The 121,131-nt window shown below is 41.0% G+C and overlaps 4 protein-coding genes and 2 long non-coding RNA genes across 9 annotated transcripts; 3 read left to right on the forward strand and 3 right to left on the reverse strand.

The window, feature by feature from the left end:
* Positions 1–20,449: 20,449 nt before the first annotated feature.
* Positions 20,450–59,214, reverse strand: tgfb2 (transforming growth factor, beta 2). Its single transcript, XM_010752699.3, has 7 exons — positions 57,895–59,214; positions 31,668–31,831; positions 27,307–27,439; positions 27,082–27,192; positions 25,040–25,238; positions 24,329–24,482; positions 20,450–24,221 (listed from the first exon to the last, which is right to left on the reverse strand). The coding sequence occupies exons 1-7, from the start codon at positions 58,238–58,240 to the stop codon at positions 24,063–24,065; spliced, it is 1,266 nt and encodes a 421-aa protein (XP_010751001.1). The 5' UTR covers positions 58,241–59,214; the 3' UTR covers positions 20,450–24,062.
* A 3,266-nt stretch (positions 59,215–62,480) lies between these two features.
* On the reverse strand, positions 62,481–71,201 carry rrp15 (ribosomal RNA processing 15 homolog). Its single transcript, XM_027286774.1, has 5 exons — positions 71,069–71,201; positions 68,137–68,456; positions 65,196–65,293; positions 64,926–65,109; positions 62,481–63,040 (listed from the first exon to the last, which is right to left on the reverse strand). Exons 1-5 carry the CDS (start codon positions 71,103–71,105, stop codon positions 62,894–62,896), a joined length of 786 nt encoding a protein of 261 aa, XP_027142575.1. The 5' UTR covers positions 71,106–71,201; the 3' UTR covers positions 62,481–62,893.
* Positions 66,485–88,127, forward strand: LOC113747328 (uncharacterized). Its single transcript, XR_003463571.1, has 2 exons — positions 66,485–66,517; positions 87,820–88,127. It is a non-coding gene; the product is annotated as an uncharacterized LOC113747328 (long non-coding RNA).
* Positions 72,087–74,263, reverse strand: LOC113747327 (uncharacterized). Its single transcript, XR_003463570.1, has 3 exons — positions 74,130–74,263; positions 72,784–72,962; positions 72,087–72,558 (listed from the first exon to the last, which is right to left on the reverse strand). It is a non-coding gene; the product is annotated as an uncharacterized LOC113747327 (long non-coding RNA).
* LOC104936635 (uncharacterized) lies at positions 72,928–76,329 on the forward strand. Its single transcript, XM_019262699.2, has 2 exons — positions 72,928–73,028; positions 74,657–76,329. Exons 1-2 carry the CDS (start codon positions 73,010–73,012, stop codon positions 76,153–76,155), a joined length of 1,518 nt encoding a protein of 505 aa, XP_019118244.1. The 5' UTR covers positions 72,928–73,009; the 3' UTR covers positions 76,156–76,329.
* LOC104939011 (alpha-N-acetylgalactosaminidase) lies at positions 78,236–89,900 on the forward strand. 4 transcript variants are annotated; one of them, XM_019262738.2, is made up of 11 exons: positions 78,236–78,327; positions 80,844–80,925; positions 81,798–81,954; positions 82,639–82,779; positions 83,450–83,661; positions 83,779–83,873; positions 84,088–84,249; positions 86,234–86,431; positions 86,595–86,735; positions 87,515–87,824; positions 89,868–89,899. In XM_019262738.2, exons 3-10 carry the CDS (start codon positions 81,800–81,802, stop codon positions 87,719–87,721), a joined length of 1,311 nt encoding a protein of 436 aa, XP_019118283.1. In that variant the 5' UTR covers positions 78,236–78,327; positions 80,844–80,925; positions 81,798–81,799; the 3' UTR covers positions 87,722–87,824; positions 89,868–89,899. The 4 variants fall into 4 exon arrangements, with proteins under 4 accessions (XP_019118283.1, XP_019118287.1, XP_019118284.1 ...); XM_019262739.2 differs by having other exon boundaries at positions 78,248–78,331; XM_019262742.2 differs by lacking the exons at positions 87,515–87,824; positions 89,868–89,899 and adding an exon at positions 87,360–87,497.
* Positions 89,901–121,131: the final 31,231 nt, after the last annotated feature.

A 121,131-nucleotide genomic window follows, 5' to 3' on the forward strand; every position in this document is an offset into this window, starting at 1 on the left:
GGGGAGCTGAAGAAAGAACAGCTGGGTGGGAGGAGCTCAGAAAACGCGCTGATTTCACCTGGTTTCAGCCAGGTTTCAGTCAGCAGGAGGAAATCCAAAGAATGCGAAGTAAAAAAGTCGTTTAGGATAAAAGTCTTATTTACGACGGATCTGGTGTTGATGAGAGCCATGCGAACCAGATGCCGGTCCGTCTGTTGGGAGGCCCGATTAACCGGACGAAGATTCTCCAGCGCACGGCCCCGTCTATGGATCCTTACGGGTCGGCGGCAGGGAGGTGGGCACCCGGCCTCCGGTACGGCTGGCAGCAGCCATCGGTAGGAGTAGTCCACGGAGCCTCGAATTTGTCGACGGAATCACGGATTTTTAAGAGGATCAGGCGATCATACACCAGTAGAGGTGACACTTTAAGCATAAAAAGCGATAAAAACAGGATAATAAACAGAAAAGGTAGCAGAGGTAGACGGCCAGCCACACACAACGGCGCCATCTTGCCAGAGCACACCTGGTAAGAATGGTCATGGTCATTGATGTCTATGTCACATTTTTTTAAATCTTTTTTTTCTTGGAATAAATTGCATTTTGAATTTTAAAGGTCCAGTGTGAAGGATTTAGTGGCATCTAGAAGTGATGTAGCAGATTTCAACCAACTGAATACCCCCAGTCTCAAACTCCATCTGTTGTGGGCTACTGTAGGAACATGGAATGATATGATATGGAGCAATACATCATTACATCAGTAAAGTTAGATCTTACTACCCTACACCATACATGTATGCATACAGTACCCCAATCCTTACCTCTCCCTCTGCCTGCCATACATCAGTACCCTCTGCCCAGTGCCTAACTACCCCAGCCCTAACCCAGCACTCCTGTGCTCCCCTTTGCCAGGTCGTTGGGTTTATCCCCGGCTCAGCTCGTCATACTGATGGACAGGGACAGTTGGGTTTCCTGGCTCCAAATCAAGGCCAGCGCTCGGCCTGAGAGACAACGCTCCATTCAATAAGGGGGTTTATTCCGCAGGGGAGAGCTGGGAGTTATTCAATCCACTGCTGCCTCTCACATGGCCCTGCCCGAACAAACACACACACACACAGAAAGAGAGAGGGGGAGAGAGTCACATACAGAGGCATACTGCACCAATGCACGCACACTGCACTTACATCAAGAGCAAGTAAAATAGAAGTTGGCTGAGCTACAAAGATATCATATGTGACTATGATCTGAGTTTTCATTCATCTCATTTAGATGAATATCAGGATCCTAAAACAATAAACAGCAGCTCCGCCAGGTTCACTGTGGAAGATACACATCACCTCAGTTCCACAAATATTCCATCTGCTCTGGCAGCAGCCATTTATCTGCATAATGATGCAATCATCTCATTTAAGGCAAATTTCACGCAGAAATACTTTCTGCATTACTGCCATTTGGCTTGTGCCCGACCTACAGTATGCAATAATCAGGAGGAGGCCAACAATGTCATGTTTTTTTGATAAGACTCTGCGAGTCAGATGTCAGGTTCAAACCACATAATACTGAGGCTGTTGTTCTGTGTCCACTTCAAGGGGTGTAGTGTTACCACTGAGCCCTGGAGAGCTGAAATCAGCCTTAGTGTTAAACAGACAACACAGATACAGAACAATCAGCATGGACTTTCAAAGAGCTTTGGCATAAAAAAAAACTGTCACTAATCAAAAAGAGCTGAATTTGAAAGTGCCTGTCCAGTCATTGCAATATTCATTAACAACATACAGATGGGTGACAAACCCATTGGACAAACCAATAGTGTCTTAAAGTACCTTAGTAAGGAGTTGTTCCAGGGGACCAAGAACTTTTTGAGGAACTCAGAAACCACCCGAACTTTTACTGGAAGAACAGGCAACCAAATTTAGTTCTTATTGGATTGTTTCAGGTGTGAAACAGGTCTGTCATCACGACATCTAAATTTAGCCTGTGTGCCACTATGTCAATACTAGGTCACATGTGACTTCTTGTGATGTGATTAAAGTTTCATCCAGTCAAAGTTGTTGTAAAGCACAAGTGAATGAAAAAGAGGGAGCAGCAGGCAAAGCGAGTGAGATCCTCTTTTAATTTTACTTCATATGATTTTTTTTTCAAAAGCAGAACTGAATCACCATCAAACATTCAGGAGTTTGTGGAGGGAGGTGCTCTGGAATTTCTTTTTCATATCTGCTTTTTATTGATTTCTTACACTACCATCCATGCGTGTTGGACTCTCCAATACTACTGCTCATTTCAGGCTACTACTACAAAAATTCACTGAACCCAATATCAATCACTAGATTCTGTACTTATCATAACAGAAGTATTTCCATACCCTCTAGCTGTATAGCCCTGCCAAACACTAGCAAATATTTAATACAAAACCAAGGATCCAAGATCCCGGACAAGCCCCCTTGTTACGAACCTGGCTCAAAGGTTTGCAACAAAAGGAGAAGAGTCCACACACCAAGGTAGTGCAACAAAACGTTTATTTAACTAAACCTAACACAACAGAAACTGTGTAAATGTTATTTATCAGTGGTGTAGAGCGGGTGTGTGTGTGTGTGTGGTAGATAAAAGAACAAACTCAAAACAAACTGAATTGCCCATGGCTGCCAGAACAAAGGAGGGTGAGCCTCTAAGATGGCCGCCCTATTTATCTACTCCAGCTCCACCCTCTCAAGGTGCAGCCAACCAGCTGATGGCATAGAAGATGCTTGAAGGCTACAGAGAGGTAATGCATGAGGGGGGGTTAGAGATAGGCCGTCACAGAGGAAACACTGGAGAAATTTGTCCTGGTTGACACTGAAATGCTTGGTAAAGTTATATCCCAGTTGTATTTTAGATCATATTTCACATCCTTTATAAACACAGGAACTAGCCTAAAGACTGCCATGGTTAAGTCTCTTCTGAAAATAAACAATCTTGATTCTTCACTTATTAGTAATTACAGAACAGTATCAAATCTGCTATTTTTAAGTAAAATTTTAGACAAGCTTGTTTTTACAGTAATCAGTGAAATGATTTTATGAACTCCAACAACATTTTTGAAAAGTTTCAATCTGGTTTTGGGGCCAATCAGATCAAATCAAATCAAATCAATTTTATATGTATAGCCCAAAGTCACAAAGTACATTTGCCTCAGAGGGCTTTACAATCTGTACAGGGAGTGACACCCTCTGTCCTTAGACCCTCGGTTCCAGTGAGGAAAAACTTGCCCACAAAAACCTTTAACAGGGAAAAAAGGTGGAAGAAACCTCAGGAAGAGCCACAGAGGAGGGATCCCTCTCCCAGGACGGACAGACGTGCAATGGATGTCACGTGTACAGAACAAATCAACACAAACATATTGTACATTTACAATGAATGACAAAATGACAATGAATTACAATGAATGATAAAATGACAATGAATGATAAAATGACCACAGTAGCAGATATGGTAGTAATAATGACAGTAATAAATGTGTAGTGGGCGTCGTGCAGGATCACAGCAGCAGCCACGATCCATGAGAACCTGCTGGACTGGACGACCAGAGCACAGAAACTCCGGGGAAGTTTGGTTAGTAACATGCATTTAATGGACATGTCCACAGGTGGTAAGAAGGAGAGAGAGAGATAGAGATGGGAGAGAGAGAGAGAGAGAGGAGAGAAGAAAGAAAGAAAGAAGATAGGTATAAAGTGAAAGAGAGGAGGGTTTTCGGTAAGGGAGATGTGATTTGCATCTTCAACCAATACCTGCCCATTACCTGCCGGGGTGGAGTCTAATCCTTATGGCAGCATAACTAGGGGACCTGAGCCGCACTCAACTATAAGCTTTATCAAAAAGGAAAGTTCTTAAGTCTATTCTTAAAGGCGTTGACCGTGTCTGCCTCCCGAACCCCAGAATGGTAGTTTGTTCCACAGAGAGGAGCCTGCTAGCTGAAAGCTCTGGCTCCCAATCTACTTTTGGAAACTAGGAAACACAAGGAACCAGCGTCCTGAGAGCGCAGTGTTCTAGAGTAGAGGGGGTAGTAAGGTATTATGAGCTCTTTTAGATAAGATGGTGCCTGACCATGAAGAGCTTTATAAGTACAGGAGAAACATTTTAAATTCTACTCTAGATTTAATAGGTAGCCAATGCAAGGAAGCCAAATGGGGAGAGATGTGATCTCTGACCTTGGTTCCTGTCAGAACACGTGCAGCAGCATCTGAATTAACTGCAAAGTCCTAAGAGACTTATTAGAGCAGCCTGATAACAAAGAGTTACAATAGTCCAGCCTTGAACGTAACAAATGCGTGGACTAGTTTTTCTGCATCCGCTTGAGAGACAATGCGTCTGATTTTAGCGATGTTACGTACGTAGTGGAAGATGCAGTCCTCGAATTTGTTTTATGTGGACGTTAAAGGACAAATCCTGATCAAAACAACTCCAAGTAGATAGATAGATAGATAGATATACTTTATTTATCCCAAGCTGGGAAATTAGTGCAGCCGCAGCAGGCATTACACAAAGTGACAAGTGACAACAAAAAATAAAAAATATACTCTAAAGCAAACTATACATAAAAAATTCAAAAAGCATAGTAATCGATAAAATAAAATATATGTACAGATGTATATACAGCAGTTGGCAGTGTGATATGTACAAGTGGGAGGAGAAATGTGATGTGACGTAGATTATGCTTTAGCTTTTGTTGTACGTGTTGATGGCTGTGGCGGACAGATTTGTTCTGTCCCTTGGACCGCGGAGCTGTAGCAGCCTGTGGGAGAAGCTGCTCTCTGTCTGTTTCCACTGTTGTGGTGGAGAGGATTGCTGTCATTGTCCATGGATGGATAACGTTTATTCAGCCGTCCTCCCTCCACCACAGTCTCAAGATGACTCCAGTCTCAGTCCAAGAACAGAGCCAGCCTTCTTGTGATCTTCTCCAGTCTGTTGGTGTCGCTGCTCTTGATGCTGCTGCCCCCCAACAAAACAACACGCAAAGAAGATTGCACTTGCAACAACAGACTGGGTAGAAGATCTCCAACCTCTTGCTGCACACGTGAAGGATCTCAGCTTCCTCAGGAAGTAGAGTCTGCTCATCCCTTCTTGTACAACAGCCTCGGTGTTGAATTTCCAGTCCAGTCTGTTTCGATCACCTCCGAGCTGATTTGTAGTCCTCCCACCTCCTCCACCACCTCACCCCTTGATTCTTAGTGGCTGTGAAGCGCGTCTCTCTTCCTCCTGAGTCGATCACCATCTCTGGGTACTTGTTGATTTCAGCCTCAGGTGGTTCTGTTCGAACCACTCTACAAATCCGTCCTATCAGTGTCCTGTACTCCCCTCCTCTCCATCTCCATAAAACCCGACAACAAGCTGAGTCATCAGAGAACTTCTGCAGGTGACATGACTCAAGTTTGTATTCTTTAAAGTCCGTGGTGTATAAGTAAGAAGAAGGGGAAAGCACAGTCCCTGTGGAGCTCCTGTAGTCATTCATTTACCAGTGAGAGCGGAGGCAGGGTGTTCCCCTCTAAAAGTAAATATTCATCTAGAAAGAGAATTTCTGGATGTGTTTTGTTTGGTCCAATTACAAGAGACTTCATTTTGTCTGAATTAACATCAAAAAAATTGTAGGTCAATCCACACTTTTCATATCCTTCCTAAGGCATGCTTGGAGTTTAGTTAACGATGGTTGCATCAGGACTTGAGCGTAAACTATAATTTGGGTGTTGTCAGCAATAACAATCGAAATTGTAGAGTGATTATACATAATGTTTCCCTAGCAGCAAGCATATATTAAAAAATGAAATAGAAGTGGTCCCTAGTACAGAACTTGTGGGACCCATGACAAACTTTGGTATCGCATGACGATTCATCAATTGACGTGAACAACTGAGCATCGATCTAAAAGACAAATACGACTTAAACCAGCTGAGGGCGGTTTCCTTTGATGCATTTTGAGTTCTAGATCTCATGGTTAACAATTGTGATGGTCATGGTTTCAAATGCAGCCTAAGATCATAAACAGGACAAGTACAGGATGATCCTTTGTTGATGCCTATTAGGAGGTCATTTTGTAACTTCTGACTGAAGCGGTCTCTGTGCTATGATGCACTCTAATCTGACGAAAATCCGCCAATAGTACATTGTATGGAGAAAGTCACCGCAGGCTATTTGCACGACTCTTCTCTAAGATCTAGACAGAAAGGGAAGGTTTTTGATATCTGTAGTTGGCTAAGACCTCTGGGTCTAGAGTGGGCTTTTTAAGAAGAGGTTTAATTACAGCTACCTTAAAGGACTGTGGTACATATCCTGATAATAAAGACAGATTAATCATAAACAATAAAGAATGACTAACTAGAGGTGAATCATCCTTGAGCAGCCTGGTTGGGATGGGGTCTAAGAGACAGGTTGACGGCTTAGCTGCAGAAATTATTAAAGTTATTTGATGAAGGTCGATGGGAGAAAAACAGTCTAAATACACATCAGGTTTTACAGCTGTTTCAAAACTTGCTGTATCAGAATGCAGATCAATGCCTGTTGAGGGCAAGAGGTGATTAATTTTGTCTCTAATAGTTATAATCTTATCATTAAAGAATCTCATGAATCACAGCACTGAGACGTCACTAGTAAAGGTTGTTATTGATCTCAGATGCAATATGGATAGGATTTTTTTTCTTGGTGATCCTTGATTTAACTGCAGCCTTTGATACATTATATAATTCAGTTCTTTTAGGTAGACTTCACAGTCTGAACAGCATCTCTGGTACTGTTTTTAACTGGTTCAAATCTTGTAGAGAATGACAGAATTATAAAGGTTTATAAATCTCTTAATGGTCTTAGTCCAACCTATTTATCTGATTTACTTTTAACCTATGAACCCTCGAGGACCCTCAGGTCTTCTGGAAGTGGCCTTTTAAAAACTTCAAAACTCAGAACAAACCCACCGTGAGGCGTCCTTCATATTTTCAAGAGCAAATGTAAGACTTACCTTTTTAATTTACTTGAACTATTTACTACTATATATATTTTATATTTTCTGTTTATGTATTTTAATCTGTTTCACCATTTTCACTTTTATACTTTTATTATTTATTTGGTTAGTATTTTTCTGTCTATTTATATATAGATATTTTTTCGCTATGTGTATAATTTATTATGTTTTACTTTTTATCTAGCTTTACATTGTAATGAGTTTTACTATTTTACCATTATACATGTTGGTTATTGGGATTTTATTGTATGATGCATTTTTCTTACATATTTTGTATGAAAAGTGCTATACAAATAAAAGTCTGATTGATTGATTGATCCCTTCATGTGAACAAAGTATTTTTTTAATCAAATGATGAGGTCCATGGCTTCCCATATTGTTAGTGTGCTACACTTACTGTCTGACTGACTGTTAAAAAAGTATTTTAGACTGAGTGTTGGTACATGGTGGTGTGTGATTGTTCAGCATATAAGAGTGATCCAGGGAGTAGTTATTCCCTAAGTAGGACCAGTGACAGCTCCATTACAAACAATACTACAAACCATTAAGGACTATTAAGCTTGCAGACTGGTGCTAGTCTCTGTCATCATGAGTGTGGTGTGAGTCATTAGGTATCAATAATCTCTGTCCCCTGGCTGTGTGCCAAAAGGAATGTAAGGGAAAGGGACATTCATCCACTTGCACACAATGCGCTTGGTATTCAAGATTTAGTGTCTTGTGCATTTCAAAGAAAAAGGCAAAAAACAAAGGAAAGGTATTCAAAAGTCACTTCTCCATGAGCTCTGGCATTTTTACAAACATATTTCTGAGGCTGTCATCATCAGAGAAACAACACCAACGACCATTTGTTCATACACAGTTCTCACAGTGAGATGTACCCCAAAACTGGCCACAGCTCTGTGATGTTGCACTATGCCAGGTACAATCTCCCACAAGAAGTACGTAATGTTTTATGGAACTGTCAGATGATTTAAGGTGTGCTCACACCTCTGTTCAGCTCACACACCCATGCACTCAAGGGCACCCAGCTTTGCTCAAAAGCGAGAAGTCGTGCCCTGCAAGCCATTGAAAATAATGTGTTTCACATCCTGTAAAGATTTGTGTCTGAATTAAGTCACACACCATTAACGATGTCACTGATCTTGGTTGAAACTGTATCATATTTTATGGAGAAAATCTTTTCTGGTCTTCCTATGATTTATGGACAGATGGACTTTACTTGCTAAAGTAAAAAAACGCTAACTGCTACTAACTTAAACTGCCATTAGCTATAGTTCAGTTAGCTGTGCCCAGACATGGAGCACTGGGTTAGTGTTGGTGTGTACACTGCCAGCACAGGAGCTTTGGACCCAGGTGGTGGAGGAGGAGGTTTTCCTAATGTCTCATTTAGAGATGGTCAACAAACTGATTTAACACATGGGTGGAGTGATGACCTCACTGCTAAATCTTTAATGGAAGCATGATGCAGATCAATGGGAGGATCATGGCAAAACACCTGTGTAAGGCCTGGCCACTGCAGCTGAACAGACAGAGCACTGCCTCTCTCCACACCCTGCCTCCATCTCTTAACCCCCACCGAAAAAAAAGAAAAAAAATCCATAAAACTCTGGGAAATTCCCAGCCCTGTAATGTGACTGTGTAAAACATAATACTATGTGCAGGACTCTGACTGCATTCTGAGTCCTGAGCTACTACAGCCCCAGATGTTTGAGCAGGCATCCAGGAACCCTGGCGAAGTCATTTACTTGGAAAATAGGGAAGAAGTGATGTGTGTGCACGTCTGTGTGTTTACGTGTGTGAGAGAGAGTGAAAGGGTTTCAACTGATATTGTTTCCAAAAGGATAAGATGTGTTGCATGTAGTATTTTGGGAATGGGAATACATGGGAATATCTGCACACACACACACACTCAGACAACAGTATATCAATCTAGAAGGAGACCCAGCCCAACAGAGTGTAGCAGAGCAGTGCTGCTGTGTGTTGGAGAAGTCGAAGCATGTGAGCAGCGCAGACAGCTTTGTGGAGTTTCCATTCAGCCATGTCATATTCCCCAACACACTCCGTCTTTCCACAGCTCCTGTCTCTTACCGTACTCTGACTGTTGCTCCTCACACTGCGCTCTCTGTCCTCTGCTAATGACTACACTCTGAACTTCACTTTGTATCTCCATCATTAGCTCCTATAGATCATGTTGGTATTGAACAATTCAGTTCAATTAAAATTTATTTATATAGCACTATATCATAACTTCAGTTATCTCAGGACACTTTTCATACAGAGCAGGTCTAGACCGTACTCTTTATAATGTTATCTACAGAGACCAACAGTTCCACCATGAGGAAACATCTTAAACCTTAAACGTTTTAACAGGCAGAAACATCAGGGAGACCCAAGCTCATTGGTAGACAGTCATCCACCACGACTGGTTGAGTTAAAGATAGAGAGGGGCAGATAGAGAGAGAGAGGGGGGATAGACAGATAAATAGAGAGAGATAGAGAGACACAGATGCACAGCAGCAGCAAATCATCAACTAACTATAAACTGTAATGGAGATATGGTAACAATAATGTCAGTAATAATATGTGTAGTGAACGTCATGCAGGATCACAGCAGCAGCCACCATCCATGAGAACCTGCTGGACGACAGAGCACAGAAACTCCAAGGAAGTTTAGTTAGTGACATGCATTAATGAGACATGTATGTTTACAGATGGTGGTGGTAATGGTGATGGAGAGAGAGAAAGAGAGAGAGAGAGAGAGAGAGAGAGAGAGAGAGAGAGAGCTCTTCTGTGGAACAAACTACCATTCTGGGTTCGGGAGGCAGACACGGTCAACACTTTTAAGAGTAGACTTAAGACTTTGTGCTGCTATAGGAATAAAACTCCCTCCCTCCCTCTCCCTCCTCTCTCTCTCTGTCTCTGTCTCTCTCTCTCTGTGTGTCTGTCTGTCTCTCTCTCTCTCCCTCTCTCTATCTCAGGGCTGTAGGCAAGGTATTGGTTGAAGATGTAGTTGCATCTCCCTTTACTGAACACTACTCAAACCTTCTCTCTTCCTCTCTCTCTCTCTCTCTCTCTCTCTCTCTCTCAAATTCAAATTCAAAGGGCTTTATTGGCATGATGCAGCATTGTGCACTTTGCCAACACAAGTGCCCGGAACCAAAACATCAATAACAACAACAAAGGAGAACAATATTTACAATACATCTACAACATCTACAACATACCAGCAGGCGATCAATCAAGTAAACAAACAATAAGAAAAACGAAACAACAAATAATAAATGTGTGTTTCAGCTGACGTGTGTCACTCCCTGTCTCTCAGTGTGCTGCAGGCAGAAACATAGACTGCTGCTAATTTTAGTCTTTGATTCTTCCCTTAGTGAGATGGGCAGTTTTTCCTCATCTGATAGTTTTAAAAATATTTCTTTATATATTAAAATTTTGGGAAATATGTTTCTCTGATATGTTTCTATTTTTCCACATTTGCTGAGGAAGTGTAATTCGGTTTCCGGTTGCCTAAGACTGCAGTGACAGCACAGCCTCTGCTCTGCAGGGAGCCTGGTCTTCCTGTGCCTTCCTGTTTCAATAGCAAGGCTGTGTTCACTCAGTCTGTACTTTGTCAAGGTTCGTTTTAGTTGCTGATCAGTCACCATGCTCAATAATCTGCTATGGTGTAGTGTCGGTTTAGAGCTAGATAGCACTGCATTTTGCTCTGTGTCTTTGTTTGTGTTTGCCAATAGGTGATGTAGTCTTATTTTAATTGTGATTAGTTTGGGTCTAATTGGTGAGGTGGTGTGTTCCTGGTTTGTGTTAGTAGGGCAGGTTTGTGATCTCAGCCTGAGGACCAGTTGGGTAAGGGGGTTCCTACCACTCATGTCTTGGCATTGCAGGGCTTGGTAATGATACGAGAGGGGGTCACTTAGTTTTAGATGTGTCCAAAAGTTAATTGCTCTTTTTTGTGTTTTTGGTATTAGTGGGTATTTGCCTTATTCTGCCCTGCATGCATTGTTTGTCGCTTTCCTCTGGACATGTAGAAGGATTTTACACAACTCTGTTTGCAGGGTCTCAATGGGGTGTTTGTCACATGTCTCATTAATACATGTCACTAACCAAACTTCCCCGGAGTTCCTGTGCTCTGTTGTCCAGCAGGTTCTCATGGATCGTGGCTGCTGCTGTGATCCTGCACGACGTCCACTACATATATTATTACTGTCATTATTACTACCATATCTCCATCACAGTTTATAGTTAGTTAATGATTTGCTGCTGCTGTGCATCTGTATCTCTCTATCTCTATCACAGGTTCCACTGCTACTGTAATCATTTTATCTTTCATTGTAATTCATTGTCATTTTATCATTCATTGTAATTCATTGTCATTTTATCATTCATTGTAATTCATTGTCATTTTATCAGTCATTGTAATTGTACAATATGTTTGTGTTGATTTGTCCTGTACACGTGACATCCATTGCACGTCTGTCCGTCCTGGGAGAGGGATCCCTCCTCTGTGGCTCTTCCTGAGGTTTCTTCCACCTTTTTTCCCTGTTAAAGGTTTTTGTGGGCAAGTTTTTCCTCACTGGAACCGAGGGTCTAAGGACAGAGGGTGTCACTCCCTGTACAGATTGTAAAGCCCTCAAATAAAATTTGATTGATCGATTGATTGATTGAGAGAGAGGGAGAGAAAGATCAGAACAGATGCTCATAGATCAGACACCGAGACAAAAACATCGTGAAAACAATAATCTTTTGTTCATACATGACTATTTTGTGACTGCAGAATAGTCATGTATGAACAAAACTGGTAGAAGATTATTGTGTTCACAATGTTTTTAGTAGTAGAATTCTGCCGGGATAACTTTAATATATCAGGTAAATGTTTACACACAGTGTTTTATGGTTGTTTTCAGTATACTACAGAAAGGCTAGAAAGCTGGTTTCAGTTTGGGCATCTAAAGACATTGGAGATGAAAAGCGAATTTATTTTGGGTGTAAAGAAATAATTTTGAACACTATAATAATAAAGACCACATCTATAGTGCATTATAGGGGCATTCATAATACTTCTTGACTACACTGAACTATCATCTCAACAACTGTAATAAGGACTCATAGTATGCTACTGTACCATAGCATCATAACTTTTCATTATATAGTTCAGTAAAGTAAAGAAAATTTTGATGCATCTATAATAATGCATGCTTCATCATAATTGTTCATTCATTTAAAATGTGCTGCATCATAAGTGATTAATATATAAGAAGACCAAATGCAGACAATTACAAGTCAAACTTGTTTGATTTAGGAATTAAACTAAACCATGGAATATAAATATAAAACCCATATGATGTACTCAAAGGATGACAGAAGACTAGGTAAATAAATAATGAAGAGTTATTTTCACTGTTAGTTGACAGTGATGTAGACATAGTAAAAGGGAGAAACATCCAATCACCAGGCTTGTTACAGTATGTAGCAGCAAGTGGAAGCTAAATATGACACTGCTGATATAATCAACAAGGATCAGTTCATGTTTGGATACATTTAGATAATCACAAATCACACATTCAGTCCTTAGATTTATGACTTCATTTCTCATGAATCAGTTGAACTGATATTTACAAGTTCAAGCCTTCAGAGTATAAAGTATATAGAGGCTGATGTGTGAGACACCTGGTAAAGGTTGGGTTAAATGATAAATGGAATCATATATGGACTTATATAGCATCTTTTCTAGTCTTCTGACCACTCAAAGCTCTTTTACACTACATATCTCATTCACCCCATTCACACACATTCATACACTGATTGCATTAGCTACACAATGATGGCACAGCCTTCAGGAGCAATTTGGGGTTCAGTATCTTGCCCAAGGACACTTCGAATCGAACGATTGAACCAGGGATCGAACCGCTGATCAACCTAACTTTTCATGAAACGTAGATACAGACAAATACAGGACTGGCTGAATGAACTGAATGAACAATGGAATCAGGAAGCAGGAAATGGAAAACATGTCTCGCTATGTTTTCTCTCTCTCTCTCTCACTCTCTCTCTCTCTTTTTTTTATTTTTACTTTTATCATAAAACCATCTAAATGTTGTTTTGTGTCACTAAAAGATCATAATGAAGGCAAATTAACAGAAACCGTCAGCAACACCCATTAAGTTTGCCATTAGCCACCATAAGCGGCCAGTCATACTGTACCAGACCAAGTAAAGCTATAGCTGCAGATCTCCTGAGTGTGTTGTTGTGTTTTTATAAATAAAAAAACATTTATGTTGAAGATGAAGATTGTCTTACAGTATTTCTTCTCTCAAAAGTGGCAGGCTTAGCTCAGTTGGTAGAGCAGCCGCCCCATGTACAAAGGCTCAGGCAGGGCCAGTTTTTGCTATGGGCAATGTGGGCGACTGCCCAGGGTGCGGTCTATGTGAGGGCGCACGAGCGCCCTGAAAAAACAAACAAAAAAAAACTCCCAGTTTTCTATACCGCTCATTTCCACGTCAAGTTAGTGGAGTGAGCGCCGTCATTGTCATGTCAACTGACTGCTGAGAGTCATACAGGTTGTGTGTGTGTCAGAAGAGGCAAGGGGAGGGGGCTGGAGGATAGACTGATCCCAGGCGGCAGGCCACACAACACAAACTGCTTCAAATTAATTGTATTTCATTCATAGAATTAACATAGACCCATATACCTATATGTAATTGGGTTATGTGAAAAATGAAAAAAAAAAGAATCTGTTCAGTCATCTACGTGACCTTACGTGACTCCTGTTGATTGACGGGCGAGCCGACGGTGTTGGCAAAGGTATAGTGGTTAATGATGTGGAGTCTTCATCATGGACCAAAGTAAAAAACCAAAGAAGCATCAGGTGCCCAGTTTAGAAAACAAAGAAAAGAAGAAGAGGAGAAACGGGCAGAAGATAAAGGTCTGCAGATTTCTGTGAGTGACGTCAGTGACAGCAGCTATAGGCTGTTTATCAGCCTCTTGCCAATATGTTGCTATAGTATCAGCCACAGAAGATGACTGGATTTGGTCTATTTAGTTTTGCTGAACTAGCAACTATTAGAATTGACATCATGTCATGCAACTAATTTCACCCATAGGCAACCTAGTCTGGTTTGTGTTTGCAACACATCAAGTGCAGATTCCTGACGTCCTGACTGTGGACTGTTTTATTACTGTACACTTATGCTAACTTAAATAACTTCTAATATACAGTGACATGGCATTTTGTAAGCGACATGTGATATATCTTTTTAAATCATTTCTAATAGTTTGCCCAGGTTGTAAATGTAGCCAGGACCGCCTCTGGGCTCAGTCCTCGCTGCGGAAGCCCAGGGTTTGAATCCGACCTGTGGCTCTTTCCTGCATGTCATTCCCCATCTCTCTCTTCACGCATTCCTGTCACTCTTCGTCTGTCTCTAAATCTATCAAATAAATCTTGAAAAGGCCAAAAAAAGAATCTTAAAAAACCTTTGACCTCTTCTCAATCACATGATGACACTGAGCCAGCTCCATTTGCTTAATAAAAATAGAACCAGTATTAAAAGTTGTGCACAGGGATTTAAAAATATATTGATGTGATTCATATGATTCAAATATCAGTGACTCTGCTTTTCAATCCACAGCAAAATATTTCTGAATGAATTTGAATGAAAAAATGAATTCCCCATATAAAAAGTGAAGGTAAATACTTTAAAAGAGAAGGTGAAGAGAGGTGGTGAAGTGTTTACTGTTACCTCACAGCAAGAAGGTTCCTGGTTTGAACCTCGGTTTGGGCCTTTCTGTGTTGCATGTTCTCCTATGTATCTGCGTGAGTACTCCAGTACTTCCTCTTACAGTCAAAGAAGTCCAGTGAACCATAACAGGTTAATTGGTGATTCTAAATAGGTGTGAATGGTTGTTTGTCTCTATGTGCCCTGCGATGAACTAGCAACTTGTCCAGGGTGTCAGCTGGGATAGGTGACCTGATGGGGGTGACAGATAATGTTATATATAAGGGATAGGTGAATATTTATGGAATTAAATTACATATTTTAAAAAAGAAATCATTGCATGCACATCAAAAAATACATTTATTTCATATTGCTTTCACCAAGAATCCATTTGTGCACAATCTTCTTATATGTAAGGATCTGAATGTGTTGGAGAGTTAGACCTATTGAACTTACACAACCTGCATGTTGGCACCCTATAAATGTAGGCAGGTTTCTGCACCTCATTCTCACAGATAGAATCATCTGCTATAATGTTGTTTCTCGAAGTGTGAATATGTGTGTTTACAACTGTATATGTGCTCCATATACACACACAACCCTCAACCACTAAGTCGAACCTGTGCACTGATGTGGTCCGAGAATGAAAATGTGTTCCACATTTGAGCAGAGCTGAGTGGAGTTCAGCGCCGCTCAGTGCAAACCAAGAGTTAAAAGCATATACTGGTTGGCTATGGATGTCTTGGCCAGCTCCCCATAATGACAATACCAGATCGCTATTATCAGAGGTAATAGTATGTGCCCAGTGCAGAGTATAACCAACCCCCCTACACCTCAGTGTACCAGTGGGAACCTCCAGCTCTATTTCAGCCCAGATTTCCTTTTAATTATTATTGGTTATTATCCTAAGTGGGATTTTACACGCACAGCTCTAATGTTGCACAGGGTCACTGAACCAACATGGAATAGTGGTTACTCAATCTGCATGTTCTCATCCCTGACCTCACACACACACACACACACACACACACACACACACACACACACACAACACACAACACACTGCACTGTATATCATATTCAGCCTGGGGCTAAACCTTTCTCCCATGGCCCACCCACACCACATCCACATGGGTCTCCCTGTTACACACCAACTCACCATGTGAGAAAAGAAATCCAAACTGTGCAGCAGACCACCAAATGCTCGACACTGCACTTCACTTTCTCACAACTGTAACTCACTTTAACAATAAATGGTCAGCGATCGAGGGGGTCTGTGGATAGACGAGTGTGAGTCACTGCATATGCACTGAAACTCGAGACGGTCAAAGAAGAGTATGTGTTTATGTGTGTGTGTGTGTGTGTGTGTGTGTGTGTGTGTGTGTGTGTGTGTGTGTGTGAGGAGTGTTTGTGGGGTAGGCATTGGTGTGTATGTGTGTGTGTGTAGCAAGCACATGAGTGGGTGAGATCATCCACATGTGAGTGAGAAGGGATGAAGGAAGAAGAGGGTGCAGCAGTCAGGTCTGGCCTTGTTAGATGTTTGACACCTGAACTGTTGGTGGTTGAGCTGCATTATGGGTAAAGTAGGCTGGGTTTTGTCAGCTGCATCTATTTGAACTTTTTCTAATTATTCATTGTGAGTTCCACAGTGCAAAGTATATTGCTCAATCCATTGTGTACTCTGGTAATGAGAAATATTCTAGGTTGATTGACAGATGTCTCAGCCTTATCACAGCCCTACCTAAGATTTGACCTGTTTGACCAGATTAGAAATTTCTGGCTACAATTGGCTACAGCCAAGATAGTGACAGGTGAAGTGATGTACATACTGGCTATCTGGTTATCAGGGACAGTCACGATGCACTTCATGTTAACAAACATACTGATATTTATAACAATAACTTGAAGCAAAGAGATGAGTAACTTGTTTAAGTTAACTTCAGACAGAGTTAAAAAGCCAGCTAGCCAAAGCCAAACTTTGCTTGTCTTATCCTTCTAGTCTTGTCTCATGGCTTCAGCTGTATATCCTGGACTACCAGATGAACTGTTGAGGATCTTGAGGAGGAGGATGTGGTCTGCAGTAGAAATTGAAGTGGGTGGACGCTACAGCTTTCTCACTATTGTTTTTGTATGATGAGCTGTTCAAGCGGGCCACAGTGCGGATGGCCCATTTTCAGTAGCCCGATAGTCGCACAGCCCTTCTGGCATTTGTTCAGTTTCTACATGGCCAATCCGTCGCTGGCCATTTGATACACTTGTTTTTAGTGTTGTTCAGTACCAGACGTGCACTGGCATATTTTGTTTTGTTATTTTGTATTTTTGTTCTCCTCTTTACTTCTCTTCTCTTTTAACCTTTCGAACACTTCATCCCAAAGCGTTCTATGTTTCAGCTCAATATAGTAAAGTGACCCTGACTAAAACATCAGACAGACAGGCAGGCAAGCAGACTGGTGCTAGTGGGATTAAATATCCAGCACTGAATTCCTGTCTCTTTCTCTATCGTGATATCGCCAAGATGTCTGTCAAACCTTAGAGGAAAGCAGCACAGAGGAAAGAAAGAAGAGGGAAAAAAACTTTGTACTGAGCTTGTGAGTGATACCTCTGGCTGCCTTTGTGCCCCCCTTTCTGAGTGAAACACAAAGAGAGTTGCTAATCCAGAGCTCAAAGAAAGCTGGCCTTCCTGTGTAATTACAGACGCAATACAACACCCTGTTTTCTGGGGTATTACTGCTGCCACACGAAACGCAGGGCAAGGGGAGTCAGAGGTGGGGTGGGCAGGCACAGTCAACCAGACCGAGATGGTATCAAATTCGGTCAAATTGCTGTCAGAGGAATGCTTTGGCTGCATGCATCCAAACACACAGGCTCACACACACATTACGCGGTTAGACATGTACTTTCTGTCAGTAGCCTAGCCTCTGAGATTTTTCTCTGTGCTGATGGGAGCCAGCACATTTCTGGCTGCTGATGTCACACTTTGAGTACCTCTCTCTGATTTTGTGTTATTGTGTGCCGCCAGCTGCAGCTGAGTAACCAAAATCTCCAAATCGTTTTTCTCCCTGGAGACAGTGAGCCCTTTCACCCTGAAAATCTGCACTGTCCTCTGCTGTAGGGGCTGCCGGCTGCACGGCAGAGGACAGAGGGCCCTTCATGGGCTTTGTGCAACGTTCAACAAGACTTCACCTGACTCTCTTACATGTCACTTGTGGTGGTTAAATGTGTAAGACAAATAATGAAGAATTGTTCACCAGCCTTAAGAAACCTTGGATTCAAGACTCAAGCCAAAGACAGCAGGTTAGACTCCATGATCACTTCCAGTCCACTTGTGGCAGCTTGTCTCTGTCTGCAAGAAAACACTGGACATGTCTAGTTTCTGTTTCAAACATTTATTCAGAGGAAGGTTTGGGATTCTGAGTTGATACTGGAGTTCAAAACAAAATTATGGAATGTCTTTAAAGTGAAACCATGACAAGACCTTACAACCACACTCCATGATATGAGTGTCTACAAAACTTTGGTGTTTATCGACCCAGCTGAGATCCAGGAGTTTTTATGACCTCATTCTAAGGTAATAAAAACACTTATTTTCAGGTGATTACACACTAATGGAAACAGTTATGAAAATTCTATTCTGTGTGCATTTGTGAATTTACTTTGTTCATTCATACTTTCTACTTTTCCTCTGTGCTGTCATTGTGTTGTATTTGTCAAACCTCCAGAAAGCATCTAACTTTTAGAGTGAACTATTATTAAAATTATAACTTATGCTGATCCAACATAACTGACTAGACTTAAATGTGGAGGCTTATGCAGCTGTGTGTGCTTCTGTTGTTCTCTCATTTAAGACTTCCTTGAAGCAGTTCAGATTCCATCTTGTTTCCTGTGGATAATTGGAGACGGACTCAGAGGAGGGGGACTGCTCACACTCTTCTTTGTTTTGATGAACAGTGATAGAACTACTGTGTGACTCATTTCTAAAACAGTAAATAAAAAAGATAGATGCTGTAATCATATAAAAAATTATTAGAGCATCTATCAAGTCAATGAAAACAGTGCATATGTTCTACCACTCTTGATTTTATAGGAGCACATAACATTTGGATCTAACCATAGAGACTTTAAATACCTGGTCATGTTGACTGACTGGTTGGTCAAAAGCACACATCATCAAAATGTCCCTGATCAGCAGTTGTGTGTGTGATTGTGCACTCTGCCCTGCTCAGCTCAGCGTGATCACCAGTGACCCAGATGATGACACACTTCAATAGTTTCCAGCTGAGATGCTGATTTATAATTCGTGGAGGTCCAGATTATGACTGGGAGCCAGTGCCAGGCTCTCCCCTGGTCTTCTCCCCTGGATAGGAACCACACAGAGCCGGGACCACACGGTCTTTATTTATCACTGGTCCACCACGCAGACTTAATCCCTCATACAGAGCGTGGTGGAAAGCCTCATTCCAGAACTGACAAAAACCTCCCACACTCTGCTCACTCCCACTTCTCTTCACTCCACCCATCCCTCTTTCATACTGTCAGTATCATGGCATAGTTGAGGGGTAAACACACACCAGCATGATTTACCTGTCTGTGTTTATTGATGTATGATTATTTAGTCTTTTGGGAGTTAAGTGGTGTCACACATGTCATCTTGCAGGGGTGCAGGTTTGGTTGACTGAAGCTTTTGAAGTTCATATAGTGTTCAAACGCTGTGTTTGGAAACCATCTTCAACCTGGAAGCCACAAGTCTAAGTGTGTTACTCTCCCTCCACTGCACTACACTGCAGCTCGACGGGGAAACACAAACAGGTATGTGAGGGTAAAAAGTCAGTCTAAATTTAATTTGAATGATTCATAATGTTGGAGAAACACCTGGACACTGTCCCCCATCATTTCCATTAAAAGCAAATTAAGGAGGATCTCTTAATGAAGAGGAGGAATGATTTCAGTTTCAATGTTCACATGGGCAGCTGACTATTGTTTTAAGACAGCTGAACTTAACTCAGAAAAGGAGCAGTTTTATCACAGGTTCTTCTGCCTGTATAACGTTTGGGAAGTTGTATCCATGTACAGCTACCAACAGGCTTGACTTAACAACTAACACGTTTGAATGAAAAAAAACAGCATATTAACACATTAGACTGTTCTGTACATCAATGTTTGTTTTTTTTTATTTCCAGTGCCAAGTGTTTACAGTGTCATAACAACTACTAACTAACTAATAAACTGCAGGTAAGGTATGGTTAGGGTATGGTTATGGTATGTTTAGGGGAAGGTTTCTGACTTGCTTAAGTTAGGAAGGTCTGTGGGTCTGTAGTGGGACATGAACTCCAGCATGTATTTCTTAGTGATTCTGGTTCATACTAACTTAAGTCTGCAGCCAGGAGCATGCAGTCATTTGTGATGAAGACACAGAGTGACGGTGCTTTTCTTAACATATTTGGTTTTGTTTATGCTGAGGGTTGTTCACATTATGTGTACCCACTGGAGAGACACATTATAATTTAACAGATTTGCATTAGCATCTGCATCCCTTCCTTTTGTCTCAAGTCTTACAAGAGTATCCTTTGATCAAGTATCATGTTATGAGGCATGATTGCATTACAAAAATGATGGGAACATGAGCCTCTTATTTGTCTTTGTGGCTTTCCACAGTCAAAACTCAACAAGTGCAGGAGAAATTAGAGTTTCCAGGGAAAAACACACTGCAGCAAGCAGATAAAATATCACTTCAGACAAACAAATCAGCATCAGAAAGAACACACGTAACACAGAGTTCCTTGAAACTTAAATAATTTATTTACCACTAGAGCACCACGACAATACTGTGTTACAATACAGCATAGTGGGTCACAATAACATCATCATCACAACAAATACACATAAAAAATAACAGCTCTATTGTGACAAAGTTGGTGCCTAGCTCTATTTTTTTTCTGCTATTCAATAAGTCCACTGGCACTAAATGCCCGAAGGGGCTGGGGTCAGGTCACCTACATCAACACTCATTTGATAAAGGGGAGAGTTCAGACTAACTAAGACAACTATGTATTTTAAAATAGTAAAATTAATACAGCATCAGTGCAATTTGTTTTTTTAATTAAAGACACAAAAAGATCATGACTGACAGACAGCTTTTGTATGTTTGAAGTGAAATAAAAGTTTGGATGTTGGCAGGAAGATGACACACTGATGACACTACAAAACACTAGAGCGACAGAGGTGGCTGTTGATGTTTGGAGACATTTTCTAATATATTTGGCTCTGAGACCATTCTTTGAAAGTCATATCTACTATTCATGAATACCTTCATAAAATCATTCACACACTGATCACAGGCAACAACATAGCTCAATCATCACTTACCAAAAGATTCTTTTCTCTTATTCCAGACTTTCATAGCAAGTATGGACTGAACCTGTGGCTGTGCTGAGTACGCTACTCCAGTTCTTAAGCTTTAGTAATCAATTCTTTGAGTTTCCTCGATGTGTGGAAAGCCTCTAATTGTTCAACATTAATCACTGCTAGCCAGTAGACACTAAATGGGACATGGAGGACACCTTTGTCAGTTATTTGAAATACAACACAATAATCTGTCCATGAATATCATTAAAGGGATAATTCTGGCTTATTACAAATTGGGTCTAGTTTTCGTCATACTCGCCTCACATCAAAAGGTTCTGGGTTTTAACATGCTGCCTGGCTGAGGCGTGGAGTTTGCATGTTCTCAAATGTTCCGCGGGTTAATTGCTGACACTAAATTGACATGTTCAAGTTATACCCTGCCTTTCGCCCAATGGTCAGCTGGGATCAGCTTCAGTCCCCCTGCGACCCTCTAAAGCAGTGATACTCAACTTTGACCCTCCAACCCACCTCTTGTACACCTGACCTGCACTGAGCTGTGACTGAAAACGTTTTGATAAAAGGTGAGTGAGGACAGCAGACATCAAAAGGTTGACAATTAAAACAGGCAATTCGGTGACAGTGGGTGAGTTTGATTTACCTTTAATTTACCACCGCATACTAATCTAAACCACTGTGTTTATTTTGCTAAATGACAGTTGCTGTATGCAGGTAAAACTGACCTGTTCAAATTCAGAATTCACTGTGAGGCATCATTAAAGAATGGAGCAACATCAATTCTATGACATACTGTAGGATCAGGTGGGTTGCTCTGAAAATTATTTTTTGACAAAGTCCTAGCACAAACTAATAGCTGAGGTCTGAAAACATAGTACCATCACTACAATGACATCAGATTGATATCAGGTTGGATGTAACACTTTTATAACTAATAATGCTTCACTGCACAGGAAAACTGCACACAACTACTGTACAGTAAGCGCAGTCAGTTAAAGTTGGAATGGGTTTGTAAACTGTGTATTAATACAGTACAATAGTAAATGAAATAAAGGGCTGTACTCTTGCCCTCACTTTCTATAGCCACTGCTTCTGTAAAGCAACTCTCTCATCTGCCTTTCCAAAACTGTCTCTATACCTATAGCCTAATCTATATTCTAATATAAATGAGTAACTGCTAGAACAGCTAGAACACTTCCTATTTAAATTATATCCCTTCATGACTTTAAAAAAAGTTCACCAATTTTAAAACAGCTCTCAGTCCCTTATCCATGATATCCACCTGCACTCTCCTCTAATGTCATCTCTTCAGCTCTTGGAACTGCTGCTGTCTAAAAAATGGACATTGATGCAGGCTTATGAGTCAGTTTGTTAAAAGCTGCTAAAAACATAGAAGGACATAACATACTGCTAAGCAATTAATGTTCCAAGGTTGGCTTTTTAGTCAGTATGTTATCACAAATGTCATTGTGAATGAGAATTTCTTGACTCTGCAACCAATAAATTCAGGTTTTATTGCTTTCCAATAGTGAATAGTATTTATGGCTTACTACAGATATAAGACAATTGATATAATAAACCAGAATTATCATTTGAGGTGCCCCCATGTGATGTAACAATTTTCCAAAATCTGTAAACTATAAGTAATGGAGTAGATATTATATATCATCAGTGCAAGATTGATACTATCCACCATTCTACCTGGGTCAAAATTTGCAGGATGCTAAACCATAAGCAGAAACAGCAAAACAATGGAAATACTGTTAGAATCCCAAAAGATACCAAACAAAGACAGACACAGAAATGAGGACATAGTGTGGTGTGACTGTGACAAAAGTGTTGGTGTGAGGTGGGTGAGGTGGAGGAGAGGGGAGTAACGTGGTGGGTAGGTGTCAGGCGTGGGGCCTGAGTTATTTTTAGGACTTATTTCACATATAGACACTTATCACTTATACTTCCAGTGTTTGCCTTACTCTCGTGTCTCGGTGTGACAAGTGTGTGAGGTGATGCATGTTGACAGGGCCTTCAAAATGCAAAAAAATGGCATACAAAAGCCAATGTCAATGTATGTGTATGTTTGTGTGTATGTGTAGAATATAGTATGGGTCCTGTGCAATGGGATCACAATAATCCAAATTTTGGCATGACTTTGATACCACTGCTAAAGGTCATTTTACAAACATTTAAGCAGTCAGCACTGGTATGCAAACGGGGAACAGAAACAATCACCAGGGATGTCGCCAAAGCAACTATTAAGACAAAAGCTAACCAAAAAATTGTGACCAGAACATTTTACGAAGCTTTTTTCATTGACGATGAGACTGTTATCAATGTATCTGAAACAAGCTAATACTGTCAAATTTAAAAGTTCAGTCACATATTTTTGAAAGTACTATCTAGTATCCTCCATTGGCAGTACTGCATCTGATGGCAGCTTCATCACACTTTGTAATCAATCATTTCATCACATCATGAACTAGGTCTAAAGCCTGTTGGTATACATACTGAAAAGGTTCCTATGTCAAATGTGGAAATATACTGTTGCTCAGTTCAGTTGCTAAAACATAATCCTGAAGTGTGGGGGCATTATTCCTCTTTGCTGCCTTTTATTTGATTTATTTGGCCACATAAGAGCATTGTCACTCAGACCTTAGCAGCATCAATAAGTACACTGACTTTCCTCCAGGAGAAGATGGTTTAATATATATTAAAAGATATATTATATATGCAATGAAACACTGTACTGCTGGTGCTTAGCATTGGTATCAAAGTCAGATTTTTGATGTCATGACGACACTGGTCCTGTATGTTGTGTATGAAATGAACTAGCAATGAATTGTACTGTACCTATATTCTCCAATGCATCTCTCTGAAGTACGCCCTGTGTGGAAACACTGCTTTGAGTATAATAGTGCATGTAAGAGAAAATTGCAGTTTGATTCTATGCATGCCCAGATCCATTGTATGTGTGTGCATGTGTTTGTGAACGAAAAAGAGAGAGTGTGTTTGTGCTGGCTTGCAAAGGGGTTCTAACTGCACTTGCAGGACTTGACCTTCATATTTGAGAGCTGCTCTATTTTGGGGGTCTTGCCGATGTAGTAAAGGATGGTAAGGGGCTCCAGATCCTGGGAGACACAGCAAGGTGATGCTGATGCTTCAGGGTTGATAGTGTTATATAGGCCTAACACCTAGAACACAAGAAATGAGAAAACATTCATGCTCAAGATACTGACCTTACTAGCTCAGCTCTAGATCACAGATTGTTCAACATTTGACCCTGTCCCTCATACAATACCTTGGAATGCTGGGTGTCGGCGCTCCACAGATATGGACAAGCCCCAGCACAGAAGTTGGCCTCATAGCCCTTTGGCTCATGGATCCACCTCCAGCCCAGGTCCTTCTTAAAATCGATGTAGAGTGACCGTAAACAGCAGTTGTCCTGAACGTTTCTACAAAGAGATGAAGGGGAGAGGTGAATCATGGAGCAGTAGGATCTCGGTTTCTAGTCTGACAAGTATATAGCTCATTAGAGGAGATGGGATGATACAGGTAAAGAGTCTGGGATGTCTGAATTTTGCAATATTGCATCTTTTACTTAACAATGTTGGCAATGTTAGGGCTGGGAGAAACCAGTTTAAACCCCATATGAAACAAAGTATCAGTAGACTTTCACCATCTTATCTAAAAATTAATTCAAATTTCTATTATAGTAAGTTAAACCTGTCTCTGTTCGAAGATATTGCATAATTGCATCCATTACTGAAGGCTAATGTAACACAATGACTACACTTATTCCCATCTATACATCCCAGTTACTTCTGCAAATCTACTGGTAAGATACGTCTCGCATGGGAACAGATGGGAAGGGAAAAACAGCCCAAATCCAAGTCAAACCCAATATTTTATTTTGACCCATTAAATTGTCAGTTAGCAAAGAAGAATTTCATTATTGTAGAGAGTCTCCTGATGTCTGCATGATGAGAGTAAGAGAGTGAAATCCAGGTACCTGGAGCAGTAGGCAGCATCCAGGGCTCTCTTAGATCGATGGTTCTTGTGCTGGGACTGGGGTGGGGCTTGGGACTGGGACTGGGACTCTAGACGGTATGAAGGCAGCAGCATGAGGAGAAGGTGTGGAGCTCGTGCGCTGTGCCGCCGCCTCTTAAACACCTTTAGATCACCGCCATGGATAAAACTGTCATCAATACCTGGAAACATACAGAGCAGCATCTTACTGCATACAAATGCTCATCTTAAAGGTTCAGTGTGTAGGATTTAATAGCATCGAGTAGTGAAATTGCAGCCTGCAACCATCTGAATACTGCTTGCTTCACTCTCCACTTTCATGCATAGAGGAGAAACAATGGAAACACAAAGAAGATCTGCTCCTTCTTCAGATATTCATTTAAAAATAACAAAAACACAACAATTCATATTTTCAGGTGATTATACACTAATGGAAAAACAAACATTGTATTCCGTTCTTTCTCATATTCTGCCAATACATCCTCCTAAATGTTACACACTGGACCTTTAATCAACAGAAAAAAAATCTCATCAAATCTAATCACAATTTCTGAAAGTACACAGAATAAAGATACTATAATATATTTCAAAGGAAGTGCTTAACAGACTGTGTAACAACGCCTGCAGTGGACATGAAGTTTGCCTTCATCTAATACCTGGTCTTCCATGTGCTTCTGCAACACCCTCCTCCCACACTTTTTTAAAATCAAAACTGGAAATTCTCTTGCCCTCTTAATAAGTCTGAAAGTAAAGAAACAACAGTCCATCAAAACTTTAAGTCTGAAGTCAGTCAGTCCAGAATTTTTAAAGAAATTTGGGTGTGTCTTCAACTGCAGTCACAAAAACTTTCAAACTATTCAAGACAAAGAGTTAACTCTGCTGCAGAGAAGTTCATTACAGTTACCAACCTCAGAAACCAACAATTAACAGCAGCTCAGATTAGAGCCCACATGAATGCTTCACAGAGTTCAAAGACCAGACACATCTTAACATCAGTTGTTCAGAGCAGACTGTGTGAATCTTCATGGTCGAATTGCTGCAAAGAAACCACAACTGAGGAAGACCAAGAAGAAGAAGAGAACTTCACTGGTCAAGAAACAGAAGGAATGGACATTAGGTCAGGGAAAATCTTGACTTTGGTCTAATGAGTCCAAATTTGAGATTTTTGGTTCCAACCACTGTGTCTTTGAGATGCAGAGAAGGTGAAGGCATGGCAACTAGCATATGCTATGTGTGTGGTTCCCAGCAGCCTGTAGGATGAGGTGAGATGGTGTGGGTGTGCTTTGCTGCTGACACTGTTGGTGATTTATTCAACATTCAATACACACTTAACCAGCATAGCTACCATAGCATTCTGCGGCCACGTGCCATCCCATCTGCTTCAAGTTTAGTGGGACCATTATTGTTTTTCAACAGGACAATGACCCCCAAAAAATGTATGTAGTTGGTTGACCAAGAAGGAGAGTGATGGAGTGCTGCATCAGATAACTTGGCCTCCACAATCAGCTGACCTTAATCCAGTTAAGATGCTTCCCCTCAAGACAAAAAAATCATTCCAGGTGACATCCTCATGAAGCAGATTGAGACTATTCCAATAATGTGCAAAGCTGTCATCAAAGTAAAAAGTGGCAACTTTCACCACATAATTCTATTATTATGTGTTATTTCATATTTTATTGTCAAACCTGCTGCTGCAGCATAATCAAGTGGGAAAACGGTTTTGTCAATCTGATTCAGCGTTGAGAATACATGAAAATAAAAAAACAAACAAAATACAAAAATACCAACATCATACAACACACAAAACACACAAATCACACAAAAACCTCAAAAGTCCTGCCATCCAGCCAATGAATAAAAAGCAATGAAATAAGAGAAACCAATAGGCTGAGAGAGAAGTCAGAAAAAAAAAAACAAGAGATGGATTAGGACATTGTTGGTTTCTGTCTTTTCATGGGATTATTAAAATGTAAACACTAGAGTTATTATTTAACATCCCTTAGCAATTTTTTAAAATCAAATAACCTGCAAACCGTGCCTCCAGCTCCTCACTCTTGTTGGGAATAATGTAGTTATTTGATGGTACAAATGTGCAGCATGGGCAGTGCAGGCTGATCTTGAATCCACTGTTTCTGTCTGTGAATAAACAAAAGTCAAGGGGATAAGGTGATGCAATGATGTAACATGTGCAATAAATAATGAACATTTGTTGCATTTGTTGCAGTGATAGGAGGAATGTGCACCACTCACCTCTGTGGTTCAGCCATTCACTCACTGCCTCTGTCACGTCGAAGGACAGCCACTCTCCCTCTGTTTGTGTTCGAACCACCTTGCTGTCAATATATCGCTGTGTTGGGGATGTCAGGTCTTTGTGCCCTAAAATCTGTAGGAAAACATGTTATTTCTTCAAAATGTGTTAAATGGACTTTCTGATTTCCCAACTACTCAAAGCACTTTCACAACACTTCTCACATTCATGCACTGATGGCAGAGGCTCTGTGCAAATGACTGTATATGATGCTAGAAAAAGTTCTGGGGTCTTGTGGGACTCTCAGTGGATAAGGAGTTCTATGTGCCACAGTCCTGTCTAACCTTCACAACAAAATGGGTCAAATGTAATGGACTTCTGACCTGCCAACTCAGTAGGTAAGGTCTGGTTAGGGTGAGGCAACTAAACTACTTTGTTAAGGTTGTTTAGGTCATGTTAAAAGAAATAAACTGACTGTTGGTAAGAGATAAGGTGCAACAATGATCTCCAATGTCACATTATGAAACCAACCATCCACCATGACTGCCTCTCTAAAACTGAGATATATTCATCATTATTTGCACAACCATATGAGGTACCTGCGTGCTAAAAGGTCATTTGGATACATTGTTTAGGAACCATGAATGTCTGTATTTTTTAGAACAGTCAAGGAAGCAACATCACCATTAAATTAAATCAAATCAATTTTATTTGTATAGCCCAAAGTCACAAAGTACATTTGCCTCGGAGGGCTTTACAATCTGTACAGGGAGTGACACCCTCTGTCCTTAGACCCTCAAGACACATGCTCTGGAGACCTGGACCAAATTTCATGGCAATCCATCCCATAGCTTTAGTGATGGCTAGAGGTTAAAGTCAGTCATATTAATTCTCTGGGGGCCATGGCTGCACGGTATGTACAACATTTTATTGCTTTTCATCTTATAGGACCAAAGTCGTGGACCCCTGCTGATGGTACAGGCAGCAGAAGGTGAACATAGTTGTGTTTGGAAGTGGAATGGAAATGACATTGTTCAAATTCAAGAACATATTAATGATGGAAGGCTCTTATTTGGTAAAGCTAATGAAGCTGAATATAGCCTGGGTAACATAACATTCTATGGCTTAACAAACAGATACACAGCATCATAGCAGTAGTTTTGGAGAACAGTTAAGGTTGAGGAGTCGGTTGAGGTCTAGCAGCCTGCTCTTTTCTCTCTGATTGATTGGCTAGGTCTGGGAGGAGCAGTGAGAGCATAACCAGATGCTGGACAGACCTCCGTTATTCTGCTGTCCTTCAGAACCATGTGTTTATATTGGCTCATCTCTGCCTAATGCGTAAAACACTATTCCTGCTGCTTTCACTGAGATCTCCTGTTCAGGCTGGTGTGGGAAACCTGACAGAGGAGACACTGAAGCTCAGATGAACAGTATATATGGAAATAAATTAGAGGGAGAACTCTTTTGATGATGATACTGTTTGACCCCTTTGAATAACTGTCACTCTCTAACCCATATTGTCCTTTAAAGGTCCAATATGTAAGATTTGGGGGGCTCTATTTACAGAATGTGGCAGAAATTAAATATAATCTTTATAACTATGTTTTCATTAGTATGTAATCACCTAAAAATAAGAATCGTTATGTTTTTGTTACCTTAGAATGAGACTTATCTACAGATGCTGTGGGACCTCTTCCATGGTGTCGACTATGTGGAACCCCCATGTTTCTACAGTAGCCCAAAACAGACAATCCAAACACTAGCTGTAGATAGAGTGCATTTCGTGGCTACCATGTTTTCTCCCAGTGGAGGGATTTTTCAATCTGTAACTACACTGCTAGATGGCACTAAATCGCACACATTGAGCCTTTAATGACCTGTGGAGAACTCAAAATCCAACCAAAACTATAAAAACCTTAAAAACCTACCCCTACAGCATAACCTACATAACCCTACAGCATAACCTACATAATGCTACAGCATAACCTGAACTGAGAATGTCTCGCAAATATTAAATCTTATTGTTTAATTTCATGTTTCTCCAGGTTCAACTCAACACGCTTTTGGTACCAGGTGCTTTTCTTGATTTCATTTTTTCACTTCACCATGTTTTCAGCTCAACCCACTTGGAACCTTGAAGTGATACCAAAAAAAGTACCAGGTATTAGCTACTTTTGCCAATGTAATACCAAAAAAGAACAATCCCAATGAATGCAGTGGATATACAGCATAATATTCCTGTTATTCCTGAGATCAACGTGAAATGTTGTACTTAAAGTTTGGATTGCCTTCATGTATGAAGAAGTAGGGTAGCATGGAATGACTCCCATTATATAGAAAGTTGGAAAAACAAGTTGTATATCTTATAAAGCATAAGTGGTTGTAAAAACATTGAGGCACATTTCCCCTTATACTGTGGAACATTTTAAAGCATGACTGGTGTTTCCATGTAAAAGTATATGAAAGTTATGAGTAACTAGAAAAGCATACTGAAAAACATGGAAAAAATATTAACACAATAACTGAAGCTAGCACAGCTCTGCACAAACACTACTGAAAAAAAAGACATCAGCTAGCTCCCAAGGTCAAATATCTTTACAGAGCTGACAAATGTGTGGATTACTATTCTGTACAACTGCTGTTATAAAGTGGGAAGATGAGGAGGGACATTGAGTCAGATGCTGTTAAGGTGAAACTGATCTTTATTGTTTCCTGGATTATATGCATAGGTAGTTCCGTCAAATCATGGCTCTGTACATTACAGTTTCTTTTTGATGCAGATTGTTATACGTGTCATTAACATGTGGTCTGTAAGAGCATGCCTGTGCTTTCAGGTATGAGGCCTCGATGTCTGTTGAGATATTTAGCATCTTTCATTGAATTCAAAGTGAACATCTATGACACCACATGACAGGATGGGTGATCTTAACTGTTCATGTCTATGCAATAGAAACAGTTTATATTTACTAGAATCATTCTTCCTGTTCAAACTGGAGCAGATCTGTGCAAAGATGTATCATGATTACTGGAAGTAAAACTGTGGGCATAAGATTATTGTTTTAAGACAGACACTGTCCTTAACAGTTCCTCGTATCAATTGACTAGTTCACAGTAATAACTTATTACTGCAACGAACTGCAACCAAGAAGATAGAGACAGTCATTTATTCCTCAGAGGGATTTTAAAGTTACTTTTTGGTATTTAAAAAAAAACATCTGTAATGACTGATTTGCGTCTTTGAACTAACTTGATATTGATTGTTATATTTGTGTATTTTGTTGTCTATCATTAACTTCCTGGTTATATAAATTTAGCTAACTAACAAACCAAAAGCAAACAAATATTATAGATATTTAATATTAATTATTAATAAATTTCACAGCATCACCTCATGATTCTGTGAAAGTAAAAAGCTGGTGCAAACACAGCATTTGTAGAGGAACATTTAATATTTAAGTGTATGATTTTTGTTAGTTCATCAATTGATCAAAGCGTATCATTTACAGTTTTGATTCACCCTGGACTGTATAAGAAACTCTGCTTTTTCACATCTGTGTTGAACAATTTCAATGTATGATCTATAGAAACATCTACAGGATATTTATCTCACCAAAGTCCAAACTCCATATCAGAGGCAGAACTATTCTCAAATATTTCTAGATGAGGTGTTAAGTTTTGGTATGTATAGACATGAACATGTGTGTCTCTATGTGTGTGTGTGTGTGTGTGTGTGTGTGTGCGTGTACGAGGTGGATGTTATCAGGTCTCCCTCTTTGTACCGGCCTGTCCCTTCCTCCCTCACACATTTACAGGCGCTGTGTTTGCGTGAGAAATCTCCCTGTTTGGAGATGTGTTTAGCTCAGCTGTCATCTCCTCGTCTGGATGTAAACATAGCATGGGAACCGTGTGGTGCAGACAGGCTGATAGATGGGGGTCGGGGGGGGGGGGCAAATCACTAACTAATATTTCACTGTGTTAGAAAGAAGGAATCCATGGACTGAAGCTTTGATTGTGCAATACACACTAACAGTTGTTATTATTTAATAATACTATTTTTTTTTTTTTTGGAGCAACATCAGGTGTAAGAACTTATTGTTTTCTTTTTAATGTGGTCATCTCTGAAGCTCATAGCTGTGTTTGCATTATGGCCAGGGCATGAGATATCATAAATATATATGAGATATCATGTCAACTTTTTGAACAGTGCAATTACCCACGTATCACATAACACTCTATAAGATAACTATATATAAATGTCATCTTTACATTTCACTACAGTGTATAAACAGTAAAAGTGACTCTTGAATCATTTTTGAACTCAAACTGGCAGACCCAGTGTCAGTTAAGAGGAAAGTGTGTGTACCTGGTAGAGCTCGATGCGCTGCTCAGACACTCGGGCACCATGGTTTGGAAGACGGAAGATCCTGAGCTCAGCCTTTACCAGGTTGGAGGCGTTCTTCTCCATGGAGGACACATCAAATGTCAGCCGCCTGAAGTAAGGGTTGAAGTGTGTAGGAGAGATGACATCTGCAAAAAAAGGAGAGAATGGCTAAATGAGTTTGTGTGTGTTTATGACAGACAGAAAGCAAGGGGAGGATATTCATGACTGAGGTAAAGGTTTACTTTAAGGCATTTATTTGATGCTCTTTTCTGGAGTGATCTGCATTGAAATGGGGATGAAGTCTAAGGAAAGATCTGGACCTCACAGCTATGACCACAGATAATGTGCATAGAACTAAGGAAAGAAAAGCCGGTTTCCTGGAAATCTCTCTAAAGAAAAACAACCAAGAACCCCAATGACATGAGTGCTCATAGAAAGATCAGTTTAAATGCATCAGACTTTTAAAAGCCAGATCGATGAGACCCTGACACCCAGAGTGAAAAACTATACAGTCCACCCCCCCTTACAGTATGACAGCAGCCATGCACAGTAGCAGCAGCACAATCCTCATATACTACTGAAAAACCATGTGTGTGGAAGTGTTTGACAGACGCTTACACAGTGACACGTGCAGCACTGACAGCCATATGTGTTGCCATGTCTGACACACACACACACACACACACACACACACACACACACACAGAGTACATCATTGTACAGAAAACTATGTGTGTGGCAGAGGAGTGTTTGGCAGTGTCCCACAGCACGGTGAATTAGGAGGCCTGGAGGTCTAAAACTGATGGCTGTAATATAAGGCAGAAGCCTGGGATTAGCAAAACACTGGTTTGTTTAGAGAGCACATACAGCCACAGCAACCAAACCAGACACATGGACCGGGACCAGCTGACAGATGCAGGCACAGGAAGACAGAGGAGAGACTTTTTTCACACATTTTTTCAATACAGATTCCACCACTATTGTAACGAAAACTGTATCAAACAAAACTGACTGTTGAATTTCCAGTCTTTAGGACTGGCACAAGAGCTGTAAATAGTGCTCATGTTGACTTGTGTAATGTGAAATTAAGACCCAAATAGAAGATCCAGACATGAACACATGTTCATCGACCATGAGGACTTCTTAGCCCATGATCATGAATGGCTAATAAATAATAATAAGAGCCATGCATCTATCCATTTTCTATAACTGCTTATGCTTATCAGGGTCACAGTTTAAGGTTTGTGAATACACAGAGTTTTATAAATAAGGGCCCCTGATGACAATAAAGGTCATAGCAAATGAGTCATCAGATTTTCTGCCACCTGTAGAACTCTGAACAAGCCAGTGGAAATCCTTTTTATTTGCTTGATGAGAAAAAGTTACATCCTGAGTGGATTTGTAGTGTGTAAGTGACGAGACAGCAGAAACACACTGCAGCAGAAGAACAAAGCCTACAGAAGGATTTACTGTCTGGTGTAACTTCTGAATATTTGTCCAGCCAACTCTCAAGATTCTCACAGCCACATGTGAAATACCTCTACTGCTTGAACATGGCAGTTTCCAGACTGTCATCTCTCCCCGTTATCTATCCTTAGTTTAACATGTCCCACATGAGAGGCAGGGTACACCGCTGACAGTCTATTACAGAGCTGACACATAAAACCAGCAGGTATTAGATCACAAGTAATGAGTGTGCTGGGTCTCTGTAAATAATATCATAAAGAGTATGGTCTAGACCTGCTCTGTATGGAAAGTGTCATGAGATAACTGAAGTTATGGTTTGAACAACCCTGATTCAAAAAAGGTGGTGATGCTGTTAAAAAAAAATCATCCTTTTTGACCCACGTTCTATTAAATGCAGTACAAAGACAAGATATTGTGATGATCAATATATATATGTATATATATAATAAAGTCATGGCTAAGATTTCACTGGACGATACTATGAATGATATAATGGATTGTAGATGGTTAGATTCAAAAATATATTGTGAAGGACTGAGTCTTTCACTCCGCAGCTGTTACCAATGAACCTGTTTCAAACACATTAATTATATAAATTAATCATTCCAAAAATGTCACAGTCTTTTGTTGTCCCTGTCTCAACCTTATTGGAACATGTTAAGAACAATGAAGTTCGATGTCTCATTGTTGTATTCAGTTGGTTATAGGTTAAAAAGGATCTGCTGCATCATCATCATCATCATCATCATCATTGCATTGTGTTTTTATTTATTTGTTTTGGACAGCTTCCCAACTTTTTGAATTAAGTTTGTATATTAGTTATTATACAACAAGTGGTTCTAACCAAGCAATCTGATTGGTCAACTGGATATTTAAACATGCTCAAACCAACACTTCCACAAGCAATTCTCGAATTGTTGCCATGTGTGAAATGGAAACACCAGCAGTGCAATCCACCTTAAATTCCAGCAGGACCAGTCTCACAGGCAGGTCAACAAGACTATACTGAAAATCAAAAACCAGACTTACTCTATGGGAAGTTTCTGGCGTGAATACATTTTAAAGCAATTCTTTGATCAAACAAGCACACATCAACATGTTTAATCCCTCTACTCCTTCCGATGCTGATCAGTAGCCAACATTAAACAGTATGCAGTGTGAGCCGCTGAGGCAGACGAGCCAAGACTAACGCTGCTCCTTTTCGTTTCCTTCCCAATCGTCAACAGAGAGAGTCACACTTCCAGCTCCTGGAGGAGCAGCTGAAGGTGAAGTGTTTACACAAACTGCTGCACAGCCCCATGAATGAGTCCGCTGTGCTTTAACACAACACAGGACATATTGTGCGCACACACACACACACACACACACACACACACACACCATCCATCCACGAGTCCTGATGGACATTCACAAATTGAGTTCAGTACTTGACTTGGACTTGATTCTTGGATTGCTAATAAGATTCATATTCCTTTGAAGATAATCCCTTTATGTTTTGACACTAGATGAGCTTTGTTCTCTTCATATTAATGACTTGACATCTTTCTTCAAGCACAAATCTAAACTATTGTTAAGACTCCAAGAACAGCAAAATCATCATTATGTTAAATCTGACTTTTTTTTTTCTCCGAAACTTGCATCTGGCTTAACTTCTCCACAACCCCTATGGCCTGCAACACTACAGCCAAAGCTCAGTACCCAGTTCAAATGAATGAAAAAAAACTGCGTTTTCTCTGCAGCCCCGTTTGGCCTGAATCAGTTGTAAATGTATTTCTCAAACGTTGAAATATTCATTTTTAAAGCTTAAGTGGAGGGAGGAATGAACTACAGCCTTTGCTAATGGGGCTTAATTGTAATAAGTCAGTTTAATTCTATTATTTGTGGATTTCCACAAGTAGTACTGCGCTGTAATCCACCAATAATACTCAATTAACACAGTCCTCACTGAAGTGAGTGCAGTAAGTGGAATGCCAGTTGATATACACTTGGGTATTCAAGTAAAATGAGATCCACGGGGAAATTCCAGGGGTTGGTTGAGGGTGTGGGGTGTAAGCAAATCACTGCATGACTGCCTGCAGGCAGCAGCACACAGCAGAGTCAGCCCACATTACCACTGAGTTATCCAAACTTGACATGAAAATCATCCACCACAACTGGCGCCACCACTGTAGTCTGTGTGTGTGTGTGCATTGCTCCATCACATTGACGAGACTAAGACAGGAATGAGGCAAGTGATGTCATACACACGCATGCGCACGCACACGCACACGCACACACACACTGTCATGGATGCTTCTTTCATGCAGTTCCTCCTTGTGAGAGAAAAGCTGATGTCACATGAAAGCTGTCACACACAGCCGACACAGGGCCGCTGATTCCTGTAATCAGTCACTTCATTACTCATCACTCCCATTACCTCAAATAGCAAAAGCATGTGTTCTGTGGACATGACACAAGTTCAAGAAGCACAGAATTTATGAGTGATTGTCATCTGCTGGTCAAATTAGCTGTTAAAAGATGAAAACTTGGCTACCAAAACCATCTTCTGTGACCCTGTTAACTCCTGATAAACCTTAAAGACAACACATGCATCACAGGAGGATAAAGTGTAACACGGAAATAATTTAAATTCAGTTTTAAATTACCTGTTGCTACAGTATGCAATGCAATAATCATAAGATCTTAAAATCATTTTTTTTTTAAATCACCCTTACAGTAGGTACTATTTCAAGTTTAAAGAACAAGTGTGTTTTAATGGCATTTGGCAGTGTAGGTCCTCATTGCCACTCCCTCACGTCACCCTCCATTTCAAATGTCATTGCAATGGGCTACTGTAGAAATATGGTGGTTCTACATGGTGGGTTCTGTGGAAGAGGTGCTGTAAAAATGCAAGATAGATTTTTTTTATTTTATTTTAGAAACTTTATTGATCCTGTTGAACGTGAAATTACTTCTCCGCATTTAACCCATCCAGGGTGGCACCTGTTGGAACACACATGCACAGGGTCACACACTCAAATTGACAGATGCCAGATTCACTGGAGCGGTGGGCATCAATTCACAGCAGGGTTAGTGCGGTGCCTTGCTCAAGGGCAATCTTTTTTGAGCGGTGCGAGTGGGGATTGAACTGCCACTCTACTTTATTGGATGACCCACTCTACCACCGAGCCATGGTCACCCAAGAGAGACAGAAGTGTAGAAAAGATTTTATTAAAAACTTTATTTATCCTGAAGGAAATTCAAGCATCCAGTAGCAGTAACATACATTTAGGTACAGAGGTAGGCATGGCAATGACAGAGAAGCCTCATTCAGAACCAGTCACGGCCACACTCTGGGTCAGAAAATAGATCCGCTAGCAATATGCAGTCTTCCTTTTAACTCATTCCGAATAGTTTCCGAACTTTCCGTGCTGTGTTTTGGTCCATGTTAGACGGAGCCTTGGCCGGGTATCTCCCTCTCTCCCCCTCCCCTCGGAGAGAGCCCGGTGTACCACACTTTTAATGTCTTGTGAAGCAGTTGTGTTTTGTGTTATTTTGTTCAATTTTAACAATACAGAACAGCTCGGAAAAGAAACTGCTTATGAGTGACCGGAGAGTTCACTCAGCAGTACGTGAGTGCGCATGCGCGTCTACAACTGAAACACAGTGGTTGCTATGGGGATCGGTGCAAGATCGGGAACATGCAGCACCAGAAGTGGCATTATAAGAAGTATTTTATTTATTACTGGTTAGCTTCAGTATAACAACGTTATTAAAAATAATAAATTCACTTATTATACTCATTATTATATGGCTCTCACAAAAATACATTTAAAATATGTGGCTTTCATGGCTCTCTCATCAAAAAAGGTTCCCGACCCCTGATCTAACTGTATCAGATTTCTGTGTAGATCATTTATTCATACAAGTGGAAAAAATACTTCAGGTGTATTTCATATGGCAGAGCCTCAGAATATGCAACTATGTGGTTGGTTTAATCAGCTGAGTTAGGAAGCAGCTTAGGAGGCAGAGCGGGTCGTCCCATAATCAGATGATCGGTGGTTTGATCCCCGGCTCCTTGGGCAAGATACTGAACCCCAAAGTGCTCCTGAAGGCTGTGCCATCAGTGTGTGAATGTGTGTGAATGGATGAATGAGATATGTAGTGTAAAAGAGCTGTGAGTTATCGGAAGACTAGAAAGGAGATATATAAGTACAGTCCATGTGTTCTGTCAGACAGATGACTGCAGACATCCTGTTCATTGGTTGTGTAATAATTATAAACAATGTCCATTCAAATTCTATTATTACTATGGCAGAAAAAACTCATCTGTGGCCTGACCGGAGAGTTTGTCACACATGTGAAGTGCCAAAAAAACTGTGTATGTGTGTATGAGACGTTGGTTTTAGGTTCACGTCATGATACTGACTCCAGCAACAAACACAGACAACACAGAAAGCACCTCTGTGAGTTTAATCTGAAAGCTCCATCAGGATGTTTGCTTTGATCAAATGTTTCACTCTTCCAACTCTTACTGTACTATCTACACTAGACAGCTACGTAAAACCTGTCATCAACATCAAACATTCTCTGAATTGAGTTCCACTGAATAAAATTGATCAGTAAGGTTTTAGAGGTGCTTAACGTTGACACAGTATGATAATAGGCAGAAATTTTAAATAGTGAGCCATATGCAAAGAAGGCCCATCTAATCTAATCCATTTCAAATAATAAAAGCCCCGAACATCTTCCTGACTGGACCTTGGAGTTCATAGGAAACCTGTGTGAGGATCCATCAAACGCAGGCTTCCTTCCTGAGGGGAGAGGGCTCAGAGTGCTGTGCTTGGCTGCTCTCTCCTCCCCAGCACACAAACTCTATGACTAGAGGCTTTGTCAGCAGAAACCACTGGCTTCACAGACCTCTCCCACTCTGCAATGACAGACTTAGTACCACTCTGAGTGCCGAACCTCTGCCTAATCTGTCATTACTACATCTTTTCCATATGATATGCAATGTGAAAACAGTATTAGGCTGCACTGCACATGGTGAGATGTTATGGTGAGAGTGAAACCTATGATTAGAGTGGTCATTTTTAAATATTCTCTAATTGGGGTCATTTCTAGTAAATAGAATTGCCATATGTTAAAGTATTTATCATTCTGGATATGTTCTGGGGGGACATCCAGAGCTCTGGGTGTCCACAGACCCCAGAGAAGAAAACCACAGTCTTTAAAAGGAATCTGTATCCAAACAGGAATTTAGCTTATGCACTCAATCGTGAGATTAATATTTACATGTCATCTCAGAATTCTATCGGAGCGAAAGTGAAATTACTCAAAATGCTGAATTATCTGGTTAATGTGAATACACATATGTTGTATATTTTTTCATAATAAAAAAGACAACATCCCTCAAAGATACGACTCTGCTTCTAAAAAGTTGAGATGCTGTGTAAAATGCACAATGCAAATTTGGCCAGGAGGGCATGACATCCACGATTTCCAAAATGGAAGTGATCAGACCACAGCACACTTTTCCACTTTCCATCAGTGACAGATGAGCTCAGAGAAGTCTGCAGTGTTTCTGCATGTTCTTCACATCTCTTCACTATATTTGTAGATACGGAGATGAACAACAACATTTTTCTGACGTATTCCTGAGCCCATATTACTATCCTTTATACAATTCTGTGGGTTTTTAATGCAGTGCTGTCAAAGGTCACGTCATTCAGGGCTGCTTTGATTCTCTGGTTTGTCTGAATGGTAAAATTGATTAATTCATTGAAACTGCATGTTGAGAAACATTGTTCTGAAACGGTTTAGTTGTTTTTTTGTCTTCTGTCCTGCAGGCATCAAATTCAGAATGAGTGACTATTTACAAAAACAAGTTTGAACATTGAATATCTTGTTTGTTTCATTCATGTTTTGAGGAATTCCTCTGACGAGTAAACAGGTTTCTTTGGATGCTCGCCATTTTATAAACACTCTGATTTCCTCAGATGTCTCTGAATGTTATACATTCCTCAGAGTGTAAGGATAGAATAACAGCCATATGAAAATGAAAAATATTTCATTCATGGGCCTTTGTTTCTGAAGTTGTAGACAACTTCAGAAACAAAGGCTGCAGGGTTGCAGGTTGCAGCAGCCTGTGAGTGTCACTGGCTGGCACTTAAAGAGCTTTTCAGCTTGAACACAATGAAGCACATTTTCCATTTGCCAGCAATTCTCATAAAACTACCAATATCCAAGATGTACAGAGTTGATTTCTCACGGCAAATGTTCTCAGGAGTGAATTTGCTGTTCAAATAGCAGAGCTTTAATACCTAAATAAATGCTGGGAAATCTGTACTGTCAGGTCCATACAAGTCACCACCTGATGGATCTCCAGTAAATCTCCCCATAGTCATCTGAGAGCTTCAAACTAAAGCTAGCTCGCTGGATAGCAGACCTCACATCATGGACACTTCATCACTCAAGCACAAATTCAAAGTCAAGACCGATCTTAAACCAAAAAAATCTCAAAACTAAATTTTATGATACGACAGTCTTCATACTAAAATCACATCCAGTGCCAACTCTGATACTCAGAATGCATGCTGGGATACTTGACAAACTAAAATCAGCTCCTACCAACAGCATTGTGGATAAAATGCACAAGTCTTTGCTGGTTGATCATGTGAAATGCTGTCCTCTGGTATGAGAACACACCTGAGCCTGCCTTTCAGTCAGAACTAAAATTGACTGAAACTAATAGTTTGACTAGCTGTCACAGAATCTGCACCAGCGTGGCGGGACAGCCCCTCCCAGCAGCCTCCTGACCTCAGCTGACCACAGATACACTTCCTGAGTCGTGGATGTGTCAGTTACAGGTTGCAGCTGACCAAACTCTCTCCCGGACTCCAGTTTCTGAGGAAAAGATGTAATGACTCAGCTGCGGCTGGCCTCAACTTTACAGGGCTACTTTACGCACTGTCAGGGAGTTGGAGGTTGCTACATGAAAGGGTCATTATTGTCTTGGCTGGGTTTGAGCAGGACACCTGCAGTGGGCAAACCTCTGACCTCGAAAACAGGAAGAAAGAAACCTGCTAAAACTGTTTCATTTGGAGTCAATTATTGAGGATTTAGGCAGCCCCAGTACTCCACTTCAGCTCTTCTCACTAATTCTCGTTCATGAAAGTTTTTTTTTTAACCAAACCTTGGTTCTTTTCATGACCGGAACAGGTGGCAGCCATATTATTCATCTCTATCCATGAGCTGAACAATAACAGATTCAAAGTGTGGGAATACATAAATGAAAACATTTGCTGTGAAATAATTACGCTGTGATCCTGAGCTGTTCGGAATTCAGCTGTGACTGCTTTTGCAGATGTATTGGCATGAAGAAATCCACATGTGCACATGTGTCTCCTCAGCACGGGTAGTGGGTTCTGGCACAAACATCATCATCATTATCATCTCTTTCTCCACACACACACACACACACACACACATATGGCGATATTATTGGGTGTTTTGTGTAATATTTAAACATTTCAGTTACCATGGAGATCTTTACTCCAAAACATGTAGATTTAATGAAACATAACATGATGCTGTAAATATGTTACCAGGAGATATTCTGTTTTTTGTTTTTGTCAGATTTATTACTGGATGCAGCCGTTTACTACCTCCGAATCACTTTTACCATTTGAGAATGGAAACGGGGACTAAATATTAGTCTGCAGGCTGAAATGCTGCAACTGACTTAAGGGAAAAGTATTTGACCTACTTTTGAGTATTTCTCACTTCTGTACGACATTCACGGCGGAAGTGAAGGACAAAAGACAGTAAGTAAATCACAAATACTGTGGGTCAGACATTACATCAACACTTTTCATTTCAAGGGTCTTGTATCCATTTAAAATACAAATGTGATGTTTTAGGCTTTTATTTACACTTGTAATGTTTGTCACATCCTTTCCCATGCTACATGCAAGCGAAGGTCAGGCCTACTTCAGTCCAGAGGTTGGTGGTACTACTACTACTACTAAAAATAATAATAATAATTTTATATTATTTATTTATAAGCACTTTTCTTGAGTACTCAAAGACACATAACAACATAAAACAGTACACTACAAACATGTGCGACTAAGCTAAATATTAAAAGCCATTTTAATAACAATAAATAATAATAAATTGTGCAATTTAGAGGTTGAATTACAACAATGACACTTTAAGTAGTTTGCTTCTACTTTGGTAAAAGAGGTGCTGTGTGTGTTGTGCACACAGAAACTAGATTATTTAGTATTTGCATCTTTATATGCAACTTTTTAGGAGAATATTAAGTACAACTAAAAATAGAGACACAGAGGAGACAGAATACCTAAACAATATGTGCAGGTATTCTCTCCACATTCCACCTAGTGCCAATAAGAGGTGAAACCAAGAGCAAAAGAAGTCCTCAGAGCTCTTGCTGCTGCCCATTAAGTGCAAAATAACATTTTAAGGCAACTCAGATGACCTATCAGCATTTTTATCTAGTCAGATCTTCTCTCGTCTGCATTTTGGCAGCTGGAAACAATAAAAGTGTGAGGGACAGGAATAGGATTTTAAAAAGTAAGAGGGACATGGCCGGCCCCCTCCCCAAACCGCAGTGAAAACTGGACCCTTGAGCAGCAGTAAGTATATGAGAGGGAAAAGTCAGCACATATAACAACACGATATCATAGAAGGTAAATGATTTTTGTTGAAGAACAAAGAATCCTTTGCAGTGACAGTAAATCAGATCATTAGAAGTGATTTATGGAAAAGAAAACCAGACAAATTGAGAGCGGGATGCCAACAAAGCAGATGAAGACAAATGAAAGAATGATAAAGAGTGCAGCAGATAGGAGCAGACGGCTACAGACACACAGCAGCCAAGAGGAAATGAAGGAAACAGCAAGAGGACGGGGGACAGGAGGAAGGGAGGGAGGTGTCAGGAACGAGTGCTGAGAATAAAAGAAAAGTCTGAGAAGGAGACAAGAGACTGAGAGCGAGAGAGGAAAAGAAAAGGATTTACAGTGAGGGAATGTGAGCTGCTGCCTGTCTGGTTCCCTGCAGACGCCTCCGCCCAGCCGCTCACCTGCCAATAGCAAATTGAAAACAACTCCACACATAATCCCTGGGAACTAAAAATACCCAGCTTTGAAGGCCCATCCACCATGGCCTATCAGTCTCCACAGGCCCAATTCCCAGCAACAGATAAACACACGTATACACGACACAGATACATGTTTTATTCACTATGTGAATATGTATGAAATGAATTGAAAAACAGGCACACAGAAGCACACATATGTAGACTGACAGACAGAGTGATGCCAGGGGAGTAACGAGACATGTATTCATGCCAACCCGTTTGGTGCGTTCAGTACAGTATGTGACCCAAACTGTCCATATTTTGTTGTCTATCAGCTGTAGCATGCCAGTCAGCTTAGCCAGGTTAGCCGAGCTCATATAGTGTCACTCTATGAAAGCATTAGCTTCCTGGTTAGCTACAGACAAAATGGGCAAAGATTAGTATCCAAGCCAAACCCCTACAGAGTGAGCTGCTACCACACCAAGTATGCTGTTTATGATGTTAGTTATTGATCATGGCATGGAGTGAGGAAGTCGTTCTCCCCACATTCAGATCACGTCAAAGCAATAATGCTATAGGCAAGCCAGAAGCTACCATATCTGGACGAGAGCATGGAGCTGCTGGGTAGAATACAGCTTGGTCACAAACATTTGTACATTTCAACACAACACACAACACAACACACAACATTTTAGCTAAACAGTAACTACAGAGTGTTTGTGAAAACATTCGAGGAGAGAAATAGTCAATGGAGTTTGGAGAGTGTGTGTGTCACTGAGAATGAGTTGTAAGTCACAGGTTAGCCATGTCCTAAAGCAAACCCGCTTTATCAGCTATTTTACTATAAATGAGACCATCATTTACTCAATGAACATCATGCCGTATAGAAGAAGACTCTAAACTAAAGATTGAGACCATAAGCTCACAAGGAAGAGGAGCGAATAAATCAGTGGGGGAAGTAGGATCATTTCTCCAGAACACTTGATCAGACTTTTTTGTTGCAGTCTCCCCGTGCGGCCCATGAAAGAATTTCAGGTATAAAACACACACGTTGGCTTCATTTCATAGGTCTGGAAGCTCTGTCCACTAATGATGCTGTCAATGCGAAATATACTAGAGAAGAAGACACACGATTCTGCAAAACTGCACGTCAGGATCCAAACTTTGCTCTCTTGCATGAAAGTCCATCATGCTTATCAACCACCCTGACCCCCACACTCCAACTGAAGGGTGCGTATTCCTGCATTGGCACTAAACGTACATAGTACTGGAGTACATCACATGGTCCACAAACGTCAAATAGAGAAGTTCCTTCAGTAATTTGTAGATCCAGTGCAGAATTATCTTTCTGATAGTGGCTCTTCAAAACCCATTGTAGTTCGTTTTTAATATGAGAACTTACATTTCTCAGGCAGCACGACTGATTTCAGGCACTGAGCAGTTTTAAATTCATAAATTCAACATATTGTGCACATTTCCTCCTGGATAACTTTTCGTCTCACAAATCTTTTTCTTGCACAGTCAAATTCTGTAATATGAATTTGACTGTGCCATAATAGCACACTGTTTGGTGTCCATGTGAACTGACGTTAAACTTGGCCTCCTCCTCCATGATGAAGGCTGTCAAACGCTTGCTGGGATGGCTTTCTTCCACTGTTGCTTCATGGCAACAAGGTAATTAGAAAGCATGGCAGCGACACCCACACACACTCTCACATGCAGAGTGGCAGCAGGGCAGATAAATGTTGCCTCATTACTTACTGAATGACACACACCGTTGTGACCACAGCTCCAGCAGGCTCTGCTCAACCAGCCTGTTGCATAAGCCGAAGCTGAGCACCGGCACAGGCAGAAATACTATCCAAACTCCCATCAGACATGTGAGCCACACCACAGCCCAGCCTCAGCCCGTGCACCAAACATCCTCCTCCCCTTCCTCCTGCACTCCTGTTAAGACTATCATCTTACACAGGACTTGTGCTGTTGCTGTAAACAATACAGAAAGTGCAGAAGGAGAACTTGTTATTCTTTTAACTCTCTCGCTCAATCGCTCTCTTTCTCTCCCTTCTGTTACGCAATTCTGCTTGGCCACAGAGGCTGAGCAGTTCAAATGGCAGCAGCGTCCAGGTCTTGCGTAAGTGAACAGAAAGCGGGCTCTCAACAACAACCCTGTGGTGAGGTCCGTCACTCAGGCAAATACCCAGAGGTCTTAAAATTTTCAACTCTCCCTGCAGCTGCCTTCTTTCTCTCAGATCACTCCAATAACGAATATGGACGACAAAAACAACAAGTCCAGTCTGCAGTCATTGTAGTAAAACACTGGCACTATATAGAAATGAAAAATGATGGTCAGTTACCATGCAGTCTGTTTGCAGCAACACAGCAATAACACCATGACTGCAAGCTCTGTTACTGCCCTGAAAACTAAAAAGATCCATCATAGTGACAATGACATAAGCTGAAGAAAACACACAACTTTGCTTAGCGAATGTACCAGCAGCCTGCCTGATGTAGTCTTTTTTGTCATGGATAGACCAGCTTACTTCACACAATGATGTCCAGCTGTGTAGAGGTGTGAAATTAGGTAGACTGAACTTTGATATCTCTCATGATTTTTTGGCATGCTTGTTCCAGTTCTCAACGATGGAGCCCAATGTGCTCCTGTGGACTGTATATTTAATTATACGTTTTTCACACCCTTCTCTGCGTGTTTGCCTCAACACTGTCAGAATTCTTTGGGCTTTACAGTAAATATTTACTTATACCAGTATTTGTTTTGAAATCATGACCAGTCTTCTGAATTTGACACAGATGGACTTATGTCAAGTTCTTACTATGTGAGTAGTCATGTGGCTGTATAGAGCAATGGTGAGCGCAAAGCATTAAGTCTGACAGGGTTAGGGGTAGGGCTGCACATATTGTATAATAAAAAAATGTCATCAGATACATGGGTGAACGACGTGCTTTACGGTAAGCGTATTCTGTCTCTTTCGGTTATCGGTGTTGCTGCCATGGTGCTCTCTGCTCTGTTCACCTAAACAGATTTTCATATATTTCTCACATCAGTGATTATCTCTGCACTATCCTTTGACTTGTTCTGTCTGTGCACAAACAGGTCTCTTAACTTTAGTAACCACTATCTGCTAATTTCACCAGTTTCTGTTAGCCACACTAACTAGCCTAGCGATAGCAATGGCGTCTCTCTCCTCTCCTGCTCTCTCCTGTCCTGTGTGCCACATGTTCAGTTACTCCTCGTCCTCCTTTAGTGATAACGGTACTTGTAATAAATGTAGTTCATTTGTAGCTTTGGAGGCGAGGGTCAGTGAGTTAGAGGCACGGTACCGCACCACCGAACAGTCAGTAGCTCAGATAGTTAGCCAGTCCCCGGTAGTCGAGGTGTGGTACAGCCACAGGTAGCTTCAGTTAGCCGTCCCCAGGTAGTTCCCGAGCAGCCGGGAGGCTGGGTGACTGTTCGAAGGAGGCATACCCCCAAACTCAAGCCTATGGTACACCACCAACCGCTCCACGTTTCAAACAGATTTTCCCCGCTCACACCCGCTAGTTAAATGCATCCCGGGGGCCAGAGCGGGCGACATCGAGTCTTTTTTGAAACTGCTGGCTAAAGATAAATGTAAATACAGTAAGATTGTTATTCACGTCGGCGGTAATGACACCCGGTTACGCCAATCGGAGGTCACTAAAATTAATGTTTCATCGGTGTGTGAATATGCCAAAACGATGTTGGACATGTCATTCCACCGCTGGCTGTCGAGGTGGTGTCCAGAAAACGATGTGGGCTTCATAAATAATTGGACACCTTTCTGGGGAAAACCTGGTCTGATTGGGAGAGACGGCATCCATCCACTTTGGATGGAGCAGCTCTCATATCTAGAAACATGGCCAAGTTTATTAGCTGACCAAAACCATGTCGACAACCCAGAGTTGAGACCAAGAAGCAGAGCTGCATTCCTTTAGTATAGAGACTGTGTCTGTCCCCCGTCCACCTACATTATTTAAAGATAAAACAGACAGAAGAGGAGTTCATCATAAAAACTTAATACAAATTAAATCAACATCTCCAACAGTCCAAAATAAGAGAATTAAATGTGGACTATTGAATATCAGGTCTTTGTCATCTAAAGCTGTCTTAGTCAATGAATTAATATCTGACTATGATATTGACTTGTTCTGTCTCACTGAAACCTGGCTGCAGGAGGATGAATATGTTAGCTTAAATGAATCCACTCCTCCAAGTCATTATAATACTCATGTTCCTCGAAGTACTGGTCGAGGTGGTGGAGTTGGAGCTATATTTGACTTAAGTCTATTAATAAATCCTAAACCTAAACTAAATTATAATTCATTTGAAAGTCTTGTTCTTAGCCTCACTCACCCAACCTGGAAAACATTGCAGCCAATTTTATTTGTTACAGTATATCGAGCTCCTGGTCCTTATTCTGAATTTTTATCTGAATTTGCATCAGGCTTGATCTTTAAAACAGATAAAGTAATTATTGTAGGTGATTTTAACATTCATGTGTACATCCATAATGATAGTCTTAGTACTGCTTTTATCTCTCTATTAAACTCAACTGGCTTTTGTCAGAGTGTAAATAAACCGACTCATTGTCTGAACCACACTCTTGATCTTGTTCTTTCATATGGCATTGAAATTGATAATATAATAGTCTTCCCACAGAATCCTCTTCTGTCTGACCATTTTTTAATAACCTTTGAGTTCATACTACCGGACTATAAGCCTTTGTGCAGAAACTTCTACATCAGATGTTTATCTGATAGTGCTGTAGCCAAATTTAAGGAAGTGATTCAGCATTGAATTCAATGCCATGTCTAACTGTAACAGAGGACTTGTCTGCTTCCTTTAGCCCCTCACAAATAGACCATCTTGTTGACAGTATTACAGGCTCATTACGGACAACTCTAGACTCTATTGCACCTCTGAAAAAGAAGATAATTAAACAAAGAAGGCTAGCACCATGGTATAGCCAGCAGACTCGTAAATTAAAGCAAGAGACACGTAAATCTTGAACGCAAATGGCGGGCCACAAACTGGAAGAATCCATCTAGCCTGGCAAGATAATCTCAAACTACAGGAAGGCTCTCCGTTAATGGCAGAGCAGCCTACACTCTTCATTAATAGAGGAGAATAAGAACAACCCCAGGTTTCTCTTCAGCACTGTAGCCAGGCTAACAGAGAATCACAGCTCTACTGAACCATCTATTCCTTTAGTTCTAAGTAGCAATGACTTCATGAGCTTCTTTAATGATAAGATTATAACTATTAGAGACAAAATTAATCACCTCTTGCCCTCAACAGGCACTGATCTTCATTCTGATACAGCAAGTTTGGAAACAGCTGTAAAACCTGATATGTATTTAGACTCTTTTTCTCCCATCGACCTTCATCAAATAACTTTAATCATTTCTGCAGCTAAGCCGTCATCCTGTCTCTTAGACCCACCCAACCAGGCTGCTCAAGGATGTTACCCTAGTTACCATTCTTTTTGTTTATGATTAATCTGTCTTTATTATCAGGATATGTACCACAGTCCTTTAAGGTAGTGTAATTAAACCTCTTCTAAAGCCCACTCTAGACCCAGAGGTCTTAGCCAACTACAGACCGATACAAACCTTCCCTTTATGTCTAAGATACTGAGAAAGCTGTAGCTAATCAGCTGTGTGACTTTCTCCAAACAATAGTCTATTTGAGGATTTTCAGTCAGGATTTAGAGTGCATCATAGCCAGAGACCGCATTGTAGAAGCAAGTCAAATGACCTCCTAATGGCATCAGACAAAAGGACTCATCTGTACTTGTCCTTTAGATCTTAGTGCTGCATTTGACACCACTGACCATCAAATTCTTTTACAGAGACTGGAACATCAAATTGGCATCAAAGGAACCACCCTACGCTGGTTTAAGTTGTTTTCTTAGATTGATCTCAGTTTGTTCACGTCAAGGATGAATCCTCCATGCATACCAAAGTTTTTCATGGAGTTCCTCAAGGTTCTGTACTTGGACCACTTCTATTTAGTTTATATATGCTTCCTCTAGGGAACATTATTAGGAATCACTCCATTAATTTTCATTGTTAGTGCTGACGACACCCAATTATATTTATCGATCAAGCTTGATTAAAAACCAATCAGTTAATTAAACTCCAAGCATGCCTTAAGGAATAAAAAGTTGGATGACCTACAATTTTTTTTATGTAAATTCAGACAAAACTGAAGTTCTTGTAATTGGACCCAAACACCTCAGAAATTCTCTTTCTAGAGACTTAGTTACTTTAGATGGGATCACCCTGGCCTCCAGCTCCACTGTAAAGACTTGGAGTGTTTTTTGATCAGGATTGTCTTTTAACGTCCACATAAAACAAATTTCGAGGACTGCATTCTTCCACTTACGTAACATCGCTAAAATCAGACACATTGCTCTCCAAGCGGATGCAGAAAAACTAGTCCACGCATTTGTTACTTCAAGGCTGGACTATTGTAACTCTTTGTTATCAGGCTGCTCAATAAGTCTCTAGGACTTTGCAGTTAATTCAGAATGCTGCTGCACGTGTTCTGACAGGAACCAAGATCAGAGATCACATCTCTCCCATTTTGGCTTCCTTGCATTGGCTACCTATTAAATCTGAAATGAATTTAAAATTCTTCTCCTTACTTACAAAGCTCTTCATGGTCAGGCACCATCATATCTAAAAGAGCTCATAATACCTTACTACCCCTCTAGAACACTGCGCTCTCAGGACGCTGGGTTCCTTGTGGTTCCTATAGTTTCCAAAAGTAGATTGGGAGCCAGAGCTTTCAGCTATCAGGCTCCTCTTCTGTGGAACAAACTACCATTCTGGGTTCGGGAGGCAGACACGGTCAACACTTTTAAGAATAGACTTAAGACTTTCCTTTTTGATAAAGCCTATAGTTAGGGCTGGATCAGGTCATCCCTTACTTATGCTGCCATAGGATTACACTGCCAGGGGACTTCGTCCAACAGGTTCTCATGGATCGTGGCTGCTGCTGTGATCCTGCATGACGTCCACTACATATATTATTACTGTCATTATTGCTACCATATCTGCTACTGTGGTCATTTTATCATTCATTGTGATTCATTGTCATTTTATCAGTCATTGTAAATGTACAATATGTTTGTGTTGATTTGTCCTGTACACGTGACATCCATTGCACGTCTGTCCGTCCTGGGAGAGGGATCCCTCCTCTGTGGCTCTTCCTGAGGTTTCTTCCACCTTTTTTCCCTGTTAAAGGTTTTTTGTGGGCAAGTTTTTCCTCACTGGAACCGAGGGTCTAAGGACAGAGGGTGTCACTCCCTGTACAGATTGTAAAGCCCTCTGAGGCAAATGTACTTTGTGACTTTGGGCTATACGAATAAAATTGATTTGATTTGATTTGATTTGATGGGTGTGTTATTCATGTACAGATATACAATGAACAAAAGGTGTCCACTTACAAAACAAACCTACTTTTACCACACTTGGTTCATCCCTCTGCTGCTACTCCTCCACTTTCAGTTCCATGTCTGTGACTGAGCCATCGGCATGAACAAGTGGAGAGACAACACATTTCTTAATAAACTTTACAAATGGACTTGTGTTGTTTACAGGGATGATTAATGGTCAAACTTAAGAACAGATGGACCTGGATACTTCAAAAGTCGCCTCAGCACTCAGTTTCAGGTTGTGGTAGATAACTAGTGGGACCTGCTGTAGTGTGTTTGATAAATTGATGTAGTGCACCCCTTCACCAGAGCACAATAGGAACTGATCGAACCCTTCAACCCTCCTACAGAGAGAGAGAGAGAGAGAGAGAGAGAGAGAGAGAGAGAGAACAGAGAGAGAGAGAGAGAGAGAGAGAGAGAGAGAGAGAGAGAGCACTCTTAAATGGAGTTCTTGTGTATAAAGCTCTAAATTGGTCAGGACCAGCGATCACTGCAGGCTCCCTGTTGTTTTATGTGCAACATTCTCTCAGATCCTTTATTTCAGATTTGTTAGATGTTTAGAGCCACAGCGTATCAGGACGGGGTATCCCAAGGTGTCAGGAAGTACTTAAAAAATGTCAGCTTTTAGCAGAATCAGCGTGTTGTTCAAATAAATCTGAACACACACCAATAATAGTCTAAAAACAACATAATCTGATGAGAGTTTGCTTGAAGCAAACCTCTGTATCTTTGTTTATCAGAAAGGTCTGGACCTCCTCCCCCGTGTTGGATGGTGCCTGATCTCCATGTGTTTGTGTTCATGTGTTTGGCTGTTTTTACAAGTCTCCCTTCACAAACCAACAGCCGCCACACGACTGGGTTTATTTAGAGAGGTGCAGGGGAGATTAGCCAGAGGTTTTCAGCTGGACTAACTATCCATCACACACATGCTGCTGCATGCATACACATCACAACACACAAACACAAGAGCCACGTGCCTGTACCATTACACTTTTACTTCACTACACGCACGCATGCACATGCACAAACACACACACACGTACACACATGTACACACACGTACACACACACACACACACACACACACACACACACAGGGCAATCAAAATAGCATTTTATGAGCAAACTGTCAGTCCTTTCATCATTTACACATTTTGTCTTCCAACCAGTCAAGGCACTTTTACACTGCATATCTCATTAACCTATTCACACACTGATGGCATTGGCTGCCATGCAAGGCTAACCATTCACACACAGATGGCGCAGCATCAGGAGCAATTTGGGGTTCAGTGTCTTGACCAAGGACACTTAGACATGCAGACTGGAGGATCGAACCACCGATCATCTGAGATACCTTAAGGTTGATGTGTTATGTATTGCTTACTTAAAGGTGGTGTGTCAGATTCAGGGGGCTCCATTTTCAGAAGAATGGCAGAAATGAAATATATATAATATATTCATAACTGTGTTTTCATTTATAACCATCATGTTACTACAATGGCCGAGGACAGACAAACTTTCACTCTGGGAATGAGAGGGAGAGATGAGGGGAAATCCCACTAAAGTTCTAAAGATTAGAACACAAATCAGAATTTGATTTGATGATGTACATGTCTGACTATCAACTTTACTCACCAGAGGAGGAAACAGTAGTTTGACTAAACAGTAAAAAGTCCATTTAGCAGCTTTTTTGTGTTTTTTTTTTTGTGTTCACCCTGGGATGTTTGTCTTCTACTCTCTCACCCACCACCCCAGCCTCTACATGTCACACTGACACTGTGCCTACAAACTCTATGTGTTAAATTAACACCTTTATTTAAACTTCCTTGTTTTGTTATATACCTGCACATTTAAAATATTCCATACACTGTGAACATTTGCACATTACCTGATGCTTACAATTCCTGCACAGTTTATATACAGTATTTGGATTGATACTTATATTTTTAGAGAATGTTTGTTTTGCACCAATGACACCAAAACATTCCTTAAAAACTTCCTTAAATTTTGATTGTACAATGTCTTGCACCACACTCTGCCTTTGACCCTCTGGTCCAGTCTGCTGGATGTTTGGACCAACACTAATTTTATCAGGATGTAACTGATTCATATTGTCATAAAATTCAGTTACATTCAGTCACCGTGGGCCATTGGCTCCGTTTTTGGCACCACAGCAATCCCTGGTCATGCTATCGTACATGGAAATGATCCCACTGACACCACATCAGTAATCAGTAGTGGCAGCTTACCTGAGCTCCATTTATAGCTGTAAGTACTGGAATCAGTATTTGGGAAGGAGGGAAAGGGTCTGATCACTGCTTCGTTCCTGGCCTCCAGTCATGTTCTAAGACATGTTTTTTGCCTGGGGTGGAGTTCAGACAGAGGGTTACAGTCCAATGCTCATAGTTTGCCACAGCAGTACACACTTGCAGACACATGGCATTAACTCTCCATATAAATTGGGCTACTCCTTTCAGTATTTGTTTCCTATTAAAAAGTGGCATATCCTTCCTGCAGACGTTTAAAGGCGTGTTTAGAGGCTGATCTTAAACAACGCCGTCCTGCACCCCCTTGGCAATTTACACACCGCAGGAATGTCTCTCATACGGCTAATACTCGAACAGACAACAGTTCACTCTGCAATGAGATTACCAGCACTAAGGCTTTTCATTGTTCGAGCCGATCTGCTCCTTTGGTTTGCCTCGCTGAGTGTTCACACTGATATTCACGCTGCAAACTGAAGTGTTGGAAAACTCCACATAAAGCTTCCCCCACACAAATGCTGTTAAAAAACAGGTTCAGTGTGTGTAATGTGGTGAATTGTTACCTGATGGGGAGCTAATTACTGCCTTTGAACTCAACTCACTAAATAAAAGCAGAGAGCAACATGTGGTCCACATTTGCTTTGTAAATAAGCAGTAAATCTTTGGCTCACCATGTTCACTCCCTGTAACAAACAGCCTTTCTTTAAATGCTGTTTGAAATCCTCGCCAAGCTTATTAGTGTTCTGACAGGATATTTACAGCATGGGCACTCTGTGTCACTGTCAGATGCACGATTTGTGCTCTGATGTGTGTGTGTGTGTGTGTGTGTGTGTGTTTCCAGGGCCCTTTCAAAGCAAACAGCAGTATAAATCAGATGCCACATATCATTAAGGACAAACACTGGCTGTGAAAAGTGGTTTTATCTGTGGCTGAGGGGTGCAGTCATAGAGTGTGCAGCTCTGCTGAGCAGCCTGTCTGCATTCAAGGACAAATCCACTTTATCAGTAGTAGTTTAGAGCCAGTTCAGGGTGTGCCTGTTCAGAACCACCCAATTGCTTGACTCCCAGTATTGTTGCTTGTAGCACTGTTGAGAGGCCGTGCTCACATCAAACTTTGAGGGCCAGCTATAGCTAAGCTGTATTGGTCCTTTCAGACACAATGCAGCAGTGCAGTGCTCTGAAGACAGCGGCGAGCACACCACAAATCACATTGTGTGCATGAGCCTGAACTGTTAAGGATCTGACAGAGATGTTCTATACCAAATCTGGTGACAATTGTTCGAAACGTGTAGGAGGAGACTTACAAAAGTTACAGCACAAAATGTAAAATTTGTTGTTATAACGCCACCATCTGGCCAACCTCAGCAGCACTACACCTGCCAAATGTGGAAATGGAAGGACAGACAGACAACACAACACCACCATGGGAACAACACAGCTCTGCTACTTTGACATTTTCTATGTTATGAGTGTGTGTGGGTGTGCACACGTGTGTGTGATAAAGTAAACAATGTCTGCTGGAGTGTGAAGGACACAAAACATGCCACATGATCAGTGGTGTAAACTCTGCTCATTGCAAGAGAAGGTCTTGCATTTGTCTTGCAAAGAAATGACCTGACAGTCAAGACACATAAAACATCTCTTTTCCTTTTTGTCCATTGTTGCTTTCAGACTGGTAACTGTCCTTTCATTGGCTGCACACTGGAAGTGACTGACAAACAGGGTCAAAGTTGAAACTGATCAAGACATCTTGATAGTAAAACAGTCTCCACAATGATTAAAGTCATATTGATATGTTGAATATCAGATTGTTCTCAGTCCAAAGTGTGTTCAGTGGATTCCAGAGGCATCACTTCTGCAGCATGATTTAATCATTTTATTTCATCTGAATACAATAATTTAATGAATCTATAAGACTGTATGATATGGTTAAGAAAAGGTAAATAAAAGCATTTCAGCAATGTTAGGGAATTATGGTGGTCACTCTTCAATGGTATGAAACAGTGAGGCAGTGGTGCTGCTACCAGCCCATTCTTATTTATACAATATGAACATCACTACTTCCTGCATGGTTGACACAACATCAAGACTTTTTCCCAGCATAAATAAAACAAATTCATAATATCCTAATAATGTGAATATGAATGAAGAACTTGTCATAGTGTTTCTTAGATACAGCACACAGTGGGGCCAGTGTGGAGGAAGCTGGAAGTCTATAGCTCTCCAGAGACATCCACCCGGCTGTAGGGCACAAGGGCCACAACACACAGGCATTCTGACCACTCGGCTCCACTACAGCCACACAATCAGACAAACGGTGTCAGCCAGCCACCTTTTCACACATACTCACACATACACTAACGGCAGTCAACGTGATGGAAGAAAGTCTGTGTGAAATGATTCTTTACCGATGAGGTGCACAGCTTCTAACTAAGGCTGTGCTCAGAGGGAAGGCTTTCCTGCTACTGCACTGCAAACGGTCAAAGGGCACATGCAGTAATACTCCATTATGACTGCTTTCTGTCCAAAGAATTCAAAGGTCTGAATATTAAACAGCGTTTTCTTTAAAGGGACAAAATACATAAAGGGGAAAGTAAGCATAAGCAAAGGTACAATTATCTCTGCATCACAACTTCATCATTTTATGACCATAAACTAATGATGATTACAATGATAATTTACTATGTTAGTCTTGTTACTTAACGATAACATTATGTGGAGACATCAAAGATTAAGTGGAGTGATAGGTCTATTTGAGGATGATGAAGCACATATTCAGGATGATTAAAGGGTGATTCAGTAAAGCAGATCCATAAAAAACATAAAGTATTTGATTGAAACCATAATGTTCAAAGTGTTTTCAGCTCACAAAGTACTGCTTTCTACATTTTCCCATGATGCAATGTTCCAAGTCTTTTTGCAGTGGCCCGCATTCAAACTTAAAACTAAAAATACAAATCTCCACACGGAGGCAACACTGATGACATCACTGGGGGTTACTCTGACTTGACAAAGCTGCTCCACATCCAGAGAAGAGCCTCTACAACTCTTTTCACAGGCTGAGCTGAACTCCACCATCACATTTGTGTGTAAAATTGGTTGAATTCCCCTTTAACTTGTGATGTCAGTATAGCAGAGCTTAAAAGTTGTTCCTGCAGATAAATGCCAGCAGACTGACAAAGGGGCAGGATGGGAAGGAATAGGAGGCGGGGAGGCGGCGGTGGTGGTGGTGGTGGTGGTGATTGGAGGGGTCTTCCTTCTACCCGTCCAAAGCCCAGCGACTGAGCGTCTCTCCTGCTGGAATTTTCCATGGAGTGAGTGGCAGGCAGGGTATACACACAATTCCTCACAGCTAACTGGGTTTAAATAGATGACTGTGAGACCTGGGACAGTGTCTCCAACGCCTTCCACATCCACACACCCCCACACCACATCACCCATCTCACCCCGCTGCCCAGCATTTCTGTAAATTTTCCAGGGCCATCGTGCCCCGCATTGCTGCCTCTGAGGACTTCCTGGCGCCCAACCAAATAAGGCTGATACCCTGTGTGGTGTGTGTCTGTGTGTGTGTGAGAGAGAGACAGAGAGAGAGAGACAGAGAGATTCACATTCACAGCAACTCACACTCACATGTCAAGTGAAAGAGACTAAATAAATAGAGCTGAAGCCAAAGAGTTAACTGCTTGATCTCTCCGCTGTCAGAATCTGTCTCCAGATGTGAGGACCTGGCCAGTGTCACCAGTTCACATGAATGGGAATCATTTCTGGCCTCTTTCCTCCCTGCGTGTTGACTCAGTATTATTTATACCCGATAAATGCTTTCCTGACTGCACTTGGCATCAGGCCTGATCTATTCATATTTAAGGTATTTACACAAGAGGCAGGGCCAAGCATAACATTTAGTGCAAAATACACCTCGGGGCTTACAAAATGTCGTGCTAATTTATTTTTGCTTCAGTTCACGCACTCATATTTCTGATGTTAAGGGGAAAACCGTATTGGGGTTAATGGCACTCCAGTTTCATCAAATATGATTATTTGGTTTCCACAGCCGTGCGTCTCTTCTGATGTTTCTTTGATGTGATGCAGGAGAAATTCATCCTCCCCACATGGGAGGTCAGAGGTCAGGAGCTGTCAGCACAGAGCTGAACCCGCGCCCTCTACTTAAAGGATTATTACACAAACATGGCTTCCTCTGCAAACTGTATGCGGTTTCAAATTCATACATGAAACAATTGGTCGACGCACATCCTTTGAGGTGTCGGCGTGTATTCGGGTTCAGTCTGTGAGAATGTTGGACTGTTTTTAGACTCTGCATCACTGAGCAGTAAAGGGCAAAAACCCAAACACGGTTTAATCCTATACTGAGAGGGGCATAAAGGAGTGCTCCACCAATTTTACACATAAAATTTCCACATGGATCCCCAGTGACACTGACGACCAGCAGCATGTTGTTACATTACCTCGTGCTGAAAATAAGTTAAGTTTGAACATATACACAGAAAACAGACAGTTAGACTCAGTTAGCGCACCAAGCACCTGTCATTTTAAAATCATTCTCAGTGAATCCAAACAGAAGAAAAAGTCCTGATCTTTGTTTTGTAGATAGTTGAAGTTGTCATCAACAAAATAAATGTCTCCGCTGACAAAGCGTCCCCAGATTTTATTATTTTTTCTCATGTAGCTGAACTGTTGTTTGTTCTCATGAAGAAAGAAGCATGCCAGTTTAAAGAGTGACAAAAGCCACATTGTGGTCTCGAATTAAAAAGGAAGTTTAAAAGGAAGACAACTTGTGATCGTCACTTTCTTTCTGTCTTTGAGGTTGAGCTGTTTGTTGACTGAGGAGGAAAAAACGCTCATTTGAGTGGCAGCAACATTCTAGAATTCTCCTGGGATCTAAAGGGTTAACAAGGACAGGAGGCTCATGAATGTGTCCAAACAGGCTCAGGAAGAAATTCACTGGGGTGGTTTAATATCACGGAGAAAGTCTGAAGTGACACTGACAGAAGTCTCTGTGGTGATGATGATGATGATGATGATGCCTCCATTTGGTACTAGAGGTGAGCTTCTATGATTATGATGATGAGAACAATATATCCATTCTTAAATGGAGTTAAAGAGCAGATCTGGGATCAGTGTTTTCTGTGTCTAACTGCTCACAATAGTCTTACAATAACAACTTGTCTTTGCTAGTCATCACTGTCATCATGCCACCCATCTGACGTCAGCAGCAAAACTACATTTGGAAATGTGAAGACAATAACATCACACTGTGTTTGGTTCACTCCCTCCTGCTTTCCCAGCTGTGGTCTGCAGCTGCTTTCACAAGAAAACAATCTGAATGATCGCTCTGACTGTGACACTACTACAGCTGAGTGGACCACGTTAAGAACACCACACACTGTCAGAGCAGTGGCGGTTTTCAGGGGGATAAGGACGTGGAGGTCAGCAGGAGCCTTAAATTCACCAAATTACAAAAAAGTCTCTGCTCTGAGAGTTTGTACAAAAATGAGAATTTGACTGTGACGTAGTTCCAATGAGATGAACACTCTGTATGGAGAGACACCACCAAAGGGTAAAAATGACTCGTTCAACACTGAAAACAGATCAAGTCCTGATGTGACTGATGTGTGGAGTCCATGCAGGAGGAGGCGTTGAGCTGGCTCCGCAGACTCTGCTGGACTCTGTAGTTGTTGATGTCTGAGAACTGCAGCTCAGCTCAGACTCCCTCACTCTATCTGGCTGTTCCCCTGCATTCATCCAGCAGCATGATAGAATTTCCAAGACAATCACAAACACACGTGACCAAACGCTATTTGGGACTTTTAAACACTCCAGCCATCAGTGGAGGCCACAGAGGAACACACATATGCATACTGCACATATGAACACACACACGCGCACGCGCATACTTACTCTCTGACGGATAGAAGGGCTGCATGTCGATCTTGTGCACCTCCTTGGCGTAATACTCCTCCTCGCTCCGCTGCCGCTCACACGTCGCCGCCCGTTCGTTCGCCTTCTCCTGCAGCAGGTCCCGGGTGCTGTTGTAAATAGCGACAATGTCCCGGGACACCTCCTCGGGCTCAGGAAAATCCTCCGGGGGGGTGGTGAGCTTCAGTTTGCTCAGGATCTGCCCCCGGATCGCCTCGATGCGTTTCTTCTTGAACTGATCCATGTCCAGCGTGCTGCATGTGGACAAACTGAGCGCCACGGTGGCTAAATCCAAAGTTAGGAGGAGACTGACAATACACAGGTTCATCTTGTCCTCCACAGTATTCAAATCTCAAATAAAAAACAGATTCAGGAAATATTCACTCTTTAAATCTCGCCAGGAAGACGCATTTCTCAAACAAAAATCAAAGTGGAGAGCATTTACGCACACGGGTCAAGACGCCAAAAGAGTTATTTAAAATCTTTTAATTACCCAGTTTTTTTTAGCAAAGTGTACCTGAAAATCCATTCAACAGTCCCGAAACAAAAAGGTACCCGTTACTTGGTCGGAAGGGCTCCCACGGATCTATTCCCGGCTGACAGATAGAGTGCGTAAAGGTGCCGCTGAATGTTGCCAGAGGTGGACGCGACATCAAACGGGTCTGAAATTCATGGACGAAAACAAGAGTGAAAAACAGCTGAGGGCGCAGAGTCAGCGGGACGCACAGCCGTGTAGCCTGCGGGACTGAGCACACCTCCACCGCATCAGAGCGCTCGGATCGGAGCTTTCCTAACCGCACCTTAGCCTCCACGAGCCCGGGCCCGACGTCTCTATCTTTCAAACTTCAGCGGCTCGATGTGCAAGTCATCGCTTTACTCTACGGACAAAAAGTTGTTTTACACACACCAAAACTCGGACGCGGTCCTGCCGATCAGCGGGGACGCAAGGTGCGGAGTCTGGCTGACACGTCGAGGCGAAATCGCGAATCCGCACAGAGTGGTTAAAGCGGTGACAGGCTCTGCCTTTAGAAGCAGCTCAGTAATAAAAAAAAGCCTTCGGTACTGTGGAGCGCTTTCACGCGTCTTCCCTCACCCCATCTAGTAGGGGAATAGCTCGTCCTTTACGCGTGCCAAGCGGACAGCAGTGGCCGCTTGTAGGAGATTTATACTGGACTGAAGTTACCACGTGCTCCCCCCTCCGCTCACTTCAAACCAAGGTTGTGGTCATCGCTGTCGGAGAAGGGGACCCCTTCAATTGCACGTTACGAGACGATTTATTGTAACTAGGAGTGCTCGCTGTGCCCATTGGGACAGCGCTGCAACGGCTAATGGCCCATTGGCCCCGGTACGTCGTGACGCAGGGTCCTAAAGCCGGTCAGAGCCAGGCGCCTGGAACTTTTGAAAAGCTGCCACAGAAACATCTCCGTGGTGCCCTTTCTCCATGTCACACTTCACACGTTTTAGTGTTTACCACTCACGGGACTGTAATGATTACGTACTAGTGAGCTCATGCATGATGCAGGGAACACATGAACACTGTACAATGTTGTTATCTTATATTATATAGAGTTTTGTTCTTTAGTTGATTTCATGTCTCCTCTGTGTACGTTATCATCTTCTGTTACAGGCTAATAAGAACTGTTTGAACAGGGAGTGGTAATGACTTCACTGGCCATAACAACAGTTTATTAAGAACCTTTTCGTTCTGCTCAGCTCACAGTGTTAACAAGTTGAACACAGCTCACTAATGAAACTATCATTTTTTTCTGTTCTGGCCCCAGATGTGCTATGTGGTCATTTGATGAGCCTGACAGTCATGTAGGTGATCACTGGGACCGTCCTCAGGAAAGGTAACAAATCACAGTCCTGTCAGCTGATGTTGGGTTTACATTGTAGACATATTATCGATTATCAATGACCAGAAACCTTTCTAAAGATTATTTTATTTTGGCCTTTTCAAGCTGTATTTTGATAGAGACAGGCATGTGTGGAAAGAGAGATGGGGAATGACGTGCGGGAAAGAGCCACAGGTCGGATTTGAACCCTGGGCCACCACAGCAAGGACTGAGCGATGACTTTATACATGGGGCGGCTGCTCTACCAGCTGAGCGAAACACTTCCCCAATGCCCTGAAACTGTACATTTTAAACATTGTTTTTCTGTTTCGTGCCGTGAACTTTTTAGTCCTTCTCCACATTGTAAACTCAACATGTAGCCTCTCTCTGATCATCTCTGACACCATCATGAATAATGTGGTTCAGAGTTCTTCTAAACAGTCCTTCAAAGGATTTGAGGTCAGAAGAGCCTGAAAAGGCCATAACAGTCAATCAGCAGTCTGTGGACCGGGGTGTCCTCTCCATTCATCTGTCAGCTGACTGGGTGGTGTCAGATGTAATAGGATAGGACCGGCTCCACCATGTGCTTCTCCAGCCTTCGTGCACTCCCACACGCTCTGAGCCGGCTGTGTGGCAGCTTTATCTACATTCACACCCCTCAGAAAAAATACCACTTCATTGTGCATCGTGCATCATGCATCATGCATCATGTGCCAAAGCCTGGTGCCGGCCCTCCACGCTCCGCTCGACCAAAGCCGGCCATCCATCAGGTCTGACAGCTGCTCCCTCATTCTCTGGATTCAGAGGCTGCTGCAAACCAGATGCTGTCACTAAATCAGAAAAAACAGATGTGAGACAAGACTAGGTGTGTGTCTGAGGCTGTTCCTTCAGACACCTGTTCCACAAACAGACAGGAGGAACATGCAGGAGACGATCTGATCCCGTCCAATCCAGATGATTCTTAATCTAGAACATGATTTCAGCACACAGACGACCGTGTTTTCACCTCACTCACTTTCAAAAGTAGAACACAGTCTTCTTCATCAGCAGATTCATTTTGCTGAAGTGTTGATGTGTGTAAACCTTCCATAAGTCATAATTATATAAATACACTTGTAAAATGTTGAGTGCTGGGACAGAAACATTCAACATCAGTTATTGAAGGACTGTTTAAAACTAAAATCAGCACTTGCAGGATGTTTTTCGGTGACTGTGTGTCATCAGGCATTTCACACAAACACAACTGTGCGCCGTACATGACTGCAGCGAGGTGACATGTGACCACTGGAGGTCAGCAAAGAAGATATTCTGGGGTGTAAGGATCATTTCACTTTATGTTCACAGCTTTTGCCATCATTTCTGTCAGTCATGAGAATATTGGATCAAGACTGGACTAACCCGGACAAGAGACCGAAGAAACCACAGGCATCATTTTATACCAATGAGCCTTGTACAACTTTTAAATTCATCTGCAATTTGAATAGAATAGAATGCAATTCTATTCCTGATTGTTGCAAACAGCAGATGAATTTAAATTTATCTGCTATTTGCAACAATCATTTGTCAAACATGGCCATAGCTGTGTTTAAGCAGTGCTCATCAAGTTTTTTTGTATTGCAGGTCATTATGTGAGTTCATTATGTTCAGCTTTTACTGGCAGATTCAGTCGACCAATAGAAACACTGATTTTTAATCTGGCAGTGTGTGATGACAGGGGCTGGTAGTTTCACTGAACAGAAGGCTCATGTGACCGTACTTTGTAAAAACTCATTTATCATCCACTGGTCTCAGAGTGTCGGTGGAGCGCCGCAGTGGAAGATGGCTGGTGTCTCTGAGCGGAGCGAGCAGGAAGTGTCGGACAGAGACACAGTGGAGGTGGTAAATGAGGCGACACAGTGGCCTGTTCCCCAGGCTCTGTGCCAACAGGGGCTGGTATAAAAGTCAGCATACCAGAGTGCAGGCGGCAGTGTTGCTATGACAGATGAGCATCCAGTGTGGTGCAGACGGATCGACGCGCTCCTAATATTTCCACGGCTTGTGTCATTGGTGAGGACCAGACATAGAAGTATCCACAGCAGAAGTCAGCACCACGTCACCTCACCGGATTACTGCCACAGCAGCCGGTTGACAGATCAGTATTCACAGCAGTGATTCTCAAACTTTTTGGCTTAAAATGAAGCAGTGAATTTGCCTGAAGATGCAACATACACATGCCAAATGTTCTTTTAAAGAAATATAGGATGCTGTTAATTATTCCTCTTCTCTAGACTGACCATAAAGACACACCCGTTGATGTCACATTAAAACATCGTGCACATAGCATCGTTTTCAAAAAAGTCAACCCGCATAAATACGCCATTGAGCGCCGTCATAACTACGCCAAGCCTGTGGGTGGCAGTGTAGGAAGGAGGTGAATCCTCTGCAAGCCAATCAGAATTATGCTTACATGAGCATCGTCATAGCAACAAGTAAACATTGGTCACACTTTTGGCGCATCCGCTGCCTAAAACTCTGTTTATCTCAATTTACACGCAAACGCAAAACCGGAGTTTTCCAGAATCTCCACTCTCGCCGGAGTTTTTAGAAAGATTCGTTTTCAGAGGCGAATTCACCGTTTGCGTGTAAAAGACAGGTACAAACGAAGGGAAATGTCTGTGAGGGCCTTAGGCCTGTGAAAGACCCGTGTACGTCTATGACCCAGTCCAGTCTACAGGAAGAACACGGAGCACTGAAGAGGATACATGAAGTGGCTGTTTATTCAAGCAGCTGTAGAAAACATTCATATTTACAGAGTTCACACCCTCACAGTCTTTCATCTATTAAATGATCTGTGAACAGAATGGAAGCAAACTGATGCTGAATCCATGATGGAGGACAGGAAGTCCACAGTGACTTCCTCCAGGCTCAGAATCTGTTACATCACGTTTGTTGTAACAGTTCGTCTCACGTCGTCAGAGTACAGGATGTTTACCTTCTATGCACAACAAATATCAGAAGGTGAACGCTCAGGGATCAGATTCCAGATCTTCACCTCCAGAGATGTGAAGGATGTTCCTGAGGCTGAAGCGGTTCTCTGCAGGTCAGGACTTCTGTTTCACACACCGTCCCTGAAGGCATCACCTTCCCCTCAGTCTGTTTGGACGGTGTCAGTCTGAGTCGCTCTCCTCCACCCCCCCTGAATGTGTGTCAGGTTCCTCTTTGTCGCTGTCTTTGTCCCAGTCTTTCATGGTGGCTCCCATCATGAAGTCGTCTCTGAGGACACTCCAGGCGGGCTTCTCCTCTGCTGCTGGAGCCTGCAAACACACACACACACACACACACACACACACACACACACACACACACACACACACACACACACACACACACACCAGTCACACACTCACTCTCTGTGCTGCATGCTTTAGGTCCAGTGACGTTCTGCTACATCGATGCTTCCATGGAGCAAGAGTGACACCATGAGAGCGCTCAATGAATAACAGCTCATCACATCGGCCATGACACTGTTTTGGTCTGACTTTGTTAACTTGCTCAGATTTGTCCTTTATTTATGCACTACTGAATACGCTACGTAGTTCAACTGTTTCCTTTTCAGCTGTTTTTACAATCACAAGTTTGCACAGGGTGTTTTATTTTGAAAGTCTATGCTGTTTCTGCGTCTGACCTCTGGTCAGCTCCAGCTGCTCTGTGCAGATTGATGTGGCTGACTGCGTATTCTCAGCAGTTCGTAAACTAAAACCACAACGCTTCCAGTAGGGACTCAAACATTGACTAGAGCAGTCACGATCAGCTCCGGTGCCTCTGAACATTTTGCATCCTTGCCCAGTGGAATCTGGCCTTGACCACTGTGAGCTTTAAGACGGATACCATGATGATATCAGAGTGGAAACATTCATACAATACTGATAGACAATTTTTGAGCTGGAATAAAAACATTTCACAATCTGCGGTCAAAAAATGAACAGTGAGAAAATAAATAAATACATCAAAAACATCAGTTCACTGTTGCTGATTCATTTCAAACAGAAATCAATCAAGGTAAACATCAGCACTGCGCACAGCACAGTGGTGTCCAATACAAGTACAAAGTAGCAGAAAATACCAGAGAAATACTAAAGGACAAGTAGTCTAACCTATACTTAAGTGCAGTACTTGAGTAAATAAAATACTTAGTTACATTCCACACTGCTCTTATCAGACTCCTGTGATGCTGTATTAGAAGACCAGAATAAAATATGCTAAAGTTATTTAGTTTGCAGCATTACATCTGACTCAGACACCGCACCGTCGTCTGCTGAGCTCACAGTGCTGCTCTGAAGCTTCTTTCAATCTGCTACATCACACTGACTCAATTCACATACCTCCATACTTACACTTACAACCTATTTTGAGTCCATAAGTGCGTTCTCACTGTCATTATGTCAAAATACAGTGTCCTGTGAGTACCTGGATGGTGCACTCATGATGATGCTGGACACTTCTTGCCCTCAGTATGTAGAAGACAGGGAGGGAAAGAAGGTGCTGGAGCTGAGCGGTTGCGGTGAATACTGTGATGTACAACTCTAAGTTGTCATTTTCGTTAAGTTCACAACGGCTGTGCTCAAATTGAGACAGCACTGCTCTGCTGAAATTAGTGCACTATGCCAGAAAGTACATGTAGTACAGAGTACTACACAGAATGTGAACTGAGACACAGTATAGAACTGGCTAGCTACCAGGCTAACATATCAAACAGATGTGATAAGCAGAGTGATGTGACGCGTGTCAGTCCGTCATATCAGTGTCACCGCTTATTCATTTCACAAGTGTATTCCAAAAGCTAGTTAAAAGATTTACTGTGAGCACGCTGCTTCACTCCACCACCGTCTGCTCAGCACTGAACTCCATGTAACGCTACAGCCTACATTTCCCATCATGCCGTGCCTCGTGCTGCATTGACTTTGTTTGCCATTTTCTATTTGAAAATGAAAATGTTCATTTATACTGTGTCCGGTTCAGACTTTGACAGTTCTTCATGGATTACTGACTCATGTACTCATATCTGACAGTCATTGTGAAGAACTACTCTCACTCTGTGTAGATTCACTACACAAGTATTTTCATATGTAAAAGTAAGTATAAAATAAGTACAAACATGTTTTCTATATTATCATGAACCAAAGACATCAGTGAACTTACAGCGTCCTTTTCAGTCTTGCGCTCTTGTTTTCCATCCGTCCTTCGTAGCACATCGATGAAGTCTTTCTTCGAGACAGATGACAGTAACTTCGCCTTCTTCCTCTCTGAGCCACCAACTTCCTTTACTTGGTCATCGATTGTTTTCTGGTGTTTCCTCACCGCATTGAACAGCTGCACCACCCCCCTGAGCACACACAGACAGAGTGGAATCAGGAACCACACGTTACCTGAGAAGGTTGAACAAGCCCTCAGAGAAAGAGAGATAAAGACCTGGTAGCAATTCTTTGAAGAGCTCGTTCTGTCTCACGGTCCTTCACTATGTCAGGTTTCTCCCTGCACATCATCTCCCACGCTCGCTTCTTGTCAACCTGTTGGACATGGAAACAAACACCCTTACTCCATGAATAAATAAACTTGCACCTGGCCAATGACCTGAATGAGTTCTACTGTCACCTTGAAAGGCAACCAGACCGTCCTGAAAGCACCCATGATAAGCCCAACAAGCTCCAACTCATCAGCTCAGCTGGAGTCTGGGCATCTCCACGACTGAATCCTCCATACTAGGACCACTTCTATTTAGTTTATATATGCTTCCTTTAGGGAACATTATTAGGAATCACTCCATTAATTTTCATTGTTATGCTGACGACACCCAATTATATTTATCGATCAAGCCTGATGCAACCAATCAGTTAACTAAACTCCAAACATGCCTTAAGGATATAAAAAGTTGGATGACCTACAATTTTCTGATGTTAAATTCAGACAAAACTGAAGTTCTTGTAATTGGACCCAAACACCTCAGAAACTCTCTTTCTAGAGACTTAGTTACTTTAGATGGGATCACCCTGGCCTCCAGCTCCACTGTAAAGAATCTTGGAGTTGTTTTTGATCAGGATTTGTCCTTTAACGTCCACATAAAACAAATTTCGAGGACTGCATTCTTCCACTTACGTAACATCGCTAAAATCAGACGCATTGTCTCTCAGGCGGATGCAGAAAAACTAGTCCACGCATTTGTTACTTCAAGGCTGGACTATTGTAACTCTTTGTTATCAGGCTGCTCTAATAAGTCTCTTAGGACTTTGCAGTTAATTCAGAATGCTGCTGCACATGTTCTGACAGGAACCAAGATCAGAGATCACATCTCTCCCATTTTGGCTTCCTTGCATTGGCTCCCTATTAAATCTAGAATAGAATTTAAAATTCTTCTCCTTACTTACAAAGCTCTTCATGGTCAGGCACCATCATATCTAAAAGAGCTCATAATACCTTACTACCCCTCTAGAACACTGCGCTCTCAGGACGCTGGGTTCCTTGTGGTTCCTATAGTCTCCGAAAGTAGATTGGGAGCCAGAGCTTTCATCTATCAGGCTCCTCTTCTGTGGAACAAACTACTGTTCTGGGTTTAGGAGGCAGACACGATCAACACTCTTAAGAATAGACTTAAGACTTTCCTTTTTGATAGAGCCTGGGAGAGGGATCCCTCCTCTGTGGCTCTTCCTGAGGTTTCTTCCACCTTTTTTCCCTGTTAAAGGTTTTTTGTGGGCAAGTTTTTCCTCACTCGAACCGAGGGTCTAAGGACAGAGGGTGTCACTCACATCGATTCACATAAGTATTGCGATTTTTTGTTCAATTTTTTTTTTCCAAATTTAAATGCTTCATTTTAGTTTATATTTCGTTCATATCCGTCAGTGGGAAAAACCTAAACAGAAGGCGAAGAAGAAAAAAACAAAGCAGAGAATGGTGGACAACTTGCAAAAATGTGCAGCAATAAAACCTCCACCAGCAAGATGTAGCAGTTTACATCAGAAAGTCTATACTTTTAATTCATTCTGTTAGAAAGGTTTCAGATGTGGAAAGTACAATCCTCAGAAAAGTATATATTTTTTTAAATAGTATTTGTTTTCTTTTTTTAATCTTTTTTTTTTTTTAACCTCTTTTATATGCAGTCCAGGCTTTTGAAAAGAGAGTGTATGTTCAAATGTAGCAGTTAAAATGGTTCATATATATCGCTGCTAAAGAAACCCTAAAAACTGACATCATTCAACTCTTTCACATGGTTTGGTGTTTTAAAAAAAGCTAACTAGAAATCGCAAATCGGCAAAATTGAAGAATCGCAATTTAAATCAAATCAGCACCCAAAGAATGGTAAAAGAATGAGATCAGGAGAAAAGCATGTCGTCCCAGCCCGAGCTGATAAGCAGGCTGGCTTGTGGCATGTCTTCAGTAAGGTGGTGAGGATGAGTGAACACTGGAGACAGCTGATCAGCACAGTGACTCCTACAATCATCCCAGCCTTCCTTCTATGTGTATGTGACAAGCTAACTGGCAAACTGATTCTGAGAATATTTAGCAGGACAAGATGCAGACCTTTCACTTATTTCACATTTAAATAACTGAATAGAATGTTCATAACTGTGTTTCCATTAGTGTGTAATTACCTGAAAATAAAAATCATTATGATTTTGTTACCTTGAATGAGACTTTCATATCTACAGACACTGCAGATCACCATGTTGAACCACCATGTTTCTATGGTAGCCCAGAGTGGACAAACCAAACACTGGCTCTAGCGTGTTTTGGGTTTTTCCTGTTTCTCATGGCAACAGTAGTTTGTCCCTCACGCTTAAAAGGGAGGGTGAGTGGAGGGGGTATGGGGACGGTTTGTTCAGGTCATTTTCAGTTCAATTCATTTTCAACATTGATTAATATAAAAATAACCACATCAATAATATCAAACACAAGCAAAATATTGCACTAAATATTGTCCACCATAGTCTCTGTCATAGTCTAATTGGTGGCTGCAGCATGCCGGATCCTGTCTGAATGTGGCCTAACTCCTGAGATCTGCGTTTTATCTGACACTCAGGTTTAATCTGATTATCATTTGTAATGTGAAAACATGGATTTTCCAGAGAAGTCTGTGTCCGTGTTCAGTTATCCGATGCATGCAGCATCTCTCCTGCCCGGCTGCTGACTGAGCTGTCAGCTGAGTGGAGTCACAGTGAACAGCAGCAGAGCGTCTGGGATTCATGGAGGATACAATTCAGAGCAGCCAACAGAAACAACCTACTTCAGCCAAGTCAGTCAGTTCATTCAGTTTTGGGTTAGTTATGAAATGCTGTTATATTAGAACTACACAGGACACAGACAGATCATGAATGTGGCCTCACAGCATGCATCACTGAGTACTTGATGGTGTGATTACCTGTTTCTTTCTTTCCAGCTGCTCCTGTCTTTCCTTCTCCTTCACCTTGTCCAACTCTTTGTTCTTCACTAGGATGCCGGGCTTGCTCTCGGGGGTTTTCTTCCCCAGGATCTTTGCCATGGCCTCTGCCCAGCCAGCACTAGCATTACCCTCATCACCCTCCTCATCCTCTGCCTCCTCCCCATCACTCTCCACATTATCATCATCATCATCATCATTGTCGTCTCTGTGATCTTCTCCTCCATCACTTGCTTCGTCATCTGACCCTTCATCGAAGCTCCCTCCATCAGAATAATCATCGTTCTCCTCAAACTGAGGCTCTGCAGGAGACACAATATGAAAATCTTAGCTCAGCTTTTAGGAATGTCACCAGCTACTGGAAGAGACTTCTTTACACAAATGTTACGTTGTTGTCTTTGTTGGAACATGAACAGAACATGAACAGAACATGAACATGAACATGAACACAACATGAACAGAACATGAACAGAACATGAACAGAACAGGAACAGAACATGAACATGAACACAACATGAACACAACATGAACAGAACAGAACATGAACAGAACAGAACATGAACATGAACGGAACATGAACAGAACATGAACAGAACATGAACATGAACAGGAACATGAACATGAACATGAACATGAACAGAACATGAACAGAACATGAACAGAACATGAACAGAACATGAACAGAACATGAACAGAACATGAACAGAACATGAACATAACATGAACAGAACATGAACAGAACATGAACATGAACAGAACATGAACAGAACATGAACAGAACATGAACAGAACATGAACAGAACATGAACAGAACATGAACAGAACATGAACAGAACATGAACAGAACATGAACAGAACATGAACAGAACATGAACAGAACATGAACAGAACATGAACAGAACATGAACAGAACATGAACAGAACATGAACAGAACATGAACAGAACATGAACAGAACATGAACAGAACATGAACAGAACATGAACAGAACATGAACAGAACATGAACAGAACATGAACAGAACATGAACAGAACATGAACAGAACATGAACAGAACATGAACAGAACATGAACAGAACATGAACAGAACATGAACAGAACATGAACAGAACATGAACAGAACATGAACAGAACATGAACAGAACATGAACAGAACATGAACAGAACATGAACAGAACATGAACAGAACATGAACAGAACATGAACAGAACATGAACAGAACATGAACAGAACATGAACAGAACATGAACAGAACATGAACAGAACATGAACAGAACATGAACAGAACATGAACAGAACATGAACAGAACATGAACAGAACATGAACAGAACATGAACAGAACATGAACAGAACATGAACAGAACATGAACAGAACATGAACAGAACATGAACAGAACATGAACAGAACATGAACAGAACATGAACAGAACATGAACAGAACATGAACAGAACATGAACAGAACATGAACAGAACATGAACAGAACATGAACAGAACATGAACAGAACATGAACAGAACATGAACAGAACATGAACAGAACATGAACAGAACATGAACAGAACATGAACAGAACATGAACAGAACATGAACAGAACATGAACAGAACATGAACAGAACATGAACAGAACATGAACAGAACATGAACAGAACATGAACATGACATGAACAGAACATGAACAGAACATGAACAGAACATGAACAGAACATGAACAGAACATGAACAGAACATGAACAGAACATGAACATGAACATGAACAGAACATGAACAGAACATGAACAGAACATGAACAGAACATGAACAGAACATGAACAGAACATGAACAGAACATGAACAGAACATGAACAGAACATGAACAGAACATGAACAGAACATGAACAGAACATGAACAGAACATGAACAGAACATGAACAGAACATGAACAGAACATGAACAGAACATGAACAGAACATGAACAGAACATGAACAGAACATGAACAGAACATGAACAGAACATGAACAGAACATGAACAGAACATGAACAGAACATGAACAGAACATGAACAGAACATGAACAGAACATGAACAGAACATGAACAGAACATGAACAGAACATGAACAGAACATGAACAGAACATGAACAGAACATGAACAGAACATGAACAGAACATGAACAGAACATGAACAGAACATGAACAGAACATGAACAGAACATGAACAGAACATGAACAGAACATGAACAGAACATGAACAGAACATGAACAGAACATGAACAGAACATGAACAGAACATGAACAGAACATGAACAGAACATGAACAGAACATGAACAGAACATGAACAGAACATGAACAGAACATGAACAGAACATGAACAGAACATGAACAGAACATGAACAGAACATGAACAGAACATGAACAGAACATGAACAGAACATGAACAGAACATGAACAGAACATGAACAGAACATGAACAGAACATGAACAGAACATGAACAGAACATGAACAGAACATGAACAGAACATGAACAGAACATGAACAGAACATGAACAGAACATGAACAGAACATGAACAGAACATGAACAGAACATGAACAGAACATGAACAGAACATGAACACAACATGAACAGAACATGAACAGAACATGAACAGAACATGAACAGAACATGAACAGAACATGAACAGAACATGAACAGAACATGAACAGAACCGTGTCCTCCAGCTGAAGTCCAGTTACATGAAGTGAGCAGCCAGCATGAGCAGGGCTAATGCTAAGCTAGCCATGGAGCTAGCACACATAGCTTAGCTCCCAGCAGGCTGGAGGTTAGCCGCGTTAGCTAGCTGCGTGACGACTATCTGACACACTGAAGACAGCAGTGAGCCTTCACGTCCACGCGTGTTTTCCTCCACAGTGTGATGACAGGTTTCTGTGAACTCACCTGGTGTCTGCACGCGTGTCTCCTCCACAGCTGCCATCCTGCTGTTTCAATCAAAGGCTTCCGGAGCGCTCCACTATCCCAGAGCGAACGTTCCGCCTGCCGTACACTGTACACTACACACTACACACTACCACCATCCCGTTTAATGAACGGACCTCTGAACACATTCACAGTCCGTTTGTTTCAGTGGCTCCTGATCCTAAAGTCATCCTTCACTTCAGATGATAACTGTAGGACATTATTGTATGAATGATTTAAGAATATCACTGTAATACTGCTACTGATGCCAGAAAGAACGTTTCTCGTGTTGTAGATTACAAAATGACCACGCCTTATTAATCCGTAGCCACGGAATATTTTTTTCCACCCATGACACCAGACGGGCTCCGTGGAATATAGATGGACTGAATATATTTAAGCAATATTACAGAGTGTGCTTTAACGTCATTATTGGCACGGCAGTCAGGACGTCACTGAAGTGTCAATAATGAGTTAAAGCTCACTCTCAAGTCAAATATTGCGATTATACAACAATTACTAACATAAATAAAATATAATATAATCTGATTTTCGAGCCTTAGTAACGACCTAGCAACGGAGAAACTTTCTAGCCCCGTCAAAGCTTATGGAGATAGTGGAGTTCCCCAAACTGAATAAATACTGCACATGTAAACATTAAACTGCTTTGCTGGTTCAGTCTTGTAGTGACTCAGATATCTGCTGACAAAGAGATTTTTCCATGGACAGATTGGCCTCCTAACGTCACATTTATTTTGAAGCTAGCGCAGTATCAGCATTGCGGTAACGCTATCTACACTTTAAAATCTACTGCCCGACTACATCGGTTTGTACGGTAAAGCGTGTGAGCGGCTTCATGGTGCCTTCAAGTGCACCTCGGAAACTCCGAAATCAAATAATAATCTCTTTTCTAAGATACAGATTTAGAAAAGTCATTAAATAAACAAATCTAATTTTTTCCTGACAAGTCCCCAGTTACTTCTGTGGTGAATTTTAAGTTCTTTTACTGCACCATTGTTCTAATAAAATGATGCATACATTGTGTATGATTTCAGCATCACTTTATTCGAAAAGGAACATTTTAACTTGAATTCATCTCCATTAAATCTGAGCTCAAAAGTCCCGGCCTGGATCATGACATGTAACATATTCTTTAATTCTTTCTTTAGTTCATTACAGGACACATGCATTTCCAACAGGTTTTCACTATTTTGCATCTTGTTGTTGCATCACCACTCACATTCACTGAATATTCACCAAATCTGGCACACACTGCTAGAAATAGGAGTCATAAAACAATGAATTACTTGCTTGTGTTTGTGTATCAAAGCACATTGGTGGATATTTCACAGTCTTTTACATGCTTTATGTATTCAGGAATTATATTCTATGTCGAGGTGTGGAGTGAGGTGTCTATTTTCTGGTGGGGGTTCTCCTTCTGTGTCCTCCTCAGCTCTTCTTTGTACCTAAAACTGGAAGCCCAGGGTTTGTTATTGGAGAAACCATTGAACCAAAATAAATAACAAATGTCAAGACCGTCGAACGCATGACCTCTTTAACTGTGACAGGGCAACATATGGTGAAATCACCCAGTGTCTAAGGGTTAGAACTGGTTCTCAGAGAAACTGTTGTAAGGGAATGACAGACAGGATGTGATAGATGAGGATGAGGAGACATATGACAGAATGCTGCCTTACCAGTACCATACAGAGATCCTGGAGATTAGGACAGTGTCACCTGGAGAAACGGCGGAACCGGTGAGGGCGTGTCCTGTGCTGCTTTATAAACAGGAGAAAATGAAGCACCTCCATCCTCATCTTATAACTCACAGGGAGCTGTTGTCTCTGGAAACAGGTTTGGAGAAAGCCTGAGAGAACTACACAGGAAGAGGATTCTTCAGTGTACTGCCCATCTCAGAACAACATGGCTCAGACTAAACCAGGTAAAGACTCAGACTCTGCCTTTTCATTTATCTCTGTGCTCATGACAGAATGTTGCCCGCTCTGTTTATGTAAACTTAACAATGTGCTTCCAGTGCTTCCACTTTCTACATGCAGAGTGTACATATCATTTTCATTGACTTTGGAGGGTTATAATGACATTTATATGTCCGCCCTTTCTTCTTTTTATTTTTTATCTTTACGATCACAGCCATAAGTTAATGTCATGAGGAGCTAGTGTCACGTGTACAGTGTGAACAGACAGGAATCAAGTCAGCGTGGTGTGTGTGCTGGTTAAACCTGATCGACTGGTCTGTTCAGAGTCTCACTCACATGGCAACTTTAGTCACTCGTGCATTCAATGGTACATTTATCTTTCTGTAACACAGTCAATGAAAGCTCTATATTCCATGTATCATCATGTGTTCACTTCAATATGCAGAAAAAAAAGAAAACTATAAGTCTGTATTGCTCACAGATATCTTAAAGTATAATGTGTAGTAAAATGCTACATCACCATGGCCCAAGACTGTGTAATAGCAAAGTAACAGAAAAAAAACAGCATCCAGACCACGGTTTAGTGACAGCATCTGTGTTCATTAAGCTTAAAAACAATTGATGGGCATATAAAGAAGGACACCATCATGTAGATTTATAATATTATTAAGTAGGCTTGTGCTTATACATTATGTTCCAAATAAATAAAGTCCTGTCAATAGCCTCATGTGCATAACGCTATATTAATAATAAAGACTAAGTCTACGTATGAAGGGAAATATAAAGACAACAAAAAAAATAAAAAAAAAAAATTGTGTCAGACCTAGACTTAAGGACTCAGATGCAGATGAATGACCAACTGGCCAGAACTTTATTTGAATAACTCCAACACTGAGTGACAAAAAGAACAGACTATGAAAATTATTCTAGAGTCAAAAATAAAGATACGTCTACAGGAAGAATACTCTACAAAACAAAACCACCAGGGAAGAAAACATAACAGAAAAATCACTCCACAAAGGGAGGACAAAAGCTAAGGCTGCTAAAAAAGTGAACAGAAAACAATAACCATATACTATGAAATTTACAACAAAAAAATCACTCACGTGGAGGCAAAAACAACAAGCACACGTTACGTGGGGAAGCAAGGTAGCTCAAGGACTGTGGAAAAGACTGGCTGGGGTGAACGAAATGAACGAAACACTCTGGCACAAGACAAAGGGAGACGCAGACAAGATATACACAGGGTAATGGGGAACAGGTGGAAACAATCAGGGCGGGGAAGACAATCAGACCGGTGCCACATGAGGAAGGGCAAGTGACCTGAAACGAGAGGACAGGTAAATATCTAAATAAAACAGGAAATGACGAGACAGAACAAAAACCCAGCTTGACCTCACTGCGTGACAAAATGATAATTTGTTATGAAGTAAATATTAAGTACTTTTTTCGACAACACATCATGTTAAACGAGGTTTTAGAATATTTATTAAGTCAAAATTCAACCAAAACAAAAACTAAATTATAAAACCTGGAAAAAGAAACCAAGTGAACAAAGTAAGGGAACCCCACATACAAAAAATGAAGCAACACATTTTCAGTGATTAACAGCTTTGTTCTTGTTGTGTTTCAGGAGCTAAAAGCCCTTTAATGGAGACGGCTGTGGGGTTCGCACTGGGAGCAGTAGCAGGCTGCATACTGGGAATCACAGAGGACCCGGTGGACCAGTCTCTCTTAGTGATGACTGCAGCTGCTCCAATGAAACCAGTGATGGAGGAAGTCAGGACAGTGGGTCCTCTGGGGTTAGGGACCCTTATTGGAGCCACAGCACTGACCACAGCGATGACCTCAGTCGTGGCTGGTGTGATTCTGGCAGCCGTAGTGGCTTCAGTGTTCGTGGTCACAAGGAACTGCGGTGCCTCCCACATAGACACCGTTATCTTGTGGACAATGGCAGGTTTTGCCGGGGCTCTAGGGACCACTCTTAGCGGAGCCACACTCGGGGTCGCTATTGAATGGATTGTGAGAAATTACGGCATGATGGGCCTTCTGTGGGCACTGAGTATATTGACTGTGATCAAGCCTCCCCTGCATTATGTATTTAAGATCCTCTGGAAACAGGGAGAGTCTTGTTGCACTCTGGGAACTGCAGCCTGGGCGGAAACAGAAAGAAAAAAGATCGAGACTACAGAGACTGAGCAGAGACAGAGAGTGGCTGTGCAGATAGAGGAGAGGATCCTGGTGCTAGAGAAGGGAGGTGATACCATTGGGATGGAGCCCAGGATGGCATGGATGACAGAGCGAATGCAGAGAGAGGAGATAGAGAGGAAGAAGACGGAGAGGGAGGAGGCAGAGATGGAGCAAAGAACCTTGCAAGACTGGATCAACACCGTGGTAGTCAAATATGTGGACTTTTTGGCTTTCGCAGGAATACCAATGACAGTGGTTGCCATAGTAACATCAGGGTTTGGGGTGTTTGGTTATGGTGACCACCAGTCTGTGTTTGTTGTACTTTTGGCTTTAGTTGCAATCATAGCCTATATGCTTCTGAAGTCTTCTGACTTCAAGTTCTGGATGTTGGTTGGGTGTATGGGAATGCTTGCGACGTTCGTCATTGCCATGCTCACCCTTCACGCTGGTCAGGTGGTTGTATCAACTGCCATGAAGATGAGAGCAGCAGGACAGAGTCAGTCCAAAGAAGACATCAACACTCGTATAAACCAGCAGTCCTCTCTGGAAGCTTTGAACGCAGCTTTCTTTGTGGCAAAACTGTGTGAGCTGGGTTTGGGTGCTACAGTCGGGGGGCCACTAGTAAGGCGAGCAGCTGGAGAGGTGAAAGTCATAGCAGGGGCAGCTTTAGTGGCACTTGGTTTACTGGCTGGGGTTAAGGTTTTATCCCCAGTGCTGGGAGATGGGGGGAAAGCAGGGGCATTGCTGGGGATGGTGGGAGCCACTGGGGTGTGTGTGGGTGCAGCGGCAGCTGTAGCTGGGAGGTGGTCCTCATGGCCAGGAACTTTGGGAACAATAGTGGGGTTGGTCTTAGGAGCATTAGTGATGGGAAAATGGCATATTGTCAACATTGGACTGCAGTTGCCTGTGGCTTATGTGTTTGCTATGACAAATCCATTTTAACAAGATCCTATTGTGAAAAACATTAATGCCCTATGAGAAGTCATTGTGTCATTTGTACTACTAAGCGGCTCTTAATTACTCTACTTTAAAGAAGTGTGGTGATGTTCTATATTTTAAAATTTAAATTTCATGTGCTGATCATAGACTGTATAAAAAATGGACAGAGTCTCAGTGACGTCACCCACATGTCTCTGAAGAGCCTTTGCCACCATGTTGGCAGCCCTGCCTCTGCTGCCTCCTATCAAATCTAAAAAACATGGAGCATGGGTGTAGCTGAGGCGGGCTGAATGAAGTCTGGTTACTTAAGCAAGCCACCTGTAATGGCACCTGTCAATCAAAGCAGCCTTTAAGCCTTAATATAATGTGAACAGGTGAGTTGTATATAAATTCACCCTCAGTACAGTTGTCATGAACGGGGAAATTAGCTACAGAGACCAAAACTGTTTTTTGTACCAGGCTGTAAACATGTTTATTTCTGACATTTTAACACAGGGCCTGAAGTGGGAACTACTGTTTGTAGCACTTCCACATAGACTTTCACTTCCATTTGCCATAGACTTCCATTAAAATGCATCAATAAGCCACAGTGTCGCAATGAGTGACACGCTTCTTCCATGAACACACACTGTCCTTTGACTGGACTGAATCCCACTTTCCGTGTCTTCTAACAGGGCAATACTCACTACAGAGCTAAATGTGGATTAATCCACCACTGGAAAACAGTAGTGGCAATAAATGCACTATTTCCTCCTGTTTGGTGAGTGCTAATAAACAATACAGCAAGCAGCTGTTTCAGAGAATTATGGATTACTCAAAGAAATAATTTTTTAGGTAGTTTTAACATATTTCTTTTTATATCTTCAGCAGAACTAGTGGGCTTGCAGCTGTGTCCCACAGAGATATCTGGACAGATGGTTGGTTCTGATTCATAAGATTTGTTGACAATAACAAAAACATAGAATGACACCATACTGATCTGATTCCTACCTCACTATAGTTGTAGTGTAACTGTCTAGTGGAGCAGATGACATTTTTTATTTAGCTAGAAAGAAAAAAGGACAAATGACATCAAGATGTCACACAAAGAGTATAAACACGATTGCTGTAATATATTTAATGTTTTGATATTGACACAGATAATATATGTTGATAACATGTGAACAAAAAACAATGTCAACAAGAAGAAATAAAACGTATCTTCTGTTTTAAGTTTTGTTTTTTGTTTGTCTGTCACTGAAGAACTTGCTGTTCTTCACTGGACCTGCAGCATGGATGGAATGAACAGACCTGCTGGGAACAGGCCCAGCAGTGTAAAGCCAGAACCACTATTTGAAGTGATGTAACCTATTAAGCTAGAAAGAGAGCTAAATTGCTCTCCGTGCAGATTCATTAAATTATTATTATTTCTAACATTCCAGATTTCATCAGAGGGCTCCACTTCAAATTTGATTTCTCTTTTATTTGATAAAGACAATACTATTTAACATAGTTTCATCACAAAGCATGAAACTGATGTGCTGCACACAGAGTTTATTATTTATGCAATGATTCTATCTGCACATAAAAGCTTTCACCTTAGACGGCTTGACATTGTAATCACACAAGATTACATTTAGTTCTGCCAAATAATGATGTGTGTGTTCTCTCTCAGAAAAAAGGCTCTGAGAGCTCACAGTTTCTCTCAGGCACATTCAGGTAACCTGTAGGAATGGAAGGTGATGCGTTCATGGCCATTTGACCTACACGTGATACGTGACGGAATGTGGAAAAACCTGTATTTCAAGGTGAACCACAGCATGTTTAAACCAGCGTGTGAAGAAAAAGACTACAGTGGACAAAGGAATTCAAACTGTCAGTACCTCATGCAGAACATGAAACATGAGTCAAGTCTCTAAAGAATGACAGTACAGTCATCATGTGCTCATTTCAGAATCAGACTGACTGCAGCAGCATGAAAGAAACAACAATATAAAAGTCAAATGAGTCATAAGCATGTAAATGCAAACAATGTGCAAAACCACATATCTCCCGTCTGCCTCCTCTACCTGTTTCCTGTTTTATCATGTGACACTGAGCAATCACATGACACTCAGCTTACCAGGAAGAGAAGGTGGTCATGTGCCTGAGAACAATACTGACTGTCGTGTGCCTGCTGAAGTTTAAGGTGAACAGGTAGGTCAGTCATTTTCATCTTTTCAACATCCTCAGAACGGTTTGTCAGTAACATTGAGAAAATATTCAAAAGGCATGTCAGAGCATTATGGCTGTGTGTGTGTGGTTTGGTAAACAAAGGCTCTGTGACTTCAGATACAATTCAATTCAATTTAAGTACATTTTTATAGTGCATCATAAGAAAGTTATCTCTTTCCAGGTCTAGACTGTACTCCTCATAATATTATTTACTAGGGATGCACCGAATATTCGGCAACCGAAAGTATTCGGCCGAATATTGCAAAAAAAAAAAAAAAAAAAAAAAATGCCACATTCGGCTTTCGGTGAAGTGGCCGAATAGTAAGGCCGAATAGTGGCGTGACGCAATTGATGCAATGAAACAACGTGCGCGGTGATCTGGCCAGGGTTGCTGATTCTTTTCTCATTCACACACAATAAACCCACGATGCAAGATATAATAAAAACACAGGCAAGAAATACATCATACATCATACACTGCTCTTTAGCAGAGCTATATACTTCTCTCGAGTCTCACACATGCGAGGTGCATTCAATGATCGTCGGAATCACTATGATGCGTTCTTGAACGTGGGAAAAATGGAAATTCACCGGAAATATAATAAAACTAAATAGTATTTCTTTCAAGAAGAAAGTAACAGTGATCTAAACAACATGGGCTTTCTAACAGTATAAATGAAATAATAATTATACTAACTGGAAATTCTACTTGAATATTTGAAGGATATTAAATAAACATTTACTTTCTTTGAAAAAACATGTCTACAAATTTATTCTAGGCTATTTATGCAATAGTAAAAAAAATAGTGAAAAATTTAACAACCGCATTTTATATTCGGTTTCGGTATTCGGCCAACCATTTAATTTTTATTCAGTTTCGGTTTTGGACGAAAATTTCATTTCGTTGCATCCCTATTATTTACAGAGACCAACAGTTCCACCATGAGCAAGCACTTGGAGACTGTGGCCTTTTAACAGGCAGAAACCTCAGGCAGACCCAAGCTCATTGGTAGACAGTCATCCACCACGACTGGTTGAGTTAAAGATAGAGAGGGGCAGATAGAGAGAGAGAGGGGGGATAGACAGATAAATAGAGAGAGATAGAGAGATACAGATGCACAGCAGCAGCAAATCATGAACTAACTATAAACTGTAATGGAGATATGGTAACAATAATGACAGTAATAATACATGTAGTGAACATCATGCAGGATCACAGCAGCAGCCACCATCCATGAGAACCTGCTGGACGACAGACAGAAACTCCGGGGAGGAAGTTTAGTTAGTGACATGTATTAATGAGACATGTATGTTTACAGACAGACAGACAGAGACAGATAATACATTTACATTCAGTTATTTAGCAGATGCTTTTATCCAAAGTGACTTACAGAGAAGGGAACAATCAAGGTACAGTGTGATAAGAAAGTTTTAGTGCAGCAGTGACAATTCTTAAAGGGGTAGGAACTGGTTGAACAGACAAGAGAATGTGGGCTGCCACAGGTAGCCAGTGACGCTCGATGAGCAGTGACATGTGAGCTTTTGGGTTGGTTGTAGACCAGGCGCGCTGCCACTCTGGATCATTCACTGTGCAGACTGGGAAGCCCGTCTTGAGATGACCACAGCTTGTGTCAGGAGTTGGGTAGCATGTTCAGATCAGAGAAAACGAGAGAGAGAATGAGAGAGAACGAGAGAGAACGAGATGGGGAGTCGGCCAAAGAGGAGCCTGATAGCTGAAAGCTCTGGCTCCCAATCTACTTTTGGAGACTATAGGAACCACAAGGAACCCAGCATCCTGAGAGCACAGTGTTCTAGAGGGGTAGTAAGGTATTATGAGCTCTTTTAGATATGATGGTGCCTGACCATGAAGAGCTTTGTAAGTAAGGAGAAGAATTTTAAATTCTACTCTAGATTTAATAGGTAGCCAATGCAAGGAAGCCAAAATGGGAGAGATGTGATCTCTGATCTTGGTTCCTGTCAGAACACGTGCAGCAGCATTCTGAATTAACTGCAAAGTCCTAAGAGACTTATTGGAGCAGCCTGATAACAAAGAGTTACAATAGTCCAGCCTTGAAGTAACAAATGCGTGGACTAGTTTTTCTGCATCCGCCTGAGAGACAATGCGTCTGATTTTAGCGATGTTACGTAAGTGGAAGAATGCAGTCCTCGAAATTTGTTTTATGTGGACGTTAAAGGACAAATCCTGATCAAAAACAACTCCAAGATTCTTTACAGTGGAGCTGGAGGCCAGGGTGATCCCATCTAAAGTAACTAAGTCTCTAGAAAGAGAGTGTTGTTGAATGTTGAGTTAGGTAAGGCCTCATTTTTAATAAAATTTAATTTGTGTGTGTGTGTGCGTGTGAGAGAGAGATTTGATGTTAAAGTGATTTCTTCCTATGTTCTGTGGCTCGACAAGATTATTTCCTAACCTTGTTCAACTCAGTGTGCAAGTTCCAGGCACTCTCTTTAACAGGGTTACAAATGTTCTGTCCTCACAGATAGGTAACAGCTGTTGGATGCCAGTTTGGAGCTGCAGTAGCTGTGCACACTATTGATCTGATTTTTCAGCTACTTGTAGAGGTAACTGTTCAATTCATCTCTCCCACAGTTCTTGAGACAGACACTTTACTTGTATGGTGAATGGTTTTAGTGATTTTATTGACAGTTTTTATGTCACCTTGTTTTCAAAGTTTACATTAAACATTTTTCAGGAACATACTGCATCTGTTGCAGTTATTAATGTACTGAAGCCTGTTTTCCTCTTAAAATGTTGTATTGTGACAGATCATCTGTTAGGAATCTCTCCTTTAAATGGGGGCCCCCAAATAGCTTGAAACAGCTGTGTCAGGGAGGACACCACAGCATCTCTACTGCCACTGTCTGGCTTACCTTTACTCTGAGCACGCACTGACTGATGATAGACACAAGATACATGAAATATAGTGTAGACAATAATGTGTAGCTCATGTAGCATCTTTCCTAATTTTCTGCCACAGAATTGTCCAGACAATGGCCTGGTTTATTGTTAACACTGCCACAATATACACCTCATCTATTATCAGGTGAAAGGTCTATTTGTGTGGTAAGCTGAAGGACTTCATACATTGGACTTTCCAGGAAGTGCAGGCAGTGTTAACACTTGTCCAACCATTTGCCACTGGAGACATAATCGACCACTTCTAAAACTCTGAAAGGAATTGAACCAACAGTAGAGAAGTAAAAGGTGAAAGCAGCTGCAGTATCAGTCTGTGTTAAAGTAATGAAAGCAGTTAAAATATCATCTGAAATGTTTAAAAACATTCTGCACAATACACGTAATGTGAATCAGAAAATGGCTGAAAAACCAACTCAGATGTAACATTTAAAAAACATACATTTTACCACCATGGAAAGATAATATTCTGAATGTATTCTGTGAGTGAATGGTGAGTAAACATTTTTTTTTCTCTTAGAGATGGGGCCCTTAGGAGTAACTCTGCTCCTTGCACTGATTTCACTGACTGTGGCCTTAGACAATGGTTTGTTGAAGACTCCACCTATGGGATGGATGGCCTGGGAACGCTTTCGTTGTGATACTGACTGTGCAAATGACCCAGAGAACTGCATCAGGTATGATCAGAAGATTTCTGTGGCTTAGTTCATACTGGATATTTTGAACAAAGATAACTGAATGCTTAACCAGTAACTAACCTCACAGTAATCCGTGAGTTGCTAGAGGAAAGGACTGTGAAACTGTGTCAAGGTGGGAAACCACACGATGAGGTAGTTCTGCTTCAGTGAAAACCTTAGTTGTGATTGGTTCTGTTCAGAAGGGAGTTCAAACTACACACTGTGCTTTATGTCAAAGCGTGTTGTCATGTGTTGAAGTGCGTGACGAGAGTGCACATGATTGAAAATGAACAGTGCTGTCAAAGCAGTTTAAGGTGATTGTGTGGGACAGAATTCTCAATACAACTGCTGAGCAAGTATTGAGTTAGTACTTCACACTAGGTGTGTGTGACCATGTGTGTGAGAAGGGACTGTGAGGTTAGCGTAGATGCTGCTAGCATCATAACTGTAGAAAACAAAGAAGAAACTGAAAGCTTCTCATGATGATGATGATTTTTTTCACTCTTCTCTTCAATGGCTTTGTAAAGAGTTTGACTGTTATGTGGTCCGTCACCCATTGTAGATAGTACATCCAGTCACTTGTCAAGTATTTTTTTAAACTAAGAGTTTCCAACAGTGGCTTCACTGATGGTTCTGTGTTATCACATTGTTGGAGTTGAGTGGAAACATCCATCCTGTCCACAGGGAGGATCTGTTCAGAAACATGGCTGACCGGCTGGTGGAGGATGGCTGGAAGGAGCTGGGCTATGAGTATGTAATTATAGACGACTGCTGGATGTCCAGGCTGAGAGATGAACAAGGGAGGCTGCAGCCTGACCCCATCAGGTTGGTCTACTTCCTCACTGTGCTGATGTCTGTGTTGAGTCAACATTCATTTCTGTTTAATCATTCAAACATTTGTTAATTATTCTGGTGACCTCCTTTCAAAAATGAAACTCTGCAGGACTGCAAATTATGTCTACCCTGCTGCGACCAGTTTTATGTGTGTATGCACTTTGCACTAGGACCATGTCAACCAATGTTCATTTTATACATTTAATGTTTTCAGATCTAAAGAAGCCATATTATGCAGTAATTCACAGAAGAAAATTAAAAAACACAAAGATAAAAAAAAATAAAATGAATTTGCATATTTGTTTATCTGCCCACATGTACAATGTGCATGCTGTGTGAGCAATTTACTGTATGTAGACATTCATTGCAGTTTAAACAGAATCAGTTGCTTGTTGGAATCTATCCAGCCAATATATCCATTGTTAGAATATTAAATCAGGTTGCGAACCTTCAGATTTATTGGTTCTCAACTCCCAGGTTGTGGACCTCTGTTTCTCTGGTTAATTGTTTTCTATCTAGCTAAACTGTTTGAGCACAGGTTATTTAAAATGTTTCTGGTGATTATCCTAACTCTAACCCTGTGAGGGTTAATACCACCTTCTGGAATATTGTTTTGTTTCAGCTACTTGTAAAGTAACTCATGTGCGGTGCTTTCCTCCAGGTTCCCAGGTGGCATTGCAAAACTGGCAAAGTATATGCATGACCATGGACTGAAGCTTGGTATCTATGGAGACATGGGCACTTACACGTGTATGCATTATCCTGGCACTACACTGGATAAAATTGAGCTTGATGCCCAGACCTTTGCTAACTGGAGTGTAGACTATCTAAAGTTTGACGGCTGTTACTCAAATCCTGTAGAACAAATGCTGGGTAAGAGCATCAGCTAACCTATTTAACTGCATGAACTGAAGACATTTAAAACCTAAAGTTATTTTAGTACAAGAAGTCATGGACTAGCCATAGTAAGGGTTTTCTTGTGTCACACAGGTTACCCCCTGATGTCCAAGGCTTTGAATGCTACAGGCAGGCCTATAGCCTACTCCTGTAGTTGGCCTGCCTATTTGGGAGGACTTCCACCTAATGTGAGTGTCATCACCACATCACTGTCAAGTTGTTGGATCATTGGAACTTGGATAGATCTGTGCTACTGTTCTGAAACAATCTGGTTGCTACAACAAAAATCAGTTTTAAACAAGGAGAATGTTAAATCTGAACAGACAAAATGACTTGTTATTTTAGTCATGTAGTAACATATTTTTGTTAGCACCCTTAAGTCCATTTCTCTCCTCCTACCAGGTGAACTACACTCTGCTGGGGGATATTTGTCACCTGTGGAGGAATTACTATGATATCCAGGACTCATGGGACAGTATGCAAGGCATTGTTGATTGGTATTTCAACAACCAGGATGATCTGCAGCCGGCTGCTGGGCCCGGGCGATGGAATGACCCTGACATGGTATGATGGATTTGTTGTCATTACTAATCAAATACCATAGTGCATAAAACAACTTATTGTAAATATAATCAGGGACTGTGTATGTTCAGGCAGTTACTTTTTTCCTCTCGTTTTAGAACAATTCAACAGAGCCGTTAAAATTAAAATTAAAACATTATAAAAAAAATGAACAGCATACCTCCTGCGGGCTCTTCATACTAAAGGTCTTAGACCCCCTAAGATCAACCTAAATCCTATAAGCAGCCTTGGGCATGTTCCAATGAGCCCAGGCACAACACTATTTACACATAACACATTATTTCTATATTTACGAATGCAATTATCTTTTTGTTCATTGATACAGTGGTCAGTATGCCCTATTAACCACTTAAGTGATATGTCACCAAAGTGTTACATGTGTGATTGAAGACAAATCTTGTGGTTCAACTCATCATTTATTGCTCTCTGAGAGACATATGGAGCATTTTATAGCATGGATTGGAGGATTCTACAGGATTGGACAGTCTGTGTGGAAAGAGTAGCATTGGTTAACCAACAAAATCAGCAGGGAGGAAAGTTGCTGTGTTATGGGTATTAAAAACACAACTTGTTCAGCAATCCCTTGCACCCATCAAAATGACATGTGCCCATTGGCACGAGAGCATTGGTACCCTGCCTTGTGCTCTAAAGTGGAAGCCGACACCAACACCTCATGGACCAAGACATTTTATACAAGGTGGTCTGAGTGGGCAACGCCAATCATACCTGTGGACAAAAAGGCAACTAACAAAGTACATATCTGTGGAGATTTTCAGGCGACAGTGAACCCCCCTATCCTCTACCATGTATAAATGCTACTTGAAAACACTTGGCTTTTTGCAGGCCTATTTCCAACTGGAAATGGAAGAATCATCACAAAAATACCTGACCATAAATACTCACATGGGCCTATATCAGGCTCATGTTTGGCATTATCAGTGTCCCCTGCTGGGAACCTTCTGTCACGAACATGCAGGTGACAGGAATGGTATAGGTCCCAGCAAATGTCTAAGACATGACAGGATCAGGATGGAGACACCAAACTTTCAGAGTATTCTAGCTGATGAGCGGTTGGGTTGCATTTTGTGGTCGTCACACGTTGTTGTGTCAGGCTGTTGTACTTAAGAGTGCTTACCTCACTGTATGAAGGACACTGTGGTGTAGTTAAAATGAAGAGCCTCAGCAGAAGCTGTGAGGCCTGGCAACAACACATCAGAGCCAGCACTTACCCCAGCCAGCATCTGTCCACACATGGGAGTGGCCTGCCACCTCCTGGAAGCACATACACGTTAATTATGTTTTGGATCACTAACTGCAGTCCCAAGGTTACCTTTTTGAAAACCATCCATCCATTCTCTTCCGCTTATCTGGGGTCGGGTCATGGTGGCAGCAGGTTTAGCAGAGCACTCCAGACGTCCTTCTCCCCAGCAACACATTCCAGCTCCTCCTGGGGGATCCCAGGCTAGATGGGCTATATAGTCCCTCCAGTGGGTTCTGGGTCTGCCCGGGTCTCCTCCCAGTTGGGCGTGCCCGGAACACCTCCAAAGGGAGGTCAGATACCTGAACCACCTCAGCTTGCTCCTTTAGACTGTAAGCTCCCCCGGATGTCCGAGCTTCTGACCCTATCTCTAAATCTGAGCCCGGCCACCTGGCGGTGGGAGTTCATGGTAAAGAATTTATTTACTGCTTTGTTATATTTGGTTTATTTGGTTCAACCTGGCAAATTGCAGGCAAACCTTGACTTGTATACAGAAGTCATATGGTATATAGCTACCTTGTTTATTAGCCATGTAACAGCTGTGACTTTCTGTAATGAGGTTACATTTGAAAACATGTTTAAGTCTTCCATCCATACTAAGGTGTTCAGCCTTCCACAGATGTTTGGATGCCTTACTCTATTTTGATTGAAGATGACAAAATTTCTTTAATGTCTCATTCCTCATATACCTCTGATATCTCTCCTCAGCTCATCATTGGAAACTTTGGTCTCAGTATGGACCAGGCACGCTCTCAGATGGCTCTGTGGGCTATAATGGCTGCTCCTCTCATCATGTCCAATGATCTTCGAAAGCTGGACAATGGTGCCAGAGCCATCCTGCAAAACAAAGTGGCCATTGCCATCAACCAGGATTCTATGGGTATCCAGGGAAGACGCCTACTGCAGGTCCTCATTATTGTTCAGACATCAGTATATTTACAGTGAACAAATAATACACTCATGTAAAAGTTGTTGACTGACAGTTTGACAGTGAGGTCAGAGAAGAATTTGGAGATTTAGAGTAACTGTTCATACTTTTCTTTTGTGCGTGTGTGTGTGTGTTGTACAGGAGAAGAGTCATATTGAGGTTTTCTGGAGGCCTTTGTCCAAGTCAGCCAGCGCCCTTGTGTTCCTGAGTCGACGGACTGACATGCCCTACCGCTACCACACCTCTCTAGCTAAACTTAACTATGAAGCTGGCAACTATGAGGTTTGTACAGCTTGTGTATGAAATGATTTGTCGACTAATTCATTTGTTGTCCAATAAAACAGATTTTTAGATTTTCTAGTACCAGCTTCAAACTTTAAACAGTGTGTGTACAGTAGGTTATGCTAAACCAGTATCTATAACTCTAATGTACATGATAAATGGACTGTACTTATTTAACCCCTTTCTAATCTGCTGATCACTTAAGCTTCTTTTACACTACAAACCCATTCACACACATTCATACACTGATGGCATTGGCTGCCATACAAGGTACCAACTGCTCATCAGTTTTAGGAGCTAACCATTCATACACATTCACACACTGATGGCACAGCCTTCAGGAGCAATTTGTGGTATAGGCAGACTGGAAGAGCTGGGGATTGAACCTCTCTACCCGCTCTACCTTCTGAGAAACTGTCGCACACAAAACCAATAAGATTCAACATTAACATTATTTATGTTCTCCACAAATAATCAGTAAGCCTGCATTGCAGCAAATAGCCAGAGGCTTGTGCGGTGGTGTGGGTGTGTTTATTTGTGCTGAAGCTAACGGCTGTAAAACAATCACAAAATAACTTGACTGACCAGCTTTCTTGCTAACAGCACGCCCTCTTTCTCATTCAGTATGGAGCTCGACCACCGCAGACATGGATGTTGAAGCTGGGTACATGAAATAAACCTAACGAGAACACAGTTGGGAGAGTGTGGAGCTGTTTGATCATCAGATCTATGTGACCTTGTCTTCATCAGCCTAACATATGCTCTTGTCTTGCTTTTAGGCCTATGATGTGTTTTCTGGCTCCACTGTGAAAGGGTTGAATGCCACCACAGAGTTTACAGTCTCCATCAATCCCTCAGGTGTTGTCATGTGGTACCTCTACCCTAAACAACAGTCCAAACAGACTGAGAGACTGCGCTACCAGCATAACAGAGGCTCACGACTCACGTTCCACAAAGCTGGACCTGGCCATCGTGATGTGTTATAAAGAATGAGAATGCTACACATGCACATCCATTCCACCTTTTTTCCCTGTTAAAGGTTTTTTGTGGGCAAGTTTTTCCTCACTGGAACCGAGGGTCTAAGGACACTCCCTGTACAGATTGTAAAGCCCTCTGAGGCAAATGTACTTTGTTATTTTGGGCTATACAAATAAAATCTGATTTGATTTGATTTGATTTAAGCTGTGGTTTTATAAAATAGTTTGTTAGTAGCTGTAAGTTTTGTTGGGATCAATAAAAACCATGACAATTAGATTTTGACTCATCATTTGTGAATTTGTGCCACATGTTATGTGTATGTGTGTCTATGTTTCCTCTGTAGATTAGCAGGGAACAAAAGACGTGCTGAACTTGAATCAGAATAATTACATTTAAATAAAAGTGTGAAAACTCATGTACACGGTCTGCTCGTTTATTGATGAACATTTATTATGGCTGTTCACTGTTTCACCTTTATCAGAAAGCAGGTTTAACAAATTGAGTTCAAAGTTGAGTTTGTTTGGCTAACAGCTCATCTGAATTAAACGTGTGCATGTGGAATGAAACTCATCATATAATGAAAGAACAAAGCCTCCATTAAATCCAGTGACGAAATATGATGAAATATGAATTTATGTCAAAACAGACCATAACATTTATCTTAACAAACATGAGTCATTAGGTTAACAGTGTAACACTTCCTTCATTTATCAGTTAGCAGACCTGAATTTCCTGGATGGTTGTATGGATTAAAACCAACTCATAGTTTACTTAAAGACCTGTGATTGTAAAGTCACACTCTTACTTGAACCCAGTAATAATGATTTGGTCATTTTACATTTTACATATTTTACATAAAAAATCTCAAATCTGAAATATTCACATAAGAATCACAGAGAGTTGAGGCAGAGCAGTCAGAGGACATCAGAGGGAAAAGCAGAAAACATTTTCTCCATAAAATATGATCCAGTTTCACCAAAATTAGTGAGTTGGTGGTGTGAGACTTAGTGGCGTAAAGCGTTACGTACATCTTGTGGGTGATACAAAGTTTCATACAAGGGGTGTGCAACACACATTGCAGTAAAGCTCATAAACATGAACATTTTCAACAAACAATATTCTTTTAGTGAGTTCAGGACGACACTGCCCAACAGTCAGTGAGCCCTGAAGATTGTAGAGCAGCAGTATGTTGCTGTGATGCTTCTGCTCAAGTATCTGTTACCTCTAAGTCAAAATACTGCTGCTGAGTAGGCCAATAAATAATATGGGGTCATATTATAAAATGGTGCATGAAAAATGGGGCTTCAAGCATTTCCTGTATAATGTCTGTTCGCAGTTTTATGTTTACTTATGATTAATTAAATCTCCAGAGCTCATTAAAATGTATTTCTCAGAACAAAGAAAACCCAGTGATGATGATAATTTTATTAAAAACCTTCAGTCACTTGCACCTTGGAGCCAGTTCAGGCTGTCATGAGACTCTAGAGATTTTACATCCTCTCACCACTGAAGGGCAGTGTGGACTAAAAAGCAGCATCAGATGTTTGGACTCCTTCAGTCTCTCTTGGGACACAATCACAGACATGATGAGGCCTGCTGCCTTTACCTTCAGCCCAGAGCAATGCAAGGTCATGGTGAAGATTGGGTCAAGTGCATTTAGATTGTGTTGGGTAAGCTTGTTTAGGCTTGCTGTCAGATAAAGTGTGAGCTGAGTCTTAATCTGTGGATTAGTTCTAATGTAAATCAGGTTTTATGTAAGATTATATTATATTAAATATTAAGATTCTCTATCACAGGCTCCACTGCTACTGTAATCATTTTATCATTCATTGTAATTCATTGTCATTTTATCATTCATTGTAATTCATTGTCATTTTATCATTCATTGTGATTCATTTTCATTTTATCATTCATTGTAATTCATTGTCATTTTATCTTTCATTGTAATTCATTGTCATTTTATCAGTCATTGTAATTGTACAATATGTTTGTGTTGATTTGTTCTGTACACGTGACATCCATTGCACGTCTGTCCGTCCTGGGAGAGGGATCCCTCCTCTGTGGCTCTTCCTGAGGTTTCTTCCACCTTTTTTCCCTGTTAAAGGTTTTTTGTGGGCAAGTTTTTCCTCACTCGAACTGAGGGTCTAAGGACAGAGGGTGTCACTCCCTGTACAGATTGTAAAGCCCTCTGAGGCAAATGTACTTTGTGACTTTGGCTATACAAATAAAATCTGATTTGATTTGACTTGATTTGATTCAATTCATTCAGGCATCATGATTAATAAAAGATAATTAAAATCTAAATCTGTTTAACAATGATGATTGAGATATTGTGCAACGCTACAATGAAAGTTTACAGGTACAGTATATGTGATGAATTAGTGATCTGGCAGGTATCAGCATGGAACCTTTAACAGAACCTAATATTTTTCATGTTATTTTAATATTTAAAGCTTTTCATGTGGAAGTTTTATATCCTGCACTCTCTCTGCCGAGCTGTGTATGCTACTCTATAACTGTGGCTGGTTCTGGGGGCTTCCTCTGGCCTAGGGATCTGCTGAGGCCGAGGAAGTGGTCCATGTCCACCCACGTATTTCCCACGCAGGCCCTTTTTTGGTCCGCCTGGGGTCAGTGTGGGTCAGTGCCCTTCTGCTGGCTGCCATCACTCATGGATGAATCCACAAAGAAAGACACCAGCATGCTGAGAGTCATACACGTGGCCTTTAGATGTATGTGCTGACATGCACTAAAAGATTTACAACAGAGGCCCAGAGCTCAGAGCAGGTGTTTAACTGATCAACAAAATAAAGTTTAGATTGTTTTGGATCGATGCATTTTTGAAGCAGTTTTAGAAAATTAGAAAAAAAAATGTTTTTTTATTGTTTTTGTTTAATTGACTATATTAAAGCATCATTTAGTTTTCTCTGTTAAACAGGAGTTGGACTGTTGCATGCTACAAGTGCATCATACAAAGACATGACTGACAGATGTGTGGGGACTTTGGCACATGCAGACTTTGGGGCAGCCACATTCATCAAATTCATGACAGAAATACATGCATCATGGGATTAAATTTAATGCCACAAAAACCTTGAGCCATAACCATCACCAGTGACATCATACATCAGCAAATGTGTTTATAACAAGAAAGCCAGCTTGATACTTCAGGAAGTTCAACCTGTGTCAGGGGCTGCTGAAAAAAGTCTAGTCTGTCCTCTATCCATTTAGCACTGTCCAGTTTAGATTGGCCACCAAACAGGAAATGAACAGACTACAGTGTATAGTGGTGCTAATCTGCCCTACAGTCAGGATTTGTACATCAGGAATTTCTTTCTTTCTTTCTTTCTTTCTTTCTTTCTTTCTTTCTTTCTTTTTTACTTTTTTTACCTGTACCTGAGATGATTATGGATCTTATGTCCCCTCAGTGGTTAGATTGATGTCTACGGTGTTAAATCTTGGTGCTAAAAGATATCAAGATTCCTCTTAAGGGGCATTTCACAAAGCTTCAAAAGTGATCACTTTGAATGATGCCTCATCCTTTTACCTATCCTTGAGGCCTTGTAGTAACAGAATCATGTGACTGAGACTCTGCTCGTTGACTTTGTAAAATTGAGACTACACTGTGCTGCTGCACAGACCTCCTCTTAGCAGCCCTGGAAGGAGCATATTTCTAGAGGAGTGTGCTACAAATTTCCAGGGACATGAAGATTTTGTACAGGCGTGAGAAATAGTTTTGACCACCCAGTGTGACAGATGCTGTTTAGACTGCACACTATGTCATAAACATAAACAGCTGTGAGTGTTGGCATTCTGGAATTGAGTCTGTGTCAAGCTCTTAACACACTGACCAGGCATAATGTCTGCAGGTAATATCAAAGTTACGCGTCTCATTAAGCTTTCACAAAAATGATTGAAATGAAAACCTGGTTAAAAACAGACATCACATAGAAGGAATTTGCTTTTGGTGTGTTGTGTTCAAAAAGAACAAATAGAAAATAAAAATGTATTTACTGTCTTTATAAAATATTATAAAAACAATAAAAGGCACGTATACACACAAGCACATGCACTCTATAAATGATCCTTAGGACAGCCCCACTATCCACTAAGTCCAGCTAAAATAACAACAGGTTTACCCAGAGGCTACATGAAGCCCAGTAAAACAACAGAGAATCTTTGGAGCAGCCAGAGCCTATTTCTCCTGGTTTATTTGAACAGATGATTTTCTTCAGGGGCCTAGAAATCAACACAGTGCAGAGCCACATCTGTGCACAGGCAGGTGCTGAGGAGTCATACTGGAATTAAAATGAATTTATCTTGAGAAATCAACATATTTTTGTACTTGTGCACTTATCTGATCGACATTATAATAAGCCAAACAAATGAAAATTTAATTTTATTGAATTCCCTGCACTCATATATCATATCTATATCAGTGGAGCTAATACTGCTTGACAGTGTTGATTCTGTGGTTTGTTTGACTGGTGCAGGCATATAGGTTTGCTGCCGCTTTGAGCACAATTATCTGAGCCAACTGGGGCTCCACAATGTTACCTGTTGTTACCTGTACATTCATAAAAGCATAAAACACATTACTTACACTGAGGACACTGCCATACAATCAGTAATTCTGTAATCTGAAATCTGTTTTTGTAAATGAGGCCACTGGTGTTTTCATTGCAGGTTTCCTTTTATAGATGGATTTTTTTATCTTTAGTTTGAACATTCTATATTTACCACCTGTCACAGGATGAAACACAGACAGTGAAAAGAAGTGACCAATAGGATCGAGTAGATCAGATAGAGGCAGAAGCTTTGAGACATTTACTAGGAAAGGGAGGCTACGTGATGACAGTCATTCATCTCTCCATCCCACCGTGTGGCTGCCTCACTTCTCTCCTGTGTCTCCTTACCTAAAAGTGGAAGATACATTATGTTCTTACAGTGATGAAGGGTTGGCTTTCAGTCAACGACATGTCAGAGTCCCACTACTAAAACATGCATGTGATAAAATCCACTGTTGTCAATTTGAGTTGACAATGAGTGTGTGCAGGTCCTATTCATTAGGATGTCAAAGCCTCTTTGTAGCATAAAAACACAATAGGGGACTCTAAGTCAGAGTTTGCTTCTCTGAGCAGCTGCATTTTTCCTCTTGACAATTGTCCCCTTCTTCTGATCAGATGGGTCAGGAAGGATTGTCCTGTTTTGCCACCAACAAAGGACTTCTACACATGCTGTCAAAGCCAAATTATGTGCCCTCCCTCTCCTGCGATGGCAAAATAGCTGCTCTCTATCCCAGTCATTATCCAAACGCATCTCAGTGTTCACTGTTTGTTCCAGTCTGACCTTGTTTGGCTCCTGGATTCTTTTTCTAACTTCATGGTTAGTGAACTGGGACCGATGTGCTTTGAACTGATCTAATTTGTGTGCTGTACAAACCTACATCTGTGAGTTTGTTTGATGGATATAACCACCAGTGTTATTGGAAGTTGTAGCCAGGGCCAATGGGGAACACCAAGGTCATGTCAGGATAATTTGAGGATTTTAATAATCCAAGGAGTATTTAAGTTAAGTTGAAACTTTATTAATCATGCTTTTTACACACAAAATGATTTCTCCACATTTATCCGATCCAGCTGGCACCTGTCGGAACACACATGCACAGGAACACACCCATAGTCACAGATGCCATATACACATATATACTGGAGCGGTGGGCATCAATTCAGTAGTGACACTCGTGGTGCAAACTACAGGGGAGCCAGGGGGGTCTCAGCCCCCATTAATGAGACATGACCTCCCCTGAAAAAACATGATTTCTCTAAAATAATTGCCATGCATTTCCTTTTTTTTTGTTCTTTTGTCTTTTTGTATTGTCATAATAATGGATCATGTGTAAAATTAGGCTATTTTTAATATTTTAATAATGTATGATTTGTGCAGGGTGATTTATCACTATTTTACTTTAATACAGATGCCGACTTGCATGCAATTCTTGTCCTCTTCTATTCTTGAAGTGTGGGGATGTTTAAACGTCACTTTAAATTGGACAAAAAAAAAAAGACCCGTGCTGGACCATTTGAGCTGGAGCCGCTGGACACGCTTAATTTCGTAAAATTGTATTTACTGCCATGTTTTGCAGTCATCATGTCTAAAAGAAAACAGGGAAACCTACTTGCAAATTTTGGATTTACAAAGAAATCGAAGAAGACGAATGACTCTGAGAAGCGGCAAGAGGTGAGTTCTTCGACAGATGTTAGCTTGAGGACAACCGACACCACCATTGCACCTACGGGGACTGCTGCCGGTGAAAATCCGCCAACAGCTGGACCTGGGGTGACCATACAGGACGAGCCGACAGAGGCTGGAGATGGGGTACCAGCTAAGTCCCGCAACACCTTCACCGCAATGCATGGAGAAAATGAAGTATGGACACTTGCTAAAAAACTTGGTGAGTCAGCTAGAGAGTCAGTGGATGAGTTCTGTGACTGGAAGTTACAAAATAAAGCACCAGGCAAAACATTGGAAAAACTTTGTATAGCAAGCAGGACATATCTCCCCACCTCATCAGAGTGTGAGAGGGGGTTTTCAGCTGTCAATGACACTGACACAATAGACTGCATGAAAACAGCCTCTCATTGCTCCTTTTTGTGGACCTTAATGGACCCCCTTTGGAGAGATTTGACCCAGCACCCTTCATTACATCCTGGATTAAATCAGATCATCGCCTGTCCACATCATGGGCTTCTGGACCAACAGCAGGAAGGAAGTTGATCCCAGGCCTGTGTGGTCGCTTCTGTTTTAAAGTAGGGGCTAATCTGGGCATACAAATAAAATTTGATTTAATTTGATTTGACATGAGTTTTCTTCTGTCCATGGCTGACATGACTCTGTTGAAGCCTTTCAATACAAACTTGTGTGTTTGTGGGCTGTGTGCTGATTCTTTCTCTCCCTCTCTTGTCCTCTTCTGTGGTCTCTCTCCCCTTGTATGCATTTCATTCTTTTCTCCTGTCTGTGTGACCAGTGTTCTTGAGTGTTGCACAGGTCTCCATGTTGGAGAGGTCATGTGTCCCTGGTCCTATCTGAAAACAAACCTACGCCCTTGCTCTGGTGAGTTCCCCAAATTTAATGAAGTGCAATAAAAAAATAGATATGGTACACAATGTGCATGGAACCTTCATTGGAATACATTTTCCTCTGAGGCTCTGAAACTACCATTAGTCCAGTAATGTATTTAAAAAAGTTGAGTGTAGATTGTCCTCAGTAGTCGCCATTTTGACTACATAGCAGAAGGAGACTGTGAAAACGACAGCTGAAGAAGCTGATGGAACTGAAGCGGTTGTTGCTAACACTCCACCCGGTTGCAATTTCTTTACAGCCATATTCATTACACTGTGCATAAATGCACTGTGGTAGGAAGTACACAGTATACGACATAGACGTGCACTAACAAAAGTATCTGAATTGAAACACAGCACAAGTATTCAAGTATGAATAGATTTTTTGAAGGGTACTTCTGTGTCCCATGTGGTTAACAGTTTAGTAAACCACATTAGTTTGTTTTTGTGTGCATTGTGTGTCTTTCTAATGTTGTCTCTTTGTCTCAGCTGAATGTTCATGACCAGATCACTGAGTTCTGATCCAAAACTTCCCTGTAGGAGATTAGCCAGGGTGACCTCGCCATCCGCAGCTAATCCAGACCATTATTTTGACTTACTGTCCTAATACAGCAGCTACCCCTACACTATGACCCCTGAAACCCTGCTGACTTGTCTTAGGGGATCAGTGCAGGGAAGGAGGGTCCAGGGATCAGGGGCCAAATTCATCATGAGAAATTGCACCAACCAGATGAAAGGTTCTCATGCTGGTTTTCCAAGGACCCACTGCTGTAGACACGACATGACTGACTTTAAACTTTGTTCTAATATCAGTTGAAGACATGCTACACAATGTAACAAGGTGAAAGGTAAGATGGATGTGTCCTGTTCAGAGGCCATCAGCCGGGAGAGCTGTGGTATGAGTTACAGCCATTACATTGTGATAAAGTGCTGTTGATGAAAGTCACCTTGTTGTTTTTACTGGAGTGGGTGAAGGATGTTGTTGAAGTGCAACATGACTGGTGCAGTCATTACAAGTGTTATCTATGCATCTTCCCCTCTCAACATCTTTGATGATGCAGATAAGTGGTTTCAATGTTTTTTCAGCTGTTGCATTGACTGTTGGTTAGAATATAAGTGTGCTATTTGTTTCTTGGCATATCACTGACATCCCAGGTTATTTGAGGCTGGCAACCAACCGGCACAAACTAACACTCTGGACTTGACTGCCGGCACGTACAACCAAACCAATTAACCATTTTAAATGACCTATTACATAAGCAAGTAGGTTACATGCTTAACCAGACATAACTCAAGGACCTCAGAGGAAAAAGCCAGTAACATTATTATGTGTCTTCTGGCGTGAAGAAAGTTTTAAAGTGTCTGCCAGGATGCCCTACATGTTAGAAGGTGCGTTACCAAAGATTATATTTTTGTGCTATTAGTGTCTCCACTCTTTATGTAAGGCATCATTTGTTGTATTTGTTTGCCAGCGTAGCTTTTTACAAAAAGGTGGTGGACCTCGCCCCGTCAGTTGAACAATTAATATTGTGTCTTTGTACTGTATTGAGTTGAATATAGGCTGAAAAGGATTTGCCATGATTATACTTGACCAAATGTGAACATTTGATTTCACATGGGACTCAGTCACAGAGGAGTGACTGGAAATTATACAAACTGGCATGGGATGTTCAGGCTAGGAGGGCTCTGCAGGGTAATTAAAACCACCCAGAACATAATTGGTACCCCTCTAATTAACATCCGTGATGTCAGTAGGTGCACAGAACCTGCCTCTATCCATCTCAAGGCTAACTGTACAACATGCTAGGTGAACCACTTTAAGTGGACTGTTCAGTGACGTGGGTTTTTCATTAGGAGGATTAAGAGCAATATTTTTGCAAGAAAGCTGCAAAGAACTGAGCGTTCTGTGCTGTTCAAGGTAGCGTTCAAAGTTATGAAGTTGTTAGTAGTAGTCATAATTTGTCATACTCAGTTGGGTTTGTCATTATCTGCAGTGGATCAGTCTGCAAGGATTTTCCTCGACTGTGAGTCTGAATTCAACTAACATGCTGGACCAAATAGTTCACCAACCATGCACAAAATTCAATAAAATGAAGAATCATAATTAGATATTGTTAATAATATTGTATGCTACAGTGACAAAATCACTGTCATCCACCACTTTGCCAGTGGTGCCTAAGGAAGTGCAAAGTCACATTGTCATTGTTTGTGTTGCTCTGGTGTGTGTGTGTGTGTGTGTGTGTGTGTGTGTGTGTGTGTGTGGATCTTTTGTGTTGAAGTGCAGTTTTCCTCACTGTCACCCTCCTCATACACAGCTTGTCCTCACTGGCCTGTCATTCTGTTGCTTGATGTCTGTCTGCCTGACATCCCTCTGTCCAACAAAAACTGCTGAACTGGCACCACAAAACAGGAACAAAGTGGAACTCAGCATGCACTCATGTATAAAAAAAATAATTGAAAAGCAGAATGAATTAACTTAAGCAGGAACAGAAATAAAAACCACCAAGTCTGGATAAAATTAGAAATGCTCCTGAGAGTAACATGATGCAGTAACAAGATGCACAGAAAAGGAAAGTACAGTTTGACCAAAAACCTTATATGCAATGTACATTATCACACTTCTGTTACTCTTACACATTAAATACTGCCAACTTTCATATCACCTGTTCAGTGGTTTGCACAAAAGTATATAGGTCTTTTATTTAAATCAAATCAAATCAAATCAATTTTATTTGTATAGCCCAAAGTCACAAAGTACATTTGCCTCAGAGGGCTTTACAATCTGTACAGGGAGTGACACCCTCTGTCCTTAGACCCTCGGTTCGAGTGAGGAAAAACTTGCCCACAAAAAACCTTTAACAGGGAAAAAAGGTGGAAGAAACCTCAGGAAGAGCCACAGAGGAGGGATCCCTCTCCCAGGACGGACAGACGTGCAATGGATGTCACGTGTACAGGACAAATCAACACAAACATATTGTACAATTACAATGAATGATAAAATGACAATGAATTACAATGAATGATAAAATGACCACAGTAGCAGATATGGTAGTAATAATGACAGTAATAATATATGTAGTGGGCGTCGTGCAGGATCACAGCAGCAGCCACGATCCACGAGAAATCATATATTTTAAATAACATTGTACATTTGCATTTTTCATATCTTATTGTCAAGTAATTTGATTGGGCTGATATAGAACACAACAGCACTTGTATCACTCTTATTATTATTATCATTACATTAATGTTGCATTAATGTTCATCATCTTTCTTAGATTGTAACAAAGACGATCATATTTCTACAGGAAGTTTAAGAACACACATTTCCTGCATATTGCTGCTAGAAACTGAACATAATGAGCTGATAATAAACCTGATCAGCCACCGTCAGTAATCAATGCACAACTATTAACAAACCAACAGTCAACATCAGACAAGCCTATCACATGTAACAGTTAGCTAGTGTTTCTGTACTGTTGACAAAACGTTCAAAAACAGTTTGAAGGAAACTAAAGCTCCCTGCGCTGTCCATGGAAAATATGACACCAAACTCCTGTCATGACCGAACTATGGACCAGAACCCAAATGCACAACTCTGACAAGTTTCAAAATAAAGTTTTTAATAACAAAATGAAAATCACTTGACAGAGGAAAAAACTCTACTCTAAACTAAAATTCCCTCAACAAAAGCTAGACTAAGAAAGAACAAATAAACAAAGAAAATCACTCTTACAAGGCTATACTAAGAATAAGAAAACAAACAGAAAATCACTCTTACAAGGCTATACTAAAACTAAGAAAACAAACAGAAAATCACTCTTACAAGGCTATACTAAGAATAAGAAAACAAACAGAAAATCACTCTTACAAGGCTATCCTAGAACTAAGAAAACAAACAGAAAATCACTCTTACAAGGCTATACTAAGAATAAGAAAACAAACAGAAAATCACTCTTACAAGGCTATACTAGAACTAAGAAAACAAACAGAAAATCACTCTTACAAGGCTATACTAGAACTAAGAAAACAAACAGAAAATCACTCTTACAAGGCTATACTAGAACTAAGAAAACAAACAGAAAATCACTCTTACAAGGATATACTAGAACTAAGAAAACAAACAGAAAATCACTCTTACAAGGCTATACTAAGAATAAGAAAACAAACAGAAAATCACTCTTACAAGGCTATACTAAGAATAAGAAAACAAACAGAAAATCACTCTTACAAGGCTATACTAGTGTGATTTTCTGTTTGTTTTCTTAGTTCTAGTATAGCCTTGTAAGAGTGATTTTCTGTTTGTTTTCTTTCACTTTTACAAGGCTATACTAAGAATAAGAAAACAAACAGAAAATCACTCTTGAACAAAGTAACAAAACAACAAGACCTGACAATGGTATGGATAAAGTGCTGGTTCTCTGACACATGGGACAAGATGAACTGGCACAGGACAAAGGGAGACACGGACTACATATACACACAAGGTAAGGACACAGGTGGAAACAATCAGGGATAAACAATTTAGGGATAAAAGAGGGGGTCACATTTGACAACAGTCCCAGAGACAGGTTCAGCCTGATGGGGCTTACGAAATAAGCCGCTCATCACAGACAGTGACAAATGTCAGTCAGTTCACTTGAAATGTAATCTGCACATCTTACCTATGTTGCTTAAAGGGCAAACACAGAGCTGATTCGGGCTGATGCATCCAAAGGTCATCTGAACCAACTCTGTTTAGTAATACGGTGACACTTTACAGCATGCAGCTTTAAAGCATCAGGGATATAAATTCAAAGAACCTGAATGTTTACATACACTGAACAAAAATATAAATGCAACACTTTTGTTTTTGCTCTCATTTTTCATGAGATGAGATCTAAAACATTTTCTATATACACAAAATAACCATTTCTCTCAAATATTGTTCACAAATCTGTAAATCTGTTATAGTGAGCACTTCTCCTTTGCTGATATAATCCATCCCACCTCACAGGTGTGGCATATCAAGATGCTGATTAGACAGCATGAATATTGCACAGGTGTGCCTTAGGCTGGCCACAATAAAAGGCCACTCTGAAATGTTCAGTTTCATCACACAGCACAATGCCACAGATGTCGCAAGTTTTGAGGGAGCGTGCAATTGGCATGCTGACAGCAGGAATGTCCACCAGAGCTGTTGCCCGTGAATTGAATGTTCATTTCTCTACCATAAGCCATCTCCAAAGGTGTTTCAGAGAATTTGGCAGTACATCCAACCGGCCTCACAACCGCAGACCACGTGTAACCACCAGTTCGTCGTCGTAACTGACTTGGGTGGGGAAATGCTCACATTCATTGGTGTCTGGAATGAGAGGTGTTCTCTTCACGGATGAATCCCGGTTTTCACTGCTCAGGGCAGACAGCGTGTGTGGCATCGTGTGGATGAGCAGTTTTCCACCAACTCACACATAATCCGTTTGTGATGCGCTCAGGTGTCTCCGCCGGACACCGAGCGTTGCGAGAACGCACGAGATCTTGCGAATTCACGCATAATCGTGCGATATTGCCGGCTAAACTCTCTTTGACTCCTGCAATGGCATTCCACGCTGCATCTTTTTTCTGGTGTCCTTATAAAAAGGATGTGAGGTGTCCATAAATGATTATGCCTGAAAACCCCTCACCTGTTGAGGTCGGCCCCGCCCATTATGACGTGTTCTTGTAATGAAACTCGCTCCGCGGTGAACACTGAGTATTTTATTTTGAAAATCAACCAGGGTTTTATTTTGTATTTTGTAGCTGATTTCCTTCCCTGCACGGTCTGCTCTGTGCTGAATTTATGCGCCGTACTCCAGCGTCCGTGAGAAATAGAAGCTCCGTGACGGAGACTGTGTGAGCTGACACATTGACTAACATTGAAACGTATTGGCGCCGTGGTGGAGCCGTTCCGCATGCAGTGTATTTTAGCCTTAAGGCACACCTGTGCAATATTCATGCTGTCTAATCAGCCTCTTGATATGCCACACCTGTGGGATGGATTATCTCTGCAAAGGAGAAGTGCTCATTATCACAGATTTACACAGATTTGTGAACAATATTTGAGAGAAATGGTTATTTTATTTATATAGAAAATGTTTTAGATCTTTGAGTTCAGCTAATGAAAAATGGGAGCAAAAACAAAAGTGCTGGGTTTATATTTTTGTTCAGTGTATGTATATGGAATTGGTACAAGAACAGAACCTTGTGGCACTTTGTGACTAACCTTGGTGTGCATGGAATATTCATCATTGACGTGAACGATCGATCTGAAAATGACTTAAGACTTAAAGTGTGGTGTGGTTTCTATGTTAGATTAGATATTATATTAGATGTATACTATGTATATTCTATATTAAATGTTCTGGTCAATTGGATGTGATTGTTAAGATTGTTGGTGTTAAATGTACAAAAGAGATGGAGGCAGATGGGCAGACAGCTTTGTGCAAATTAGCAAAAAACCTCTTCTGTGTGTCCCAAGAAGATTATGGCTTATTATATAGCAGATGAATGTAGAAATGTGCAAAATATCCTCAAGGGAATGTGTAAAGTTCACAGGACGAATTATAAATAATATTTGTAACGAAGTGCAGGAGTGCATTGGTGATATTTTTCACGGCACAAAATGTTGAAATTACTTCATAACAGATATTAGGACTATCACTCTGAAGTCATTAAGTCCTATGGTCTTTGTTTTTTTGCTCTGTTCTGTGTCTTGAACTGCCTGTTTACATCCCTCTTCGGGAGGGAGAGAGTTGTCACTGTGATCGAGGAGGAGGGGGCATCTGAGGTGGGCAGTTGCGGAGAGGCCCAGACACAGAGGTGGAGCCTCTACTGATGAGCTGGAGCCCTTGAAAGGCTTTGGTGGTGGGGGTGGTGATCTGTCTGAGCGCCCTCCAGAAGCAGACTCATTTTGGAGAACTGTACAGTTGTTTAGCTTCACCCACCATCTTGCTAAACTTGAGCCTCCGACTCTCTAAACCTGTTCCTATCCCCACTCCTGAACACTTTTTTTTCCTTTTCCAACCTTAACTGTAAGAGTTTGGCTGTGGTGTGAACAATGGTCTGTTGTTGTTCTAACTTTCTCTGGTGTGTGATGTTACAATCTCTGTGTACTCATTTGGACTTTTAGTAGCTGTCTCACTACTTCCTTTTTATCCAAAACTATTGAACAGGCGGTCACTAAGCAACTCTCAGAATTCCTCCTACAGAACAATCTTCTTGATCTGAATCAATCTGGTTTCAAGAGCGGTCACTCGACTGAAACTGCTCTGCTGTCTGTGACAGAAGCCTTAAAAGAAGCAAGAGCAGCAGCACAGTCCTCTGTCCTCATTCTGCTTGACTTATCAGCTGCCTTTGACACAGTTAACCATCTTTCCTCTCTATTCTCTCAAACATGGACATCTCTGGCTTGGCTCTTTCCTGGTTTTGAATCCTACCTGACAGGGCGCTCATTCAGTGTATCCTAGCTTGGACAGTTGTCTACTTTGCATCACCTCACCACAGGGGTACCCCAGGGCTCAGTGCTGGGGCCCCTTCTATTTGCTATCTACAACACCTCCTTGGGTCTAATTATCCGCTCACATGGCTTTTCCTATCACTGCTATGCAGTTGACACTCGACTGTATCTATCATTTCCTCCTGAGGACCCCTCAGTCTCTGCACGGGTCTCTGATTGCCTCTCAGACTTCGCCACATGGATGAAGACACATCACCTCCAGCTGAACCTCTCAAAAACTGAACTGCTGGTCCTCCCAGACAAACCTACTATACACCACGACATCAACATCAACACTGACTCCCTATGTCTTGCCCCCACTCGGATGGTGAGAAACTTAGGGGTTATGATTGATGACCAACTAACCAATTCCATTCATGTCGCCTCAGTTGCCCCGTCATGCCGCTTTGCACTTTACAACATCAGAAAAATCAGACCTTACTTAACGCAACACACCACTCAACTCCTGACACAAGCTGTGGTCATTTCAAGACTACTGTAATGCCCTCCTGATGGGCCTCCCAGCCTCCACAGTGAAACCTCTTCAGATGATCCAGAACTTGGCAGTGTGCCTCGTCTACAACCAACCCAAAAGGTCACGTCACCCTGTCGCTCATCAAGCTCCACTGGCTACGTGTTGCAGCCTGCATTAAATTCAAATCTCTAATGCTGACTACAAAGTTGTCTCTGGTACTGCACCTATCTACTTGAATGCCCTTATACAGGCATATGTTACCTCATGACTGCTGCGCTCCTCCAATGAGCGACGCCTGGCTCTGCCACCTGTCCACTCAAGGCAATCCAAACTTTTTTCATGTATAATGTTGGTGGTACGCACTACCAGTTCCTACCAGAGCAGGGACGTCCCTCTCTACCTAAACCTCCTCAAGACCTAGCTCTTCAGAGATTATCTTCTGTCCTAGCACTACCTACAACTGGACATGAGAAAGCTACCCCTTTAAGACTTGTCATAGCACTAACGCTTTCTTATCGCACTGTACCTTGATTGTTCCCTTTCTTTGTAAGTCGCTTTGGATAAAAGCATCTGCTAAATGACTAAATGTAAATGTAAATGAAGATCCTCCACAACTCCACCTTTTTTGACGTCCTCACAGCAGGTTTGTAGAGCTTTAATATCTGCCTGTACACAAGAATCAGATGGACCATGACATGGTTCCAGTGAACCTTAAGGGACGGCATAATAAGCAACACTGATTTATCTGTCACTAATGGACAGTGAGAAAAGTTATGCACTTCTACTTAGTTATTTAATCTTTATAAAAATATAGTATACATGTTACTGAAGTGTCAATCTGTATGAACATGTTCATTTTGACCTGCTGATAACCTGCAATCATAAATTAAGTTAACTGGTGTGGTTAACTGCAAACTAATAGTAGTTTCAAGTAATTGTTTTGCATTAGAAATACAACAAATAGTGCTTTTAGACTTCAAATGTACTCAGCAGGGATATGTAAAGCAGCCATAGCTAAGTCAAGGAAGAGTTGGGTTTCTTGCTGTCGCACCTACTGAGAGCATTCCTTGGCTTGTTTGACCATGGATCAAACACTTCTGAGGAGAGGTGTCACGTGATTCTTACGGAAATCTCCCCAGTGTAGGAGATTCTAAACATGGTTAATAATTCAACACCACTTGACCTGTTATGGAAAAACACAAGTCTTACGTAATTCATGTTAGGACTCAGTGGGAGATGGTGTTCCTTCTGTCCTTTCAAGAGGCACTCTACCCTTTCTTCCACCATCTGGCTTCCATCTAATGGTGTCTCAAATTTCATATAATCCATTGCAGCCTAGTGGTCAATAGGGTCCTGAGGACAATTAAAAGACATGCAATATATCCAGTCTCCTTACTCAGTCTGTAGTAGAATATCCACTGCAATTTACAGTTAAATCAATACAGGACCTAAAGGCTATTATTTGTTTGAAGATAGTTATAGCTGAAATTTCAAGTAAATAATAAAATCCATTCATCAATCCATTTTCTGCAACCACTTATCCTTCTCAGGGTAACATGGGATAACGAAATACTTTTCCTACAAACTGAAAAAAACACAAACAAACCAAGACTCTAGTGAAGCCTAGACAAGACTCTAAAATGATGGTACAAGAGGTTGCAAATTTCCCAACAAGATGACAGCATGATGGAATGAACTACTCCTAGTTGGAGATATTGTGACAGGTCATTAAACACAGGAATGTGATCTGTATATTTAAGTATGCTGTGGAGTTTTTGGCCTGTAGCAGTGTGATGGAACAATGCTTGCAAGAGTAGTGCTCAATTAGTTTGCATTGGTTTTACGTTATTCCATTTATCAGCAGTTGGTGGCAGTAACATGCCAAGAAATGTAGCAATGAAGAAGACTGGCAGCAAACATGATGTAAACAATGCAAGTTTCACATTCACATGTACTGCAGGCAGACAGTGTTTGGTTAACGTACTAAACTAAATACCTTTCATTCTTTGAACAGGAAACACAATTTTATTATGATTGGGCGGCTGTGGCTCAGGAGGTACAGTGGGTCGTCCACTAATCAGATGATCAGTGATTCGATTCCTTCCTTAAAGTGCTCCTCCAGTCTGCATGTCGAAGTGTCCTTGGTCAAGATACTGAACCCCAAATTGCTGTGTGTGAATGTGTATGAATGGTTAGCTCCTAAAACTGATGAGCATGGCAGCTAATGCCATCAGTGTGTTAATGGCTGAATGAGATATGTAGTGTAAAAGAGCTTTGAGTGGTTGGAAGACTAGAAGTCCATTTACCATTATGTTGTATCAACCAGGGATGTGGAACTCAATTACTCATTTGAACATTATTTTAACTTTAGCTGCAATGATTAGTAAATCATCAAAATGAGAATAAATAAATAAATAAATAAATAATCTGCAACTATTTTAATTAGTGATTAATGGATTTCATTTTTCAAGCACAGCTTGGAGAGGATGTGATAGTTTTCTGAACATGTTTGGACTTGGAAAAAAAAAAAGCAATTTTGAATACATCACTGTGTGAAGATGAAATTATAAAGGATTTTTTTTTAGACAAAACAATTACAGAAGAAAATAATCTGCAGATTAATCAACAGTGAAGGAGTGTATTGGCTCCAAGGGCTATAACAATGTTATTTTATTAAGAAGAATTAAGAAATATTTAATACACAACAATTATTTTCTAATTGTAGTCTTTTGTTAACTCTACATTACATGTGGTGGAATTGATACTTCTTCTGAACAGAAAAAACACTTTTTCTGGGATTGCACAAACTTTGGTGATATTTGTGGGGAAAAAACAGACCCAGAACAACAACCAGAGACACTGAAGTGTATAATAACTGCAACAACAGTGATAATTTAAATAAATATTGTGATCAGTCAATGAGAGGTTAATTGTGTACATGAAGTTTGAACTTCTCTCCAAAGCTCTATTTTACTACATTCACAGGGCTCCTCCTGTTCACTTGTCAGTGTGTGTGTGTGTGTGTGTGTTCTCCATTTGTACGATATCATTGCATCTGAATCCCTCTGAGCCCTCTTTCTGTGCACAGCTCTGCCAACCTGTTCTCCCCAGGCATTATGAACTCTGGAACTAGACATGTGATTATGTGAAATGGAAACATTTGATGTTCCAGGCTGTCATCATTCAGTGACGAATGGAAAAAGAGGCTATATTCTGGGATGGCAAACTACTTCAGATGGAGGACAGCTTACTACCATAGAGAAAGAAGGCATCTGTGTTAAAACCATGTAGAGAACATGGACCAAAAAAGAAATCTGAAAAGTAAATTTAGCAATTGTGACTCCTAAAATTGAAAACAAAGTATATCCTTATTTTTACAAAAATAAGTTGAGATTAACTATATTTTCAGGTTTCCACCAGGAAACTACTTATTTATCCCCTTCATCATCTAATACATTTCACAACACCAGTAAATGGTCCCCAGACCCTTTTAAACAGATTGTTTCCTTTTTCAGGTCACTCTTCCTAAAGTTATTAGAATTTTTCTAACTCAGTGCATAACTCCTGGTCCATTAGTATTTTTCCAAAAACTTGCAATCAAGCTTTTGGTGTGCAGGAGACACATATCATTTTAAAAATTATTATTATTTTTATTTCCACTCAAAAAGACCTGATCTTATGAGATTATATTGACTTCGGTGATATATGTTCTCATTAGCCATTAATACTGTAACAATCTAAATTGTTTATTAATTGATTGAGTGTGGGCCTCCGTGTAAACTAATTCTCAGTCCTTTAATCATATATCAGTTTCTAGGTCTTCTCTTCACTCATGCTGTTTGTAACCAGAATTCTTAGGTGAACTTGACATTAATAAGTTGTATCACTCTGTTATAGCACCTTTTCTCAAACTTTTGCAGGTAAAGTATATTTCCCATCTATGTCATACTCACACAGTGCCTACTTCTCTGTTTTCACTAAATAAAACCCTGTTTTGTTTTTCTTTGGTTTTTGAAATTTTGGTTTCCCCATAGCAAAGGGCCACTTCTGCTGAGGTCTAATATAAACAAAATAATATCATCTGCATATAAAGAGAGCTTATGTTCTGCTTCTCCTATTATTATTCCAGTGATTTCCACATATATGGTAAATGTAAATGCTGTACTTATATAGCACCTTTCTAGTCTAGTAATATCATGGGCAAGGGGCATTCCTTACAACGTCCTCTTTTCATTGGTTTTGAAACATTTCTGTGTAACATTTCTGCTGTAGGATTTAAATATAATGACTTAACCTTGTAGACTTAAGACTTTTTTATAGAGCTTATAGTTAGGGCTGGCTCAGGTCATCCCTTAGTTATGCTGCCATAGGACTAAACGCCTGGGATTGCCTGACCGGTATGTAGTGCAGTGGTCCTAGCTTCCTCCTCCAGCCAGTTGTAAGTTGCTCATTGTTTGTTTGTTTGATCGTAGGGTGACTGACTGTAGCGGCCCAGCTAACCCGCCCGTAGAACCACTGCTGCTTTGCTTCTGCTTTGTTTCTTGTCTGCACATGGTTGATTCTTTTTTTTTTACTTTAATTTGCTTCACGTGTGGTGTCCCTGGGATCCCCCTCTCCTTTGGATGCAGTGTTTCACAGTAGGTCTCAGCACTGATTGGTTCCCTTTATGTCCCCTCAGTGAGTAATTTTCTTACACTAGTTTGAAAACATAAATTTGTATAAATAAAAGTATTTTGTATTATCGAACTGCCATCTCTGCCTCGTTGCATAACGGATCTCAGTGCCTTCATTTGGGTTAGTCCACTTAAAATAATCCCTGGGTGAAATTCCCAGGGTGGCGTTGTCTGGCAACAATGAAATTTATCAATACTGCCTTAAAAGGCATTCCCCCATACCATGTGCCACCACACGTTCTTGTGGATCGTGGCTGCTGCTGTGGTCCTGCATGACGTACACTACATATATTATTACTGACATTATTGTTACCATATATCCATTACAGTTTATAGTTAGTTGATGATTTGCTGCTGCTGTGCATCTGTGTCTCTCTATCTCTATCACAGGTTCCACTGCTACTGTAATCATTTTATCATTCATTGTAATTCATTGTCATTTTATCATTCATTGTAATTCAATATGTTTGTGTTGATTTGTTCTGTACACGTGACATCCATTGCACGTCTGTCCGTCCTGGGAGAGGGATCCCTCTCTGTGGCTTCCTGAGGTTTCTTCCACCTTTTTTCCCTTTAAAGGTTTTTTGTGGGCAAGTTTTTCCTCACTGGAACCGAGGGTCTAAGGACAGAGGGTGTCACTCCCTGTACAGATTGTAAAGCCCTCTGAGGCAAATGTACTTCGTGACTTTGGGCTATACAAATAAAATCTGATTTGATTTGACTTAACCCATTTTAAGAATGGGTTCGCACATCCAAATTGTTCCAAGAAAAAAAGAGAAAGCCACTCTATGCTCCAAATTTACAGATGTATTGTGTAAAAGTGAAAATAATAAAATATAATGAACAACATTAACAGAAGCAGCGTACAAAACGTACAAAACAACGTACAAAACCTTCGGGCCTGCCAATCTATTATCACTGGGCAATATGAATCCAAACTTGTGTGATTATGAGAAAACTGCTGATTTTCCAGCTAGTTCTGTTCTCTTTTGGTGACAAATGGACAAAGAAGGAACCATCCCAAATTATGCTGACTATTTCAGTTTATAGACATTTCCAATCATTCACCTTCCATGCGTATCAGCTGCTTCTTTCTAATCTGCAGAGAAGAATGTGAAGTAAAGTAATTATAGTCGCTGGTTGGAAGAAGACATCACCCCAAGAAAAAAACTTTCCATGGTTGCATGTACAATTTTTTCCATGCATGACACATTCCTCACTTGTGTTCTGGCATAACCAAAAAAAAAACTGTATGGCCTGACCTCTTATTACTTTGTCTATTTGTGATTGGGGAAACAGTATCCAGCTCAGGATTACTATTACTTGCATTTGCTGAAGTAACCTGCGAAGGACTCAGACAAAAAATCATATCCACGGAGGTAGTGATGCATTAAAGTTGCCTGTCATAGTAGCACATTGTACTAAGCCAGATTGATATAAAAATGCATCAGTAAATTAGATCTGTACTGGATTACTGTGTTGCTGACATATCATCTTGTGTTTAACATTTTTGCCCAGAAGTTATAGCAACTAAAGGGGGCAAAGTGAATACGACACCACTGACAGATAACCAAATGAAACACAATGCTACCTTAAATAAAATTATGTATTTCTCGGATTTTAACAGTGTTGGGAACACTTAATGTAAGAACACATCTCAACAAAATATCTAACATACTGGAGATCTAGTTGTTTTTCGACATGTTAATGTATTAGGTACAGGATTACTAAACAGAATAAGGCAGCTTAATGGAACAGGACCATCTGATCACACTATACTTTTTTCCTGCAAATGGTAAAATAGACTAGTAATAGAATTACAGATGTGGTACTCATACTCACTAAAGCAGGGGAGCACCTCACTAGCAAGCACGAATCTCGTTCACAGGGGAAAATCTACTTCAGCAAAATAAAAATATTTTTTTTCCATCAGTCAAATGCATCCTTTTTCCATCTGTCTCTGTGGTTCCTCCTCACGCACTGACAGAAGAAGTGAAGATGTGCAAGTTGGTGCAGATGGGATAACAATTTGTTTGATAGTCTGTCTATAGATGCTAGAGCAGTGTTTCTCAATCCTGGTCCACTCATTTGAATCAGGTGTGTTGGAGTAGGAAACACCTAAAACATGCAGGGCAGTGTTCCCCGAGGACCAGGATTGAGAAACACTGTGCTAGAGTATTTGTACCATTTCAACAGTCGAGATTCAACAACTGTTTTCTGATATGATATTAGGTTTAGGTATAAAAAAATGATTAGGGTAAATGTACTATACTTATAACAGCACCTTTCTAGTCTTCTGACCACTCAAGGCTTTTACACTAAACATCACATTTACCTATCTACACACACATTCATAAATTAGAAAAGGTAAGCCAACTATTACTTCACCCAAGATGTGACATCAGTTTTATTGATTAGGATCAATACGATTAGTAACAGTGTCACGTCACAGCCTGAAGGTTCCTGGTTTGAACCTTGACTGGGGTCTTTCTGTGTGAGGTTTGCATGTTCTCTCCAGTTACTTTTTTTTTGGCCTTTTGCCTTTATTGATAGGACAGATGAAGATCGACAGGAAACGTGGGGAGAGAGAGATGGAGAATGACATGCGGGAAAGGGCCACACAGGTCGGGACTCGAACCTGTGCCCCCACAGCGAGCCTTCGCTTATGGGGCGAATTAACCTTAGCGGGTTAATTGGTGACTCTAAATTGCCTGTAGGTGTGCATCTGAGTGTGAAAGGTTGTTTGTCTCTATGTACCCTGTGATAAACTGGTGACTTGCCCAGGGTGTACCCCACCTGGCTCCAGCCCCACCATGACCCTAATGAGGATAAACGGTTACAGACAATGGACGGATGGATGAATTTTGCAAACCTCTCTCCACACTCACTCTGTCCTGTTGAAGTAGTGTTAACCAGAAGGAGGAGCTCTGGGCCTGCTGACTGTCACAGCCTCGCGTCTAAGTTTGTCTTGCTGCATGGCACTTTATCACAGTCTGTTAATTAACAGCTCAGCTACAGTAACACACACACACACACAGACACTCACACACAGACACACACACACACACACACACACACACACACACACACACACTAGAGCTAGAATGAAGAGTAGCCTTGAACAAGTTGATGTGCACCTGTAGTCTCCACAGAGCAGAAGAACTGTGTTGTTATCAAACTCCCATACAGTTGAAGAAAACAAATCATACGTCCGTATATATGCAGGTGACAGTGGTGCACTGTCCAAAAGCACTGATTTCAAGCAAGTTGGAATTTCACAAGTATAAATATTTTCTAGAAGCAGAACAGCTCTGAGGGCAGACAGTGTAAACTCAGAGTGGAGTCAGAGGAGTATTTCAGACAGCTGCTTTGGTAACTTTGTAGCCCATTTTTGAAATGAAGAAATTTTTGTTTTCAAGCAAAGTGTGCAGGGTAACATACTGAGGGCTAACTTTATGTGACACTGGACTGAGTTCCATTCCTTCTACAAGTTGAATCATATATACGTGTTGAAGCTAAATAAACTGAAGTGAGCTCTGGACTGACATGGACAACTGCTTAGAGGTCAGTGGGTGTGTGTTACATTGTGAAAGAGTAGTGAGAATGTTGAAGTGTGTGTGGGTGTGTGTGTGCGTGTGTGTGTGTGTCTGGAGATGGCTTAAATGAGGTCGTTGGGTCACATAAGGACATGGAAAAAGGGGTGTGTTTCAGTTTGGGAGAGTGTCTGACTGACCATACACTAATAGGGCCTCCACCCGCACTGCGGTGACTCGCGCACCAGAGCATTTCAGCACAGTCATGAGAGCAGTGTGAGTGATTGACAGCACCATGAACCCACCACCCCAGGCCTCGGTGAGCTTCAGACAGGACGAAGAGGAGGAAAGTATAAAAATGGTTAACCATGCATACTGGATAAATGTTCCAAATGAGAAAAATGTTGAGAATGATTGACCAGCAAGAAGCATATGACATGAGACGTGAGCTGAATAAATTCCACATCAACCCAAATAAGCACATCATGTCATAGTACAAATTTAATCATAAGTCTGCTGATATTTTATAATTTTCTTTGCGTCATAAAATCCAAGGCCCCAACCAACACTGACTACTAACAGTGCTGTGTGTGTAAAAAAGTATCTTCTTTATCTGTGCCAGACAGCTCCATTGTTGTCCAAAAAACTATTAAAAACACACCAGTGAGCCACACCGACTGTTGGTGACATTTTCGTGAACACACACTGTAGTTTTTTTTGACTAAATCCCACACACACATCATCCTGCTGCCCCAAATACTCACAAGAACACCAAATATGGATTCATCCAGAGCTGAAAATAGTCCCCAACAAATGCACTATTTGCTCCTGTTTTGACTAATGTTTGTTAAAAACTACAATGACCAGCTGTGTCAGGAAATGACCACCTTTTGTAAAAATGAAGCTATGAATTTTTCACCTTTGTCAATTACACCTGACAAATATCTATATATATATATATATGCATATATATGCACATGTACATTTACAGTACCAGTCAGATGAACACATTTCAGATTTCCACTGGTCTAATGTCCGTTCCTTGTGTTTCTTGGCCGAAGCAGTTCTCTTCTTCTTCTTGGTTTCTTTCACTTGTGGTTTCTTTGCAGTAATTTGACCATGAAGGACGGATTCACATAGTCTCCTCTGAACAGCTGATGAAGAGATGTGTCTGCTACTCTAATCTGAGATGTAACTGTAATGAACTTCTCCTCCTAACTCTTAGTTAGCCCTCTACCAATGAGCTTGGGTCTGCTCGAGGTTTCTGCCTGTTAAAAGGAAGTGTTTCATCGCCACCATCACCAAATGCTTGATCATGGTGGAACTGTTGGTCTCTGTAAATAATATAAAGATTCTGGTCTAGACTGGGGGCGGCATTAGCTCAGTCAGTCAGGCTTGGGGACCAGAGGTTCAAGTCCAGTATGGAACAAAGTATGGTGGTGGACTGGTAGCTGTAAGCGTGCCATTTCACCTTCTGGGCACTGCCAAGGTGCCCTAGAGCAAGGCACCAAACCCCCGCCAACTGCTTGCAGAACACCTCTCTCGGTGGATGCCCATCACTCCACCATCTCTTAATCCCTTGAGGGATTAATAAAAGTAGCTATTTTTCTTCTTAGACCTTCTCTGTATAGAAAGTGTTAAGAGATAACTTTTGTTATGATTTGGCGCTATATCAATAAAACTGAATTGATTTCAATTGGTCTTCTTTCACTAGGCTGTCCTCATGAGAGCCTTCATCAGGGTGTTTAATGGTTTTTGTGACTGCACTAAAAGACACATTAAAAGTTCTCCAAATGTTATGGACTGCCTGACCTTCATGTGTTAGTAAAGTAATAATAGACTGTTGCTACTACTTTAGCCTTTCTGTCGTAATATGGATTGATGTGGAAGATGTGTTTGATTGTAATCAGTTTTCTCATTTAGGAGGCAACAATGGAAGACACTCTGAACCATTCAGTGACATTCAGTCATCTGACTCATTACGCCACCTGCCACTGCAAGGTCAAGCTCATACAGTTTGATCTTATGGTCCAATTCCAAAATAGAAAAACCAAGACTGTGAAAAGGAAATGAAATGTCCATCAAGTTGCTATTTGTAGCCAAATGTTGGTGCAGAAATCCCTCAGTTTGACGGAACAAAAGACACAGGAAACAAGTTTCTCCAAATGCAGCACATTATGGGCAATGCAAGCATATACACAATATAGTTTCTCCCCTTTGCCTTTATTTGCACGCAGACCTCTTACAATGGGGTCATTTGTCATGCTCCATGTGGGAAAAGGCCATTTCCAAGAGCGACACGGGGGAAGTCAGTTAACTGAGCACTGAAAGGGCCTAAAAATGCTCCCTTAATGCTGAGCAAACTCATTCTGCATGCCTGTAATTGCATGTAAAAAAGCTTGTCACAGCAAAGTAATGTGACATGGCCCGCATTTATCTGACCAAGCATCTTTGGCAGACTCACCGTGTCCCTGAGGTTGGCGTGCAACGTGGATGACAGTGTTCACATCTTCCAGCCGACGGCCCTATCATTACGGTTCCCCTCGGCGCAAACAGACATTTTTCCTCAAATCCATGCTTTCACTTTCCTTGTTATAAAATATGCCGCCCACGCAAATACACATCTACCAATTTAGATTTAACTACATGGTTGTCATTATAGCCCTGGGTCTTATTTTAGCCTAAGGCACTGGGATCCTGCTGAGCTGTGAGACATTGTAGACACCTACAGAGGAATTAAAACATTTTTGACTTTTACAGGCGTCTGTTGGCCACAGAATCAATGCGACATCCACACAGCTCTGACACAGCTTTAAGCAGGTTATAATTTACATAGGCAAGAGAGAGCAAAGGCAGGCTTAATTTATATAGCAGAGGGAAAACACAATACACACAGAGAAATCTAATTTTGAATATAACAGCACTAACAATAATAACAGCCATACCCATTCACAACAAGCATATGGGAGACTACAGTATGTATTGCACATTACTGAAAGTCACCAGAAAAAATGCTTGAATTCTTAAAAGACATGAGAGACTCAGGTCCTCAGGGAGGCTGCTCTAGAATCTAGAGTCATAAAAAATCAAGGCAGCTTTTCCAGATCTGAATTTACTTTTGCTTTAACAACAATATCAGAACCAGATGACCTGTGAGGTTTGACTGGCTTTCAAAAAATATTTTTTTGGCCTTTGTAAGCTTTATTTCTGATAGAGACAGCTGAAGAGTAATAGGAATGCAGGGAGAGAGAGACAGGGAATGATATGCAGGAAAAAACCACAGGTTGGATTTGAACCCTGGGCTTCCACAGCACGGACTGAGCCTTTGTACATGGGGCGGCTGCTCTACCAACTGAGCTAAACACTGCCCCTTGACTGGCTTTTAAACAGGTAAGACTAAGCAAGACCACTCAGAGATATAAAGACATGCAGAAGAAACTTTGAGTCTATCTTGGTGCATACTGAATGTTGTTTTGGTCTGTTCTCCATGCAGATTTATATTCTACCAGGAGCATTTTAGAGTGTTTAGTGTTTAGAGATAGAGAGACACAGATGCACAGCAGCAGCAAATCATCAACTAACTATAAACTGTGATGGAGATATGGTAACAATAATGACAGTAATAATATATGTAGTGGGCGTCATGCAGGATCACAGCAGCAGCCACGATCCATGAGAACCTGCTGGACGACAGAGCACAGGAACAGAGGAGGGGTGGAAGAGAGAGAGAGAGAAGAAGAAGAAGAGAAGAGCTCAGTGCATCATGGGAAATCCCTCGGCAGTCTAATCCTATGGCAGCATAACTAAGGGATGACCTGAGCCAGCCCTAACTATAAGCTTTATCAAAAAGGAAAGTCTTAAGTCTATTCTTAAAGGTGTTGACCATGTCTGCCTCCCGAACCTAAAATGGGAGCTTGTGATAGCTCCTATCACACAGATATGACTTAAAGTTGGTGTACTTAACAAATAAATGAAGATCCATTACATTCCAGCCCCTGCCTGACTGTGTTCCACATTCTTTGTTTTTAAAAAACTTTTTTAAACCTATTTTTTGCGGCAACATTCCTCCACTGGCAGCAATGATTGAGGAAGGATAGTGATGGAGTTGGCCACACCTGCACTGATGTGGACTTCCTCAAAAGCATCACTACATGTCAGGTCCTTGCTGGATATAGACCACCTGAAACAATTTGAAAGAAGGCTCCAACAGAGACACTAAAAATGTTGTGCTCACTGTGAAGCCAAGGCAAACATTCCCACCATCACTTTCTATTTCAAAGTAAAGAATGCAAACTGAACTACTGTGGTGAATATATGAAATATGATATGACCTCATCATGTACAGCAACTACTACTATAAATCAAAGCTGCTGTAACCACAGTTACCCCTTGTATAAGTATAAATCCAGCTGTAAATCTTGGCAATTTATGTTATGGGACAGTGAAATATGTATTTAATGTAGGCTTAAAATGTTAGTCAGAATGCAACAAACATGGCTGTGCTTTTTAGACGAATGCCTACAACCCACATTCACATCGTCTCATACTCTGGTTAGTGCTTTTTGGACCACACAGACAGTCAAAGTTTAGCTCAACTTTCTCACTCCTTCCTGTGTTACATAACATTGATGCAATGTGGGTTAAAAGTGCTGATGGCCATAACACCCCATGTGACTGCTGGATGCCAGGTCTGGTTACCAAACGGTGTCATCAGTTCCTCCATCTCACCCTGATGATGATGTAGCAATGCAGGATGGTCTTGGCTACAAACCGCTGCAGAAGTGTAAATGATCTTCTGTAATGTATGGACAAGTCTGCTCATAAAGTGCTGAGGGAAGCTGTGTGAGGCTGACGCCTTTATAGAAATGATGAAAAAGACTTTTTTAGACTTATTTTACACTTGCAACTGCAAAATGCCATTAAGAAATGGCAACGTTAGTCAGTCCACCACTTTATTAAAGGCGGAATTATCTCAGCAACTGTAGGATGGATTGATGTGATATTTGTACCAACATGCATGTTCCACAGAGGATAATCCTGCTGACTTTGGAGATACACTTCCCCTCTGGCACCACCAGAAGGTTGAACTTTTTACTGTCATAGAGAAATATCTTGACAAGTACAAACTTTACATCAGCCTCAAGATTAATTCAATTCAGTATTATCTAGAATCATATGACACTTTCCATATCCAGCAAGTCTAGACTCTAATATTATTTACAGGGACCAACAATTTCACCAGGAGCAAACTCTTGGTGATGATGGCAAAGAAAAACTTAATTGTATTCCTTGAATTTTAATAACTTTGATGATCCTATGACTCTTTATCTAGCATTGTCATGAGGGCAAAATTTGAATTTGTCCAATACTTTGGTTTGCATCTAAATACCTGCACAAGCTGTTTAGTGAAAATGTCACATTATAGCAGAACAGGTTTTGTGTGTGCTTCCTCGATAATTGAAGTTGATGTTGGGCACTGTCACTACAGTCTGTGGTCTGATGGTTACATTTTGTGAGACAAAAAACAAAACAAATAACTACACAAACTTTCAAGTGTATAATGTCATTAAAATTAATAATTTATAGTTTCTACTGTAAATGTTGAAGACACACTGAAAACAGTTTACACAGTTCTCTGAAAAATCGTCGATCAACTCCATCCGTCCCTGCCAGTCGCTCAATGCAGGGCCGGTTTTTGCCACCACCCAGAGTGCAATCTATGTGAGGGCGCACGAGCGGACTGAAAAAAACAACAACCCAGTTTTCTATATCGCTCATTTCCACGTCAAGTTAGTGGAGTGAGCGCCCTCATTGTCATGTCAACTGACTGCTGAGAGTCATACAGGTTGTGTGTGTGTCAGAAGAGGCAAGGGGAGGGGGCTGGAGGATAGACTGATCCCAGGCGGCAGGCCACACAACACAAACTGCTTCAAATTAATTGTATTTCATTCATAGAATTAACATAGACCCATATACCTATATGTAATTGGGTTATGTGAAAAATGAAAAAAAAAAAATCTGTTCAGTCATCTACGTGACCTTACGTGACTCCGGTTGATTGACGGACCGACGGTGTTGGCGAAGGTATTGTGGTGTTGAGTCTTCATCATGGACCAAAGTAAAAACCAAATAGTAGTTCGCCCAGGGCGTAAATGTGGCCAGGACCGCCTCTGGCTCAATGTGTCTCCATCCAAAACACTGGTGTGTCCTATTTATTTTATAATTACAGTAAAGGTGGATGTGTGGCTGTGATCGCCAACACGAACTGATAGAAATAGTTTGGGTTACATTTTATAGTCGTATTTCCAGAAAAAGACTGTTGATTTAAAAATCCAAATGTATTTTTGGATTATACCAAAACCACATTTTTGTTGCAAAATGAAGGTTAAAAAGGCAACTTCACCCTGCCTGCCTCCCCTCACCCCCAGCAGAGGAACACGTAGTGCAAGAGCCTAATTTTTCCACAATAATGTGAATATGGCCTTTCTTGCTGCCATGTCAGCCCAAAATAACATGTATAATTATATTTTTAAACATGGTGTCCACCCTGTTTTATTCAAAATGTTATTGTCTTCAAATAGTCTTTCCAAAAACAGGGGCTGGGAGAGCTGACAGTCAGACTATTATATAATGAGAGAAACTGTGTTTTGGAAACAATTAAACTTCTTCCCAAGATAAATGATCCACATTTATTCAAAAATTAGTGCCTCTAAATGCGATCCTGAAACAATGGGGCTTGCTTTTATGCTCTTGATTCCCATCATTTAATTTGATACTTCTTTTCCATTTTAGTCAAGCTTTCTGCTCCACCTGTCACTACATCACTGTGTACTTTGGCAGTGCTCTCCTGTGGAACAAACAGGGCTCAGTTAATGGGAGGCATTAGTCCCTCTAGATCAACATGAGATGCACGTCTATCTTTCTGCTGACCCTGGCAACGAATATGGTATCTCTTAGCCCAGGCCACTAATAGCCTGTAATAAGAAGGAAATGAAGCATGTTTGATTTTTGAGACAGGATGTCCCTGAACTCCCCTCAGACCACAGACAGTCCAGTCACTGCCTACATGATCAGTAATGTGGTCAGCAGAGAGAGAGCTAATGTGCTTCTGTGACTTGTGTTTATATGCACATACACACACAAATAATAACATTCCTTTATAAGACTTTTTTATTTCGGGTGAAACATTTTTTTTTTAATGAGCTGCAATATATGAACTTGTATAATTTTCATTCTTTGTGTTTTTAACATGGTGGACCCACACTGTCTGTAGATATAGGCCCATTCAAAGGCAACAAAAACAATTCTTATTTTCAGCTACACTAAAAAAACAATGAAATGAAAACATATTATCATATTTTATTCCACTTCTGCCATATTCTGTAAATAGAACCTTCTAAATCTTTAAGATTTCTCTTCTCCATGAAGCACTTACCATTTAGATTTCCAAGCTGTTTGTCAAAGTGGAGGCTGGTAGAAATCAGCTCGTTGCCACATTGTACAAAAATCTTTTATAGGGAAATATAATTATCATATACACATTTCACTCTCTGTTAGTGGAAGTGATGACAATACAAGCTGAGAACTACTCTATTAAATAACTGACATCTAAGACCACATACACATAGAGAGCTAAATATACCTTTTGACCGCGGTTAAAGGGCAGGCGTATATTTGAGGGTAATAATGTTTCAGTAAGCAAACACAAAGCATAGAAAATGGTCATCTGTTCTTACATAGAGGTTTGTAGAATGCACTTTGTTTCTAACATTCTGCTAATGATTTAAAGAGAATGTTGCTTCATTTTGGGTGAGAGCCTGCTTCGTTCTAGGTTGTCTGGATTTTACAATCTGCAGACTATTTCCAAATCTGTTGGATAAACTACAAACTGCATTGTGGTCAAAACAGCTGTTTCTCATAGCTGCTGAACCGCAGGACATACAATACAGATTTTTAAACTTTAAAACTTAAAAAAAAAAAGCCCAAAGACAACAACAAGAACTGTGTGTGTCATCTTTGGAGTGGATGAGTTTAGATTTTAGTATGAATATAAAACAGAAGTCAATGGTAACGCAGAAGGCAGAGGTAAAAGTACTTTGGAACTTCAGGCCAAAAAGTTTCCGCAACTAGTGATCAGAACACAACTAGTGACCACATTGTCATTTGTCACGATCTTCAGAGGCTGAATCTTAATACCTTAACGTCCTCTTTTTCATCCCATAAGACGAAAAATCACCTGAAATACAACCACACACACACACACACACACACACACACACAAAGGGCTTATAGACATTTAAATTTATGTGGAGTGATGCATATAACAGTGTCCTGGAATCAGTTAGGGGTTCAGTACCTTGCTCAAGGACACATAAGCAGTGCCTAGAAGGTGAACTGGCACCTCTCCAGCTACCAGTCCACACTCCATATTGGTCCACCAGGTGCCCTCCAGCTCCCAGGGTATGTCGTTATGCACTGAGCTACTGCCAATGCAAATCTGACGTTAAGTTATCAGCTCTTTACTAGAGCTATCAAAATCTGTCATCCTTACCACGAAACAAATCAAACTTTTGAATCTTGTCCTAAATAACTTGTGCACCTTGTAGACTACTAGAAGGTAGAACATGCACAACGACTGACCAGACTGGGGTGGTAAAAGAGTACAAGACCAAAATAGTTGTTCATAAATTTGTAGTATTAGCCAAGGTGAACAAACTGGGTCCCTCCCCACTCATCACACTACCCATCATCTACAAATGATACTTCAATTTGGTCCTCCATAGAGGAGAATATAAACACATCCTCCTTGTTTTCTATTCACTGGGATCGAGTGTTTGTAGAAATGAGATGCTGGTTTTACTTTTTGGGTTGGATCCCTACTAGGAGTAATTCTGTATTGTATAAAGTCATTATTGTAGGTGATTTTAACATTCATGTGGACAACCACAATGATAGTCTTAGTACTGCGTTTATCTCTTTATTAGACTCAACTGGCTTTTGTCAAAGTAAATAAACCGACTCATTGTCTGAACCACACTCTTGATCTTGTTCTTTCATATGGCATTGAAATCGATCATCTAATAGTCTTTCCACAGAATCCTCTTCTGTCTGACCATTTTTTAATAACCTTTGAGTTCATACTACCGGACTATAAGCCTTTGTGTAGAAGCTTCTACAGCAGATGTTTATCTGATAGTGCTGTAGCCAAATTTAAGGAAGTGATTCCTTCAGCAGTGAATTCAATGCCATGTCTAACTGTAACAGAGGACTTGTCTGCTTCCTTTAGCCCCTCACAAATAGACCGTCTTGTTGATAGTAATACAGGCTCATGACGGACAACTCTAGACTCTATTGCACCTCTGAAAAAGAAGACAATTAAACAAAGAAGGCTAGCACCATGGTATAGCCAGCAGACTCGTAAATTAAAGCAAGACGCACGTAAATCTGAACGCAAATGGCGTGCCACTAAACTGGAAGAATCTCATCTAGTCTGGCAAGATATCTCAAAACATACAGGAAGGCTCTCCGTAATCCCAGAGCAGCCTACTACTCTTCATTAATAGAGGAGAATAAGAACAACCCCAGGTTTCTCTTCAGCACTGTAGCCAGGCTAACAGAGAATCACAGCTCTACTGAACCATCTATTCCTTTAGGTCTAAGTAGCAATGACTTCATGAGCTTCTTTAATGATAAGATTATAACTATTAGAGACAAAATCCATCACCTCTTGCCCTCAACAGGCATTGATCTGCATTCTGATACAGCAAGTTTGGAAACAGCTGTAAAACCTGATATGTACGGGGAAGTTGGTTAGAACTGTATTAAATGAGCATGTCCACAGATGGGGGAGAGAGAGAGAGGAGGGAGGGGGGGAGAGATGAGAGAGAGAGAGAGAGAGAGAGAGAGAGAGAGAGAGAGAGAGGAGAGAGAGAGGAGAGAAGAGAGACAGAGAGGAGAGAGACAGAGAGAGAGAGAGAAGGGAGGGAGGGAGGGAGGGAGAGAAGAGAGAGGAGAGAGAGAGAGAGAGAGATAGAGGAAAGAAAGAAAAAAAAAAGAAAGAAGAAAGAAGGAGAGAGTGAAAAGACAGTGAAAGAGAAAAGGAAAGA

The sequence above is a fragment of the Larimichthys crocea genome, chromosome XIII (assembly GCF_000972845.2).
Source record: "Larimichthys crocea isolate SSNF chromosome XIII, L_crocea_2.0, whole genome shotgun sequence".
Classification (NCBI taxonomy): domain Eukaryota; kingdom Metazoa; phylum Chordata; class Actinopteri; family Sciaenidae; genus Larimichthys; species Larimichthys crocea.

What these genes read in the sequence shown, in the direction of transcription:
- tgfb2 (XM_010752699.3), bottom strand. Translation starts at nt 58,240, where the DNA reads ATGAACCTGTGTATTGTCAGTCTCCTCCTAACTTTGGATTTAGCCACC. An exon ending in GCTGGAGGCACGGTTTGCAG is followed by an intron (nt 25,239 to 27,081) that starts GTTATTTGATTT and finishes GTATGTTTCCAG; the next exon opens with GTATTGATGACAGTTTTATC. An exon ending in CCGACACCCAGCATTCCAAG is followed by an intron (nt 24,222 to 24,328) that starts GTATTGTATGAG and finishes CTTGTGTTCTAG; the next exon opens with GTGTTAGGCCTATATAACAC.
- rrp15 (XM_027286774.1), bottom strand. Translation starts at nt 71,105, where the DNA reads ATGGCAGCTGTGGAGGAGACACGCGTGCAGACACCAG. An exon ending in AGCTGGAAAGAAAGAAACAG is followed by an intron (nt 65,294 to 68,136) that starts GTAATCACACCA and finishes CATGTCCAACAG; the next exon opens with GTTGACAAGAAGCGAGCGTG. An exon ending in GCAAGACTGAAAAGGACGCT is followed by an intron (nt 63,041 to 64,925) that starts GTAAGTTCACTG and finishes GTGTGTTTGCAG; the next exon opens with GCTCCAGCAGCAGAGGAGAA.
- LOC104939011 (XM_019262738.2), top strand. Translation starts at nt 81,800, where the DNA reads ATGGGGCCCTTAGGAGTAACTCTGCTCCTTGCACTGATTTCACTGACT. An exon ending in TGGGAGGACTTCCACCTAAT is followed by an intron (nt 83,874 to 84,087) that starts GTGAGTGTCATC and finishes TCCTCCTACCAG; the next exon opens with GTGAACTACACTCTGCTGGG. An exon ending in AGGGAAGACGCCTACTGCAG is followed by an intron (nt 86,432 to 86,594) that starts GTCCTCATTATT and finishes TGTGTTGTACAG; the next exon opens with GAGAAGAGTCATATTGAGGT.